The sequence below is a fragment of the Anas platyrhynchos genome, chromosome 1 (genome assembly GCF_047663525.1).
Source record: "Anas platyrhynchos isolate ZD024472 breed Pekin duck chromosome 1, IASCAAS_PekinDuck_T2T, whole genome shotgun sequence".
In the NCBI taxonomy this organism is placed as follows: domain Eukaryota; kingdom Metazoa; phylum Chordata; class Aves; order Anseriformes; family Anatidae; genus Anas; species Anas platyrhynchos.
This window is the reverse complement of record NC_092587.1, coordinates 122,184,273-122,303,177: the sequence shown is the minus strand read 5'-3', so window position 1 is coordinate 122,303,177 and position 118,905 is coordinate 122,184,273. Positions and strand designations below refer to the sequence as shown.

The window sequence follows — 118,905 nt, the reverse complement described above, 5'->3', positions numbered from 1 at the left end:
TGCTGAAAGGGTGTAGCCTATCTAACATATCTAATCTCTGCATTCAAACAGCCTCCATCCATGCCACATCTGCTTGTCGGCAGACAAGTGCTGACTTGGCAAGTCTTTAATCTGCCAGCCTCCAGGTGTTTTGATAAACCACGAATGCCATCAGTGTAGGCCTCGGATAAATCTCTCCTGCCCCGTGCGTGGTGGAAAGCCCTCTGAGCGTGGGCAGCAGCCCTATCGCTCGGCAGCAGGGAGAGGATGCTCCTTTATTGCTATTCCTTGGCTCCCCGTGAGAATCCACGCCAGTTTTGGGGCAGTTCTGGAGGATGTGGCAGAGGGAGCCCCCTTTTTGTGTGCTCCCTGCTCTCCTGCAAAGCCCAGCCGTGGTGCACACAGCTTCACCTTGTCCTACCCTGGCATTCCTCCCTCCGCACCAGCACGCACGTCAATGGCAAAGCAGCGATCCCACGGCAAGGGGATCATCCTGCTTTGAGTTATTGCTGCAGACACGGTGCCTGCCTTCCCGGTTCAAACACGGATGAAAAGGGAGACGTGTTTAAAAAGGCTCGGCCCCAAGCAGTGCGTCTGTGCCTCCGGGACGACAGCCCTGTTGCCTGTAGCCCAAAGTTGCTAAGGTAAAACAGACTGGCACCAAAAGAAGGAATCACATTAGGTTCACTTGTATGTAGATAAACATGATAAAAAAGGTACAACACCCTAATTGGTACTGTGACAAACCTCACAAACATCTCTAGGTGAGCTCATTTGCTGCCTCGTGATTTAATGCGCAGGCCCTGGTTATCTCTCCTCTCTCTCCAAGCTTCTTCCGTGCCACCTCTTGCAGAAGAAAACTCAAAAGCACGAAAACTAGAAGGTGCTTCCCTCACTCTGGATCAAGCAAGTTTGAGATCGTTTGACAGGAGAAGGAATATTGCTTCTTATAAAGAGTGTTGATTCTGGCAGCTGGCCGCTAACAAAGAGGTGTACCATTACTGCACTCCTATTTGCAAATTTCCTTTTGGAAAGGAGCTTATAATTTAAATCCTTAAAACTAATTTGGACTCAGACTTGTCGTGCAAGTCTGTGGCCGGGAACAAAAAAATGGTTTTGCAACTTCAGAACTAATATGTTTGGGTATTTCTGCTTGTTTAAAGGTGACGACGACAAATAGCAGAAAAATGCGTGCAAAGCTGGAACTGCAATCGAAACGCTCACCTTGCATGCACTCTGTCCAGATTTTATGGCAGGTTATAATCCAACGTGAACCCTTATTTTATTATTTTTTTTCACCTGTGCATATCATCATCTAAGATCCTTGAGCTCTTTGGAATATAGTACCTAGCACGCTGTGAGCAAGATATAAATAATAAAAGGCAGTGCTTCCAGACAATCCCCTCCCATACTCAGTGCTTCAGGGAAGTAAGTCTCTGGGAGAAATCGCTGCAGACTTGTCCGCAGAGAGATAAGCTGTGCACCAAGGGAAGAGGCACAAAGAGAAGCTTCCTGTCATCATTTTTTTTTTTTTTTCCTCCTTCTGGTAGAACAGGGTGCAGATCTTAACTCCATCCTAATGAGGTCCTAATATACCCTTCCATCTGGCCGCTGATGGCAGCGCATCTTTCGCTACTGATGACTCGTGTGTCTTGGTGCAAGTGCCTGGGGAGAGAGGAAGGGAGAACAAAGCAGAAAACCCAGATCTCTTCATCAGTTAAAAACCTTTTGCAAGCAAAAAAAAACTTCCAGAGAAGCAGGAGGAAGATGACAGCCTGGCCTGACTCAGCCTCATCCACCCCCTTCCAGCAAGTATTGACTGTAGCCAGCTCTTGGCCACAGCACAAGAGGCTTGTGCCCGGGAGAGGAGGCTGAGGAGAAATGCAAGCCCCCAGCGGGAGGGAAAGCCACCAGAAATGGATACGGCAGCCCACCTCTGGGAGGGGACGGAGAAAACCCGCTGGTGCCAGAGGCAGAGATGATTCATGCAACGCACACTTGTCCAGGACAGCTGCCGATGGTCAAAGCAGCCTTTGAAAGACGTTCTCTCAGTAGGGCTCGTGCCCGATCCCCCAAACCCTTATTTTATAGATATATACACACACATGCCTTGAGACCAAACCTCAGCGTTTTTCCTGTTTGCCCTCCCGTTCTTTTGTATATACAAAAATAAGAGTTAGCTCATAAACTGCAATGACGTGCACCGGGCATTTATATATCCGAACTGATGCATCCCGTGAGGAATGTCCTTGAGGCTCCTTGGCTGTAAGATCCCTTCGGCTGTAATCAATTCACGAGTGCAAACTGTTCTGCGTCTCATTATTTATTACTCTGCTTACTGTATATCGGGCCTATTTAGTTTCAGCGAGCTAAAAACTCCAGCTGCTCGTCGCCGTGCGCCCGTATATCCCACAACTTTGCACGTGGACACTGCAGCTCCGCGAGCTGGCTTTCTGTTCAGGCCTGGCATGGAGAGAAAGGCACTTATCAGAATATTTGGCATCATAAAGATATTTTAAGTTAGATTCGCGTCACTTTCATTATCGCTTACAGGTATCAAAAGCGCTTTACTGGAGCAGACTAAAGGTTTGCTGGACTTGGTATCCAATCAAGAGCACTTAAAGTTACCCAGTCTTTCAGAAGAAAATGTGACTCCTCCTAAAAATAAACTTAATTGTATTACCTAGCACCGCTAATGGATTTTATTTTTCCCCAGTTCAGCATCTGACATAAAAAATCCGGGCACTAAAACTTTGCATTTCCATCGTTGCTTACTGCAGTGTCAGGTGCTGGTATTTACGTAATTGCCCGAGCACTTTTCAGGCAAAGTTGCTTTCCTCAGCGGTGCCAGCCACCAGCAGCTCCCTTCCTTGTCCTTTGCGTGCCACACACATCCCTGTTGGTATCTGATATTTTTTTCCCCTCCCCTGCATCATGAGATTGCTTTCTTGATCCTCGATTCGCTCAGATAACCTTGAAAAAGGGGAACTCTGAAGCGGCTCGCAGGTGGAAGGTGGCAGAGTCTCTTCTGGTGGGTGTCTCAGCGGTTTCTTGCCCAGGCTGCTGCCGGTCATGAGGCAGGGCCCCACGCAGCAGCCACGTGCAGCTGGAGAACCACGGGGTGGTCACCCACACAGGACAAGCCCTCAAAATGCTGTGTCATCCCCTCAAAGCACCATGTCATCCTCCCAGAACCACATCTTCTGCTACCCACAGACAGATTTGTAAGGGAATTCCTCCTTTACCGCCAACTGCTGCTAGTTTTTAGCTGCTCTTTCACTGAAAAAAATCTTTTTTTTTTTTTAGGATGCAAGCAGAACAGATGTCATACAGGGCGATCCTGCACTAACGTAACACCAGCTCTTTTCCTAGCGTTACTCATCCTTTAATTCAGCAGCTCCCTGCCTCTTGCGCAACCCCCAAGCAGCACAGAGCCTGAAGCTGGAAGTTAGCAGGGGTTCAGAAGTCAGTGCTGCTGCGTTAGCTGGTTGAGTCCGGACTTTTACAAGCCCTTCTGAACGGGGCTGTAAGGCAGCTTTCAGCAGGCCCAGCACAAGGCAGCAGGGCCGAACAGCTTCTTCCTCTCGCCCTGGGGTTCAGAAGGGTAAAACCCCACCACAAGGCACCCCAACTTGTGCACCCCATGGGCTGGGCTGGGAAACCAGGGTAATCCCCCTCATTGCTCCCTGGGTTTTTTCCTGGCATCCTCCCAAAGGGGGAGGGGAAGGGAGGGCTGAAAACATTACAAAAGAGAACAATCACCACTAAGCTTAGAAAATCATCCGGCCTCCTGAAGCTCTCCTTTACCTTAGAAGGGCAAGCCTTCTAAAATATGCATTTTAAACATACTTGCAGGCTGATTCTTTTAGCTGCACACACACATCAACTTGTACGATGCCTGGAGTGCCTGTGCTTTACCACAACGCACTAACAGAGGAGCTGGGAAAAAAAAAAAAACAAACACAAAACAACACACATACAACAATGTAAGCAAAATAAAAATCCTTAAAGCTAAGAGGAAAAGTTATCTTTAGAAGACACAAACAAACCAGCCCTGTATTTGAGAGCAGTAACAGAGAATGAAATCTCAGTGTAAGAAGGTGCCTACACACACAGCATGCCCTTGCCTGCAGACTTCCTACCTTATGGAAGATGCCTGTATTTATTCAATGGCTATGCACACACTTTAATGTAATCAAGTACACTTTTAATGTTAGATCTTACTCGAGATCGAGCCTAAACAGCAAACCTGGTATGCAGACCCAATTCTGAGGCACATTGCTTCAGCAAACGGAATAATAAAGAACACAGAAAATGAAATAAAAACGATTTGCACAACATAACCAATTAACTTCTAGTTACCAAAGAGGGTTGCAGAGGAGAGGAGACGGGGGAGGCAAGCGTCCCAGACCTATTCTGAGGCAGAGAAAAGGGCTGCCTGCAGTGCATTCAGATACCTCCTGAAAAAAAACACAAGTCATTGCTAGGCTCCGCTCCAGCCCCCATGAATCGCTGCCTGCGAGTAGCCATGACTCCATCTTCTCAGATTCTGTTAAAGAGGCGCTGACCTTCACGCTCCTGCTCGTACAGAACCCCTGCACGACTGGGTTGGGAATAGCTGACCAGCACTGGGGACACCTACGGTGTGCTTAATTCACTCACTGCCAGTTTTAGATCTGCCGAGTTACCATCGTACCTAGTCACTCCCTTTGGAAACCGAAAAAAAACAAAAACCAAACAGCAAGTCTCTTACACACACACAGAGATTTCTGTGTCTACAAAGGCAGTGCCGGAAATAAGAACAACAGATGAATTTCAGATGTTAAAAATATCATTTAATTAATGAAACATAAATCATACCAAAAAGTTAAGTCACTTTTAGTCAATACATTTGCATTTATTTTAGAATATACTCTACATCTGAGTAAAAAAGTTTTAAATAGGCTTCAGTACATGTACAACCGTGGAACCCTTCATCCTTCCCAGTGAACTGGGGTGTTTGCGAGTCCACTGGGTCCCGTCCCGGGTAAGACGAGCAATTTTAAGCCGGTCTCGTTATTTTCATCAGCTTCTCTTTAGCCTCAGACCGGCCAGCTATGCAACGCGCTCATACACGTACAAATCCACCCTCCCTGCCTGGAAGAGGCACAGCTTGCCCCACACCATACAAAAAAAAAAAAAAAAGAGGAAAAAAAATTAATAAACTAGTATCGATTAATTTACATCTCGCTCGCTCTCTGTTTTGTGCGTTGGTAAAAACGACTGCAGTCCCGGGAGCACGCGGGGAGACCCCACCCCCGTTAGGAAAGTAGTGCAAAACAAGGGAGGGGGGGGGGTCCTGCGGAGGGAACCCCGCTCCCACCGCCGCCCCCCGTCCCGTCTCATCCCATCCCGTCCCATCCCGTCCCCCGCCCCGCGCTCCCACCCTCACTGCCCCCAGCTGCCGAAGCCGATCTCCTGCTTGTATCGGTTGGTGAGCACGTTGGCCTTGCGGGTGAGCTTGGAGAGCACCGTGTGCAGGCCGCTGAGGTGGTAGTGGAACTGCTGCTCCAGGTCCTCCTCCGCCTCGCCCTCCTCGGCCGGCCCGCCGCCCAGCTTGTCCTTCTTGCGGGCGGCCTCGTCGGCGGCCGGTGGCGGTGGCTGCACCACGCCCCACTCGATGTCGTTGCGGATGGACTTGAGCAGCACGTAGTGGCTGTACATGTCCCGCCGGGAGAAGTAAGCGCCGGGGCTGGCGGTGGGCAGCGGGGCCTCCCGCTGCGGGCAGACGGCTCCGGCCGCGTCCAGCTCCTCCAGCAGCAGCGGCACGTCGCGCAGCAGGCTGGGCACCATCACCGTCTGGTCCATGTTGTTGACGGCGCCGATGAAGCGGTTCATGGCGTTGAGCAGCGAGTACTTCTGGCTGTACGAGTCGCAGAGCTGCATCATGACGGCGGGGATCACCTCCTCCTCGTCCTTCCTTCTCCTCCTCCTGGCTAGGCGCTGCGGCTGCCCTCCGCCGTGCCTCGGCTGCTGCTGTCCCGTGGGGAAGCCCTGCGGGGAGGAGGGCGTTAGGGATCGCGCTGCACCGAGCTGTGCTCCCCCTCTTATCCCTTTCCCTCTCCCACCCCGGAGCCACCCCTACAAGCGGCCCCACCGCCCCCACCCTCCCCCCTCCGCCCGAAAAGCCACGGAACACCCCCCAAATAACACCCACAAAGGCACCCGTGGACGATGGCTGACCCCCCCGGATGAACCGGCACCCACCGTGTGGCGCAGCCGCTCCCCGCCGCCGTCAGCCCGCCGCCGCCCGTGTCCGCGCTCCCATCCCCGCCGCCCTATTTATAAGCGCCTGCCCGCCGACGAGGTGTTCCCCAGTGCCACCCCCCCGCGCCGCCGGGACAGATAAAGGCGGCGGGCGGCGGCCCCGGGGCTCGGCGGCGGCTCCGCCTCTCTCCCCACAGCCGGGGGAGGGAGAGGGAGGAGGGAAAAAGGAGAAGGGGGAGGGAAAAGGGGAGGGGGGAGGAGGCCGCGGGGACGGAGCCGCCTCCGGCGCCCGCCCGCCTCCTGCGGGGGCCGCCGCGGACTGAGGGGGCCACGCGGGCGGCGCGTGCAGCCCGCCCTCCCGCCGCCCTCCCATTGGCTGCCGCCCGCGCGCGCGCGCGCGGCGCCGCGTGCACGGCTCCGCGCGCGCTCGCGCTTCCCCCCCCCTTTCCCCCCTTCTTTCCCATAATGGCGCCGAGCCGCCCGGCCCGCCATCACCCCACGGCCTCACCTCCGCGCCCAGCCAATCAGCGGCCCGGCCCCGCGCCCCCCCCTCCCTCCCCAGCCAATGGGAGGGCGGCCAATGGCATTGCTGGGGGGGGCAATCAGGAAGAGCGGCCCCTTCCCCCGCCGCGTCCCTGGTAACAGGCGGCCCGCCGCGGGTCACGTGGGGGGGGGGGGGGGGAGCGCGTTGCCATGGCGACGGGGCAGCCGCGGGGAGGGGGGGGGGGCGGGGCTGGCGCGCGGGGCGGCCGTTAACGGTCGGCGGGCAGCCGTTAGCGCCGAGCTGCCTCAGCGGCCCCTCAGGCGCCGGGCCGGCCGGCTGCCGTGTCTGTTTATCTATCTATTTATCTATCTATTTATTTATTTTTATTTTTGATTTTTTATTTTTTTTTTCAACTTCCCGGTGTTCCGGTCAGCCCTGAGGCGCGGCGTGAATTAAAAAAATTAAAAAAATTTCCCTCTCGGTGAATTAAAAAGAGGCGCCTTAAATGCGAGTCTGCGTGCTCAGTGTTAAACCTGCGGGTACCGTTATAACGTGCGGCCCCGGCAAGAAACCCGTGGCTCCCTCAGCGGGTGAGGCCCGTAAATGCGGATCCCTAACCCCAGAGTCACGCCGGGGCACAAAGCTCTGTGTGCAAGTAGCGCTTCCTTAACGTGTTCCTTCACCTGCGCCTGTTAGCGAGCCGCTTCTGATATCGGCAAGTCCTCTGTCAGTCAGCCCTCCATAAGCCACCATTAGGAGCACTGAGGTAGGTGGGTGCTGGAGGAGCAGCACCCGGCCGTTCCCCAGAAGGGCTGGCAGTGCTGGCAGCTCCCTTTGTAGGGCTGGCCGATGCCCAAACTGGCTCCTCAGCCAATTCAGGTCCCAGCGTGCGTGCTGGCACGGGGCTGGTGCTGTTGTTTCACACTTCTCTCCCCCCCTTTCCCTTTCTGGGTCCAGTGGTACCGAGCTCTGAACCGAGGAAACCCGTCGCCCCTCATCCAGAAGGCACGCATGTGAATTTATCGTTTTAATTGATGTCTCTCCGTGAGTTTCGTATAATCAGCACTTGTAAGCTTAACATGCTAATGAACGGGGTAAGTAGGAACCTAATACGTTAAAGGAATGCAGACCAATTTGTCTGAGTCCCGCTGAGATCTGAGGCATAACTTTCGCAAAGATTTACTCGCGTTTCTGCCTCTTCCTCCTGCTCCTGCAGCTCCCCTGTGAGGGGAACGATCCTTCAGCAGCCATGGACACCTCTGGGAAGGAGCACGAGGGCTCAGGATGAGGCCGTTTGGAGAAGGCAGTGGCGATCATCCATCTCCTCTCCCCCCGGTGAGCATGCAGCTCCGAGCAAGGCTGCGTCGTGGCAGGGAGCAGCAGCGTGCCCCCTGCGAGGTGCAGAGCCCCGGCAGGCTGCAGGCAGAGCCTTGCTGCGAGCAGGATCACAGCGTGGTGGGAGGCAGCCCGGCGCGGGGCTGCCGGGAAGGCCCTCGGAGCCGCACGGCTCTGCAGCTTGCGCTCGGCGGCCTGCCAAACCCCGGCTTCCTCAGCAGCGTTCCTGGAAACCATCCCAAGTTCAGCTTCAGGCTGCTAGCCGGGGCCTGGAGTCCCTTGCAAACAGCGCTGGCGGGTCAAAGCAGCCTGAAATTCCCCAGACAGGAGCTGGGAAATGCTGCTCCCGTGCTGCGTCCCTCCCCCTATCCTTTTGGCAGCCTCATCCGTCCCCAGTCCCCACCGTCCGCCCGTCAGAGTCGGCACTGCGATGTGATGTGCGGTGCCCGGGACAATGGTGATCCCTTTCAAACGGCTCCTTAGCACTGCCATAATAAGCCTGATAAATAAAACATGGGCTGCAGGCGCGGATTTACTGGAGAGGGCTGAGGGGGCTGTAGCTCCCTCATTAGTATCTCCCGGTGCGGCAGGCGCGCTCCTCATTATGTGGCACGGTAGCAGTTGCCTAGTCATCCGCGGTGCGGCTGCAGCCACTCTGAGGATGCACCAGGGATCCGAGGGGTTTTTTTTTCTTCCTGCATTAATAACAGGAATTTACCGTGGAAAGAAAAAAAAAAAAAAGATGAAAAACCCCACCAAGTTGAATCTGAAGAGGATGAAGGGGAAAAGAGTGTGATACTGAGCCTGATTTTCTCTCTCTCGTGTCTCAGTAAATGCAAAGAAATCCACCTGGCCTTGCCACCTCCGCTGCCCCGCCTGGCCCGGCGATGCTCCGAGCGCAGCATCCACCACAACCTTCCCACCCTGCGTCGTGCAGGGTTCGCTACGCGGGGGCTGACAGCAGGAAAGGCATCACCTGCAGCTTCCATGCGGTTCCTGCTGTCCGCCCTGCGTCCATCCTGATGGAGAAGTCCCCAAACAGAGGGGACAAACCCTCTGCTTGCCCGTCCCTCCCCAGAGCCCACCGTGCCTCGACTTCCAGGCGCCTGCCTGTGTGCCTCGGAGGGCCCGTCCCCCCGCTCCCCCTTTGGCAGCGCAGGTGGTAACGCGGGCATTGTCTCGGCGCAGGGCTCTGCGTTGGATAATCTCAGCGGCTCAACTGTTTTTATCTGGATCTCCCTCCTGAACTGATAAATCTAAATTGCACATTTTCTAAACCGCTTAGCTTAGGGGTAAATCTTGCAGGTATTCTCCGATGGCGAGCTGCTGTCTTTTGCACCTGTCTAGCACCATCTACTGTAGCTTCACTGTACTGTTAGCCCTTCCCTTCCGTCTGCGCGCTTGCCGGTCCTGCAGGAGCTGCCTGCACCCCGAGGAGCTGGCGGAAGGACGTGAGCTCTGTTTTCACTGGAGAGGCTCGCCGAAGCTTTCCCTGCTAGCTAGTGGAGCTAGAATTTGGGATGTGGCAGGACGAGGGGTGGGAACGGGGCTTTGTCTGGGGCAAAGAGGGTCCAAACAAGAAGAAATTTTCCAGTTGCTGCTAGAGGATGCCGAGACTTCAGCTGGGATCCTTGCCACCCATTGATTGGGGAGCTATGGGGCTGCTATGGATTTGTATGATTAACTTTACAAAAAGCACCTTAAAGCTGGAAGGCAAAATCAGAACTAAATTGTGCTAAGCATTACAGATGGCGCGTTTTTTTTTCTTAATAAATCTGTTGATGTGAGTATTTCTGTAGGTGATAGATTAACATAAAAACACTGCCAGTCTGTTCCAGGGCTCTAAAGCACAGAACAAGGTACATCTTACGATTTTGGTCGTTGTTGTTGTTGTTATTAATCCCCAATTTAACTCTTTGAAGCTACTTGCCAGGAGAAGTAACTTGTTTCAGTAGCAAGCAACATGTTTTTCTACAACCCTTGTGAAAACTGGAAATGAAGTGGATTTGGCAGCTTCACCTTTAGAGTGCTGCAGCAAACCCGCAAACCTAAAGACCACAGGGTTTTGTCCTGGCTTTGTTTCTTGATGAAGTTCTGAAAAGAGTTAAATTAAATCCATGCTCTAACCATCTGTATAATTCCTCCATCCTCCCAACGCTGTGTAAGGGGTGCTGCAGAAGTCTGAGGATTACCCTCCCCGGTAGTACCATGCATTTGCTAGCTTAAAATTACTCCAACAGCACTTTTTCATTTGCATGGCTGGAGAGAATCTGTTTTTGCAGTAAGTTTGTGTTTCAAAGCGGATTTCTGTGTCCATCATTATTGGTGGTTTGCAAGACTTCTCCTTTCTTTCCCCCCCCCCCACCCCCCGCCACGTTTGAGGAAGTGGGAACAAATGAAATAAACCCATCATAAAAAATAATTTTGTCCAGGTGGAACATAAATCAGCCAAAAAAATATTATTCTACATGGCAAATAAAAAGCATATGCTGTATTATTTAAAGCACAGCCTCCATATTCACATGCAAAATTAATGCTACAGTGGGAGGCAAAACTGATGGAGGCAGACAATGAAAATATTAGGAGTAAAACATGATGCCAGGAACAATTCAAGCAGAGCCACTTGCAGGGTCATGGTCATATTCCATTTCAAATGGGCATGGAAATACTCTGTGGGTTATTCTTCTCCAGAGATGCACAGATAATAAGCACCTGCTCCCCATGTCTGCTCGTCCCTTTTAACTGTTGATTTATTGAATGTTTCTGAAAGCTGTGGCCAGGCTAGCGAGGGACACAGACCTCGGTGCCTGCGGGAAGAAATGGGAGTGGACAGAAGTGTGCTGGCAGGTGCCCCGCTGGTGCCATGGGTTGCAGCGCCCAATGGAGTCCAAAACAAAAGCTGCATTTTATTCCAGGTCCCGAGCAGAAGCACCTTACTGGTAGGTAAATCAGGAGTCGTCTCCTTGCATCTGCTTGTTCCTCCACACCTGTAAAAGCCAGCAAAAAAAAAACTAAACTCTGCTCCTCTCCTCAAACCAGAGCAAATTTTGGTTTCAGAGCAGGCACATTCAGCAGTACATTAGGGCCAAACGTAATCTTTAGACAATGTTGGAGCCGGGTCACTACAAAGATGCTTTGAATTTCTAAGATCTTTTTCCTTGTAATTTAATAAAAACAGTAATAATTGCATAAAGGGCTTGCTTGGCATAAGTTATGGTCTTTCACTATTTTCTGCTATTTTCTTCTCTCTAGCCAGAGTGGAGCTTTGCAGCCACGAGGTCCCAGTCATGGATGTCGGTGAGCCTGAAGCCCCGCTGCATGGGAGAGGCATGTGCCCGTTTAGAAACAGCAGAGAGAAAAGGCTGTTTAATTAAAAATGTGAATCTGGAAGCGTCGGGCTATTGAGAATCGTTCCGAGCTGCATATTTTACATGCACGGCTAAGGAAAAGGCTCACCGTAGCAACTGGAGTAAGGCACGGTTCAGCTCCTCCACGATGCCAGGCAGTTTATTAACCTGGAACTACAGAATCACTCAAAATGACATTTAGCGGTGCTGAACTTCTGACACAAATCCCCCAGCGCAAGGAAGCGGAGGGGCAGCCGCAGGGCCGATCGCTGAGCCCTGCTGAGTCTTTGAACAGCAGCGGGAGAAGTGCTGCAGGGGAGCTGGAGCAGGAGGATAAAAGAGCCCTGCCAGAGCCAGAAACCGTCGCATTTTAACCCCGGTTCTGACCGCCGCTGCGGGTCTGAGCGGGTCACCTCAGGCCGGGGATTTGGGAGCAAAGCAGCTATGGGGAAAGCCGAGCTTTGGGCACGAGTGGAGCTTTTTGAGTTGTTTTTCCAAATGAAGTTACAAAGAGTTTTGTCGAGACCGAGAGGCCTCCTGGTGCGTTTCACAGCCTAACAGCTGTATTTCCCCCTGCATAAAGTGCGGTTTTCTCTCCTCCCCAATGCCTTGTGCCATCGGTCCGTGACCAGCATCAGCCAGAGGCCAGGTTTTTCACTTCTGCAGGTACCAGTGGATTTCTGACTTGACAATCAAGAAAAAGTTTCCCCATCCTGACCTGCGTGCGTGCTCCACATGTGCTCTGCTGCGTAACTGGAAAGGAGAATTGGGGTACAGAGAGCACTGCCAAATGTTCCCACATGCCTCCCGATACGGGGGAGATAAATTTACCCTCAGATGTTTTTCACCTCCAGTAATCCCAACCAATCCAGTAATCTCAACCGGTATAAATAAGGCTACCGAGGTTTTGCAGCAGGCGAGTTATCGTTTAGCTGACAGTGCCCCTTTAAGCGCTCAGACGCCGTCGTGCCGAGTTTTTGCTGTAGCCAAACAGGACCAGATTGAAATCAATAGCCCCATTTCGCTTGTCACTTACTTAAGCTTGATTTGAACCCATGTTTGTAAAGCTGAGAGGCTTTTCTCTTCCGTCGGTGCAGTGCGGTGCCTCCCGCTGCCAGCCCACCTGTGTGAATTTCACACTCCTGCTTTTAAAAAAGAAATATGACAGACAAGGAAAAAACGTTTTAATACGTGCCCCTCGACAGATAATATATAATATCTCTGTTATTAAGACAGGGCTGAAAGGAGGCCGCCTGAAAAGGAGGCACATCTGCTCAGAGCACAGAAAGTCTTTCATAACTCATTCAGAGTTATTGGCCTTGCCCACAATATTAGTGATAAAAATTGATTATCCATTCCTGCTTGTTTCATGATCCATAGTTATTTTTTCATTCTTATTACAAGTTGGCTCGTACAGAGTGAGACCGTTGTTTAAATGCCCAAGGATGAGCGCAATACGTCTTACTTGCTAGGAGCCACTCCAACTGAAAACAGGATTTTTTTTTTCACATTAGCCCTTCCCTGTCCTAAATGGAGAGGTTATCTGGACGTGGCAACTGTCAAGTTTTCTCTCCTCTCTGGGGAGAAAAAACGCCCTGAGGTCACTGTCTGCGCAGCTGACTGCTGCTTTTTATCCCCAAGTGCAGAGTTTGGGAAAGTAACCCGAACTTAACCAACTTAAACCGAGGCAATGGCTAGGTATGGTGTGGGATCTGAGACTACCCCCAAAATAGGATAAACTAAAAGGTTACAGTCATGAAGAGGAGTTTATTGACAAAGCCGTAATTCCCTTACAAAAAAAATAGGATGGTAACACCAAGATCAGTGCTTTCTTTGCCTTAGGCCTTGAAGATTTCGGTGATTTGATCCAGAACTGGATGCTGGAGATTCCTCCTCTCCCCTGTAAACTCCTTTTAGCATAAACAGATATTATCTGCGCACGAGAAAGAGGAGAACAGGCTCCCAATAAAAATACCTCGCAGCTCAACTGCAGAGCTGGTAGCTTCTCGCAGGCAGTAAAACAGCCAACGCGCAGACTGACACAAAGTGGAAGAGAGAGGTGTTTCCCCGGGGGACTATCAAATGCAAAATCTCTTGTAGCTCAATGAGGAGACGAGCTTTCGCCCACATTTGCTGGGAAATCTCCTCTGGAGGAAGGGCTGCTCGTCTCGCCCAGGGTCCAGAGCTGCTGAGGGCAAAACCAAAAACCAACGCCGGCGACAGCCGTAAGAAAAATATCTACGAGTGCGTCCCTTTTGTCCCTCCTAGGAGCGACGCCCGACCCCGACGGCTCGCCCCAGGAAGGCGAGGGGTCCCAGCGGGCCCCATCCCACGGGGATCCGCTGTTTTTGGGGAGCCGGGGGTGCCGGCCGGGGCGGCGATAGCTGGCGCTGCCTTGCCACCTAGTGTCGCCGGCACGGATTGCAGGTCCCCGCCCGCAGCGCTGCGTCCTAATGGCCGGGTCTTGGGAAGAAATGCGGGCTTCTTATCTCGCTGGAATTACAGGAACTTCAGCTTTTTTACATTAATTTGCATCAATATTTTATGCGCCGTAATGGCCGGATAACCCCGGCGCTAAGAGACTCTATTTCATATTGTCAATAGCGATGGGAAGGGGATAAATTACCACCGGCCGCACGCGCTATCTGCGGCTCATTTGGAAACGGCCCTTTAGCTGATTAGATATCGCCCAAAAGTAGATATTTAGTGTCACTCAGCCCCGCTGCATCTCCTGATTTAGTGCCGAAGCCGTGGCGGGACCGAAGCCATTAGCCAAGCGCCGCCGCTGCCGCTCAACTTGTTTGGCAAACGCGGCCCCTCCGCTTGCGGCTGCCGTGATTTACATATGGAGCCTTGGGAGCAGAGCCAGGTGAATAATTTTCGGTGACAGTGAATAATGAGCCCGATCAGTTCTCCGGGTCCTCCCCCTCCTTTGGTAATTGTCCATGAGTAGGGGCATGATTTTCATCAAATTTATCCGTTCTTCTAAATTATTTGGTGAATAATTTCAGGGAGCGTAGGATGCCTGCAGAGTATGAGCGAGCAGTTTTTTGGCGGAGCACTGGAACCCAAGGGATTTTAGCCGGTGGACTGCAAGTACAGAAACACTGCGCCAAGTCTATTGGTCAAGTAGCACGGGGGTTACTCGTGTATGGAAGTGTGATTTACTTTCTAAAATCATTTTCCCTGTTCATGTAGAGTGTGCTGACTTTGGTGCCATGACATTTTAAAGATTGTAATTAGATACAGGAAAGAAAAAAAAAAAAAAAAAAAAGAGAGACAAAAAAGCTGCAATGCAGTCCAACCTGATTTTCCATGAAACACAGATTAATATTTGCTGAGCCTTTTGGGTTTAGTTTTCATTTCAGCTAATTCTAGTCACATCCAAAATGGAGAGGGCAGATTAAAGTTATTTTGTCTACCCCACAGTCCGTTTCCAGAATGTAGCACTAAAGTCTCAGCTTCATGAACTGAAGTTGACAGTGGGGGGTAAGACAGACGGGTTTGGATTTGGAATTTCATTTCCTTAGAGAAAAAAATCTCCTTGTTGGTAAGCAATTGCAAGAAACCAATTTAGAAATAATTTATGATTTTGTTCTATAAAACTTCCTGCTGCAGTTGGATCCATACACCCATCTTCACAGGCACAGGAACTTGTCGTAGGTGAGCGTCAGCATTGCTTAGGTAAGGCCAAGAACATAGATCATGTGCTGAGTACGTTAAAAAGTAGATGATGACGGGGCAAAGCAAAAAAGAAACTGATCTGAGCTGGGGACTGAGAGGCAGTCAGGAAAGAGCGAAGAAAATGAGGATCAGCCAAGGAGCTGTATTCGGCACACCTCCACCGCCGCACAGGAAAACAGGGCAACCAAGCGGAAAACTTGGCAGCCCTCAAGAAAAGCAATACCACACCCTGTAGGCTTGGTGAGCTATGAAAAACACCGAGGATCGACTTTACATGCCAGCACAGGATTTATTGTCATCTACAATTCAAATCTTTACTTAGAAGGTTATTGGGTTTGTTATCGAGAGAGAATAACAAAGAAGTGTTTGAAGACTAGATCCAGTGAGACCTGGTTTTCTACCGATTTATGGCTTGAGGCTCAGCACCTAGGAGGACTTTGTACTGCATAATAGCAGTTATGCTCACACCGTACCCTTTCCCTCAGCTGGGAACATTAATAGGGTCTTTTCTACACGGCTTCCCGCTTTCATGCAACCCACAGGAAATTTTTATCTTTGACATCTTTGGCCCTCTGTCAAATTTACTTAAATTGGCCATTGAATTTAAAAACCGTCGAGGTTACCTGGGCTGCAAATCAACCCATGTGATTGAATTAGCCTTGCTTCCTTAGCAAACTCAAAGTTAATCAACACGGAGTTAGAGGGATGAAGACTTCAGGCTTCAAAACGGAATTGAACGGCAGCAGAAAGGATGACCTTTTTGAAGCCAGGCAAGCATTTTCATCATTATCAACAATAATGACTAATAAAGTAACGACAATAACAACTGACCTTTTACGTAATAGCTTACATCTCAAAGTGCTTTTCAAGCTTCTTTTTTTTTTTTTTTTTTTTTCCACTTTCAAGAGTAATTTTCTCAAAGTGCATTATGACTTACATTTTTTGCAGCATTGCTGAAGGCTAGGCCCCCTTCGGATAGGACAAAGGCAATCACGTGGCTGGCAACACACTGCACGTCAGCGGAGGGAGAGGAAATTTTAGACAAAGACATTCAGATAGAGTCTCTCTGCAACAGAAAATACCAGGTTTTCTTTACTGTTAAACCAAAAAAGCCAGGACCTGGTTGGTAGATGTCTTACTCATTGTTTTCTTGGCTAGGCTAGGCAAATAGCGGGCATTATTATAGATAACACACCCCAAAGCAAACATCTTGTCAATACGAGGAGCCGTTAGGGTTGGAGTTGTGCTGTGAATGCCTAACCACAGCAGTTGATTTTAGGAGCCGTGCAGGGATGTGCGATGGCACAGATTCTAAAAGACACACAGCACGTGCCAGGTGCAGCCTCAAAACCAAACCAGTAAACGCTTCCATCCCAAGGACTCGAATGCCAAAGACGTGTTCAGAGACAGAGAAGTGGCCATCAAAAAAAAAACCTTCAGAAGTAGTGCTGATGAGCTGCAATTGAGTTTAGCTTTTGGGACGGTATGGCTTTTTTTTTTTTTTTTTTTTGGTATTCTTATAAAATGGAGCCTCAGATGTATGAGGATATGTATGCAAAGAGACAGAGAGAACAAATTACTGAGTGCTGGTTTTTTGACATTTACAGGTTCTGAAATTGTTGGAGGATATATATTGAGAGGAGGCTGCGCTCTCGTTACTCACCTGCCATCAGCACACAGATGTGAGTGTTTCCTCTGCAGTTTAGCAAACACACGGAAAAGGCACTGTGACACTTACTAATTAGTTTCCCTTTGTGGTATTTCAGTTATTACTTTTGTTGTTATTAGTGTTATTATTGTTATCCCAGTGAGTGTGCACAGAGAATGACTAAATGGTTTGGGTAGACACAGCACGATTAGGGAAGAAAGGGGTTTCTAAGCACTTCATTTTTTTTTTGTTTTTACCCCATTCCTTTCCCTCCAGCAACAAGAATAAAATCCTGTGGTTTCCATGCGGAACCTTGTGCAGGAGACGGGCAGCAAATAATTAAGCATTCCTTTCCTACAGCCCAGCTTAGGCCTTGTCTGCAAACATGCAGATAATACCGCTGCAGAAATGAGGTATTAGCGGCTGGGTTAGCTTACTGGTAAGGCAGCAAGTGCAGAAAGGAGCTGTACACAGTCAGCACTTGCTCACTGAACTGATCGTTGACAGAGGGTGGAAGCACAACAAAAACCTTAAGGATGGGCGAAAACAGCAAAGTGCCATGGGCTGCACAGGGATGAGCGCTATACAAGCTTAGGGGGAGAAAGGAGTGGCACGTCTTCAGCTTTCCTCGGGCTCACGGGAAAGGGAGTTACTGACATAACCCATGTCCGGCTCCCTAAATTAGGCACGAGGACAGCCAGAAACTGCTGCAGCAGCCCCTCAGGTACATTGGGTCCACACCGGCTGCCGGCATAAGGCTGGTGGAGCAACGTGCATCCTGGCTAGCCAGTGCTCCACCCTCCGGTAAAGGAAACCTGGGGGGCTCCTTCAAAGCTCCTTTGCTCTACAGAAGCTCTGCTGTTTTTTTTGGAAGGGCATAGGGTAAAGTAACGGATGCAGCTGGAGGTGGGATTGAGTTGAAAGAAAGGTAAGCTGGGCTGAGGTTTCCTTCTGTACTGTACTGATGCCAGCACCACACGCAGCTAAACTGAGGTGTGGGGCTTCAGAGATAAAGGGAGTTAAGGAAAGGGCTGAAACAGTCTTCCGTGTCAGTAACGCTGTCAGGAATGCCCTTCCAATTCCTTTTTTTCCAAAATGACAATACGTGAAGTTGTCTGAAGAAGGATAGGAAATACGAATTGTGTGTAAAAGTTCTGCACGTGCTGTAAGTGAGCTTTACCGAGCAGCTTACAGGGGTGAGAGGTCAATTTTCATTGAATTTCAATGGGACTTGTGCATCTGTTGTTTCACCGTCTTGAACAAAATTTTAAAAGTGTTGGCTTTCACAGCAGCAATACTCACTGCTTTCTTCGTAGTGTAGCGAAAACATCAAAGTCCTTTAGCTACAGGCCAATATAATGGACCAAAATTACCATTTTAAGATTGTAGGCTACTATGTTCATTTAAAAGGAAACATTCTGAGTCTTTCTAATCCCCATTCAAATAAATCCAGTGACTACTTTAAAAGACATACAATGATCTACTGTACCCAGCCAGCTCCGCGTCTTCTTGAATAACTCACGGGGAGAAAACAAAACAAAACAAAACAAAACAAAGCAAAACAAAACAAAACAAAACTCTGGCCAAATGCCAGATGGAGATATGGTGCAATCTCGTAAATTAAAGTAAGGTGGGGGACAGACCGAGGCCCTTTTAGTTGGATTTTGCTAGTTAAAATGATGGTGGTTATCAGGTGATGATAAACTCCTGGCTACCAATCGCCCAGAGCAGCTTTGGACCTAATAAAGCTGTGGGTATCTGGGAGCCGCAGCCTGACATTAAAAGTCCATAAATATTTCAGTTGACTCCACAACTCTGCTGTGCTTGAAATCTGAGTTATTTACTGGAGGGCTCAGGCGTGAGCACAGCTGGAGCACTCGGGATGCCACAACGAGCAGCACGGGTGTAGCACAGCTAATTTGGGCCAGCCTCATGCTTGAATCTCTCGGGATGGAAACAGGGGTCCTTCGCCCTGCCCGCCCCTGGACTTCAGGCTGTTTTCTCTCCTCTTTCAAGGCAGTGAGCAGTCACTGCAAAGTGCTTTCTCACACTCCCCCTTGCGTGCTCTCCTCCCCAGCACCGTGGGAAACACCACGGGAATGGCTCTGGGAGGGCTGACTACACCACCCTGTACTTTGAGTTTTTTTCTGCTGCTTGTGGCATTTCCTCTTTGGCTGTGTTTCCTTCCCCGCTCTCCCCTTTTTGCCAGAGATCTCTTCCCGTGACTTTTTGTTTTCAGCAGCTTTCCGAAAGCAGAGACACTTGATCATCATCTCAGCTTCACCGAGCATGTTAAATCTGCGCTGCACATCAGCAAATGTCACGCTCTTTGATGGACTACAGTTTAAGAATAAAAAATACGGCCATCCTAACGAAATAGACACTTGTGACGGTGGGAGCCAGAGACCATGGACCATTTTACAGTCGTTGCCACAGCCTGGCAAAGTCCTGTTATTTATTTACAGCCGCATTTTGGCCTGCAGCGTAAGCCTGATGGTGGTGGTTGAAGGGGAAGGAGGAGGAGGTGCTGAGTGGTGATGCTGGTAGGTGCTTCACACCTTTGCTCTCACCTTTTCTCTCTGTCCAGTGCCCTCGCTGCCATATTTAGTCCGTGTCTGAGCAAAGCAGTTTCTTTAGTAAGCGTTTGAGCTGCATTGCGGGGTGTGAACGCATCAGCCTGTTTTAACCTCCTTTGCAGTTTCTAAATTTCCTTGTTTACCTCTTTCATTCTCAGCTTGTTCGCTGTCGCTAATAACCAGCAGGCTCTACTCCCTTTGTGGCTGTTTTCTCCAGACGTAATTAAATTGTCTGGGATTGACATTTGGCTCGGCTGAGGTTTGGGTTGTATCTTCTTGGCTGCCTCAGTGTCCTCCTTCATTTGGGATTCTGATCACTGCCTGCCCCCGCATGGCACATGATCAATGGATGCTTTCACTCCTGCCAGACTCCCTTGTGCTTGGAATAAGGCTGGTAAGTATTTCTGGCACTCAGAGCACTCCGGAAGGGTATTTCAAGTCTCAGCCTCAGCTGCAGTGCCTACCGTGCATGCTGGAGCCTGCACCACACTACAGCAATGTACGGGGGGCTCTGTCCCTTCCCAACGAGGCTGTGAGCAACCCAGGGCTGCCGTCTCCCCTCACACCCAGCTGCAGCTCTGCTTTGGAGCTTTCCTTCATTCTTTGGTGACTGACAAAACCCTGCCAAAGCAGCTGATTTACCAGAGTCCAGTCTCTTCCTGCTGCCAGTGCACTTGCCAAGGGGTCTACGGACAACCTGGTGCCTCTCCTGCCCCTCTACTTCTCTTCCACTGGTAGAAGCTTTCTTTTGCAAGTTCTGTATACAAGCTATGCTGTCTGCTCTGCTGTTTTGCAATGGTGCTTTTAATCCCCTTAATTTCAGGTTTGGGAAACAGTGCAGATAGTGATGATAACAGGCCTCATCTTCTCCATGACATGTCGTCGTGTCCCTGGGTGACCGCCGGTGTCTTTCACAAGGCTACAGTTAGTCCCCTTGCTCCTGGGAAGGACTTTTGTTAGTTTCTGCTCTCACTTTTGGCGACATACACCCTCTTGTTCAGGCCCAAAAGCACATGTACATGTAGGTCATGAGAATGACCTACTACTTTCCATTGCCAAACCCACTGACCTTAATTGGTGCAGTGGCAGGTGGCCATTCTGGAGATGTCCGTGTTGGATAGTTTGATGTTGCAAGTTTTAGTCACCGTATTAAGTTTCCTGAGTTTTCTGCACCTTTTCTTGCCCACCTGCCTGTGGTTAGCTTTGCAGTGACCATCGCCATATGTTTTCATAGTCAGATCCTTAAATATTGGCACATCTCACTGCAGCTTGCTCATATCTTTCCCATAAAGATCCTTCACTTTCTACCTTCAGCTCCCACCTTTTCCCACTCTGAAGTCTCAGTGACTGCTTCTAGCTGGGAGCATTTCTGTGTGTACATCAAATCTGTCTTTTCATCATCCCTAGCAGAAAAGAGGCTAATTATTTCCTTTGAGTCTGTTTAAAGTACCCTTCCACGTTCCCTGCATTTTATCTCCTAAGAGAGGCAGTTGCTCTGCAGGATGCATTTCTAAAGTAAGCAAAGAGCAACCCGCCAAGCAAGCAGCCCTCTGGTGCCACCGTGGTCTCACCCGGCTGTATTCAGGAACTGCTTCCCAGCTCCCTGTTCAAGGCACTGTGAAAGTCAGCTGGACACTGGGCGCCACACGAGACCCGCTTAGGAAACACGGTAGCTTTAGATTTACTGCTGGGCTTAACACTTCATTGGAGATTACCTCTGTGAGCAGAGATTGAACCTTGCACGACACGGGCTCCTCCAGCTTGCGCTGAACGAAGCATCCTTTATCAGTGACATAGTGGGAGATTGTGTTATTAGCAAGATGAGTTGCTCTGATCTCAGGCACGAGGGCAATACATTAATTTCACCCTCCCTCGGTTAGGCAGCCTTCTCCCAGGCACCTGCGGTGCACAGAAGCATCTCTGGCCCTGCAGCGTGAGCCCTCGCCAAGCCCGGGCTGCGCAGCGCGGCAGGCAGCGCTCCTCCTGGCAGAGGATGGAGCTGCCTTGGGCTCTGCGTGCTGGCGAGCAGGCTTGGTGAACAGGAGGAGGCTGTAAAAACCTGGTCTTGTGCCTGTGGTCACAAGCGTGTAGTGAGGCACCTTTTCTAAGCCTGTGGTGCCAAGGTCTCCAGGCTGAATCTTCCCCAAATGATCCGAGTGTCTAAGTGCACGTTTCGGCGGCACCTCATCACACCTGGGCTCATTAGTGAGAGAGAGATTTACAGAAACAGCCACTGCTGCAGAGAGGGGGCTCCTCTCCTCCTCCGCTCATCTCCCTGGCTCCTGACTGAAGTCACTCCTGGGATGAAGGGAGGGAACCCACAGATACACGGCATCCAGCACAACTTGTTCTCCATCCGTGGATCTGGCAGATCGATCAACAGAAACCAAACCAGGGCCAGTTTCAGGGGACTGCCCTTTGCTTGCCACTGACTCCAGAGCTGCCTCCGGGACGGGTTGATGAGGTCTGCCTGATGCCAGGCGCTGCCAGGGAGTGCCACGGCGCATCCCTCCCCGTGACTGAACTGCCTCCGCATCACAAAGCAGGGAGAGCGACTTCGATACGCTCCAGAGGTGAGCCGGCAAGTACAGCTGCGGAGCTTGAAAGGGAAGCACCAGAAAGCAGCAGAGTACAAGCTACTGCTTGTCACTGAGCAGCGACGAACGTGAGTGCAACCAAAACAACAGCATTACCCGATTAGCAGCACCTGCAACCACCAGAAGCAGATCTGCGAAGGCAGGGGAGCTGTCAGCTGTCGTTGCAACACCGCTGAGCGTGCCACAATACACCGAGTGGGAATAAAGCGCCGTGGTGTAACAGGTGTAGTCGCAAGAGTGCTGAAAGGGGCACTGTCAGCGCTTGCAGACCTGAAATTAGAGCTCCCCATCCTGTGCGTGGGTGCGTGGGAGGTGCGAGGGTGTGTTACACGGCGGCGCTGCCTGACAGCTCCCCCGAGGGATGCAACAACTCTGCGCCCAAGCACAGCGCTGGTGAAACTCCGAGACCTGCCTGCTCACAGCCCAGAGCAAGCAGAGGGCTGCCGAGACCGGGAACACCTCAAGGAAAGCCTGGGGTACGCCTTGATGGGCCCACTCTGCGGGCGTGACAAACACGTCTCCGTAAAGCTACCTCTCCGAGACGTGTGCCAGCTCTAAAAGCACTCAGCCACTTTTAACTTGTTCGTCATCTGTCATATACTTTCCCTTTCCATGAGGCAAAAAATGTATTCAAGTTGAGCCAGAACACAAGATACATGGGTATATATACACAGTGATATTGTTGTTGTGATACATGGCATAATAACTGCCTTTTACACGTGTACCCAGACATGATTGCCACCACACACTTACTTTTCTTTGTTACAGAAAATATTCAGTATATGAAATGCCGCCCGAGTGCAGTTTATCAGGTTGTTATTTCTTCCACGAGGGGTAAGTGGTAAAAATAAAGAGTATTGATACATTGGGAAGTCCATATAGGGGTTTTTCATGGCTCCGGATTCTTCTGCTCATCAACCTGCACAAAACAGAGACGATGGGGATCGCATGGGGGCTGGTGCATTGTGCTCGCCCTCCACTTCACAGCTCCTACAGGACAGGTTAGTAGGCTGCCAGACCAATATACGTGGTTTGTTGGCAACAGAGCTGACTCGGGGCCATGCCTCAGCTGCAGAGATGTGCCCCCTACCCCCTGCCTTCCCCGGGGGCACAGAACTTCATTTCCTTAAGGAACCAAAATGCTGAGAACCTTAATTGGGGAAGAAAAAGGTGAAAAGATGGATTTGAATGGAGTGTTGAAAACTGCGCCACCTGCATCAGTGTGGGCTTCCCAGGGGCTGCCAGGAGACCTCTGCAGTGGGGCCTGTGGGTCCCATGCCACCAGAGCTGCTAAGGTTTGGCCACTGGAGAGGGACTGCGGTAATTCGGAAAAAAAAAATAAGGTCCCTTAGCTATTTGCCCCTGGTGCCCCAGCAGCCCTGCCGGAGGAGTTGCCCCGCTTGAGGCTGACCACAGCACGTGGAAGCATGTCAGTCGTGAGGAGGAGGAGGCAACGCCTTGAGCTGCAATCTCCCAGCCTGATGTTTTCAGCGATGAGCCTCTCGTTTTTCTGGATACACGGCCTGGCAGGGTGCCCTGAGCCTGGCAGTGCTGCCCGCAGCCCCTGCCCAGCCCCACAGCCCCTGCCCTCACCAGCGAACGGCCCCAGCACCTGGCGGCTCCCTGCTCCTACACCTGCCTGCCCGGGCCTTGTGCCCAATGGCAAAAAGAGCAAGGGGGGAGAGGGGAGGGAGTTTTGCTGGGCTAGTGTAAGTTACAGGGAGGATTTATGAGCATCTCCCACTGAAAAATATGCACTGTGCTGCTCACAGCTCCCGCTGCAGCTAAACAAGCACAGCACTGCCAGCTGGGGGGGCCTCGCCTCCAGTACTGTGTGCAGTTTGGGGCACCACAGTGTAAAAAGGACATAAAACTATTAAAGAGTGTCCAAAGGAGGGCTACAGAGATGGTGAATGTGTATGAGGAGTGGCTGAGGCCCCTTGGTTTGCTCAGCCCCGAGCAGAGCAGGCTGAGGGGAGGCCTCATGGCGGCCTGCAGCTCACGAGGGGAGCGGAGGGGCAGGCGCTGAGCTCTGCTCTCTGGGACAGCGACAGGACCTGAGGGGACAGCATGGAGCTGGGACAGGGGAGGGTCAGGCTGGGGGTTAGGGAAAGGCTCTGCACCCAGAGGGGGGTCGGGCACTGGGACAGGCTCCCCAGGGCAGTGGTCACAGCACTGAGCCTGACAGAGTTCAACAAGTGCCTGGACAGTGCTCTCAGAGACATGGTCTGATTTTTTGGTGTTCCTGTGTGGAACCAGAAGTTGGACTCAATGATCCTCATGGGTCCCTTCACACTCAGGATATTCTATTATTTTTTTTTTTTTTTGTGATGTGAAAACACTTACCCTGTTCCTCCTTTGAAAGGCCATTGGCACAGCCTGGTCTCGAGCTGGTAGCTGCCTTTGCACCGTGGAGTCTGACCTTGGCTCTGTGGCTGTGACATTAGAGGACACTTTCTTTCCTCAGCTTCAACCATTCCTGCAAAAATTACTTTTCCTGCTATAGCAAGTAGATGAATAATGGATATTACAGGTTCCAGAGCACTGTATGAATCCATAGGAGACCCACACCTGGTCTTCCTCAGCTCTATGCAGTAAGGTCACACCAAATCCTTACCCATAGGTTTGTGGAAAAAATCAAAAATTAATCAAAAATGGGCAACGCTCCAGAAGGCAAAAACTGCAAATACACAAATGTGAAATACCTTTAGGCTACCAAAAAAAAATATAATCCTCGAGCCCAGATACTTTAAATGTGCCAATTACTAATTCAAGTTTCAAAACTAATCACAGCTAGTTGACCTTTTGAAAACTTTTAAGTTGGAAAAAAAAAATGCATTTTTTTCCACTTGTAAAACTTTCCTCAGAGTTCTGCCAACCCTTCCAGCAAAACGGGCTGAAAAGGGGGTAAAACAACGGCTGATACTAAACTGAAGAACGTCCTTTTTCCCTTCACACTGCAATCACGGTGTGGCACGCGAATCGGCCTCCCCTGTGCCAGCATCCCCTTCGTCCCCAGTTCTCCGCAGCCAGGCAGCTCTGGTAGTGAGGGGTTGATGGAGAGATTTCAGCCCTGCTGAAGACCCCTCAGAGTATGGTTATGATTCCACATGAGAAAAGAAAACTAAAAATACACATCTTGCTGCCTAATCCTCTTCCTCCGTGTCGTCTGCCCCTGTTTGTTCCTGCCCCTACACTCACAGCCTCAGCTCCGTGCCACATGCAGCGTGACGATGCTCCGATTCTGCACGGCGGCCCCCAGGCAGTGCTGCCATGCACATCAAGCAATCATTGCACTCACTGCTCCTCTGGGCGTTTCATCTGGCTGCACGCAGCGCGGGGAAGTGCCGGGGACGCGGCCACCACGGAGGCGTTTGGGCTGTTATGATTCGTGTCAGAGCTGCTGCTGCTCTCTCCCCCAGCTCCCCCCTTGCTGCTGGGGCTGCAGCACCATCTCCTGGTCCTCCTGCCGGGCAGCCCCTGCTCCACTTGGAGCTGGTTCCTGCCTCGTGACAACGTTTTGCTCGAAGTCAGGCCACCCAGCCACCGAACTGAGCACCGGGGCAGTGCTTGCAGCCACGCCAAATCACATCCCCTGGGAAATGCCTGCAGTCAGGCCGGGGACAGGGGGAAGGGGTGCACATACGGACACGTTCAGCAAAGGTTCACCCACCGAGCATGGGCACATCCCCACCAGCTTCATAAGATCTGCACCCATCGTTTTGGGCGCTTGCCTTTACCTCCTCGATGAAGACGTTGATTTCAGTGCACTAAGCGAAGCAAATGGTCGATGGGCTTTTCATGGCGAAGCCGCCTGCTCCGGCACTCGCCGCAGTCCGACTGCCTCCTGTTTGTGGCAGCCCCGCCGCCTGCGTTTTCAAACAAAGCTGGTTTAGAACAACACGAACCTGAAATGGATTATTATCGGGCTGACTGCCCCTTGGGGTCTAATGAAAAGCATTCATTAATTCTCAGGGCAGGAGAGCTAATTACTTTTTTTTTTTTTTTTTTTTTTTTAAAAAAGACTGTGCTAATTGCCAATAACTTTTTTATTGAATTGGCCCCGTAAAGCCATTTTTTTTTGATTTCCCTTTCAAACTGTAGCACCAAAAGGGCATCGTCCAAAAAAATAGGGTGTGCAGGGCTGAGGTGGGCTTCACCTCGCAGGCAGAGAGGAGGCAGTCCTGGGCCCTGGCCCATGGTGATAAAAGTAAATCCCACAAAAGCACACCAAGGCTGTAGGAACAAACCGCTCCTGAGCCTCAGGCCATGCCATGGGTTTACGCTGGCCACAAACATCACCGCCCATGCACTGCAATATTTTTTTTGCAGTCTTGCAGTCCTTACAGCAGGCCGAAATACTTCCTGTTTCAAGCCCTTTTGACTGAAAAAAAAATAGAGGGATGTGGGTTTTGCTCCTTCTCCCACTCCAGCAGTTCTCCCCCTGGGCATCAGCCTTCCCTTGCACCGTGTCTGCTGCTTCTCTCCTCCAGCAGGTAAAGCACCCGAACCGTGGCTTCCTACCCTGCCAGGCAGAAAGCTGTGCTTCACCTCTGGAAATACTGCTTATATTGAGATGAATACTCTCCTTTTTAAGAACACATAGGGCTTTTATATATGACTTTTCACTTCTGGAGAGGAAGTGAAAAGGGGGAGCACCGTGCAGCCGCCCCATCCTCCCTGTGGTGCCCCACGGCGCAGGACTCGCTGAGGGCTCTGGAGAGCAGTGATGCCAGCAGCAGGGACACGCTCTGGTCTTGGGGCAGGCAACAGGGAAAGGGCAGTGAAGCAGCAGGGCAGATTTAAACCCGTGGAGCAGCTTGCTCTTTTATTTACAAGTCTCTGCTCTGAATTGCTTTTGAAGCTCAAGGACGGACTGGTGGAAGAGGTGGTGTGCCCACGCTTCAGGGTCCCCTACACCTACTGCTGCTCTCATGCAGAAGTACCAAGCCTTTTTGTCCCCATTACCAACTTACAAATAGGGAAAATGGGGGTGATGAAGAAAACACGACTTGCTCACGTGTTTCACGGGGTACAGAAGCGCATTACCCCGTGCACAGCCCTCGGCACAGGCAGCTCCTGGGCACCACAGTCACATGAGCGACACCGCCGACTGCAGGCAGCGAGGCTCATCTTAGCGCCCTGCTAAAAAATGCAAATTGCGACAGACACCGAATGCTAAGCTCCGAGCCGTAACCAAACACAGAAGCGGAGAACGAGCGGCAAATCGGGGCTTTTGGTTTTGGCAGGGGGTCAAATCTATAAAATCCATTACCTGCGAGGCAGGGGACAGGGGTCGGCACGGCGCTGCGCCCCTGTGGAAGTGGCGCCAGGGGAGCATAGGCCACGTTAGCAAAGGCCAACCCTGCTTCGCACTCACAGCACAGACCTCGTGGTGGCACGGGGCACCTGCCCTTCCCCGTTTCAACTTTCCATGGGCCTTTGATCAGCCCTTCAGCTCCTCGCACATTCAGACAAGGAAGAGATGAGTGCTGCCTCGCCACGACTGCAGCAAAGATGGCTATTAGCCCCCCTCTCCGCCCCTCTTCCCCCCACCCACACGCTTACCAAAATCAAAGAGATGCTTAATGCCAAAATCATGCGCAGCGCGAAGGACAGGATAATTAAACGCTGCAGATTGTATCAGTCACAAGCAGAGAAATTGCAAAGCAGAGGGTATGGATTTGTCACATGGTGAAACCAGCTGTGGAAGGTTTTTCTAGGAGCTTTGAAACAATTCCAGCTTTTTTTTTTTTTTTTTTTTTTTCCAGGGCAATAACATTTTTCTGTCAAAAGCAAGTTAGTTGTTAAAATATGCATAAAGGCATGTCACTCCAAGCTGTGCACTTGTGTTTCATTTGCACTTCCCCCCCCCCCCAAAAAAAAGAGTTTTGTTACAACTGAAGAACAAAAAGGAAGCAGCTAGAAATCTGTAATGGTTCCATTTATTAATACGTATATCACAAATACTCACAATATCAATGCATTCTCGTTGGCATGCTAGACAGAGGCATTATTAAAAAAGTCCTATTTTTTAAAAAGGTTTTAAACTTTTGCTTTCCCCCAAAAATATTTCATATGCCTGTGTGTGTTTTGTTTTTTTTTTTGTGATTTTTTTTTTTTTTTATTTTGATTTGATTCAACGATGTATTTGGTGGCTGCAACCTCAATGCAAAAAGAAAGAAAAAGGAAGGACGGGAAAAAAAAAAGTAATAATCTGAAGGCCGCGGTACAGCACGGTTCAGTTAGTTCATAGCTATCTACTGAAAATAAAGGAAGCAAAATTACTGCCTTCACGGTAAGCAACAACACAGCTTAGTAACAGTATTACACAGGATCAGGTTCAGAGGCAAAATGCACTAGACAAAGCCTACCGGGATACGCACTAGGCATACAACACTGAGTAAGAATCAAAGATGTAGAAGAACACCAGGAGCAACGCTTCCCTTCAAGCACAACATTTTAACATCATTTTCAAGTATCTTTATGTTATGTTACCGATTCCTTTTGTTTTTTTGGGGACGGGGAGCAGGTGGGGGGGAAGGGGGAAAGGGCGAAAACCTTAGTAAAGCAAGAAACAAACCGAGAAATTAAGGTTGAAAACCGAAAGAATAGATATTTCATATACCGGTCTTATATGAACGTGTGCGACACTTATTAACCATGGCGAAAGGCTGGTCGCGCCCTCCGGTCACTACATGCACAGCCTGCTCGATGCTGTTAATGAATTAATTACCTGTGTTAACTTACAATGCAACTACTGCGTGACGAGACGAGGAGCAGACGGACGGCGCCGCGTCCCCCGCCCGGCCCGGAGGTCGGGGGTGGAGGCCGAGCGGTGCCGGCGGCTCTCGGTCACGCCGGGACTCGACAGGATGGTGGCAACACTACACGGGGGGGCAGAGGTCGGGATTTCGGGGGGTGGCGAGCGCGCACGCGGGCGCACGTGCTTGCTTGTGGTGGGGGGGTGTGCGTGCGTGCGAGAGACAGTGTGTGCTATAACATTCGTGTCAGTCTTTCTTGGGTGCTGCTGCAGGTCCCGGTCCTGAGACAGGCTCTGGACGTCGCGCTTCTGAAAGACTGGAACAGAAAGGAAGACAGAAGATTGGGATGGAAAAAAAAACAAGGAATCACGTGGGAAGACTTAATTCCCGATGAATTAAGCAGCGTCTTTTGTCTGCAGCAGAAGCAGCACGCGCAGCAAGGCTCACCTTGTTACACCATCTCGTACTGGTTAGCAGTAATAAACCGGGACAGGCAGCACGCCAGCAGCATCCCGATCAACTGTTCCAGACGGGAGGAGAAGCAGAAGAGAAGAAGTTGGGTTAAATGAATGCAGGGCGAAGGAGAGGCCACGGCAGGCCAATATTTCTTGTCCTGGTGTTATCACCCACAGCAGAATTTACCCCCTGTTTTAGGGACTGCTCTAATTAGAGGAACAGCATTAAAATCTCGTCCTTTCCCACCGGATCCTCCTCTGGATTGTTACCCAAGCCCGTTTATATGACACCCAGCACATGTTTTTACTACTTTTCGATCCTGTTTCCACTCCAGGCCCAGCCAGGCACGGATGGGCAAGCAGCGGGCCCCACTGCGGGTCCTGACACCCCGGGGTGGGAATGCTCTCCTTACAAACGATGCAGCACTCGATAAACGAATGTTGTAAATCCAGAAATAAAATAAAGTTAATAAAAAAAAAAAGAAAAGTCTTTCACTGTTCCCCTGGATATTACTCAGATTATTGGAAACAGATCCCTCGCCCCTTCAGTAACCTCTCAGCCGGCTGTTTTAGCGTTTTGTGTGCTGCTGTTTGTTGGCATTTCCTGCATAGACCGACAGCATTAACGCGCTGTACATAACTCTGCCTCCCTTTTCTCACTGGGATCGGCCAATTAATTAACTCACGAGCAGACCCACACTGTCACCGTTCATCACCGGCCACGGGGCGAGGCACGAGGGCTGCCTCCACCATAGGATCAGCCTCTCCCTGACTTTGCCCCAAGCATCCGCAGCAGCTTTTGCCAAGGTTTGGGGTCCAGCTCCCTTGCTGGTGCCCCGGGGTGCCTGGTGGGGACAGTTTGGCTCGTGGAGCAGTGCTCAGGAAGGCAGACCCCAACCCCGTGGCACCACCAGGTCGTAAGTCTTCCCCTTAGAGCCCGCAGCGCGCCCGCAGCTAATGGCTGGCTGGCTGCTCGCCCAAATTGGCTCCTTCTTTCATTTCACGCTTGGGAGTGTTTGTCATTTCCCCTACGGGATCAGTGCTCCCCGTAAACACTATCATCATCGAAATATTCACCTCCTCCACTGGCCAATTGCTCGGTCCCCTGTTACGCTACACCTGCCTTACGTCGCTTTGTGGTGGCATCCCAGTACTGAGACCGCTCAAAGGCTTCATAACCCCCACAGCTGATAACCCTTCCTCAACAACCTCCGACAAAAGCTCAGCTACCAGGCTTTGCAGGCTGTATTTTCACAGCTGCCAGAAGAGATGTGGGTGCTGAATTTCCCTCGCGGTGCTCTTTCATTACAGCCATAGCTACAAGTTCCCTGTATTTCAATCAGGTTAGAGGCTCGCTGTCTGTGAACCGCAAATGAGCTCCCTCCACCCCCTCTTGCTCCCCGTGTTTGCTCCATCACTGGCAACCTTCAGACGGACGCCCCTCATCCCATTGTGCAGCAGGTCCCTGCAGCTCCTTTGATACACCAGAGGAACCAGCATAAAAGGGTTCTAGCAAAGAAACTAGCTGCTAGAAGTTGCCTTCATTTCCTTAGCTCCCTTCATCTCTCAAGTGCCCCAGCTCAACTTTTATCCACTTATTAATTCATTTTTTTTTTCCTTTTTTTTTTATAGTCCCATTTTTTTGAGCTCTAAGAATGACAAAGTTCAAATATCACTCCACCAGGGAAAGTGCCAGACGCGGTTCTGTAGTTGTCTCCTCTCTCACTTTTTCCTTTTCCTCCCACTTTTCTAAGATCACCTTGGTCTCCTGAAATATTACACAAAACCCAGAGAGTTTGTCTTGATACCTCTGGTCTTGCTGCAGGAAACTTGAAAACACTGACAAATTCTTTGGCTTAGAGCACTGGAAAACCCACATCCCTCAGGTGCATCTTCCTTACTACCAATCTGTTGGCGAAAGTTCACTCCAGACAGCTCAATGCAGCCCATACATTTTTCATTTCTCCATGGTATCCAGGAGTAATCTTAGGCATATCTTGGATCTGATGGATGAAATCCGTCCATGACGACTTCCTAGCGATCTTATCTCCCACCACATACACAACGACTGCTTTTTAAATATAATTATTTCACAGGAATTAAAATTGAGTGGGAGCTATCCTGCAGGACACACTTATTATGTCTTATTATACGGAAGAGAAACTGAAGTGCAACTTGAATTTCCCTTTTATTTTGGATCTGCATTTCCATTTTTCCATTTTGTGCCTTGGTATCTTCACCACTCTTCGTTCCCTGGAACCCCACCAAACTCTATAAATACAGATGCGTTGAAGTAACCGCGAATTCATCGCTGGATCAGGTAAGCTAAAACTGTTTTTTTACCCATCAGGAATAACAGTATAGTTTGATGATTTACCTTGCCGTATTCTCAATATGCAGAGCTTCAAGCACCCTGCTCCCCTGCCTCTATTTCATAAGACAGCAAATTTTCCATGTCACGTGCTGCTTACCCCAGCCAGCCTCCAGTGCCGCGGCACGCCTCTGGCACAGCTCCTATCTCCGTGCTGAACCCGCAGTGACTGCTCTTTAGAAGCAGCAGACGTGGTGCTACATTAAATTTCAAGTCGCACGCTGCATCCCGATGTGGATCCAACTCCCCAGCCCCGGTGCAACGGGGCGCAGAGCTGCACACCCCTCCCTGGGGGCTGTGCCAGGCCAAGTCTCAGCCCCCGTGTCTCCAGACAGGGGCTGCAGCAGACGAGGCTGACGACGTCTCTCCCAGAACTGTGTCCGCAGCCAGGTAGACATCATCTCCTCTATTCAGAGCAGAGTGCTCATTTTGCTGCTCAGAAGAGCACCTGCTAAGCCGAAATTATTCCAGCTGAAAGTCAGCATCGGCATCTGATGCCAAAAACTCTGAAATTGCATTTCATTATTGTTATTTCAAACCCGAGACGCGGTGCCTGCTTCTCAACACGCAGGCAGTGACAGCAGCACAGTGGATTCATTCAAGCTCTGGCTCTGACTGGGAGGTCTGTGCCAGGCCTGCGAGATGCAGTGCCATTACATCAGCCTCCCCCGTTTTGGGGAATCAGCACATTCCTCATGCTAGTCAACACCTCACAAATCACGCGAAGGAAAGGCCCTTGAGCATGCTTTGCTGGAGACGAGCGACACGTCCTAATTTGCCTTTTATTTAGATTAAAACCGTTCTCAGTAGGAAGAGCAAAACCTCGCCTGCAGCTGGAACGCTGCCTGGCACTACTGCCAGCCCGGGCTGACCTGAAACCAGTCTGTAAACACCAACCCTAACCGGGTCCAGCAAAACAGATTAGTCAATAAATGACAACTGCACACCTTCTCTTCTTCTTCTATTCCTCTTTCTACTCAGCACACACACCTTGGGTTTCCCCCAGAAGGATGATGCTCTGTGTGGTTTGCCTGCCCCTGCTGCAGCACGGCCTGCCTTCCTGCATGGTGTTCACACAACTGATGACCTACAGCAAACAGCCAGGCACGTGCCAAAACGCTGACAGCTCCGGCTGAACTCCCCCTCCCAGCTGCAAGCAGCTTCCAGGCAAGGTGTTTCTTTGCCTATCATACGTGTGGTAGACTGATTAAAGTTTTTCACATAATAGCAGTCCCGATTGAAGCATTAACCCTAGCAGCGCATAAATGACTCGTAAAGTTCTACTTATCCCATTATTTTGGAGGGTTTTACAATAGATATTTAAAAAGATGCTACACAGCCTTCTAGCTGTATGGAAACCGAAGTGAAATGAAGAGTTCAGAGTCCTACAGAAGTAATCAAGTTATAATCAAGGTTGGAGAAGAGCATCAAGACCACTTTGACCATCCAACAAGAACTAGAATAGACTATTTTTAAAAGGAAATCTCTCCCCCTGCTCCATGCACCAGCTCCAGACTGCTGGTTTCACTGCTTTGGATCACAAAGAGCTGACACCCACGTGCACGCTCTGGGTGCCTTGAGGTATGGTGAAGCTAGACCTAGCTGAAGATTCATATAAAACAGGATGAAAAGCCAAAGCATGGGGCTTCTCACACTTGAGACCAAGAGAAGAAGGAATCAGGTTTCCAGATATGCCCAAGGCAGAGGCAGCAGCTGGCCTGAGCCCACCCATTTCCAGGGCTAACCTGGGTTTTGTGTATGTTGACCAAGAGGATGTGGTGGCCATTTTCCACACAGCTTGTGGACGGTTACTCTGAAAAACCTGGAGGCCACAGTAAATGCTGAGTGAATTAGCCTCAGAGAGCTCTTACTAAATAGCGTGCAGCCAAGCACAGACCGAACAGATAGGGTAGCCAGGGCAAGAGGGGAACTACATCTACTTGCCCACCACCAGCAACGGCACTGGAAAATCCTTCCAGTGCAGCACAGTATAAACCTGCACCTTGCTGACTGAATCCATGAGTTTTCAGAAGTCAAATAATTTGTCCTAGCACCTCTCTTCTTCACACCACTGGATTATCATAAGTCATTCATGAGACATTTGTACTTTCAGTGTTGCCTCAGGACCCAGGTTTTTAATGTTGTGGGAATGAAGCAAGTGAAAGCTGCAGGACAGTTTTGGGATATGACACTTGCAGTCGTACCACACGCTCTCCACAGAGAGAAGGCAGACTGCCTCTCAAACGTAAGTGGATTGGACATCAAATACATCGTCACACATTTTGCTGCACCATTCTGCAAGCACTTCTGCATTGCTGGTGTCTCCCCCTCCCGTTTTTGCACATTCGCAGGAGAATCCTTGCCATTGTGCATGAAATGAGGAGCACAGGTCTTGTAGAAAGATGCAGGTGCTTTCCTGCCACTTCTTGATTAAAAGATTCTGACCAGCCCTTTGGTTTCCCTAACCGTTGTCTAGGCAAAGACTGTTTGAATATCAGAAAGCAGCAAGCACCTTCTTAGTTCTTCTCTTCCCCTACCCATACCAAGCATTTTAGTGCAGGCAAGGAGCTGGTCTAATAATCTGGTTTTGGCAGATCTCTGCTCAAAGTGTTCAGAGCTACAAGGAAAAAGAAAGATCAATCACCAAAACCCAGTGCCCCTTGCAGGCTAGGCTCCCTTTTCCCCTTCACCAGGATGCAGAGGCCTGAAGGTAGACCCTTATTTGTATTCTTTACTCCTTTAAAAAATAGTAAGAGCGCTTAGAAGATAGAAGCTTATCCAAACAATGGACAAGCTATTTGTCTTCTTTGCTGTTTATGCTCCATTTAAGCCAATGTTTTATTGGGTTAACCTCTATGTGACCCGGTGAAGGGACAAGTTGTTTTCCTTGAGCTAGTCATTAGCTCAACCGTAACTGATATTCCCAAGGAGAAACTTCATTTAAGTTGAAAAAAAGAAAATCAATGAACAGATGACCTCAGGACTAACGAGCATGCTGAGCTCAGTCCCTTACCATAATCCTTCCTTCCTTGATGTCAGGATAAAGAGAAAGAAGAAAAAAAAAATGGGTGAGGAAAGCGTTTATGCACTTACCTGTGAGAACGCAATCCCAAAAGCAACTCCAGCTATAATTCCCATATTTGTCTCCATAAAACTGGTCACCAAATCGTAACAGCCCTGGAAAACAAACATAATAATTCTTTGTATAGATCTTCCCTGGCATGTACACATACATGCATACCTCTCATTTAAAATGTTCTTGGGCTAGACGATGTTTTTGTTGTTATTTCCAACAATGTCACCTTTTTTTTTCTAACAGCAATTCTGAGTGAATGATGGAATATGATGACAAAAATAGCTCTGCTTAGAAACAAAGGCATCCAAGTATTTTTAAAAGCTAAATGTGATGTTGCAGTCATTTTCACTCATTTTCATAGGTCGTATTAAAGAAAGACAGTTTGCAGTGATTGAATAAACATTATACCTTTGATTTAAAACCACACCAATAATGATGTAAAGTCATGTTATAACGCAATACAGGTGCCAAAAATGAGTAAATGGTGCTGATCTCTGAATATTCCAGATGTTTAGTACAAGCACACTTCAGGTGTCCAGTGAGGCATTCTGCTTACCTTCATCGGTCAAAGGAGACCAGGCAAGGTTCTGATTGGTATGCAACTTCAAACTATCTAATGAAGTTATCAAGTGTTCTGTATGAAGCTTCCTGGTCTGTTTGCTCTAGGATATAAAATTCCCTGACCAGCTCCCCAGACCCAATTTTCTATCTCTAGCTCAGACCCTGACTCCATCAGCTGACTTGCTTCCTCCTACCCCAGCTCATGGCACACACCAATGCCAGAAAATTTCTACTTGTAGCTGCCCTTCTCTTGGACAAGCTTTTTTCAGACGTCCTGTCAATGTTAGCTTTACCCAAGTTTCTCCAATTGCCTACTCTGCCCTTCAAAAAAAGAGTTTGAAATTAGTTTTTCTAGTTTGTGGTCCCTAAATGAATCTAAGCCCATGACATAAAACTTGAAAAAAAAAATACTAATTTGTCTTTTATTACTAACTCATTTGCTCACATAACACAAAGCCGCATCACAACCTTTTGCCACACTTCCCCAAAAGACCAACAACACTCTGCATAAAGTCATTCCCATAGCCTTGAATATAATGTTATAACTTCATCCACTTTACTAGAAGTTGGAAAAAAACAGAAATAAGAGTGAGTTCCCCTTCCCAGTTGGGACTCTAGTCCTGTACTGGAGACACATCGCTGCATTCCTCCTCCATCCACACACCACTTCTGCAAATAGTGGAAGAACTCTGCATGATTTCAGAGCATTACACTGCTTGTGAAGAATAACAGCTAGAAGGAAAGGACAATGTCATCTGTTGCAGACAGGCCATTCATGACCTAAATTATATCATTTCTTTAACCTCTTCTGCAATATCAGAAGACATTTTATTTAATCCTGGGAGTAATGAAGTGGTAAACCTAATAGTAACTGAGGACCAGCACAGCCATAATTCAGTTCTGAAATGTTTAAGCATATGTATTAATTATGTCTTACAACACTATACAGTATGTTAGATTCAAGCTTGCATATTTAACACATCAAGCAACTATAGCTGTGCGTGTGTTGTACATATTATGAAACGAGATTAGATTTCTCAACCAGTTCTTTCATTCAGTCTGACACGCTTAATGTTCTCCTAGCTTTTCTGAAATCTGTTCTGTTCAACAGCCTTCAAGAGAAGCAACATCTAACAGCAATGGCAATTTGAGGGAGACAGAAGATCTCGTTAAAAAAACATGCAAGTGAGATAGGTGTGATCATTCTCCTCATTTGAAGACCGTATTTTCCCAAATCACAATCATCTGTTTCCTGAAGTGCATCGCATAAATATGGCAAATTTCTCAGCCCTTGCTGTGCACATGAAGAAGAGTGCACGAAGCAGTGGTACAAATGTTTGTGAAGCACTGTGTGCATACATCTGGGTGCTGATTCAGAGGTCAGAAGTGATGATGTAGCAAGGCTATGATGATTCTTCACACATCTGTTCCTTTATTAAGATTTTTGAGAGAAATAGTTCTTGGGATTTGCTGGTAAGGAGCTCTGAAGATTAAAAACACAATATAAACTTCAATTAGCTAATCCTAATGACAGCTTTTAAAGTTAGGTATTAGTCCCATCTGAGTTCAGGGAACTGACAGACTACATGTTTTACACAAGGTCACCAAGCAAGTTAGTGGCAGATTTTGCAAAGAAGTCCCAGGAATGTTTTCATTCAATCCTTCAATTAGATCTTCAGCTAATCCTCTTTGGGTAATGTATCATTATTCTTCGGGCAAAACAACCCTTCCTCCAGCTTTGCTTTTTATTCCCACGCCCCTTTCAGAAACATCCCACCTTGCTCAAGAGTTAGGGACAAATCCAAGATCCGACAATTGCTAAACTTCCCCATGGTAATCAAACCCAGTAATGAGGTCAGCTGCCTCCCGAGGAACCAGCAGCTCTCTTCCAGCAGGTGACCTGGGCATTAGACAAGGGGGAGGCTGAGGAGCAAGCATGACTGCAAGCGAGTCACTGGCACGACTAACACAAGTTCCTTCATCCCACAGCTGCTCCCTACACATTTGCAGGTGTCCTTTGCCAAGAGGAACTCACAAACGGACGGGAATTCCTCTGTGCACAGGGAGTAAGCCTGGCACTTTTGGGAAACACCAGACTGGTAGTGGGAATGCAAACAACACCTGCACTGTTATGCAGGCAGGAAAGGGTCAAAGAGCATGGCCATCCCCAGACGGATCCCCTGTTAGAGGACAAGGCAGTCTCTGAGGATGCAGACACGCACCAGAAAGCTTTCCTGCCGGGGATGCTGGCTGCACTGCACATCCCACAGATCCACACCAGTGCTGTCTCTCACTGTCTTCCCACTTTTACAAAAACAAAAAAAAGTTGCTACAAGTTCATAAAGTGCGAACGAAAGGAGTTGCTCATCCTAGATATTCTACATCTATCCTATACATAATCCTTGCAACCCAGCAAGATTACTTTGCTGGTGACGACTGTGAGTTTCATAACAGATGGACGTCACGACTGTTCCAGGTACATCTGTGACAAGTGGCTCTCATTAAACTATTACAGAAAAGAAAGTGGTTAGAAAAGAAAAGGTCAGTGGGAAATAATAATCTATTATCCTTTCCATTTTTTTTAGTACATGCTAGAAAACGTCCACTTGACTGCTCTGAAAAAAAAAAAAAAGATGTTGCAGGCCATGCTCAGCCACCACTTCAACTTTCTGATCTATGGGTGACTGAGGTGAAAAAGACAGAAACAGAAAGCAGAGAGGCATTTCCGTTTTTCCCCTGCTATCTACTCAAGACATTTTCTTCTTTTTTCCTTTTTTTTTTTCTATGCAACACTGAAAACAGAAACAGCAAAGCAAACAGTTCTGAAGTCTGAGGTGTGCTGCAACTTAGCTTGGTGGTTTGGCTACAAATTCATTAATTTTATCAATACACTGTTGCTTTTCTTGCAAATCTGAAGTAGAAAGAAAGAACTGATGATGTACCAGCAATTAAAGGAAAAACCTGAGCTGTACTTCTGCAGTCCAGTGCCTGTGATATATGCTGTATTGTTTTCCCTTTATTCCTCCCTTTCCTTGTGCTTTCTGTACTTTTATTCCCCAATTATTCATTTTCTTCCTCTATTTCCAACCTGCTTTCCCAGTCCTGTGCTGTTTTCCCAATCTGTTCCTTCAGGTGACCCCAAGCTGTGCTTTGATTGCAGTGGCACACGTTCAAAGATTTTCTTAAGAGCCACTGCTCAACGTACCCACACAAACATACACTTGTCAGTCATCCCTATTTTCTCTGTTTGGGATGACAATTATGCAGCGTCATTTCTAGTAGCACTTCTAGCACTGAAATTTCAAGTAGACCATAAGCAAGAGTAAAACCTGTCCTTCCTTTCACCTAGACACATCTTTCTTCTGAACAGAAAAGCACAGCATTCAGCAGGAGAGCGCAGAGAAGCACTGAATGACCTAGCTTTCAAGGGCAGCCAAATGCACGTGCTGCACACATTCCTTTGCCTGATCAGCACTGCTCCTGTGTGCAGAGCTGTACCTGAATCAGTTATGAGGAACGGGAACAAATTTCCTTCTCATCAGCAATGTCACCACAACTGGTCATTGGAGAGAAGTCAGCTTAAGGAATCTGAAAGCAAGTGAGGAGCAAAGCTCACTCTTACCATCACTCTACCCCAAAACACATCCTAACCAACCAAACACTTGAAACTAAATGCCACTGTTCCACTGCTGTACTGGATGGTTTCACAACAATTGCCCCTGGCACAACGTTACTAGTACCTTCTGGTTTACTTTAGTGGCAGCCACGGTCATATTGCGCAGATCCTGAGTGTTACAGTCACTGGAGTTCATGCAACAGCTTGTAGGGATGCCATGTTTGAAGAAGTAAGGGCTGGTGCTCCAGTTGGTATAGCTCTGAATGCCACAGCAGCTCAGCTACAAGAAAAAAGAGGCAGATTAAAATAATTAATAAAAAGAAAGAAAGAAAGAAAGAAAGAAAGAAAGAAAGAAAGAAAGAAAGAAAGAAAGAAAGAAAGAGAGAGAGAGAGAGAAAGAACAAGCACAGAATTGAAACTAGTACAAAATCATCACTGCCCACTTAAACTCATAAATAAAATAAAAGGCAGGTTCTCTCCAGATTTGAAAAGTAAATACTAATCCCCACTATTTATCAAAAAAGTGTCCGGATCTCCTGTCAGGAAGACAGGAACAGATGAACTACTAGGAAGAGGCATCTTATGAGAAGATACTATTATTTGTAACATTTAACAAAGGTCTAGTCATAAAGCCATCTTTTTTTTTTCTCTTTTTTGCTCATTTATTTACTGGGTGAAAGATGATCCTGGAAATTCAAGACAGAGCCTCACCATGTGGTCATAAATATGACCTTAAAACCCCAAAATGTTAGAAAGTATTAAAATGAACGGAGACGGGGTCAAAGCAGTACGAATTCCTAAGGTGAAGCAAACTTCCTTAACTCACCAAAATAATTTCTAGGAAATTTCACTGAGCTGTGAATAGGAAATCATATGCTCACAGAGTGTGTCTATAAAATCAGCCGAAAAAACATAAGTCGGGAAGGATGTTCTGCTCTAGATGCTAAACCAGAAGACTGTCATTCAAAGATATGGAGTGTGTGCTGAATTCTCTGCATGAAAAAGGCTTATAAACGCAGTTCCTGCGAAAACAGAGCTACAAACGGCGTGAACATTTTGCTATGACAGAAACACCAGACAGTTACTCGAAACTATTTAGTTCAGCCAACTCCAAGGAATGAGAAATTCCAACAAAGAGTTAACGTTTCGCAAACAGGCAATCTGACAGCTGAATATACTCTATTTAGAGCAGCACTATAGTCTGCTAGGCTGGAGGAGCCAGGTTAGGGCAATTTCAAATGTGCTGAGGGGCTCTAAATAACAGTTGTCATCTCTAGGACAGACCTCGAAGCCCTCTCAATACAGTTACATTAAAATTTCATCCATTTGGCAAGTTCCAATCCTACGAAAAGCCAACTGGCTCAAAACACGTACTGTGAGCTGCAGGGACATCTTTTGGCTATGGAATAACTTCCTGTGAGAATTTAAATGTGAATTTTACTGCCCTTTGCTCCAGTCGGTGGACTTGGCCCCATGTGTTTGGCCACCTCAGATTAGTTTGGCCAGGCTGCAGCATTTGCTCATGCTCTACTCTGCTGGAAGGCACGGAAACCTCCCATTGCTCTGTCACTGCAACCCTCAGGTCCCAGAGCCCCATTTGTCTGTCCCTTCGGACAAAATACACTCAGTTTCTTCCCTTATCTCATTAAGTCTCCTCTGCCAGCCTCTCATTGTGCTTGCAAACAGAACAGCTGCAGTTGATCAGCGATGCAAGATGCTAGATTACAAAATCCTGTCTGATCCAGCTCAGATTTACAATATTTTATAATCCTATTGACAGATTTCCCTGAAGAATAAGGGCTGCCCACTTTCCACCACAGATAAAACTGGCTCCTAAATGTAATTCAAGCTCTGGGTGAACCACAAGCAAGAAGGATGGGCCCCATCTTTACCGGACAGCTTGTACTGAGCTCATTACAATTTAGCCATCTTGTACAAGCATGTCAGTTGAAATACTTTTTCTTTCGATCAGTTTTGCCACTCTCTAATTTGGGCTTACATCAGTTTGAATCAATTGTAAAACGTTTCCATGCCATTGGTACATGTTTTTTAACATAGCCCAGGCACAAGATTAGAGGTAATTGCAATTGATTTCATGAAACAACAGAATTAAGAGCATACCAGCATGGTGCTGTTGCAATACTGGGTTTGAAATACTGCCATTTGGTATCTCCTGGTGCCTTGGGCATGGTATCCAGCAAATCTCCCAGACAAAGCAGGGCGTTCTTGGAGGGACTAACTACTCTACGAGTAGCAGATGTTCTGGGCAAAACCTATTTTTACTGGTGCGTATGGGGAAGTTCCCATTGACTTTGTCGGGGCAGCATGTCCTCTCAAGCATTCAGAAACCTGATTTCTTACAGCAAAAACTTGCCCTGCAACCAGACAGGGCTATAATCAGAACTGGGGAGCAAGACCAAACCTTAAATGCTGCATTTTGCTTCCAAAATACAGCTTGCAGTCATCAGCACATCATGCTCTGTGATCAGATCTGAAGGTATGCTTTGTCTCTACCTATCTATTCATTTTTAATCTCCACATTTCAGACTTACGCTTTCCTGCACGTTATCCACTGCATGGCTCCGCTCATCGTTCTTGTTGTAATTCTGGATTGCTTCGGTGTATGTCCTAAGGAAGGTATCCTTGATCTAAGAGGGGAAAAACAAAGCACAACAAAACAAAACAACAAACCTGCCCACTTGAAAAAACACAAAGCGTAACATCCGAGGCACTCTTTCCAGGAAACAAAAGCATTTCTAAGCTGAACAAGGCAATTAAACCACCCCTTCACACTCCTTCTGAAGTATGCTTTCAGAGATGGCAGAGCTCCTTCTTAACCCTCAGGAGTCCACTCACGGTATTTCCCAAGTGGGGTCTATCAGACTTGGCCTCTTCCAAGAGCACCACCCTAGCACACTGCTTTATATTTTTAAAAACAGAATTCTGACATTTTGGGTGTTAATGTAAAAACACTGCACAGGTTATTGGGATGCCCGGGGGATGTATGTACTGGTTCAGTTGAACGGGGGCTCTCTAGAAGGAAAACCAGACAGCAAAAGGATGGCTCCGCGAATCCCACTTCAAAGCAAATGCTTCGGGATCACAAATCCTTGGCATACATAACGGGATTGAGGAGATCCCATGCATGGACCTGCAAACTGACAGCTTCAGACCATACAGCTCAGGCTTTAAACATTCTTGAGACTGAGAGAAAATTGTTGGTTTTGAGGATTTTCCTTCCTTTTCAAGACAAGCAGCAGAAGTAGCTGCAACCAATAAAAGTATAAAAACGTGACCACTGAAGGTACACCAGAATCGTTAGTGGTTAACCAGAGAAGTCCCTTAAGAAACATGGGGACGATATGGAGAGGAAGCAGGTGGATGTATCACAACCCGTTAAAGGTGCTAGGAGAAGTCAAGCTTGTCAGGTGACCAAAAAGGGATCGGAAAATGACTTAACCTATAGATGCTTTTTCCCCAAATACTTTGCTCCAGCACTGTGTTTGAAGGAGGCTTCATGCTTCCCTCTGCTCAAGGGGGATCTGCCTGATGGGAGCTGGAGATTGCTCGGACTCCTTGGCACAGCACATGGCAACGACCCAGAAGCCACCAACGTTACTAAGTGTGCCCTGAGGAGCCAGGTGGGCACCGAGTGCCTTGAGTACATCACCTGGGCACACAACGAAAACGAGACCTTTCACTAAACATCAAGCAGTGTGAGGTGTGAGGCAAGGAGCAAAATTATGAACAGTTGGGGTTATCTTCCCAGCTACGTTGCTTTGGTGCCCAAGGAGATTACACCCACAGCAAGGTGGGGGACAGAGCTATATCAGAAAGCCAAAAATCCCAGTTTGTGCAAAGGAAGAGAAAGGAAGCAGCCTGCACTTCTCTGCCAGATGGACCCAGCCAGGAGACAGAAGACAGGGGCCTCAGAAGAAACCACGAATCCCCTGATACAGTAAAAATGATCCCAGCACCGAAGGCAATTGGGGAAGGAATAAAGCTCTCTCAGGTGAAGAAGGTCAAGCACATTGCTGCGAAAGGTACTTCAGCTGGGTGGTAAAGGGGATGCGTGGCAGATGGTTTGGTCAACCCAGATAGTTGTGACCTTCGCAAGAGATTTGCCTGTGCCAAGAGGGAGCAGCAGTGTCATGCCGAGGCTGCCACCACGGTTTAGGCCCGATGATATGGCACCTTCAGCAGGTGGGCAGGTCTTTCAGGTTCAAACTAAAAAACATCCACCACTCTCAAGGGGAGACACCAGAAAAGCCTATACCAAGGGAATTTTCACATTGAAAGAGAAGACTAGAAAAGCAGTTAATACAAAAAGAGACAAAGAAGGTCTCTGGGGTTGTTCTGGTTCAGTATTAACAGCATGTAGGTGTATGGACTTAAAACCAGAGACAGACCTGATTAGAGTGGATAAAGCAGAAGTGCTACTACAAATCTAGACCGTCATGTGTCTCTAAAGCTTCTTCCTGTCCCAGTTTCCTACCTCATGCTATTTCTAATCTCTCCCTATTCTCAGTATAGAAACACAATCCCATTCCACATCCTCTCCCCGCCCTCCTCCCTCCACTCCCCCACCAAAGAAAAAGATTTACAATACATCAAGTCTGATCTGACGTAAAAGTGCTCTCTGCCTTACATAAGCAAGTGCTTGGCTGGCTGAAGAAGCTGTGTTTAAGAAAAGATCTGGCCTGTTTTGCAGTCTTCAGCACATGTAAAAGAGTAAAGATCTTACATGATGTACACACACACAAAAAATGATAGCTCCGGAGTAAATATCAGACAGCTGAGGCCAAGAGCTTTGGCCCAATCCCTTCATTTGGAATCGTATCATTTTTTAAGAGCTGCACACGTTGTTGTTGAACATCGGCCGCATCCCTGGAGATGCAGATGGAGCTGCCGAGCTCAGCGACCTACAAATCGTCCACGCTCCAGGGCACTTCTCAGCAGCTCCTGCCCAGGGAGGCGCTGCCACATGCAACCTCAGCACATTTCCACCTACCTCGTGGCGAAACACAAACCCTGAAATGCCAGCCACTAGCTCAGCCAGGAACACCAGGGATAAGAACATGGCATACTGAAAAGAGAGGAGGCAAGAGATGTCAGAGTATTACAGGCTTTTGTCTCAGCACAAATACTGCTCAGTTATCACACGAAATTTAAATTAAACTTTCTGATCTAGACACTCTTTAAAGACATTAATAAACGTATTTTGGAGATGACACCCAGGTTACTGCACGAACATATTTTATGCATTTATGCAACTCACACATTATATGCATTGTCTAATTGCTAAGTTTTCTGACCCCGTATTGTTTAGCATTTTCATATAAATTAAAACACATTCACGTACCAGAAAGAGATCACAAGCCACTAAGGTTTTGATCTTGCAGGAAGGAATACAAACAGACTCTTTTTATTTGTATGGCACTCTGCTAAAGTAAATAGGCTTCCCCAGGTGTTTTGGCTCATGTTTATCTATCTCTTGCTGCTAGATTGGGATTTCCAGCCTGACTCCTGAAGTTTCTCAAATGAATGAACTGACTGACTTCACGGGAAATATTCTCATGGTAATAGTAGACAGATGCCCCATATATTTTGCTGAGCCGAGGCCCGTGTTTGGATTTGGGAGCAGCATTTGGATTCAGAGCTAAATAAACCTTGGAAACAGTGGCTTTCAGTGTAGCCACTCACAAACTATTAAAAATACATCTAGGCCAAAAAAAAAAAAAAAAAAGGTAAAAAAATGCAAAGTAGGGTGGTAAAATTTGAAGCTGGGGCTTAATCTTCTCATGGGAAAATGCCTGTTTTCTCCATGTGCTAAATAACTCAACAGTTATTTTAAAAAGGAAACATTTTAAATTAAATTCAGTCCTAATAGGATTTAATGGAAAGAGGGAAATTTATTTTTAATAGAAGGTTGTTAGGGAAGGGAGGACAACAGGGAAGACAGAACCAAAAAAATAATTCTCTACAACTAATACTGCTGTCAAATCACTTCTGTATTCCATTCAGGAAAGAAGTAAGGTTTTGAAATATTTCTCACGTGTACAATGAAAATAAACCTATGTGTTTGGAACAGCAACATGCCACACTAAGCTAGGGGACATACCTTAAAACAGGCTACACGACTAACAGAGCAACGAGCAGAGCCTGATTTCCTATGGATTTATATATTCTTTCACACTTTCCCATCTGGACTGCAGGAACTCTGACAAGCCTCCACGCACACCCTGACAGCACATCACCAGCAAGAGACAGCAGTGGTGCACCTGCAACGGTGTTAGGTACACGCCGACTGGCCATCCACACATACCCACTGCTCAATCTGCAGCTCCTGCCTCTCCCCTGCTGTGCCATCGCTTTAGAAAATTAACTCCCTTTAGGATGTCCTTTTTAAAGCCCGCTTCACATCGGAGAAGAATCGTCTGATCTCCTCGGGAAATCAGCCCTAAAATGGCATGGCAGCAGATGCATCTACTGCCAAGCCCTTTTCCACCATGTCAGTGTTTCACAAGCGGTATTTCCACCCTTCAAATCGTTATGCATTTTAAATTTTGCTCTTGAATATTCCTAGGAGCACGGTTCATGATACAGGTTTGTTTAACTGCTAGCAACTTTGAATTTCAAGGTGAGCTGGAAAACTTGGACAGAAACTTGCAGTAAGAGAGGTTAAACTGGTTAAGGTGGCTGCTGTACCTCAGCTTAGCATACCTTGACTCCACGGTGCTTTTGAGATGTGGAAAAACATACAGTACAGAGCTGTGCTGTCTGGGGTTGACTTATTTCATTCCGGTGAGTGTTAGGAAAAAAGCAAGACTGGTGCGCGTTTAGAAGGTACCAAATATTTTTCCACGGATTTCACATCAGAGACCCCTTTAATCTACATTTCAAATAAATTTTACATTTATGGTGCTGTGAGCACTTTTAAGATTGTAAATACACCTGTCTGGCTCACAGAAAAACAGAACGACCGTGGAACTGCTCGCAGAGAGGCACTTTACCCTTGCTCCCAGCCACGGATTGGCCTGCATGCTGCGCAGTAGCGAAATTCATTCAAACTCAATCAACAACTGGTTTTGGCAAAGACTTTTTTTCGCTTCTTTATCCAAAAGACACACGTGTTGAACATTAAGACCCATAAAATCTAGCGTATGTGCCTAAAAAAACATGTTAACATCTGGTGAAGCTTGGGGCAGGAGCGGGAAATCATAATACATTGACAAAGCCTCTTCCTATACAGCACCTTGGCGTCCTTACCAGTTTCAGCATCCATGGGCTGCCGCGACAAGTGGCAAAGCAGCCGAAAAGCCCGAAGACAATGATGGTGGTACCCGTTCCGATGAGCACGTAGGGAGCATTGGTGGAGTTCTCAGCGATGAGAGAGATGTACGTGCCTAGAGTGAGCTTGCCCCAGACGCCCACTGCGAGAAGGATAACACCTGTGATCTGCAAAGGAAGGGGAGAAAGCTGTCAGTGAAGGCATCCAAATCCAGTGCACGGTGATCCTAAAGAGCTCCATTGGTGCTGTTGTGTTGGCAGAAGGGAGCTGCAAGACTTTTACTAGCTCCAGAGGGATGCACAGAGAAAATTAATTTCCAGTCTCTGGAGATGTTACATTACGGCTGTCATTGGAAGACAAACATCTAGGACTAATCACTGCAAGGCTGATGATTGCCAAGGGAGAGTGCAGTGCTTGCTCATAGCCCCTCTCTGTCTAGAAACGGGCTCTCTGCTCCTACAGCATGCCAAGAGAGGTGGCCAAGTCCATCATTCTTACCAAAAGCCAATAATAACTGCCCATACCTCACACATCCCGACTTTTGTCACAAAAACTACCTGGGCAACAAAACTTCCTACCTCCTGTCCTGTCCTTTTTTAATCTGAAGTGCTCAGTTTCAGGAATGCAAGCATCCCTTGTGGTGCACTGCCCTTGAAGCTGAGCCTTCACCGTTCCCATGCAAGCGAGACCCCTGGCCAAACAGAAGCTTTCCCCCTCCGAGTACATGGCCTTGGGGGTACCCAGCTTCATGCCTAAAATGTGAAGACGATGCCCACAGCCCAAAAAACCCAGTGGGCATGCATGGCTAGCAAGAAGAATTGTGATATTTTTAATTAATTGAAAAGCATTAAGACAGTCCTGAGCACCAGGCCTGCAGACACTGCCTGACCTCCTCCAAACCACTTTCCAGCTCCTCAAGGCCACTACCGAGGGGCTGAAATGGAAGAAATGCCCTGACAGTATTCTTTTGTGTGCTTTCCAACTTCTCCCTTGTGGACATCTTTATACTGCTGGGAAAACTTTTAATGCCCTGCTGTCACACCAGGGCTGCCCTGCGGTTGTTTATGGAGGGGACTGGTGCTGGCAGGTGTGTTGCACAAAGCTGAGCTACTTCATTAGATCACTTTCAGCCACTTTTCAGAAAGGTTGACATGAATTAATTCAAGGAAAACCTTCTCAAAGGAGAAAGGAAAGCAGTTTCTTGGCTTTTTATATCCAGGCTCGCTCAAAAAACCCACACAGAGTGCACCCTTGTCACTGCCTTCCCACTAGGTCATTTCCACTGTCTTGCTGCTCAGGATTAGCAGGTGAAGGAGCCTGTCATCTTTTCTGAATGTGTCTGAGGGAGTCACAGCAAAGCTGCTCTGATGCTGCTCTGATGCTGCTGAGGTGCAGCACTTCTGCTCCTGAGGGAACCGCATTGAGCGGAGCTGCTGAACAATCAGAGCCACACAGGGAAAATGCCAGGAGGAGAGAGGATACAGAATAGGTGCTATGAAGAAAGATATTGGAGAGGGATGCTGGGGGGAGGAATGGAGTGGAAGAAGCGAAGCCAAAAGAGAGAGAGAATAAGGAGAGAAACCAAAGGAGAGGAGGCCAAGCAGAGAAAATTGAATTAATGTCTCCTCAGAGGGAGGAGAGCCTTTCCATAACACAGCAAATCATCTCATTTGGCAATTTTAACACTTCTTAGCTCATTCTCTTATTCTCCCACCACCTTTCAGAGCTGTAGGGAAAAAAATGCCCCCACTTGGCTCCCATCCACAGCACACCAGGGTGCAGCACTGCCAGAGAAACCCGTCAATTCCTGCGGTTTCCCGAAACCTCCCCTTCTGCTCCCGACCTGCCGCAGGTGTTGGTATTTCTGTCACACCTCCAGAACAGGATTAGTGAAGATTTCTGCTCCCCTGCCCACAGGGGAGTTAAGAGCAAATACAACTCCTCTTCATCCCTCAGTGCAGATCTGTGGAAAGTGCTGAGTCCTTGCTGTTGCAGCCCGTCAACCAACAATTTAACGTCAAAAAAAAAAAATCACCATGTAGCTTATGTAACCACAGGCATCAAACACCTCCTGAGTTTAGTCCCATCCCTCCGCAAAGCCCTTCAAGGAAAGGAGCATCTCTCTCTCTGCTCCTATACAAAAGCTTGTTCAGACAGTCCAGAAGCAAAGCCAGCAAGCGAGCTGTGAGGGACTCCGAAGCCCAAAGAACAAATGTTGGTTTCTTGCCTCCAGTGGGACAAAGGTCTGTTTTCTGTGCGTGAGCTAAGCTGCTGAAAGTTTTACCACTGTCCTCGGGGAGAAGTAAAAGCAGCCTCTGCTGCCAAAACAAACAAGCGGCTTCACATTGGAAAGAGAACTCCAGCTTGGCAATAAAAAGCATTTGTATTCTGCTATTTGAAACAATTACTAACCCTTTACTATGTGTTTTAAGAGTCTGGTTTCCCTGTACCTCCAGGGGGCCTATCCATTTTACGATATACAAAGACTTTGGGAGAAAAGGAGCAAAGTCTATTGGCGGCTCATTCCCCTTTTGTTTCTTAGTAGAGCTCTGGTGTAGATGGGTTTAAGGAAATCCTGCATCGGCAGTGAGGCCTAACATCCCAGCAAATCTCACTGTGCAGAGGGATGGTTAAGTTTCCTGAGAGAAGTGCTGCAGATATCCTTGGGCTGCGGTCATGCAGCTTGTAACTGTGCTCATGAAGAGGAAAAAACAGAAGACCTCCTTGCAGATATTTTACTGACCTTTATTTACCAGAGCACGAGTGGCAGTCTGACCAAAGCCCACTTCCACCCAAAGGCAAACCTCATTTCTGTATTTTTGAGATACACTTTTTATCCCTATCTCTCTGTTCCATCACATAATCGAGGGAACAATCAATGTACCAGCTTCTTTTTTTTAGGTTTGTTTTCTTCAAAAGCAGGAGGGACATTCATGGCAGGAAGGTCTAACAGAAAACTCACAGTACCTCCTGCAATGCACGGCCTCCCCCTCATCTGCCCCGCTCCCTTCCCTTCCTTTCAGACCATTATCACACATTTCAATGGGAAAAAAAAAATAAAAAAAATCTAAGGCTGAACGTCCTGCCATCAAAGCACACTAAAAAGCCCTTTTAAATAAATTAGGAAAGTTTGATACAAACACAGGAGCTGGGTTTGAGGGGAGCACGCCCCACAGCACTGACGCGGCACCCTGCTCACCGCCACACTGGGATGTGGAGCCAGCAGCAACGCTGGCAGCTGTGCTGCAGGGAAGCTGTGAAACCTCGTCGTGTCGCTCACGAGGGAGATTATCAGGGCATCTAAAGGTCACCTCAAACAGGCAACACTATGAAGGTGAAGGCTTGGGAATCAAACAGGATACCAGGATGCTTTAGCACTCCCAAACCTAGCCATTTACATTCCCTTGGACTCCTCAGCACTCCTTAAAAATAAATAAACAGTATATAGAATTACGGTTCTTCCAGTTACTTCTTGCAAGTACCTCCTTATTCGAGGCAGGCTGTTTCACTTCTCTGGTGCCTCCCTAAAACAACGGTAACACCATTAACTTCACGGGGTTCTTGTACAGCTTTAATATCTGCAGTGCTCCGACATCCAGGTGAAAGATGGCATCTTCCTCCTGTCACTCAAAAGCTACCAAGAACTGCTTACCCTCAGCAAATCTGAAACAACACTGGCAAGCAGCTATATATATTTCAGATTTCTCTGTTATTCAAGGAAGGAAAACATTTGTACTCATTGGGAGACTCAGGCTGGCTCTGTCAGCTTTTAGTCAGTAGGCTTCAAAAACGTTGAGAGCAAGGGTGTTCAGAAGTACCCTTGTTCTTCCCAAGGCTCTGCTCATTATGAAATCAGACATTATATATATATTAGCCAGGAAATTTTAGATTTCATGGGAGAAAAAGAAAAAGTACCTTTTCATTTGAGATATAGGGTCTTATTCACGCGTGCTTGTGCATGCATGTATTTTTTTCTCCCCGTAGAGTTAAGCAAATCATCAAGATAAACAGTAGCAGCTATATGCGTATGAGAATACGTTGTCCCCTGGAGACGTGCACAATACTAAGCTATCCTAGCAGACACAGGACAGTCACTACAAACCTTATAGAGCTCACCAGAGCCACAGTTCAGATTCCACAGCCACGTTACACCTAAACACCTGCAAAAGCTGGCACACATGGGGCAGGAGAGCAGCAGCAAAATTTGTCCTTTGTGTGGGCCTGCTAAGAATTAAGCTTCGTCCTGGAAATGGGATGATGTTCCTGGCAACCTGCATTCTCTGCTCAGGTTTGGCTAAAACAGACAGTGCAGTGCCTATTCCCAGGCACGTCCAGACCCGAGCTCCTTGGCAGACAGAGAAAGAAACTACAGTGCTTCAGACCAGAGATCTGGAGTGGTACAGTACAACAAGGCCATCCCACCATGGGTCTGGGTGGCCTCGCCAGGCCTCAGCCCTGTCTTACGCAGTATCAGCTGTGACAAATGTAAGGTGACAGGAGACCGGCCTGGTCACTGCCTGCTCGCCCTCACGGCCTGACAGCCGTGGTGGGCCTGCCCCCTCCCTTTCTATTATAGATTAAGAGAAAGCAAAAGGCCGAAATATCAGCTTAAGAGAAAGCAAAAGAGCAAAACCCCAACATGGCAGGTTTCAAGGCCCTTCCCATGCACCCTCAGATTTTACAAGAGCTTTGGTTTAAACCATAGTAGTCCACACCCAGATAAAACAGTCACGGTGCCAGGGAAGGCCTGACTTATGGGTGCTCAGGGCAAGCCCAGCGCGCACAGCCAGCCTCCAGAAACTCGGACAAGCTTCATGCCCACGAACGGGCTCGCATGCTGGGTGTTAGTGCCGACTTTTGTCAGCTCTTTTTAATTCTTGCAAATTGCCCTGCCTCTCGCGCGCAGCAGGGTGTTTAATCTATTTTGACGGATGCTCCCTGTTTGCATACATTTCTAGGACAAAGCGCTCCGTTTAGGCTCCTGACGTATGGCTCCCTTCTTCCTGCCTCACACGCAGATGCCGTCAGTCAGGGAAGCGCGAGGGCCTCGTAGCCTCGTATTAAAACCTGTTTGGGGAGTGACTGTTACTTCTGATTCACCCTAATTCAGGATTTAGTCTGTCTGTTGCCACCCTCAATGTGCATAAAGACAGTCATTTGCCTCACGACTCCTGCCTCCTTGTGCTGACCATCCTCCTGCACTGTGCCCCAGCCGGGGAGGGAGAGGAGGGACAGGCACACTGCCTGCCTCCCCGCCATGCAAACCACCTCAGGCAGGGGGCTGGTACCTCCACGGCTGTCCAAGGTGCTGCAGATGTCCCTGTTGGAGGTAGGATGCTGAAACCTGTGGATACTGCAGTGGTACTGCATCGACCTTTCAAGACAAGCAACCTTGAGACACCAATTACTCCTCCTCGGGACCCAAAAAAAAAATAATAAAACAACACCATGCAACTTCTGGTTCTCTTCTGTGCCATTTCTCCAGCCTTGCACATTATTAGAAAGATATTTCATGCTGGATTTCATCAAAGATAGTTCATTGCAAAAATTCACTGCCACAGAAGCCCCTTGACTCATGCTTCTTCAGCACAGAAACCTGAGATGTAGCATTCAGTTTAACTTTACTAGGCCTGCCTTTCATTTAGGTCAAACATTCCAAAAAAAATAATAATGTAGCAGATATCCAAGCAGGGCAAGGATTGTAAGGACTAGATGCAGCTAGAGATTGCACTGTTTAGGGCTACAAGGCCTCACGCTGATTGCTTCTGAACTCAGGCTTGGCAAATACAGCCCTGAAGCCCTTGACTGACTAGATGGCAGGAAATGAAGCAGGTAGGCAACCTGGTCATTTTCCAAGAAAAACTCCACTGCAATCAAGATGTTCCCATGGTGTGTTTGAATCTAGATGAATCAGCAAGTCCTGGCTGATTTTTTTTAAAAAAAAAAAGAACCTGGAAAAAAAAAATCCAACCAACTCTACCCCTTGCTCTGACCACGAGCCCAAACCTCACTGGCCTCTCAGGCATCTTTATTCGCTTCTGCTTCTTCCCAGCTCACGTCTCTGGGTATAAGTACTCTTATTCAGCATCTGAACATATCAGGGATTGTCAGTAGGACTGCGAGACTGCACGTGGAGCTGACTAGATGTAGTAAAAAAGTTAATGTGCTTCAGATGGGCACAAATACAACTGAACTGAATGCTAGGCGTAACTTCACCTGTCCAATAAGCCCTCTGCTCTTCAGAGACACACAGGCAGAGATATGGCCAATGGCTTCAACACGAGGGTATGTGCTGCAGCTTTACAGGAGCCAGGGACAATGATACCCTGATAATGCTATGCATTTCTGAAATCAGAACTGATACTGAACATACACATTTTCTCATTAAGGGACAACACACAAATGCCTAGGAATTACTTATTTTAACAGGACCAGAACAAAAAATAAATAATATCAACCCCCCTCCTTCTGGGTAACAGAGGAGAAACATGTAAATAAGAGAAGAGGATTCAGAGAATAACTTTTGAAACTGCACTATCTTTAATTCTGTCAGAATAACGCAGGAAAACACTATGTACTCCTTTAACCAGGATGCACACTGCATCCTAATGGAGTCTGCTTTCTTCACACCCCAAATCTCACAAAGCATTTGCAGCACGGTATGAAGGGAGCTGCCGTCTTAAACCGAGACGGGAGATATAAAAGCTACTCCATCTCACATCCACTGAGATTTCAACAGGCCCAAATGCAGAGGAACTAATTTATACACAGGGCTTCCATATGGAACATTTAAAGTTTATCATTTACAGAGGTGAAGATAAATGTGCAGCAGTAATTGCTAGTTTATTTGTCTACATAATTCATGTCCTCCTGTTCATTACAGATGTCAGCTATTTTGCTTCCTAAGCTCTGGCAAAATAAGACTCGGTACCCAATCCTGACTGATACTGAGCACAACAGCAATCCCTGCTGATTTCAGAAGCACCTGGGAGAACACAGCATTTCTCTGGACCAGTTTTTTACTCACAGAACCAAGAAGCAGGAGGTCAGCTTCATTAATCAGGCTCTCGTTGTAGGTATCATTTTTACCGTTTCATTTCATATTCACAACCTTGCTAAATGATTGATTGCAAAACGTGTGCAACTTGAAAAGAGATCCAAAGCGGCAGAAAGGAGTCAAATGCAAAGGAAATAGGCACGCTTTTGATATTTTCAGCTCCTTGATTTCAGTCCTTCCAAACACCAGCCTCCTTGCCTTTTGGTAGAGGCGTGCTGTCTCAGCACCTCTCTGCTGCAATCTTTTCCTCTAAAGGACTAGAGAAAGTCTGTGCTTAAAACGGATGAAGCCAGGGGAAGGCAGACAAGAACTAATGCAATCCATCTTGGCTGAAGCTGAAGGGTCTAGCGATAGGTTTAGCAGGCTGTGAGGAAACGAGAGAGGACCACAGCACACGGCTAATTAGATCTACCAGACTTCTCCCCACAGGACGGAAATTTTTTCATGAGGAAAATGGTCGACCTTGAGCATACCCTGCATTAAAAGCATGCCTAGAGAGGCTTAAAAATAACTGGCCTACCTCTGAAAATTTTATAAGTTTCCTGAAATAAGCAAGGGATCACATTCAAAAATGTTCTTGCTTTACAGCCTGCCAAGCAAGGGGAGTGGCTGGCTTTGAATCTTTTTCTGCCTCAGCCTCTGGGTTCTCATCAGGCAGGCAGGGGACTAAAACAAACATAAATCTTCTTCGGATCTTCAGTGTCAGCTCTTCACAGGCTGGAGCAAAGCAGAAAGAAAAGATAGGATGTAATGTGGAGATGCATGTAAGGCAGCAACACAGCTGAATTTTCTATCTTCGCATCTAGTGATCTTGACTACACCTTAGAAGTCACCCTCAGTTACGTTTTGCACAGTATTGACCTCTGCTGGAACTAAAAGAAAGCTGTATCTTTGGAAGGAGGCAACTTTTCCACATCTTTCCCTCCCCTTTGGAAAAAATAAAAGATGCACATTGGCAGAAAAAAAAACACAACATAAACAAAACTACCACCGAAGGTGCTGTCACCAGTGTTACTGCCTAGTATTTCCACAAAAAAATAAGCTATTAAAAAAAAAATCTGATCAAAGAAAGAAATAAATTTTTCCAGCAGAACTTTCTTTAAAAAAAAAATAATAAAAAATAATATCAATTTATTTATTTTTAAGTCCACCATAACTATACTGTGCTCAGGGAAGACTCTACCGAAGAAAAATTTTTTGTCTCCCCTCTTTTCTAACTCAGGCATGTCCCTCTCCTTCCTCTCCTTTCCTGACAGAGTTTCCCCTCTACACAATCCCTTTAAGAAAACCCAGTCCAAAGGATGCAAAGAAAAATGCCATGACCTTAATTTGGTAGCTTGCATCCCTCTCCATGATCCATTGCTTGTCTCACCTTGGTCAGCTGCAACCCTTTGCATTTGGAGCTGTCTCTTTCTGTTGCACAGGTAGGATGTCCAGCACTACAGGTCTTGGTTTGTCCCTTTGCCCTAGCAATCTGTTTGAATTACAATCCACGTGGCTCAGCATCCATCTAGTCCTAGCTGCTGTCACAGAATGGATTACCTCGCACAGCCCTTGCTCGTTCCTTCCCAAACTGGGAATCCTGTATATTAGGACTGCTGGTCCATGCCCTCCCGGCAGAAAATGACATTAGGGATACCAGCACGAGCAAACTATGGCAATAGGGATGCATTCACCACTCTCATGTCCCCACCAGGTCAGAGCTGGGTACCTAGTGCATCCAGGTCAGCAGCCAGCCACCAGCTTTGCTCTGAAACACAGAGCAGCAGATTTTGATTAGATACACCAATGTCAAGCTTAACAACCTCTTCTTCCCCAGCTCCTTTCCATGTGTGGACTGACATCCTATCTTTTTTTTTTTCAAAAATATTTCTAATGTTTGCTTATCTTCCTTGCTGTGATGTTATTACAAGCGCATGAATATTTGTTATAAGTGAGCCACCACCACATTAATATCCTTGGAGCTGAAATTGTAGGGCTGTTTAAAAAAACGCTATGGAAATGAAATAAAATACCAGCTCTCAGACAGACACCAAAGTGACTACTAGATTGTCACAGAGAATGCAGTTGATCAGGCTACTCACCACCAACCCTGAAGAAAGCAGTGTGTCCTTACCCCTAACTTTAATGGTGCCTCTTTCAGCATCAATTGAGTTAAACGACCTCCAAAAGTAAGTGCACATTGTATATACAGTCTGGGTGTTTCCCAGAACCCCCACACATCCATACACTAACCATACATGTTATGGGCTTCAAAATAAAAAATAGGTTAAACCAGCACTTAGAAAAAAAATAAAAAAAAAACAGAGAAGATAACAGCCTCCCTACAGTGCCTCCTTGCCACCCGGAGAAGAGGACAGTATTCCTCTAATTAACAGCGGGGGTAAAATCCAAGTCCTCCAGTTCACTGAAGGATGAAAAATTGGATATGTCCCAAGAAGTCCTAAAAGCACTAACAAAGAGAGCAGTGGGGGTGGGGGGGGACGGACATGACAGTTTGAAAAGCCCCTTGCAGTGTGGCTCAAAACTAATCATTTCTTGCTAACATAGTAGCAAAACCTATTCTTATAGATTATATTTTTTTTTCCATAAAGAAATAATTAATTACATGCCACTTACTGGGAGATTCAGGAAGAATAATGGGATTTGGGACCTGATCTCCATTCTACGATCATGCGCATAATAAATGGTTATAAGAAACAGTCATATTCCCCTGGTGGAAAACTCAGCTTTATCCCACCTTGCACTTAGGGAAATACTCAGAAATTTTAGTAAAATTAGTATCTTCATTACTAGGCGGATATTTATTTTTATGTAAGACACTTCATTAAATGAGAAGAAATGTTTTATTTTATGGTTTGGTTACAAGTAGCTCTATTAATTGATGTATCTCCTAAATCAGCTGCAGACCAAAATGTGGTCATCTCTGGGTAAAAAATAAAACGCAAAAATACATTTCTGCTGGGAATTTTCAGGACTAATTTCTTGAAACTTAGCTTTAAATATGCATGCCTGAGTGTTCAAGGAAAAAGAGCTTCCTGTTAGGAAGTATCAAAAGCAGCATCCCATTCTACAAACTGCAGCACCTCATTAGAGAAAGGAGGAGCCCCCAGCACTTATCTCCTCAGCTTGTGGAGCATGGTGTAAAACCTGCACTGCTTTGCGCAGCCACAACCTTGTCTGCAGCTCAGTTCCTCCAGCTTTGGTTTTTCTTCTGAAAATCCTTCATCCTCCACTACGTATTTTCTCTACAGAGTGCCCAGCCTGTCAGGTATATGGGTGTGAGATTACCTGTTGCTACCAAAGTCTGGATAGGGCTTACCCATTAATGAGCCGGTGTTCAAGGAATGGCCACCGAAGCGGAGGAGCTGACGAGAGGAAATGAAGTCACCGCCAGGATTTCACAGCAGGACCGTGGGGTGCCTCACGGGACAGAGCGTGCAAGGGGAAAAGCAGCCGAATAAAGCCCAGGTGTTTTAGGAGTTGAAACAAGAGCATCCCGCCTCACCTGACTCTGAGCTAGCTCCAGTGCCTGTGTCACCAGAGAGGACTTTTGCCCAGGGATGTCGCTCTCAAGACGGCAGTGCTGCATCTCCTTCTGCTCCTCCTGGGCAGCGCAGCAATGGCTGGACGAGAACATTGCCACAGAGCTTGAGAGTCACAGCCACAACCGACCGGTCCTTTTTCTTCATTTGCTTGCCTGTTTTACAAAAATTTAGGGAAAGCCAAGCTTGCTGTCTTCCAGATGTCCATCCCAGCCAAACTCTCATGCCTTCTGAAGTGTCAAAATCTATTTTTCAACAATTAACATAGCATTGGGAACCGCCAAGCTTTCCACAAGTGTAATTTCAAACACGTGTCCACTCCGTTCATTATGAATGTGAACACGCACTCCTAAGCAAAGAGCCAGTGGATGTTTTGAAGGCCTAGCACTATACACAGTGGGGTGGAAGGGAATAGCTCAGCTGGAAGGGACCTACAGACCCTACAGATCATCGAGTCCAGCTGCCTGACCTCCCCAGGGCTAACCAAAAGTTAAAGCACACTGCTGAGGGCATTGCCCAAACGCCTCTCGATCACTGACAGGCATGGGGCATCAACCACCTTGCTAGGATGGGAATAGAAGGAAAAAACTCATCATTAGTAAACGGATATTGCCAGAGAATATTTTTCTGTAGGACTTGAAACTGTGGTGGCTGCAACTCTCTGTCTTACACCCAGGCAGCAGCCGTCCCTCAGAATCACACTTTCAAACCCCTGCAGTAGCAATACACAAAGATGACAGCAATGTGGGTTTAAGAAGCACTCAAACCTTAAAACAGTTCTCCAGTTTTATTGAGATATCAGACTTTAAATGAAAAATATGCAAGGTAATCAAGACTAGGAGTATCCCCTATTTAAATCCTTTACTGTTTCTTACATGCAACAGCCAAACTTCTATAATCCCTGTGTGAAGAAAGTAAATCAGGAAAATGAAATGCCCGGAAAAGCAGCTGATGGTGCTGACTGTGCCCACCAGACCAGTACGACAGCCAAAGCCCATGTTAGCACAGGTATGATCTATGACCACATGGAAAGACACAGCTGTACCCCGAGCCTGATTCGGGTAAGGAAAACCTCTGCTGAAGGAGGTTTGGCAGCGTCAACAGGAGGAAAGGCGTTCTTCTGCACCAGCACTAGGGCAGGCACCATAAACTGTGCCAGAAAAGATACTGTGAAAAAAGTACTGAAAAAAAAAAAATAAATAAAAAGACATCAAAGACTGCAAATCAACGTAAAAAGTAAAAGCATCCCCCGCAGCACGAGACCCAGAACCATTGCTCTCTTTGCAGGAAAAGCAGAGCTATTGGATTGTTTACCTGGTGTTCTTACAAAGTTAAGATTTAACAGGGAGAAAACTTGAAACGAATTAAGCACTGCTTAACAAGCTCATTAGTCACAGCACACGACGGCAGTGGTACGAACCTCTCTTGGCACCACTTTGCGCTCAGGCTCCTCCGCTCCCAACGCCCTTCAGAAAGAGCAGGCTACAGCCCAGAAATGGGCGATAATAGCAGCGTGCAGAAATTCAATAGCACTGAATTCAAGGTCATGCTGCTGGGACCCGTGCCAGAAGTTTCGAGCTCCGAAATTTGCAAATCGTAGCGGAGAGAAGGGGATTTTTGCCTGCCTGCTGACCACAGCCCCTCGCGGCACGCGGACACGAGAAAAAGGCACACGCACAACCCCAAGGATGCATTTCCAAAGCCAGGGATCTCCCCCAGCGGGCTGCCACGGGGGTGGGAGGGCAGGAGGCAAGGGCAGCGACAGGGTCGCTGCCTGCAGAAGGTGGCAGATGGGCAGCTTCACCCCCTCATCCGCAGGAGGGGGGCTGCTGGGCAACGGCACAAGGGGGAAAGCAGGAGGCCTGCTAAAAACCCAAATTGGCTGGAACCCCTCAGGAGGAAGCGGGGGGCCCCAAGCCTCCATCCGTCCCCTCCGTGCCAGGGCTCCTCTGCCAAGAAGGTTGTCAGCTGCCGTGTTCGTTTTCGGTTCAATCCATGCAAAAATCAGCTCAGAAGCACACGCGGTGATCTGGTAAGGGCTTTGTTGGAGGTTTTGGAAGGTTTTTGTTATTGCAACCAAACCCCTAATGTACCGATCCCGTTCTGTTGGGAATCAGAGGTTATTTACACTCTCCTAAACATACTTAGAAGGAGCCAAGAGCTGCCATCCCTCTGTATACCTTGTATTTGCCTCTGCAGCTCTTTAAGGCAGCACACTGCAGGGAACTCCTCTGGTGGATACAGATCTGGTTTGGGCAAGAAACATAGTTTGTACCACCCCGAAATAACCCAGTCATGCCCCAGGCAAGGTCTAGCACTCTGTCTCAGCGCCTACACAGCAGTTTTTCATCCTGCTCCGTTTGTCCTTTGCATATGGCTCTGTTTTTCATGTGCCACTCCTACTCAAGAAGCCGAAGTCAAAGCCAGAAGCCGCGCTCCTGAACACTCATCTGCTTTTTTAGAGCGAGGAAGGACACATCTGCTCCGGATCCCAACAGGAAGGCATTCCCACAAACTGTGGCGTGCAGATGCTCCGTGCACTCCTCTGCACTGCTGGGGGATGCTCCAATAACCAAGGGTGTTCGCTCAAGTCCTATCTTCCTAGCAGCAAAAAGGAGGAGGAAGAAGCCCAATGAAACTCAAATTTGTCGGTTCCTGCAGAGGCTGTGCAGTAAATGGACACGGCATGCTGCCAGCTGTTAACTTCTAAGAGTTCAGAACCAGCCATTTGTGGAGAGTGTAAGCATGCACATTTAGAATATAATTCTTAAAATCAGCAGCTGCCTACAACAAACCAGACACACACACCCCGACACAACTACGTGGACGGCAGGGTCCTTCCACACGAAACCAGTTGCCAGCTGGAGTGATCACCACCACCCTTCTCTGCAGGTTTAACAGGGATATCACGTCTTTATCTGCAAGGCAGTCGGTCGCTCAAGGTGAGAGGTGATGCTCAGCGGTGTGTGTGAAGATGTGCTATCAGAATACACGTACACCTATCCTCAGCAGAAAAAAGACGATTTCTCCACAAGCCAGACTGGTAGAAAGGGGCAAGTAGCAACAGGGCAGCTTTGAAGGACTGCAGGAGAGGGAATAATTCCCTAGCATGCTCCTTGTTCTGTATTTTTATACATAATCTTATACTCTTGCGTAAATGGTTGAGGTAAGTTCCTGTATTTGTGGCTACTGCATCTCAAAATAAAGGCACAGCCCTCACCTAAGAGCTGCTTTTCAGTTCAGTACACCTATTGGAGATGCTCGATGCAAATACTGACACTTGCGTGTTTTCCTGTCCAAAAAAAAAAAGTTTTTATCGAGGCTTGCACTCAAGCTGCTAAATTCCAGCTGAAGCACACATTGAAAAAGAATCCAGCCACAAACTGGAACAAAATTTCAACCCAGATGTTTGAAGCCCTGAAGTTGTGTGGTGTGTTAATAACAAACAAACCAAACCAAAGGAAACCTTTCAATAGGAAATACCAGATAATCACAGTAAGGGGTGATGCTACCAGGCCACTGCTAACACCCAAGTACCTACACTGTTTTTATTTAATAGTCTTTTGAGACGCAAATACTCAGGCATCTCCAGCCAGACACGTGCAAAACTCTACCTACTGCAAGTTACGGGAGATACTGATAGGTCCCACTCTGAATGGATAAACTAATCTGCATCTCTGTTTTCCATCAGGACTGTGCAGACATCAGAAGAGCTTTTAACCGCAGGTCTCCCAGCACTTCAATTCATCTTACACTTTGGTATGGATCCAGAAGCTGTGGGACACGTGCTTATCCCATCCTTATCACCCGGCTTTGCCACAGCACCTCGGGGAGCACAGGCACTGGCACTGCCATTACTTGTAGCTGAGTGCTCCGAATCACTCAGGAGAGCCTCGGAAGTCTGCTGCTGCACAAAACTACAGTGATGTACTTAACGAGAGCCGGAGCAAACTGTACCCAGCCTCGCGTATCTTATTGCTATTAAAGATGATTCACTTTCAAGTAAGTCTCCTCTATTCCTGTGCATCTCATCAGCTCCGATCCAGTTTTAATGTAACACTTAACACACTCCCTAACCAAATAGAGTCAAAGCAAATAAATGAAGCGGGTGGGCTGCTTAAACAAGGAGGGAGAGAAGATTTCAGACTCTGGCCCCAGAAAGGCTTGCTGAGCAGCCACCACGTGGCTCCTGGCGCTGTCCTCCGCCGTCTGCCGAAAGCAGGGCAGGAGCAGCTCGACAGGATTACTGCCCACATCTTCCAAAACTGGACACTTGCAGGCAAAAGTGGGAATCTGAAGTTTAACGAGTGGATAGTTGCCCCAAATTAAGCTTAAACCCCGGGATGAAGCTTCTGCAGTTAAGTCCCCAGAACGCGAGATGAATTCCTCATAATAAGAGAAAGGGATGAGGTTTGCTCTACGTGGCAGCTTCTCTGAGTTTCCTTTGAAATGCCTGTAACCGAGATAAGTGATGAAAGCCTCTCGGTGCATTTGGTGCTAGTGTGCTTTCAGCTTCACTGGAAACCAGGCTAATAAAAAAAAAGCCCATGTTTACACATAGCAGACAAGAAATATGCTGGGGAAGCAATTTCATTTTCAAGCTTGAATGGAAGCACAGCAATTAATGGAAAGCAAAAAGATAAATATAAAAAGTAGGCATTAAAAAAACCTGTTCTATATTTTCGAACAGCAATTAAAGGAAATGATTCAGTGCAGGGCTCCTGTTGAAAAGAAAAGCATCGCCTCTTTTTCAAGAAGAATTACAATTTGAAGGGAGGTCTCATGCTAGTATAATGATAGTTTATTTACAGATATTCAATATTTATCTTACTAGCATTCATACTACCAGTAAGACAAGCTAATGTTCCCATCATTATACACATCATTCTGTTTTATTTCGTTTGACTGGTGTTGTAAAGTTCGTGTCTGCACTGTTGCCAGTCATTCTTCTTCAAGCCTCATCTGCAATCTTAAAAGCTTCCAACCTGGGGAGCCACCTACTAACGAGAGAAAATAGAAAGCATTAGGAGGCTGGGCATGAGCCATACAAATGCTTAGCCGATTACTCTCTCCCATACGTTTACCAAGCTTTCCTGTTTTACATCACCAGCTCTTACTACACGCCGCCAGCAGCTGTCACTAAGACCGTGCTGTGACTGGCTCCAGAACTGCAGGGATGCAGCTCCCAAACGTGCCGTCCTATCTGGCTGGAGCCGATGCTCGCTGCTAATCCAGGATGACACACCACCGACGTGGTGGCTTACCAAATGGGCTGGGAAAAGCTTAAAGTATGGGAGTCTGGCTTCTGGGAAATAACATAGTAGTATCAGTGAGAAAGGCAACACCAAATAATGTTGCTACACTCACCCACATAAAATTAAAAAAAAAAAAAAAGAGAGAGAAAGAAAAAAGAAGGAAGAAAAAAATAGACTCAAAAGACTATAGGACAAGACCAGACGTCCCTTTTGCATTTCATGTTGCCAGCCTTGGAGTGCCAAAAAGATCAGACTCCCCAAAGATATTTCAGATACTTAGTGAGTTAAGCTCAGAAGGACTGAAACTCACTGCCCTATAGGTTATTGAAGCACAATGCATAACATTAATGAATGTTTTCGTTTTTTAGTCTCCCAGAGGGGACTAACCCACGGCACATCACCACATACACGGCACAACTGGGGAGTTCGGCATGGCCAGAATTGGTGGCCCCATGTCCCCTGCTGGGAAAAACACAGGATCCCAACAGCACGTCCCAGACAAGGCTGAAAACCCAGCTGAAAAGGCAGCCTGGTAAGTTTGGAGTAGCTGTGATGCATTTGGTCTGCTATTGCTACCTGCTCACTGGGTACACCGCACACGCAGTAAACGGATGCCAAGTTCTCCAAAGCCAATTTCCTCTTCACTGAAACGCCCCATTTAGCCACCCAGAACACTCTGATTTAACAATCGGAACATCGCAATGTTCCCCACAATATAAGAATATTTCCCCCATTATACATAAACGTTATTGGCAGTACGGTTCGAGGCTTGGCCCTTAAGTACATAATGCTTCGGAGTAGTTTTATCGTAGCTATTTTGTGCTACAGCTGACAGCACAGCAGTACACGCAGTTACTGAGAGAGCAGGAGTGGAGAGAAGATAAATACTGAAGCAAAACAAGAAAACACAAACAGAGAACAGAGCAGAAATAAGTGCAAAACCGAGCACAATTTCAAAAGCAAAAATGTGTTTACCTGAAGAAAACAACTTGAAGTTTGTTACTCTTCACCCCCCCAGTGAAAACTAAAGCTGCTTTAGGAGGCTCCACCATCCTTCCCTCATTCGCCTCCACCTTTGGCTGCTGTTTTGCTCCCTCGCTATGTTTTGCTCCTCACAAGTGGCTGGGCATCCCCCTCTACAGAGACTTCGACTCTAGAGCCCAGAGGTAGGTTCAGTCTCTTCTAAACACCAGCCCAACACAACGGGAAGCCAACAACAACAACAACGAAGGTGGAGAAGCCTCCAAAACTTTCAGTGGCTTTAGACCTCTCCTCCCTCCACAGTCTTAGGCATGGCAATAGCAGATTTATTAACATTGCTCCCATTAGAGGGCCTAAATAAAACACTTGAACACATTCCACCGGAAAGTGATGATCTCCGCTCTCCCCTACCTGATTTCAAAGGAGTTGGCTAATGTGAACAGAATAATCTTGTCCATGGGGTTTAAAATCATAAGGTATTCAGAGCCTTGACTGCTGCTCAACGTTGCACCCATGGGTGGCAGGGGGAGGATGGGGCTTGTCAAGAATGCCATTACTTCCCTCCATTTCTCCTCTGTTTGTCCACCAAAAAATACATTAAAAGGGTGGACTTCTTCCCTTCTTGACCAGATGCTACTGTCTCGCAGTCACGTGCATGAACACCTCATAGTTTTCTCCAATAAACTATTTTTTTTTTTTCAGTAAGTTCTTGATCAGCTTCCAAGTCCCTGGTAAGTTTGATCTTCTGGCAATACATGACACATCTGAGATCAGACCAGTGCTGTTATCTGAGAAAATGAGGACTCAAAACATCCACCTAGTTGGTCATGGCTAAAATGCAGCAATGGTTTTGGAAAGAGAATGTAAATGTTATTTGTAAACATGAAAACACCGGCAGGACTCCACTGTGAAACTCTCCAGCCTTATGTTAAACATCAAACGTCTAGGTCAGATGAACAAATCAAGTCCTTCAAAAATGCAGTAGCCAGAATCAATGTTTGTGTTTAGGTTATGTCACACTCTGAATCCAATGGCAAGAGGACACTTGTTAAAGCTGGGACGACCCCTATACAGGCACTCTATTCTCCACTATACTGTATTACTTATTTTCTTACATCACGTAAAGACTACTTAGAGTATTTTTCAATGCCATCTGTGCTTGGACTATCATGAAAAAATGTCCTTTCTACATCCTTTTCCTTCTCTCCCAACAGGACTGCAGAAATACAGCCAAACTTCCCTTTGAGCTGACCTGATGTAGTGAGCTGGACACCCAAGAATGCAAAACAGGGACAAAAGGAGATGACGGACTGAAAGGGCACCACCTGATCCAATTTGATGATAAATTCATATCTGAAAGGGCCTCTGAAACACATTTACATGGGTTCAAGGTAAAAGAAAATAATCTGGTTCAAATGGATGTTTTAAAGTCAACACGAGGAAATGCTCCCTTGCAGCATCATTACAGGGACTGCACTGTTTAACAAAGCAAAGGTAACTGGAAAGTAAAGCATACTAGAAATTAGTGAGATCATTTTCACTATCCAAACTGATAAAGTGCCAAGAGAAACAGAAAAGCAAGTCCTACCTATTGAAAGAAAGAAAAAAAAAAAGACACCGAAGAATCATCATTTGCAATCAGGCATGCCACTAGGTATGTACCGTTGCCTGCTCCACGTGGAATGGCTGGCATCTGGCAGCAGGCTATCAGCGAGGCATTATCTTCACTGTTATTTCTTAAACTGATAATGTCCCATTAAAATGCATCAATGTTATGAGCATATTTCTTTGCAAACTTAAAACCAGCATTAGTTTTCAAACGGAGGTCACCATCGTACATCGTTAGCAGCATTGCCTGCATTACTGCTGCTAAATGAAGCCGAAAATGTTTTATCAATTTAAACAGATGCCTTTTTTCTTAACAAAAAAAAATAAAATATATATATATATATATATATATATATATATTTTCTAGTTTGCCTTTCTTTATTGAAGGAAGGCATGGAGATAAGTAGGAGCTGGTACAAAGCCATGCAAAATAGCTTACTGAAGCGTAGTTATTGCAGACTAACCCCAAGAATTTTTTCTGAAAAGCTGACTCACTTGGACAACAGAAATACAACTGGAACCATCCAAGTTCCCTTCAGCAAACCTGCTGACAGAGCAGCACACTGAAAACCGAGCAGAGGACTGTACAAAGCCAGCATGACGAAGGAGCTGGCAGAGCAGGGGAGCTGCTGTAGCCACTGCTGACAGAAAAACTGTTGGAGTCAGAGAACTCCAGGCACTGGAGTTGACTTATTTTTATGAAAGAATGTCTCAAAAAAAAAAAAAGGAATATCCTAAGGAAATTTTAGTGGTGATGTAACTGGCCAACATTTTCACACAGCGGAATACTGTCCCGCAGAGGATGCTGGAGGACCTGGAAGAGTTTCAGAGCAAAACAGAAGGAACACAATTAACTGAGCAGTGTCTTCTGCTAAGAATCAGATCTTTGGCACGTGCTGGTCTCGGCAGTCAGGAGTTACAGAGGAAAGGCCTGTACCAGCTGCTCAGAAGATAAGCATTAGCTACCAGTGCAAATCGGGTGTGAAAGCAGCTGGTGCAAACAATGAATTTCCAGGAGTCACCTGGAAATAGGAGTGCTACAGAAGAAAGCACAGAAGAAATCTCCTCTGGAGCAGAGTAATGATTCTGGCTGTCCACGTTGAAACATGATAAAGTGAGAGTGAGAAAGACCCAGAGGAGGACTGGTCAGCTCTTCCACCTCTGACGAGGCTCCTTAGCTTTGAGACAGGGTTTGGTCAATACAGGACAGCATCAGACACTGTAGCTAGCAGTCTAGTAGAGAGTCAGGTTTGGAGACACCAAGTCTAACATACACATTTACTTGCAGCAGAACCTAAGAAAGGATTAAAAGTGGCGTAAGAAAGCAAGTTGTTATCTTTTTCTTCTTTCAAATCTGCATCGGAAGACTGAGGCTTCTCAAACTCTGGTGTGTGACTGCAGGTCAGGGTCACTGCTGCCTGCAGGGCGCCTCCATCAGCAACACAACTGCTGCAAAAAACAGTTTCCCAAGCTGTCTACTGGATTCCTCCTCTTCCTCCAGCAGCAGCACGAGTCACTCTCATGACTGCGTGAGTGCAGGGTCTAAGGTTCGTTTCCAGTCATGCTCTAACTCGTATTCGCAAGCACGCATGACCCAGGTGGCTGTGAGCAACAGCCAGCTTAAATGAGAACTGGCTGGCAAAATGCGTGCAGGTAGTTTTGTGGGGAAGGTCTCATCCTGGTTTAGTGGTTTTACCTTCCAACCTGGCAATGCCTGTTCAACCTTCAAACCCCAGCTCAGCAGTGTCAAGCATATGGCTCTGTAAGTAAATCCATCCAGCATTACTAGAACAGGATTTTCAGATCTCACTTTTCTTTTTTAAATATGTAAGCAAATGTTTAGCTCTTCCAAGTACCCAGAGCACCCACATAAAAATGATTCTATAGAAACACTGAAATTAAAGGCTCAGAAGTCTCCATCCACTGAGGCAACTGGTAGACTACAGCCCAATTATTTTAACAACTTCTTACAGATTTTATAAATCCTAATGCTCAGCAGGACTCCCCTGCCTTCTATTTCCTTCGTTGCTCTCTCTGTCTAAAAACCCAGTGCTTACATGTGGCTGTCAATGCTAACTGCTAAACCATGCAGACTACACCCAAGAATGGGCATCGATGGGCATCAGAAGATAAAATACATGGGCAGCAGCTTTCTTAACTACTACGAATCAGATTATCAGAGGTTGTAAGAAGCCCAGCATGTAAATAGGAAAGCTTTCAAAAGCATTAACACATTCAGAAGGGGTAACATGATAGAAAAGAGGCATACATTTTCCAAAGACTGCCTTGCTGCACCGAGGTTCAGGTGCCAGACCACCCGAAAATCCTGGGAACCAACTGCACCTTCAGGTACCTGAGCATCTTTAGAAACTGTTTTCTTCATAAACATCACCTTTTCTGGACACTCTCATACCTGCATTACTCTGTCCCTTTTCCCATATCCTTTGACGTGTATTCATTTTTCATTTAAGCTGCCTTAGAATAACACACCAAAATATTTGATCTTTCAACTTCCTACCCTTAGCCTTTTAACACAGACACAACATACTTACAAAGCAGTTTCAACATAGATGTGTAACCAGAAACACTAGCAGAGACCGTTCCTGTAAGGAAAAGGTCACATTAAATACAGGCTGCAAAGAACATCAAATCAGTGACATTTCTGACCACCAGGCCTTCAGGAAGGATCTGTGCTTCCCGCTCACTGGGCTCTGCTTGGTGTTGGGCTGATTCTGAGCAGATGGCTGCGGAGCACGTTTTGCTGGCACCGAGCCATCGCATCGGTTCCCTTGCTTGTTAAGGTCGGCTTGCTTATTTATTACGTGGTCTGAGAAACTTGTGATCGGGGCATGATGGAAATGCAAACACACCAACAGTGAGATGATGTCGCTATTGTTAGGGGGGATTATCAAACTTTGATTTTCTATGGCCAATTTCCCATTCACCATCTCTCGTCTAATAAACCTTTCCCTATTGTCTCTCCAGCTTACAACTGCTAATGAAACGCTTGAGTATTTCTATGAGAGGTGATATTAATGTGTTTTTCCTGGTTGTTTTCTTCCTTTAGAAATAGCACTGAGGATGTCAGCTGAGCTCCTGCAACCATTTCTTGCTAAGCTCAAAGGTTAAGGTACGAAACTAATTGGGGTAAAAACCAAAAAAAAAAAAAAAAGCTTAAATTAGACGCAGCATTATTAGATGCTAATTTTCATAACAGTTGCTCAGAAGATGCGTTTTTAGCCTAGTAACATTCCCATTATTCCTTTCTTAAAAAGTTCCTTTATAAATGATAACTTTTAATGTTAAACTTTCCTATCACTTACATATGCTCGTATTTCAAAAATACTTTCAAAAAAAGCAAAGCGAGAACCACGTACACGTGAACTAATGGAAAAATAAAAAAAAAATCCACTCCAAACTAGGATTCATGCAAACTGTGCTGCACAGACTCAGTCAGTATTCTGCTCTTTGCATGCATACTTAAACAGAGCTAATCCTACCCATAAAAGCGGCAGGTTTAACAATTACAAGATAATCGTTAGACAGACATTAGATCAGCCAGATGTCCAGAAATATACATTTAATCTCAACTGTAGTTTTACCTCCAAAATTATACCGCGTTCTCTCTTCTCCCCCCCGTGCCTCATTTTTAAATCCTTCCATTATTCACTCCATAGCTTTTTATTATCCTCCCCTTAACTCAGTGCGATCGGTTAAGTTCCAGTAGATGAACACATTCTCCGTATGAATAGGAAATCCAGCGTAGGCACATCGCTGGCTGGTATTTACATGTAAAGTGGTAAATCTTATAAGAAGAAAATTAAAACGACATCAATTTATACTTTGCATTAAGTGGATCAGACATCTCCCCTCTCCCTTCCCCCTGCTCCCTCCCACCCCCCGAAGCCTTGCTGACGACAGTAGCACTTAATCTTTTTTTGCTGAGGGATGCTAACTGCACTGGGCTACGTGGACTGTTCCTCTAAGTTTTTCTGTTATTAAATACTTTTTCTGGTTGATTGCTTTCGGGCTTCAAGTCAAGTTAAAAATAAATGAATGCAGTGCAATTATTAATACCCGGTTCTGAATCAACCTTAAGCATGTCAGACGCTGCAGGAAAACACAGTAAATAGTTGAGCAGAAGTTCTGACTAAATTTATTACCTTTATTTTGACTTAGGGGTAAGACAACCAAAACACAACACTTCTAATGACGGATAGCATCACGAAGCAGGACAACAAACACTGGGAATACATTAATTTCTAACCACTTTGATGAAAACTGAAGGCGAAGCTGCTCCTGTCACCCCACCCAAGCTCCTAGCGAGGCCTCCTCGCTTTGCTCAAAATGGCTCTCGCCAGAGAAGGGGGGCCCCCTGGTCACAGAGGCTGACTGTGCCCCAGACAGACAAAACCCTGAAGTGGTTGTCAGGGCAGCAAGACCTGAGCCAGCAGATTAAGCTGTGTGGGAGCACCTGGGGATTTCTACCAAAGGCCAAGGCCTAAAGGCTGCCTCCCCCTCACAGGCAGAGGCCGCAAGCGTCCATGCTTAAGTCTCCCTCAGCGGCGAGGGCAGCACCTGAAGCTAGGGATCAACCCCTTGCCCCCCCAGAGACCAAAGTCCTGTCTGGAAGGACAGAAAGACTGCCCTGTGTGGGTTTTAATGGCGAGGACATGATGTAGAACAAGAGGGTTAAGGCTGTTCTTCCACCAGCCAGGGAGCAAAAGGCACGAGCCTCCATCTTCAAGAGCCTCCACCCTCCCACTTTCTGGGGAAGGAGGGAGAATGGGAGCAATGATGAAGGCACAGCATCTGTGTGGTATCTCTGATACCGTGTCACCTTCTACCTCAAGCCAGACATTGGTACCTGCTGGCTCCATGGAAAAGCAAGCACTAAGAGTTGTACTCTGCTGAATAAATACCTCGTTTCCTTTCCCTGCTATCTCAAGTGACAGTCATTCCTCTTACTGCAGCAAAGCACGTTAGCAGAATGAACATTACCCAAGGCTAGAGCGTTATTTTATTTCAATTGTTTTTATTTTTTAAGGAGCTTCTGTTCGAGTAGCTAGCATGGGGGACACTGTCAAGAAGTTATAAAATAGCTCCAGGGATGGCCAAGAGCAGTTTGAATGCTAAGGGAGCGCCCTTGAGAAGGCTTTGGGTTGTTCTGTGAAATGCAACCCATGGCAGGAGGACAGCAGAGGGCATACGGCTTCAGCTGAACCAAGCAGGTCAATGTGTGCTGAAGTGACACACACACAGGCCGTCAGCTGTGCTGCTGATCAGTCACCAACCACCACCCTCTTACAGATGTTGCTTTGTGTCCAATGGCACACATAAACCTTTTACACTGTGGCAAAGCACATGGAGAAAGATGGAAATGACACTACTCCACATCTCCTCACATGCTGGTTTCACTCCAGCATGAGATTCTGGCTGAGTTTGGGCCAAAATACACCTTTTAAGGCAATGTAGTAAGCATGCCCATGGCCAGACTAGCATTCACACCAGCATACATATGCAGGACGGTGATCCTTGGCTGGATTTTTGTAGCTACGATCACATTTTGTTTTAGTTCCTCAGAGAAGTGGAGCAATTCAAAGTTCCCCACAGAGCTGAACTTTTCAAGGGCTACACCTATACAGAATTCAGCTCCTAATTACATCCATTTGCTCACCTGATTCCTTTCAAAAGCAAAAGCAGCATGTCTAAAACTTCAGGCTGAGGTAACTTAAGAAGTCCTTTTCATACCCCCATTCCTCCTCACAAGGAAAAGCCTGCCCCACTGTTCCAACAGGACACCACAGGCTGACCACATCCACCACTGCACGTGCAGCACTGTCACCCTAAATTTGTTTCCAGACACACGAACAGCGACTCAGATGTTTTTCTGGAGGCCTTTTCCTCCCTGTGTTCTCTTTTGCTGCACTTCCTCCCACTGGCATCCAAGTGTCCTGAATACATCACTGGAAAAGGAGCCGCTGTCATGATGACAAAACAAATCCTGCCATGTCACCTACCATCCTTTATCCATTAGGCTTCATCCTTTTTATCCATTATCCTTGAGGCTGTATTTCCTGCATCTCCTGCACAGCCAGTCTCACCAAGACCTTGCTCCTTTGGCAATGGGCAATAGGTAGGGACACTACTACATGAGCACCACCACATTCACAGGCACTTGGAAATAACTTTGCCAACGGGGAACAGGGAGAATACAGACTGACTGGACGAACAATGAGGAGTGATAAAGTAAGGCAGCAAATGACGAGACTGAGGGAAATGAAACAACAAATGTCACCACAATGTTTTACAGCCCATCTGTGAAGTCCTATATTTCCTAGTGCATCTCTGTAGTACGAAGAGATGTAAAGAAAAGCAGTCATTGGTGTACAAATGGTTATTGCTGTAACTACAGCTGGTTCGTATCCTTGCTGTGCCTCTGAACTGTCCCTCTTTGACTGTGAGCCAATCCTCTTCCCCAAGTGCAATATGGTCAGCTACTTAACAAGGAAAATTCAAGGAGGTTAAGACCACAAGTATGTAAGACAGCCCTCCGTCAAAAAAAAAAAAAAAGTAAATAAAAATACAAACCCTGCTGCCCTCTAAAGACAGCACCAGGGATCTGGTTTATGGTCTTAAGCACCTCAAAGACGACAGATGAAGGTGATAATCCACCTTTAAGACGGCTAGGTCACCATTTTGTCCTCAGATCTTTTTTTTTTTCCCCCCAAAAAAAGCAATAGATAACTCATCCCAACTGTGCGGCTGTTACATTCAGGTCCAGATTTTGAGCAGTCAGTGCTAGACCACCCTAGCTGGCCATGGCATGGCAGACAGCTACCTGCATACTGGCCTTGCTCTAGAAACCTTTCCCTTGGCAGCCACCCCTGCAGTGCAGACAGAGGAGGAGGGTGCTGGAGGCTGCTCGGGTGACGAGGCACAGGAGCCCCATTAAGCCACTGTCCCCCTAAATTTGGGCTGGCTTGGAGGGGGCACGCAGCAGGAGGTGGCTGTGGCGGACCCCTGAAGGAAGCATAGCGGGTGGCCCTGGCTCTGCCGGTCCATTTGGCACTCCGGCCGTGCTGTCACGGGAGGCTGCACAGAGCCACGAGGCAATTACAGGAACAGCATTTCGTCTGGACATGTTCAAAGCGCTGTGCAAATAGAGGGATTAATTAACCCCCACAACGGCAGCGCAAGGTAAGCACCACTTCCCAGATGGAGAAGAATACGGGAGAGGCAGTAGAGGAAAGCCAAGAATAAAATGCAGACCCATAGGCCTGTCAGACTTGATTCGAGTCCCTCGGGCCACATAGGAAAACATTTGCCTTCAAAGAGAGAGCGATTTATGATGATCTGGATCTCAACCTTGACCTGTTTTAACAATTATAACTGGACGGGAAACATCTCTCCCAAATGTGAACTGAAGCTTTTAAATCAAAACCTTCTAGTCCAGTGCAGAGACATTTAATGTACGAAAAGAACAACCTGCAACAGCAAACACCTCCTGCCTCTGTGGTGGCAAGCTCCCAAGCTCGTTCCTCCAAGCAATTTGAGAAGCAAGCAGTGCTGGGACGTTTCTTACAACTCTGCTGTGCTACTGGCTCGCAGTCTTGTGCTGTGAGCAGCAACAGCAAGCAGAGAGCTGTCCTGGCACTACCACAGTCACTAAATTGCAGCAAATACAGCTAAAATTCACTGAATCAGTAGTTTCATACAGAAGTGGTTGGTGTAACCATGAAATAAGGCCTCTGTCTCACAGGTTTGGGGGACCCTGCAGTACCCAGAGATTACCTGCTAAGAGGAAACAGTGCAGTTAGCAAGACAGGACACAGCTTCCTCCGATAATACACATACTTGAAACGCATTTGCAAGCCTGTCAGTGTCAGCAGGGGAGAAAATCAGAAATAGGGCATTGGTTTTTCTCCTTTATAATGATGATGACTCCCCTGAGGGCACTGAAAGAAACCAGGTGGCTGAAATACCCATGTGCTTCGGGCTCCTTTGGCAGCAAGTACAGGTGTATCATCCCCAGGCAACCTGCAAAGCTTTGCGAGGAACGTCCTTTCTTTGTGGAGCACTGAGGCAGGAGGCACCCCACTCACTGACTTAAATCCAGGCTGCCACAAAACCCTCCCATCTGCTGAGCACGGCCAGTGTTTTCTCAAGCCTCTTCTGTGCAGAGTTCAGCCCTGCAATGCCGATGGACATAAATCGTGACACTAGCCTCGGGTTTTCTTCGGGGGCAGCCAGCAGTGCTGCTCAAAGAGCCAGCACTGGTTCTGCTCTGCCCTGCTTCCAGGTTGTCTAGCAACAGACACCGAGAGCTGGAGTATGTGGCCAGCGACTGTGCCAGAGAAGTCAGGGCGATGAAGAAATGGCAGCTGTGCCTGAGGAATGAGAACGGTGCAATCTCTTAGACAAAATCCAGCCAGAAAGGGGTTTGGGAGCAAGCAAACAAAAAGAAAACAATAATGATAAGAAAAAGGAGATACTCATAGTCACTGGCTCATTTGATTGCTAGAGAAACATGGGACAAGCTTTTGATAACGCCGTGGCATCCACATACATGAACTGGCAAGACAGCAGAGCTTGCAAAAACAGGAGCCACGGCAGAAAAGCCCCTCCTTGAACGCAGCGCTTCTCGCTGCACAGCTAAGAAGCTGGGGGATTTTGCTTCCGAGTATTAGCTGGCCTGTTTCTTATTTTGTTGCCGGAGACTGGGGAGGAAAAGAAACACAGCCGTTCAAGCACGCTGCCTAAAACTGGAACGAGAGCAGCAATCTGCAGCACGCCACACAAAATTAATCATCATCCCTTTCCACTCCCACTGACGTCTCACTACCCTTACCCAGCGACAAGACAGAGGCAAGGATTACAAGGGCAACCAGGGGAACAGAAAAAAAAACAACATTATGAAGCAAGCTGCTGTTCCTGTTAACAGCACTTTCTGTCTGTCTATTCCTGCTACGGGTCTTCACGGAGAAACCAAGGCATCTGTCAGTGATGCAGCACCTGAGTATGTCAGGAGGGCTTCGAAAGGGAAAAAGAAAAAAAGGAAAAAAAAGGAAAAAAGGAAAGCTCAATGGTTTTTAGCAGAAGCAAGTGTAATTCTCTTTCTATCTGAGAATGACAGCCTAATTTTGTTTCCAGACTCGGCCATTTTCTCAGAGCGAACCAGCAAACTTCAGCTCATTTGGGGAATTAATTGCTAGAGCAAGAGATTATCGAAGAAATGACCAAAATCCTTCACCTCTTCCGAAGCACTGCTATCACCAGGCTTATGTCCTATACATCAACGCAGTTCTGAGTGAAATTTCCCTGGCAACACTTTTAACCAAGACGTAGCAGGTACCTCCAGCTCACCATTTAGTTTCTGGTGTCTCATGTATTAACAAGATTTATTGGAGGGTCTGGTCAAATCCCACCTTTCTAGGAGTGTTCCCACCTGAGGGTGGAAAGACCACTCCAAAATATATATACTTTTTTTCCAGCAAAGCTACTGCAGTTTCAAAATATAATATCTGAGCTACTCTTGGTGAGATTTTAAGCCCATGAAGTGCATTACCTGGTGCTGCCACCAGATGTCAGAGAGCAATAGAGAAAAATTACTTAGAGCTGCCCTGAGCGAAAAGCTGGCATCGTGGAGGGGAGGTAAGGAGGGGAGCCCAGCCAGCCATCTCTCTCTCTTATGGCAGGGAAGTCCACATGACTCTACCCCTATTTATTGCAACGTGTCTTATCACACCACGCTATCTGATATGTAGTCAGCTTTCTTTCACGTAAACACCCCCAGGTTTGGAGGGTGCCGTCAGGGGAATTAAAAAAAGGAGAAAAAAAATAAAAAAATAAAAGCGCCTGGATTTCTGAAGCTGGAAATTCAAAAGAAAAAAAACCCTAAGGTAATGCAGCAGCGTTATGTAGGTCTTAAAGGCACCTTGCTCTGAAACCCTCTGTTTGCAACGCGACGATCAGCTCTGCTTTGTGCATGTGTAACAATATTATTACATCCACCGTTATCTCCTCTCCTTTAATTATCATGCTGTTGGCAGCAGATTTTGCACACTTTATTCAGATCCCCACCCTCTCCAAATCCCCTGTCAGCGATGAATAAAATACAGAAGGATGCATTAGACACTCGTCAGCAGCCACGGTCTTCCTGCCAAATTTAAAGAGCCCCTTTAAATCACCCTGTACCAGAGAACGAGAGCATGAACTGGAATACATGATGGGGTAGGAGGGCATGCAAGGTGATTTCAGCATGAGTCTGAGCTGGTGCGTTACACACAGGTGGTAAAGCCACAGTTGGGTTTGGATTAGAAGATTGAAATGTTAAAAAAAAAGTATCCTTACACTCCCGTACCCTGCATCCTCCATATGTCGCCTTTCTAGAAACGTATCCTCCAGCCTTTCAAATCCTATTACAACTATTGTATGTGTATCCCTTCAAAATGATGGATACAAAGCTTGGAGGACGCTGAAGCCTCTTAAGATGATGTAAAATACTTACGCTGCCTTGTAAAGCGAGTAAGAATTTTAAAAAATTGGTTTCTTGGGTCCTTTCCAAGGTAAGATGCAGGTGCTACAAGTCCCACTGGGTAGGAAAAACTCCCACCTCTCTTACGGTGTAAATCTTGTTCAGGAGCACTCCAAGAAAGCGACTAAAGTTACGGCTGTTTAAACTGCGCCTTTGAATGGTTTCAAGCAGAAAAATGTGGAAGTCCAGAGGAGAAAAATGTTTCTATGGCAGGTTGAGTAACCAAAACCCATGTCTAACGAAGACATTTAAGGACTGAAACAAGGCTGAGAGTGCGCATCGGGTAAGAAGGAGAAAGAAGCCAACAGCATATGGTGAACTAATGATTTTTCCTGAAATTCAGTGTGTGTATGGTTTTATACATTGCACTGCATGAAGACGCATACGCATCCATACGCAATCGCAAAAAAAAATAAAAATAAAAAAATCAAAGAAGCTCATCCCAGCACCCAAGGGTCACCCAAGAGGAGCAGAGGCAGGGGGGACAGCCAATGCCCTGCACATCCACCTGTGGGCTGGAACTTGAAGGATGGTGTCAGCACAGCACGGACAGCACTTTGTCTAATGAAAGCTGCTTCAGAGGGGTTGAGGACCGAATGTCTCCATGACAAGACGGCCCCGTCCTTCTGTTAAGGCATAACACAAGGGAATTTCTGTGAAGAGAAGCTCTGCTTGCGGTGGTGTAGCTGGGTGTTGCATGCTATAAACACAGGCACTGAGGCTGTACATCAGCTCCACAGCACATCAGGCAGCAGAAACTTCCCGTACGATATTCTGCAAGCAGCATTTCCTCCTTAAAAATCCCCATCTATGCACTGGTGCTTTGGGTTAATGGCAACCTGGGTGCGAAGCAGATGCTCTGGATTATAGTTTTGTTATCTGGTGCCCAAGGCTGCTTAGAGCTCTCTTTTGTACTCTTTGAATTTATTCTATAAACAGAATTTACAAAACCTCCAAAAAATGTGCTGGCATCCTTATTTATTTATGAAACAGTGAATAATTCATGACAGAGGGCAGACAAAGGAAAGAGATGGGGACAAACGAGGTGCTCACCATTATAACATATGTACAGATTCAGATAAAAAAAAAAAAAAAAAACATTTGACTTTGGAAGGTAACACTGCAAAGTTATCCGACAGCACTGGCTTTAAAGCCTCACGATGTCATTTCATGCTTCCAAAGGCACATCAGCAACCACAGGAGAGATTAATGGTTCAACGCTGCACCACGGAGATCCAGGCACCGACCTGCTGAGCTCGCTGTGTGCTTTCTCATAGAAATGGCCTTACCCCTGCGAGCGAGGGCAGGAGGCTGTAGGAAGCACACCGACGTGAGATGAGTCTCCTTGCAGACCAGTAACTTGAGTGAAATGCAAAGCCTGAAGAGCTGGGCTCTGACTCTCACAAAGGGCTGAGCGCAGCTGCAAATCGGGGTACAACCCAGATTCTACAGCCCTGAAAGCTGTGTTTGATAGATTGAAGTAAACTACCCTAAAAAAAACATGCCAACAACAAAAAAACACAACTCCCAGAGGTCAATAGTAGCCAGTATACTTCACAGAGCTGTTTGTCCAGCTCTTTAGCCAAACACAGAGCAGGTCAGTCACGCTCTGCAACTACAGACACCAAAAGGACTTGGTGTCTTGTCAGCATTTGAGTTTGACAGAATGAGGTCAAAACCAGCCCTGCTCGGTCTGATATGATGCAGGCTTCTGGATCTTACCCTGCTCACCGAGAAGATGGGAGACCTCGTTCTCCTGTCACAGAGTCACGTTGTAAAAACTGCCAGAGAAGCGCTAATGCTGTAGGATGACATGCAAGTTACAAAAAAAAAAATGCCAACAACACAACACCTGAAATACAGTGAGCATTTTCAGAGAGGGCAGGGGATGCTGGGCCACTTTGTGGCCTCTGCGTTACAGATTAAAAACAAACCGAAACTGCTAGCTTTCACCAAGAAGATACACATAACAGCTGGGGTCATGAAACAAGATGGCAAGACTGGCAGGAAGGATTTAAGACGTCTTGTTCAACACTGAATCCAAACCTTTGCCTTCCAGTTCCACAGAAGAGCCGTTCTCCTATTCTTAGAATGAGCAGTAGATGATTGAATATGTATAGAAATCAGTATTTGCATCTTTGGCAGATGAATGAACGTATTCTCAGTAGCTACATCGTAAATTAAAGGAACACTTTAAAAAATATGGAAAGACTGCAACCAGTTGTCACAGAGGATACGTTAATTGATCTGGGGAAAGAAATCTCCATGAGCGCACTGTTATTTTAAAAGCAAACATAGCTGCTCCCAACTGATGGCCTTTCGCACGGCTTTTAAAGATTGAAAGTTTTCGATGCAAATACAAAGGGGAAGACAGATTTAAGACAGATTTAATACCAAGGAGCTTTCAGTGAAGCCACTGACTTGCACCACATTGAGTCCCATCTTGAGGCACACTTCCTAAAACCACAGAAAAAAATAAGAGTGGATAACTTGTCAGATGAGGCAGGTACCAAACCATTTAAGTTAACTGCACACCCTCAAAAAAAACAACTATTAAAAGTCAGTATAAATCCTGATGCACTACTGGCATGTCTTGTTATTAATAAAAAGAAAAATAGAGTGAGCAGGATGTGTCCTCCCCTAGCTTTAGCTCCAGCAAAGCAACGCTTGGCAGCAAACACTGTCACAATCTCTTTTCCAGGAGATAGGTGCAGGTAAATGGTGCAAGTCAGGGAGCACGGGGGGATGTAATTTTATCCACCTACCAGCGTGGAAGGCAATCTTAGCTAAAAATGGCCCAGGATCTTAGTGCATAAAGACGGTGTCTTCAGCGACCTTCCAGTCTCGAGTGTTTCTGTATTCCCAGGGGCTTCCGACAAAGCTGACTGACACGGTGAGGAGATATGTTAAAGGGAAGCGCTGAGACTGTCTCTGCAAAGAGATCTGTGCGTACTCTAATCAGTGAGGTTTTTTAATCAGACGAAAGCTTACTATAAATTGAAGGGGTTGCACAGAAACGTCAATAAGGTCTCTTAACGTTTCAACACATCTCCTACAATTTACTCAGGGAACGCGAAGCCCGATCTACTGCTGAATTACAAAAATAAAAACAAATCAATCTGAAAATCCAGGTTAAGCAAGCCAGCTGGTTTTGGCATTGGCAATAAACTTACAATCATTTAAGCAAAAAACCCCCAACCTCTGCACATTTACCGCTTCAGATACTCTGAGTCCCTAGGACAGAAGCAAGCAGTTAATGACCGCCTCCCAGCTAATTATAGAGCTGGTTTCGCTATCAAGCCCGGCTGGCAGAGCGGTGTGAAGGCAGACAGCTTCGTGACACATTCACCAGCAGTGCTCCAAAAATGACCAGCCCTCGCCTGCCCGAATTTCACAGCCACCATTTAATTGCTGGCTGCCGGGACGGAGAGAAATCGGAGCAACCACCTGCCTCTCTCCCCGCGCACGCCGCCACGCACCCAGGGGTGGCAGCTAATTTCTGCTGCTCTAGCCTCACGCATTGGTAATTGCACTTCCCTGGGAAGCCAGAGCCACTAATAAAATGAGAGCGTGGCGTGGGGCAGAGCCATGGCACCGGCCTGTCCCCCCTCCCCGGTGCACACCTTGCAGCGAGCCCGAAGATGTGTCTGAATGCAGCACGAAGATGAGCACGTGCACCAGGAGAAGCCATGCAGCACGAGGAAGGCAAACAGCCCTCTTCCTGGTGTATGGAAACTCAGTGGTAAACCTTATGGAGGAGGAAAGGGAGATTTATTTCTCTTCCCTGAAGACCGGGGTCCTTCAGCATGCTGGTCCCGCAGGTTCGCGCCCACTCCCCTGGGGCGCTGGTTAGGAAGCAGTAACTGCTGCCCATTTATGCTTCAATTCCAAATGTTTGACAAGAAAGCAAAACAAAGCGGAGGGAGATCACTCCTACGATGTTTTCCTTAACCTGGAGAAAGCAACAGACCTCACGCTGGCCTGCCCTCGGTCAAAACAACTGCAAGGACTGCAGCATGTTATTTCCATCTCAGAGCTGTTTACAGAGTTTTGTCCTTCCCTCAGGCATTTTCCTGCCCATGATTAGCAGCGATGTGTGAAGATACTTTGGTATCAGTCCCCTTTCACTGGAAATATTCCAGTCCACCAGCCTGGAATGACTGCTATGAAGTGCAGCGTTCGCCTCAGCCACTGAAATCTCTCATCCTGTGCAACTCCCCCAGGTTCCTTGCAGTACTCTCAGCGGCAGGCAACAAAGCACTGTAAGACTAATACTTAATGACAAGAGGGCTGTACTTCTGATCAGCATGCAAACAAAACGATGCCAGACAACTCTGAAGACTGCACAGCCAGTTAAGTCTAAGGATACACCTAAAATAAAATCAGTTTCAAGCAGATGAGAAAAAAAAAAAAAAAGAAGAGATGGAGGAGGGATGAAAGTACTTCCAACAAGATGGTGCGCCCAGGCATATTGCCTCTTAGTTACTTTTCAGTCCACGCAAGCTTCATCTTCTGGAATCAATTCCAGTTGCACCTAAACAAAATCTGATCAAATGTGCTGTAATTACTTGTACCCTTAAAGTACCAACTCATCAGTAAGAGTGAAACAGAGTGAGCTCATCAAATGTGTCTCATTATTACAGCCTTTCACAGCAGGAGTCTGCATCTTCCCTAACTGCAGACATCTGCTATTATCATCAGAAACCTAAAGACGAAGTTGCACAAAGGCTCTCTTTTTTTCAGGACTATTTCAGCTTGAGCATTTGTCACTGCCACGCACGCTATTTCCACTCTCCCCAGCTGTCGCACCTAAGACGCACATAAAGAAGTGCAAAAGTATGATGAAAAATACCTACTGGAAAACCCACGCGTTGGCAAGGGACCGACGATATATATAGCACTTGAACCTACATTTGCCTTCAGACTATGAACTGCATTAGCTCTCATGTCAATGGAGGCACTGAACATGGGGGCTTGCGATGCCAGTGCTCCCCAACACCAGGATCTAGTTATGCTATTGAACTTAAAAACCAAGAAAACCAGTATTTACTACTCACTAGCTTCCAAGATCCCTGTATTCGTGGCTGATTTGCATTCCCTTGACTGATTTATATTCCCCTGCATGATTTTTATCTGAGGTTAAGACAATTTTCAAGTGAGGAGCCTGCACAAACGCTAACCTTGTTTTGGACGTTCACTCACTGTTGCAACTTGACTGTAGTCAAATTGGCAGGAACACCAGCACACGAGCATCCGGTGAGTTTTCACTTCTGCAGGAAAGCTCCAGATCTCTGTGTATGAAATACTTTTGTGCTTTTTTCTATCCATACCTCATTGAATTCTGCAGCCACAGATATTTCCACAAGCAACCAGGGAAGCAGAGTCTTGATGAAACCAGCAATGAACAGAGGACCCATACAAATGTCCATAAAGGGTCACTGTAGGAGTGAAAAGGGAAATCAAGCAGGTTTCCCCCTTTTTTCTTGTGCTTGTTTCTATTTCATTCTGCTGTTAGTGAAGGAGAGGAGGAACTCCAGATGTTTATTAAAATCTGCAGCACACGAGCACACAAGTCTGGAGGGAACGCAAGTACACCGGAGGACAAGATTATATCAGATTATTTCAGCATTTGAAGCCATGCTTTGAAATTCAACACAGCTAAGAGTGCAGCATCACACTCACCCAGAAACAACCAACCATATAAACGCAGGTTGGGGAAAACTCTTCAGACAGCAGTTCATCAGAGAAGGATTTGAGGTAGAGCAAATCCTAAGGTGAGTGTGATTCAGTGAAGTCATACTGTTAAGAAAACTGAATGAGCCAAGAAGTATAAGCAGGAGCACACATCACCTACACCAGAGGTCATCCTTCCATTCTGCTCAGCTTCATAAGGACACGGATGAAGTGTCCTCTCCTGCCCTGAGCATTTCAAATATATATATATATTTGAGGACCAAAAAAAATAGAGGTCAAAAAGCAACAAAGAGATCTGGAAAATATGACTTGTGAGGAGAGGTTAAAGAAAATCGTGTTGCTTTCATCCAGAGAGGAGAATGCTATGGGTGGGCTGGTAGAGGACTTCTAAGCACATAAAAGCATTTTTCAAAAGTAAATAGAACAACCTGTTCTCCATAACCAGATAAGGAATAATAACCAGGTAGATAAGAAATAATGGGCTGAAATCTGAGCAAAAAAAAGGCTCAGATCAAACATTATAAAAAGTACATCTGATGCTACAGAAGCACAGGAATAGATTTCACGCTGCGTTCTTTAAACACAGAGCAGATTACCAGTGGTTATGAAGCGCTCAAGTATTGCTGATCATACCTGGGAGCACAGAGAAGAACTTGAAAACCTCCTGGCATCCTCCTCCAATCCATTTTTTCCTAGCTCTCTGTGAATCTCAGCTTTAAAACTGTAAGCACTAAGCGCACAATGTTATAACTGTATGAACTGCAACAAAGCACAGCAGCGCTTCCGTGCCCCACGTCCCCAATTAACACTGAAAATTAAGTCACAAATGGTCTGTGCGACCTAGGCCAATGTGATGACAGGGAAGTGCCTTTTACGAGGGACCAGTTTCAACTGACATAAATTCAGTAGAAGAAGAGAAATTTCAGGCCAGCACCACCCTCATCTCCCAGCAGAGCCAATGGAGAGAAATTACCCTAAAAATGCCCATGCTTGGTGTGTGCTTTAGGACACAGGAGATTGTGCCAGGGAAATGCTCTGCAGTGGCTGGGCAGAGCCTTGCCCAGCTGGCTCAGATGCTTTCAATTCTACCTATTTCCCAATCAATGCAGCTGGCCACAAAGATGCTCTACAACACCTGCACAGGAGGTCTCAGATGGACTTCAGATTCCTCTTCTTAAAGGGTTTTGGCTGCATCCTTTACTACTTAAGGGAACAAAACACCTCAATGTGCTTCAGGGCTCTTACTGAGGTTAGCCTACATGGGATGTCAACATATATTTAGAGTAAACCTTGTCTGAGAACTGTTTATTTCTGTGGACTAACAGGGAAACCGAGTCGATCTCGTCGGTCCTTCAGACCACTGACAGCCCTCAGGCAGGACCCAGGCAGCCCCCAGGTGCCTGTCCATCCACACTCACTACAGTCAGGATTCCTTACACACCCACCCACACTTTTATTTCTCACTTTCTTACTTCACGGCATTCATTCCAACCTCTTTGGGGCTGGTAGGGCGAGGAAGGCCCATAAAATTCCCCTACTGCAGAGCGCAGAGATATTTTCTAATTGGGGAAATCTAAATATTTGGAAGTCGGTGTCCATTATTATTCTGGAAACTTCGTATGGCAATAAAAGATGGGCTGAATCTGGCAAAATTTCTTCATAACAGAAGAACATTTTCAGAAGCACAGAGACACTTTCCTGTTTTTCAGTGTAATAAAGCCAACAAACATATTACAACAGGATTTATGCAGCCTGCCAGGCAGCTCAGCAGCTAGCTCTAAAGTGGAAGAAAGGCAAACTTTTAAAGGTGAACATCCCAAGCAAAACACATTCAGAGAGCCCCTCTCCTCCGATAGATGAACCCATGGACAAGATTTCTGCCAAAAACGGCATGCAACGTTAGCTGAAAAATAGCCACGGGAAAACTTGTGAATTCCCATTTAGCTGTGTCTCGGATGCTGATATAAGATATGTGGCTTCTCTTCCCTGAAATGGCTCCAGGAGAAAGGAACAGAGAAAGGAGAAAAAAGAGGGGAGAAAAAAAAAAGAGAATTGCACTGGAACTGACTTCAGGAACAAATGCAATGTCAGCTGGAAGAAGCCCTTAGTGGCATTGAAACACCACTTTGCTATGTTCATCCGTACAGATTTGTTTGACTGGAGATGGCTTCTCTCGGGGACGTTGACACAATAATTGGGAACATGCTGACATCTGCATCAGAGGCTGAAGCTAGACAGTAGTCTAGGCATTAGGAAGAGGTGGCAGGATCACCCTAAAGGGCCTTGAAAACTTGCAGTCAGGAGAATGTTTTAGGGAGGTTGTCTTTTAGTTCAATGCATAGCAAAAGGACTGGGGAAGTAGGGCAAATGAGACAGCTTCCTTTAGGAATATATCCAGGAGTTTTGACTCGACCTGTGTTTCTCTAAAGCCAGAATTAGATCTTTGTCTCATGGGCCAGGCAGACAGACAAGGGGAGCCTCAGAGGAAATTAGCAGTCCAGTACAAGGAACAGGCATCTTCCCTCATGGCCTGGCACTCCCTGGGATGCCAAGACAGGGGCTGCTTTGTCCCGCTCCTAATCAGGCTCAGGCAAATGGTCAAGCCAGTGCCCAGCCACCTCATTCTGATCATCCTCGTCCAAAACAGCTTGCAGCACACAGGAGTTTATCTACAGAGAGGGCTTGCAGGTAGCTGTGCAGGTGGCTCTGAAGCCATCAGAAACAGCCAGCCAGGGGCTTTGCCTCAGTGAATGGCATTTGCTCTTGCAACGTTGTGTTTTCTGCTCTGTCTCCATCACAGACTGATCTGACCTGATATATGCCCTGCAAGACCCTCCAAAATTGCCTTTTCTCTGTTCTGTGTTTTCTTCCCAGGGTGACTGTTTGATCTGGCCTTCAGACAGGAATCCTCGAGGGCAGAGGGCAAAAGGGAGCTGCAGAGAGGACAGAGGGGAGAGAAATCACACCAGCTTGTGGAGAGCAGCACAGGAGAGAGCCAGCACCATAACAGCCAGGCCTTTCTCTCGCTGGTGGGGACGGCTTGTGTGATGGGGGTGCGAGCTGGAGCCGTTGAGCTTTACCTTGACCATGGATTGACAGGAGATGAGACCCTGTCAGCACAGAGAACCAGGGTATCTATCATCCAGGGGTCTCCGCTCTGTGATGGAGGTGGGCTGCGTTAGCAGTCCCCATCACAGGGAGCTGCCGCAGTCCAAGCAAGAAAGGGTGGCAGCACCCTTCACCGTCCTGAAAACTGCAAAGCATCGCCAGAAGACTTTTAACAGGAAGACAGGCGAGAGCTGGTGTGCAGGATTACCTCATCCTGCTACAGCATCCTTCCCCCTCCCTGCGGGCTGCCGCTGCCTCAGGCAGCAGAGCAGGCGAGGACACTGCGCTTCGCCTGCGCCTTGCCTCCCACACTGCTGAGGCTGCAGCGCTGCATCACTTCAGGAAAAACACAGCGTATTAGCCCCTCGAGTCACAGATATACGGCCCTTTAGGCTGAGAGCACGAACAGCTCTTTTCATTTAAAACAAAAGCGGCTCGGGCACTTTGCACTGAGGAGATCCAGGAGCAGGCGCTGTCCCCTCAGAGGCTGAAGCAGCAACAGCCCCGCACCAGGCCGTGCTCCCACACTTAACACACAAAAGAAAAGCCCCAAAGCAGCCTGCAGGTTTATAGGTACTGTAAACTCTGTTTTAGACAAAGATTGAATTTCTTCTTTGTCTAAACCCAACCTCTGTGCTGCAGGAACAGCTATGCCTTGAGTGGTTCGCTGAGGCAAACCAGTCCGAGGAAAGATCAGAGCAGGGAAAGGATCTTGTAAGCAGGGCATGCTGGCCGGTCCCTGCCTCAGTGGCGTAGCCCCCTGACCAGAATACAAATGCTGAGCCTCGCTGACAGGCCAGTGTAACATCTCAGCCCCCTTCCCCAGCCACCCGTTCGGCTCACAGCACAGAGACAGTGCCTGCATTGTCCGGAGCACACTGCTCCCAAACAGAGCAAGAGGGAGGCCCACAGACAAATGCCACCCTATGAGGCTGCACACAACCTCAAAACCTACCGACAGATACGGCTACGGACACGCACGCACAAAACGGGCTATGGGCAGAGCACGCAGCAGTGCTTGGTCGTTCCTCAGCCTCCATTTCAAGCTAGCACGTCGCCCTGTAATTATCTGAAATAACCTCTGCTCTGCTCGACTCCTCTACCAGCGCGAAGCTCACGAGAAACATGCATCATCAGGGGAGGTTTAAAAATACACCAGAGTTTTACAGCAGCAACTAGATAAATGAAGCCTTTAGTTTCCCTGTGTGCTTTTTTTTTTTTTTTTTTTTTTTTTAATATTGCAAGTGCTAATTAGCAAGGATTTCCCAAGTTTGACTCTGTAAAAATTTAGTGGTGATGGACTTTTCTTATGCTTCAGCTCTAAGACAGGAGTGCCCTGCCACTGTTTGGGAAGATTTGTGCATTTAATTCCTAAACAAAGGTGCATTGTAAACGCCAGAAGTGCTTCACTTTAAAATAGATCAAGGACAAAAAGTCTACCGTTAACAGGAAATAACTGCATTTCCATAAGAAATACAAAGTAGAGGTTGACATATATTTTATTGGCTGGTCTTCCTTGCAGAAAGACATTGGTGGGAACTAACTGAGAGCAAGTAAGAGACCCTACATTTCAAACAGCATATCATTTGCAGAGGTTTTTGGTTTTGATTTTGTGTTTTTTTTTTTTTTTTTTTTTTCTCTGCACCTCTATTACTGTGCGAGCATCTGATTCACTGGGCCTTTTGTGTTTTTTTCTTTAATTAAACATTTCAAGCCATTCACCCTCTCTGACTAATGAACCCTGCATATTCTTGTTCTGTGTGCAGATGGGTTGTACACACAAGTGTGAGCATTGTGACCTATGAAGCATAAAAAAAAAAAAACAAATTTTGATTAAAAAAAAAAGAAGAAAACCCCACTCTAACGCAATTTTAGAAGCTTGGGGGAAAAATATAGTCTGGGCGCAGGGGAAGCTCAGGCTGTCAGAGTGCCAGGAAAATCTGCAAGAGTCACATATGAAGTTGTAAAAGATAAATATACTGAAATAACCAAATAATTATATGCAGGAGTTGTTTTTGTAAAGAAACAACACTGCTTTCTTTTAAAAATATTTTCATCCTGTGTCATTTCACTGCTGATCTGTACAACTACTGAAATCCCATTGCAGGACACTGCCCAGATTGAGCTGTTATTATGCTTGCAGGAGGCAAAACACTCGGGACGGGTCCCCGTACATCTCCGTTTAGTTCAAGCTGCACCATTACAAATCACCCCTGTGAAAAGGCGTGGAGCAGATCTCTTCTGCTGCGAGCTGAGACGCCAAAGTGGAGAAAATTATTACATACGGTGTCGAAAATGTTTCCTTTGGCAGCAGTTAAGAAAATGCCATTCATTCTGTATACAGCCTGCTTGCTCCTGCATAATAAAGAGAGCAATTGAACAGTCTTAAGAAGTTTACTGGGTCACATTTCTCCTGGACTAGAGCCAGCATTCCCATTATTCGCCAGTGCTGGGCGCCCATTACTCAAATCTTCTCCTGGTCTCGATCCTTATTGTTTTACTGGTGCTGACAGTGCCTGAAAACAGAAATATGAACCCTGAAATTAATTACAGTGCAACGCATGTTTCCAGAGGTTGTTTAAGGCAAAATACATTCTCAAATGGCCATGAGAAGTGGATCGGCATCACCTGGCATGGGTTGGTCCCCAGGCAAAGCAGCATACGCCGCTCCTCAGAGGCACGGACAAGAATGAGAAGTGAAACACAGTGAAGGGTAGAATAATGTGAGGACTTGATTAAGCAAGCCATTAAATTAATGGGACCAGTCACACGAGGACGAATCATGCCAGCAGGTTTGGTGTTGCAGAAGAGTGCAGAGGATAAATGGTACTTTCCAGCTAGGCGTTAGTGCAGCTTTCTAAGGCTGCCCACCCTCTCTCCTCCCTCCCCACCACAACCAAGGCAGCAAATTTGCCAAAAAGCACGCGGCACAGAGCCCATGCAGCAGTGCTGCCCTTCTCTTGACAGGCAAGCTCAGTGCCCTGAGCCAAAGGCCTGCATCCCGTGCTTCTCGGGAGAAACAGCAAAACCACAGAGACATCGGCAGTCACACGGCCAGTGGCCAAGGTTCCCTTGGTTGGGGAGAACTGTGAGGAATCCAGGCAGCTTTGGCAAAGGGAAGCAATTTCTTATGCAGGAAGGTGGCAGAGTATCTCCCCAGGCAACACTGCTGGAAAAAAAAAAAAAAGAAGGAAAAAGGGGAAAAAAAAAAGAAAAAAGAAAGAAAAGCAGGGGTATAAAGGAGAGGAAGCTTGGTAGGGAGCTGGAGATGAAAACCAAGAGGAGTATCCAGTGCTCTGAGTCCCCTTCAAAGCACCCCGTTTGCTACCTGGATGGGGACAAGCAGAGCACCCCCAGGCAGCAGCCAGCACTGGATGTGGCCTTAGAGCCTGCCCTGTCCTCCAGAGTGCTGCTGGGGTCACCTGCCAAAACCTCTTTCCCCACATCCCCTGGGAAAAGAGAGGCACGGGAAGGATGCCCGGCAACCAAACAGACCAGGAAAGAGGCATGGTTAGCAAAAACAGCAAATTTTTCTTTCTCCCTAGCTGTACAGTTGGGTTCCCCACTTGTTTATTGGATTGGTTTTCTAGAAGCGTCAGTAGTTGTCTTTTTCTTAGTAACTAAGGAATAATTTTTTTAAATAATCTAGCGTTTTAATGCTTCACGCAGCAGTTTTTAAGCAAAGCTCACAAACTACGTTTCACCAGCTGTCTCCATAACCTGAAGGCAATAAAGGTGCACAGAGTTCCCCACACACAGAGAAGAGAAAGGAGCTGTGCACACAAGGAGTCAGCGATGGTTGTGCATCAGGAAGAGGGCGAGGGGAGAGAAAGGAAGATCAGAAAACCCATCCTCTCACCCAGCCGTGCAAAACCAGCCTGCCCCTGCACACCACCACAGCTGGGTCACTGCAAACAACCTGTGCGAAGAGGCGCACAACCTGAGCACACAAGGGCCAGACAGTCTGGGATAATCTCGACTACCTGCCCACGAGGTCCGTGTGCGCCAATTTTAAATCATATCGGATCTGAAAGCAAGAAGGGGAAAGCGAGGGTTAAAAGAAAGATGACGAAAGGGGGAAGACAGCCTTTGAATTTCTGCTATTAGCAGAGATAAGGAGCCCCGGCAGCTTAATTTCATGCCCAAGAACTAATTTAGCATGTACTCATAGCGCTGCCAGTGTACTCAGCAGAAAGAGCCATTTCTTTTTGTACTGCTGAAATGTGCCCTTTCAGGAGGTACTGAAAAGCCTGCAGGAAAGTCTCTGTTTTATTTATTTATTTATTTTTGTTATTTTGGAGAAACTGTCAGCAGCTGATCTCTTCATTAAGGTAGCTAAGCACAGGCTTAGCAAAATCACGCGCGCTGTTTTGCTGATGCTCTTGTAAGGGGTGGAAGGCAGCCGTGCACACAGCAGCCTAACACCTCCCCTGCTGCAGAAAAGGCCAAGTTTTATTTTTTAATATTTATTTTATTTATTTTTGAGTTACAATTTTGAGCCTCCCGTTTGCTTCCCCTAACAACATCTTGGTGTGAAGAGGGGCAGGACTGCACCGATGCCTGTCCACACCAGGGCAAGTACGTAAAAAAAAAATAAAAATGTAGGTGCTGCACCCCAGACACTTGCAATGTGCCACCCCAACGCTTCGCACAGCAGCAGTGCAATTCTCTAGGGCTCGCAGAAGCACGATGGATACTCCCAGAAGGAAACCTGAGCCAGCGCTGCTCTCCGAACGCGCTTCCCACAAAAGAGGCAATTTTACCCACGCTGGCTAGGCCACAGCCCACGCTTACATCTGCACAGGTTTCAACGACCACGGTTCAGTTTCCAGCCCGTGTAGATCGAGCGGTGGCAAAAATTCACAATGGGAACCTGTGCCACGTGCAGGAAGGAAGGCTGGGCTGATCGGCGGTGACTCAGACGCGCTGGCACTGAGGAACAAGCTGACAGAACAAGCAATTAACAAATTAGCTTTCCGCTCTCTTCAATGAGCATTACAGTCTTACAAACACCCAAAAACACAGCGTTCGGCTTCTCCCGCGCAGGCTACACCTGAATTTGTCCAAGCTTGGCTCCCCAATTTCCAACCAAGCTCACCTCCTGCACCCCCAGACACTGTGCTGACAGCGAGGCCCTGCTCCGCTTTTGAAGGAAATAAGAAAGATCCCTAGGGATTGGGAAAGCTGCTCTTCAGAACGGCTGGTGATTTTTGTCTCAATCTTTCTCCTTTAAAGCCGAAAACGTTTTTCCCCGACCTGCCAGGTACTTATTTTCCACCGGGACCTCAGGTGAGGAAACCACTGTGTTTGTTCTCAAAAGCTCAGCAGATTTTGTACTTCATACAGAGGAAGTACATAGCGTGATTTTGAAATCGGTGCAAAACCAGTTAATGTTTAAGTACGAAACCCTTAATAAGTCAATCTTTAAGTAAAGAAATCCAACCCGTTTGGACTCTCCTTTTCAAATCCCCTTTCCTACGTCCCCTCTGGGCTAGCAGAGAAGGAGCAGCCCGTGTGATGGAGCACGAGCTCGGCTCACAAAAGCAGCCCCTCCATCCCCACCCCACGCTGCTCCCGCAGCTTCCCGAGGCTGCAGGAAGAATCGGGGAGGACCAAATATCTGCTGAGCACCGATCCCAAGGTCAACGCCTCTTTTCGGAGCCACTTCATCCCAAAAACGATGAGCTGGCTCCCTCAAAGGTAGCTTGAAACGCAAGCGTGGCTGCTACATGCCGAAACATAGGGGTGTCAAGTGGTGAAAGGCAGGGAGCCCCCTCGCAGAGAATCGCAGCCACTGCTGCAATATTAATGAAGCTCTTTAGAGGAGGGAGGCGAAAAAAGGACTTTGAATAATGCATTGCAGGCACCGGTACATCAGCCGTGGCTTCTTTATGCGGGAGGCAGCTGGCATTTTAAAAATAGACAACTTTAAACTTGATGGGGGTAGCTCACCCGAGGAGGAAATTATCCGCAAATGAACCATCATTTCAGGGGACAAAGCCGATAAACAAGCCGAGCACAAAGAAAGTTTATGAGCACCAGGGCTCTGAAGCAGTGCGGGGCTGTCAGCACAGCCCTTGCCGACCGTGAGCAACCAGCCTGAGCGATGGTGAAGCCGTGGGTGCCTCAGCACATCCCGGAGCCCCCACACCTGTGGAGCTAATTGGAAACCGGGGGTCCTCGGGCTTTGGGACGGCATTAAAGGCCCCATTTCTCCAGCACAAGTACACCGATTTTTTTTTTCCTGTTAAAAATAAGACAAATGCATCCCAAGGGCAAAATGCAGGAGAGCAGCGCTGAGCAGGGCACCCAGGAGCAGAGCACCTCGGCGCCTGCGCCCACCGCAGGTGCACAGGAGGAGCGGCTGCCGCGCTCAGCCTGCACAGTAAATAACTGCGGCCTCATTAGCAGAGCATTACAAATCCAAGATGCAGCTGGCACAGGATGGATTTAGCGTGGTTGTCCTATTCAGCATCCACATAAATCTCCTTTCTCTGGCGGCTAAGCCTCCGCTGCACACAGCCGCCCTGCCCAGCGCAGCTGAGCACACACACAGCCAGCCATTAGCAGCGGCCAAGAGGCTGGTGAGCCCCCCCACACCGACCAGTAGCTTTCCATAAACCTCAAACTGGGGCAGAGCCACGGGGAAAAGAGGCTCCAGTGAGAGCTCTGGCTCCTGGGCTGTCAGACAGACTTAGATGGGGGCCAGAAGTGACTGGTTTTAAATGAGAATATCAACACATGAGCAGCACCAGAAACCCAGTGACAGGAGGGCAGGAATGGGAATCCTTACACACAAGCTACCTGTTACCTGGGAAAGAGAGACCAGATCATACTGGTGGGGCTGTAAACCTGCCTCTTGGCTGGAGAGAAGATTGAAGAACACAATCAACATTTTGCTGCTTTGTTCGACCAGAACGCAAGCTAGAGGCATCCACAGGAACAGATTCAGAGCAACTTCAGGATTTTCAGTGTTATTATTGTTGATTTTATTATTATTTAAGTTAGACATACACAAGAATACCATTTTATTATTTGATCTTTCAGGGCAAACTGCTTACCATTTGTCTTTCCATTCCTGAAACCCAAAGGTGCAGCCCAGGTGTGCTTTAGAAACACCGACAGACATGTCAGGAACAAAGAAAAAACTTCAGGAGCACAATATTCTGAGTAACTATGGCACTTCATAAAGAGAGCTTCAAAATAAGTGATGCCAGGGCTCTTCCTCCACCAAGTATCTTTCTATGTCATCACAGGTCAAGTTACCTAAATTCTTCCCATTTTTCTAGATGGATCGCCTTTCACGTACTGTTTGCTGAAATACAAAGCAAATAAAAATAATATTTGAAATAAAACCTTCTGTCTTTACAGGCATCCTCTGCCCAAAGTTTTGCCTCGTTCAAACTTGAATTTGAATGCATCAGGAATGTGAATGTCCACGACAGAAAGCAAGCGCAAATCTTTACACTTTACAGCTATCCTGTGCTTTTCTTGCCAGTTTCAAAGGCAGGCAGACAGTTCATTGCAGTACACTCACCAGCGAGCTAGAGGAAAGATCAGCGATGGGTGGAGTTATGACACCGATATTCTCCTTCCCAAACAGGTAATGAACTGCCTTTTCCTCTCGCAGTGCTCGTTAGGCAGACCACACGAAAGGAACCTGCCAATTTCCATCTACCAGAAAGGCTGACACGTGAGGTCGAAGCATTACTACAAAGATCTTTTTGCCAGTCACCTTCTAATATACATACAGCTCTTTGAAAAGGGAAGGCACTGAGTTTAAACTCTGGAGTTAAGCATTGGGAGGAAGGTGGTGGTTATATCATGAATCTACGTAATGTACACAGCCTTTACCATCGTTTCCTAGGCAGCTTCTCATGTCCATCAAGAACAGATTTTATCCCCAGCACCTAAGATAGCGTATGGCATAAGAGGAAAGCACCTTCCTCCCCAGCCAGCTCCTGATCGCCTGGCTGCAACAAGGAGGGAAAGAATACACTTCTGACTGCTCAGGAGACACCTGACCAAACCAAAATTCATTTGTTAGGGACCCTCTACCCTCTCCTTTCTCAGCTGGAAGGAAAGGTTGGAAGGCTACTAGCAAATTAATGAGCTACTTCTCAAGAGCAGAGCTTAAGGAAGAAGTGCAAGGGAGAGTTGGCATTAAATACTTTTATCCCTTCAGCAGCTTAGGTATAAAAGCTGGTGCTCCCTTCCTTGCTGTTCTCTAGAAGGCATGCCATGGATCTATCACACAGCTAACAGAGAATAAAAGAGACAGAAAAGACTCAGCTGTAACCTCCAACAAGGGCAAGTGCATTTGACCATTTTGCACAGTCATGTATTCAGGAGCTCCTGGAGCAAGCGAGGATAAACTCACCTCTTCTTTCCCTGAAAGACCGACCATGCAATTCTAGTTCCATCTCCACTAATGAGACCACGGGTGCAAATGCAGGGCATGTGACTGGGCAAACATTTAAGTTCACTGCTCAGAAAATATCCTTGCAGCAGTTCTGGCTATCCCAGGAAGAGGCAAACTTACTGCAGTTCTCAGCTTGGTCGATTTGTGAGCAAAAATAAATTCACAGTGTGAACAGCAATTCACCTGCTTGGTGTCAAACACTAATTGAGAGATTCGGAATAAATTGCAATAAATAAATAAATGTCCTCTGGCTGATTATATAAATTATAGAATGATTTGCTCATCAGGAGAAGTAAGTATGTGTATCAATATATGTATGAGTAACACGTCTCTCCAAATGGCTGAATATCACTTCACCACACCATCTATGAGATGCCTTCAGAGAAAACCAGAAGTTCAAACATTTTGGAGAGCTTAGATTAGCGAGGATACTTAGAGCACATCCACAGTGCACACAGTGCAGCGCTGGGGAGCTGCTGTACGTCTGGAAACAAGACAGACAAACCTGTGCATCCCTGGTATACAGCCAACGAGTCCTCCCGAGAGGCAAGGAAGAGCATGTCTTTAATCCTGACCGTGTTTCTTCCATGATCTGGGTGCCTTTGAACACTCCTACACTGTGCTTGGAAGACAGGTCGAGCTCAGAGGTTGCTCAGCTGTCTTTGCAGAGATCTGGGCTTTGCAGTCCTGATTCCTTTCGGATTTGGATCTTCCTTACATTACAGTTAATTTCTGCCAAACTAACAGACTAGCACAGAATTACTCTCCAAAGGCTGTACCCAGAAACAGGGCTTTGCAGAAGGCCACGCAGTTGTATTGCTTATATCCAAGATGGTAACACTCCTAATGAAGGGCACTTTTCTTCCAACAGAATGAGCCTTGAAATGACCTTCAGCTTCAGACTAGCAATGTTAAAGTGAAAACATGTGGAAATACTGTTAAACATGGTAATTTTTATGACAGCATTGCCAAGGTGACTCCTGTCACGCTACAGAAGGGGTCTTAGTCCACTGTGAGCAGATCCCTTCTGACTTTCTAATGCTGAACATGTGGAGAAAAGACTTGTTAGCACAAGCAATCAGGATTGGGAAGCAAACAGAATAAATCTTTGTGGTGGAATCCTGAAATCACCCCAAAGAGAAACTTCTGAAGTATTTCAGCCCTTCCTTGAAAACTCAGAAGGTGGCAATACGGTCACTTGAGTCCCGGGAGCTATTCATTTCTATAAGCTGAAGTGACTGCCTCAAGGCAAACAGCCTTCTGCAGAAGAAAGCCAGTTCACAAACACAGAATGGCCCAAAGCAAGCTTTAATTACCTTCATGATGACTTTAACACCACATAAGGCAAAAGGTGCTTTAAGTGGAGGGAAAGATGTTTCCAAAATAAAAGGCCTCGCGTTAATTTGGTAAGAGGGCCCAAGTATACCACTTGTCTCTCTGCTTCTTGAATAACCAGAAAAACTTCTGAGTGAACCCACACAGAATTTGGCTTTACCCTAGACTCAAGCAATGAAAGTACAACTTTCATAACCCAAACCGAGAGAGAGAAATGGTTCCAGTCCAAGCCGAGGTGAAGTGTCTTCCCCTTGCCCAGCCGCCCAAGGAACAGGTCTAATCCTGACAGGACCACCTTCAGCATCACTGCCTGGACACTTTTCATGTATTTTATCTACTAAGGGTTATCACCCTACTGTAGGGAAAAGAAGCCAGGGCATTACGTTATCCCATAGCTGATATAAGCTCTGGTCACCGTGCATGAAGCAAGGACTGCTCAGCCTCTGTCCATCCAGAGGGAAGGAAAACGGTTTTGATTCAGGAGGAGGACAGAATAAAATGAAAAAGGACAGCCACCTCCCTCACAGAGATTTGGTTTCTTAGTGTCAAGAGGGGATAGATGTTAGTTAAGAAATACACTGTCAGAGCCCTCAGAAAGGCCTGATCTACCAAACCTCAATCAGAAGGCCACATCCAGGCCTTCCTCTCAGCCTTTGCCTGGTAACACCCCTTCTTCGCAAGCAAGCAACATAGCACGGTACACAAAGCAAGCTGTAGATTTAGTGGTTTTGGCAAAGGAAGCCTCGGAGACCTCAGCAGACCCAAAGATTACCTCAGCAGACTGTGTTTAAGATCGCAGCTTTCTTCATCTGCTCTTTTCCCCTGCCCTATTACAGATGCACCTACAGCTACACCAGAAAGCCACCTCAGAGTGTGGACGATGCTGCCTGCCCCACATTAAGAAGAAATCACTCTTTGACACATCCCCCTTTCCTCTTTCACCCTTTGCCTGCTACGGTATCTAAGCATTTCAGCGCACGAGCCAGGCTAGAAGGGGGAAAATTGGTCCAAAACATCTATGACTAATTCTGTTTTTTTTTTTTTTTTCTCCTGCAGCTTTTCATCAGTTACTACATTTCAGGCTATCATGTGGTATGGCGCAAATGGAAGTGAGATTACATAATGGCACTGACTGCTCTGCTCCATGTACTTACGTTGTCACACAGGACTTTTGATTACAGGATAAGCCGAAAAGGGGGGAAAACAGCAAGCGCAGCAATTTCTTCCGAGCAGGGATATAATTTCGATATTACTGATATAGCCCAACGCGAACCGCATCCATTAATTCTCAAACATGCCAAGAGCTGGAATAAAGAACACCACAGATCAGATGCCCCCGATTCCAGCAGAGTTGTGTTCCCTCCTGTGAGATGCTCATGCAGAGATCCAAAACACGTATGTAGACAACAGTGGCTCCCACCCTCACAATCCTCCCTGTCCTAGCTAGCATGGGCCATCTGCTACCACTTAGCAGGCAGCCCCGCTAAATACAAGATCGGTACCACTTACGTGAAAAGGACGACTTAAACTGCCAGCAGAAATGCTATTACAAAGCCTTGCCTAAATTACAGTAAGAGCAGCTCGTAATTTTCCCATTTGGAAAGGACAATTTAAACCATGCCAAGCGAGGTGATACAAGATAAGAGACTAGGAACTAAGGCACGGGCCAGTCTCATTCTCTACCTGATACCACTCATGGAGGAGAAGTAGGAAACAGAAATCATGCTGGAGCTTACCTAACAATTCCCTTTTTTAGATGGTAAGATGCAGGAATACCAGAGGAATTAATGACCTTTTGCAAAATAGAGTCCCTGCTGAACCCATGTTCACCAGCCCGCAGAAGATAAGAACAAAAAGTGACTGCTCTAAACTATCCTGCTCTGCTCTCTGCCCATCCAACCTAGCAATAGCTATTACAAGAGACATTAGGATAAGGCTGCGGTGGTGGAGGAAGGGGCCATCAGAAGAGAAAGAGCCTGCCAGTCACCCAAGCCTGCTCAGCTTCAAAATGAGTAATAGGATGAACGATCAGTGCTTTCCATCAGCTGCCCCCCTGACACCACTAGCACCAAACAGCAGAATACACCTCAACCTGCGGATAGTTAAAAACCTTAATTAACTCTGACATAAAACCAAAGGTACTGAGTGTTCATTTCTTCCAGACAGGCCTCACTGTGGGTGTGGGAGAAAGCAAAGACCTATAGTATAGGCTTCAGAGCAGGCTCTCAGCACAAACTCACTTCTCCTTGAAGAAATCCCCAAGCTAAGTGCTTCCTCTGAGTAGTAACTTACCCAACACCCTTCCCCTCACAATCTATTCTGGTTTTCAGTGGCAGCTTGGGAACCTGACTCTGTCTGTAGCAGCACAACTCAGCCTGAGCCCAAGGAGGTGCTAATGCACTTTTCCTGCACCAGAGCAGACTCCAGAGAGCTGCCATCCCCAAGCAGACTGCACGTTGTAGCCGTCCGATTAAAATTCAGCTAAGAAAACTGCCAAGAAGTCTTCACAGTTGTCATAGCATCCATTTCACAAGTAAATTAGAGACAAATTAGTTAAGAAGTCAGTCCAATTCCTAGGAGCACTTGGCAATCTCCCTGAGAAAATCTGTGGCAAAATCCACAAATCACAAAATTCTGCGTGCTGGTCTTTACGCAGAGCTCCACGTTAGCAAAATCCTTCTCCATTGATGCCCACAGGGAGGTAAAAATAAGCAAACTAGCTTGTTCTGAGGTCGACGCTTAAACTCGATCCTGCTTGCCACACTTGGTACATACCACGGAGATCACAGATCACAGACACTGAGCGCAGTGAGGATGAGGACATTCCTAAGTTAGCACACCGTTTCCTTCCTTTGGGGTGAGCGTGTCAACAAATCCTTTTTACTCACCAGCCAAATCACCTTCCAAATTAGAGGCGGATATCCATTGACAGAAATGCGCACTTATTTCCCTGAAGGAAGCCACCCTGCCCAAGGCGTGAGGGCAGGAGAGGTGCCTGCATCCTTCCCATGCAACTGGTGGCCCCTCACCATGCACTGGCAGCTCTGCTCCCTTCTCCCAACATCCCGAGCAACCCGATGTGCTGGTTGCAGTGCATCCCGTACGTGGCTTCAGAATAAAGAAGCATCGCAGCCTGCCATTTCATAGCTCTGATACAGCCAACTGCTCCATCCAATAATTTCTTTCTGCAAGCACTATTCATTAGGCTTCTCAGAAATACTCCCTGTACTCTACAAGCTACCTTAACAGCAGGGAAAATTCAATTTTTATTTCAACTCTCTATTCCAGCAACTGAAGTAAGACGTCAAAGTGAGCCCTACTATTAATAATGATTACAGTCAGGGGCTTAAAATAACTGATTTAAAATGGTGCCCAGTTTGACTGCCAAACTGTTCCTTAGACATCTTGCTTGACTTGCATCAGTGTCTCCTTCAATAAAATGGGCAGAACGACTGTTATTTTTCACGTACTACCCGTGGAAAATAAAGCTGAAGATTTAGTTTTCCCCTAAATAATTACCCAATGCCTCTTAAGAACAACAGTAGACAAAATAAAAATAATTAACCTAACAGGAGCAGCCAGGCTCCGTTTTTTTTTTTTTCTTCCGATTTTAATCCAAACAACGTGCACTCTGCCATGCCCTCTGATTCTGGTCATAATACTCAGCATTTATTCATCTACCAGCTGACTCATGCGTGATCCCGCAGCACACTGTCTCATCAACACATCTACAGATTGAGTATTTTGCTCTTGCGTTTTTTAGTTTAGGCTTTGGTTTTATTGAAGTTGCAATATTTTACACACAATTCTACCTCTTTTGGGGTCCATCTAAACTCCAGTAGAAACACCACCCTGGAGAAATACACATCTTCTTGCAGAATGGTGCTGTGCTGAAAAACTGAAGGGCAAACAAAACAAGTCTAGAGACGTAAGGTAGAACTTAACAAGTCTTCCATCTTGACAGTTAAAGGGAAAAATAAAAAAGGTTTATCCTGCTTTGATATCCAGCACAAGAATGAGTAATAAAAACCTCCCAACCCCAACTCTGACTCTGCCATTGATCCTTGAGTGAAGCCATGACAAGCCACAGGCTGTCTGCTGCAATTTATGAATCAAGGTTGGCTTTGGCAGATGGGCCTTAACTGAGAAACCACTGACTATTTTATGGACAAATATCTTCAAACTTCGGTGTGCTACTTCCACAGCTCCTAAACTAACGAGCCTCCTTTGATTTAAATGTGTGATGTTATCTTCTCTCTACATGGCTTTGTGACTTCCACGTCATCCTCACGAGCAATGGACAGCAGGACAGAGAAGTTTTATGGTCCTCAGAAACCACACAGATATGGTAAAATAGTCTGAGTTAGGAACAGAGCAGGTACCAGTGGCACTGCAGGTTTAAGATCACTAAGATCACTGTTACCCACTTTATCTTGAGGGGAAAAAAAAAAAAAAAAGAAGAACAAAAGAAAAGGAGCAGGAGTGAGTTATGGGAACTCTGTGGTATCCAAGTGAGAAGAACATTCTGTTTCTCCATACCTGAATATTAACCATGAGAGAGTTTTAAAAACAATCAGCTAACCACGTAGGACAGTCTGCTCATATATGGTTCCCACTGATTTTAAGCAGAGCAAGATGACCTTGCGAGATATTTTATACTTTTCATATGGACAAGCCTCCATCTACCCACACACAGTCATCAGCCTCAGCTGATTTAATTCCTAAAATGTCATTTCACATCATATGCTTCTGCTTACCAGTACAGCACTAGTACCAGATACAGAGCAAATATGCTTTCAGAAGCCAAGTGCTACTGCTAACCAAACTCTGGCTTGGGTGTACAACTGGCCCGATGGGGAATGGTGCTAGAAGCAAAAATGGTTAACTGTCTGTTTCTCGTTAATGAGGTGGCTCTTCTATCATTACCAGCTTGAACATTTGCCTAAAAGCAAAGATACAGCACAGAATTTTGAAATTCTTCCTGATATCCTTCAGACGTATAGGCCTGCCATGTTATGCATTTTATATATTCAGCAGTGCTGGGAAAAAATAGGTAGTCATTTTGGTCTAACACCAGGCATGAAACAGCAAAGCCCAACATTTCATGAAATTAGAAGAATAAATCAACTTCATGGTTGCAGCTCAGCTGCATTCTTGATCACTTTGGGACTGCACTGTTCTAGGAAAAGGCCCAGCTCCTTACTTTAATACTGGATATCCTTCAGGGTGCAGGGATGAATCCTTTCTGGTCCCTTGGCAATCTGAGGTCAATGACGGAGGGGGGAGGGAATACTTTAAATCTGATACTTCTGTTAAAAAATAGCTATGGAGCAACATGCTCAGGTTTCGGTACAACAGGGACTGAGCGCGTTTTAAGCTCAAGAGCATACATCTCTCTGCATAAGTACTGCAAATATATCATGCCAGCTCTCAGAAACTGAGGCAACTTTTCCGTATCATTTTGGACAATTTCACCAGCTGAAAACTCTCTCTCCCACAGACATATCTATTTTAAGCACAACTACATTTCACGAAAGCAAGCAAGGAGCTGTTGCCTACAAAACACAAAACGCAGGGAAGTGGGAGGTTTTATTTTTGTTGCTGGTTTCAGCTGAAAAAGTAAAATAAAATAAAAAAACATAATTGTGGGATGCGACACTCCATTTACGACCAGGCTCTGCTCGCCCAGCACATCTCTTGCAGCTTGCCACTCCACAGGATGGCGAGTACCATGGGACTGCTGAGGTCCAGGGGCTGCTTGCTCACCCCTGGGCTGATGCAGGGACCATCTCATACCATCTCACGCATCTGCCCTGGTCAGCACAGCCAAGGATGCACACTGCACAGCAAAAGCATCGCTCTGAAGTAGCAGGAACAAAGGGAAAAGACTTGAAAAAGAACATTTTCCCGTAGGAAAGCATTTACCTACAAGCCTGCAGGCAAAGAAGCACCATCGTATACCATCCTACCAGCAAAAGGCTGCTCAAACACTCTAGAGCACTGCAGAGGTGCCACACATGCCCAGCAAACACAGTAAGACCTAGCCTTGATCTTACCAACCTTGACAAAAATAAACCAGTAATGCCGTCCCTGCAAACCACATTTTTTTCCCTCTTGAAAGGTGTGACCTTCTGTCAGTACATCCTGATCCAACCCCTCTGCATCGCTCCTTGCTTTTTATGAGAACAGGGAGCAAGGAATAAATTTGGGCTTGGCCTGTATGCTCCATGAAACAATACCGAACCACTCCTGACAGCCAGCTCCCCAGAGTCCTGGGATCCTGATTTCTTCCCCACGAGTCTTTAAACTGCACTTGCATGTGACTAGAAGTCTGTAGGTGAGGCATAGATGGCCTGTAAGCTGCTCTGGGATTAAGGAGATCAATTTAAGCCTTTACGTCATTTTGCCTGCATAGTTTAACTCAGCAACTTTTCCTAAAGCATACAAGAAAGAGAAGCTCAGTCCCAGACAACATGGAAGCTGATCTCAACATAAGCTAGCAACTGCAAACTGCATCTGCATCAATTGACTTAAAAAAACAATATCTGTGAATCGTAAACAGAGAGGAGGTAAAAAACCACACCTCCAAACATACAATAATATCAGTTGTTGGGTTCCTATCATGCATAGATTTTACAGGTAAATGTAACCACACACTGCAATCAATGCACACCACAGAGCAGGAACTACCACATGCAGCACGGGGCAGCTGCAACAGCAAAAATGACCACGTCGTTGAGAAGCAGAAATCAGGCTGAACTTCAACATCTTGAGGCTAACTCACTGGTATTTTCGTTTCTTGTTTGTTTTCAAAGGGAGACAGAAGTGACATGCACTTAATTATGTTACAATTCCAAGCCTAATTAGAGCCATTTAGATGTTAAGTACTATTGAAGTGAACAGCATACAGAAGGATTGAGTGCCCATCTTTCCTTCTGTTACTACTTGCCTGGAAAGCGTCCTCTCTTGTATCTTAACCTGTTCTTGTATCTTCACCTCTTGTATCTCACCCTAATAGAAGCTGCAATTTTCCTGACAGATTTCTGGTGTTTTGTCTTCTGATGCGGTGGTGGCCACAGCAAATTGTAATGAAAACCCTTTTGCCAAGGCATTATGAGGGAACAAAACAGAAAGCATGGGATATTTCCCCACGCACACACTTCCACCATACTGTATATTTGCACTCATCCTCAATCACACGTAGCTTTTGGAGTTCCTCCACACCTGTTTCCATGAAGTACGCATAATGCCCTTCACATTTGCTTTAGTGGGGTCAGAGTAGAGCATCTGACGTTTCACATTGTCCTTCAAACATGCACAAAATCGCTGGCATACATCGTTGCGGCCTGCCTGAGGCCTGCAGGTGCAGGCTCCCCATGGCTGCTATGGGACCCGCCTCTCTGGTTTGGGCCCCAAGCCCCAGCCATGTCTTCGAAGCAAAGGAGCTCCTCACAGCATCAGAAGGGCAAGCCTTGGTTCTGCCTCGTTGGACTGATTCAACACATCCCGTGACAATTGGTGATCCTATAATGGCCTAAGTTTAAAGTCGAGGTCCAAAGAAGAATGTCATCATTGTCTGGAATGTTCCGGAACTTCTTGCTTCTTTGAAGATTTTTTGGGGGTTAGGTCTTTTGTCACAGACAGGTTCCATCTCTGAGAGGACTACCTCCATCAAGGATTTCAAGTTTTAATACAGCTCCCATTTATTTCTATAAAAACTGACAAAGATGACTGCTTTTTTTCATATTCTGTTGCCAAAAACGCTGAAAGGATTCTTCTAAACACCTCTAAGTCCCTGCCAGAGACCAACCCATTGGAAACTCTGTCCAAATAATAAACATCTTCAAAAGTTACCGAAGGATTAAATCAGCACAGTCAAGCTGAAACTTCAGTTGCAGGCAATGCATTTAGGTCCTTGCAATAAGAGTAATTTCTAGCGTACTGAGGATCAGCTGTAAACATACTTTGCTGGAGGAATTTAGCACAATTTTCTGCTTCCGTGTACTATTTCCTCTGATACGGTACTTATAATCTGGTCAGGAACACGATCCTGAGGAACTTGTTAGTTTCACTGCTAACTGCAATCCCCTGGCATCAGCAGACCTGAGCTGCCTGTTCCTATCCAAAGGCATTTAAACCCAGGGGATTATCAGGGGAGCTTCTTCACTTTCCAGTTTTAGGGAAATGTAAGTGCTCCTCTTCTTGTGATGTTCACAAGGTTTCACCCTCTCCTCCCCTCTCATCCTCTGCTACATCACACACACACACACCAAATTTCACCTCAGGTCTGCTCCCAGGATCCACAGCCTTTTGCAGATTAAGTCCGGCACCTCATCGTGCCACAGGAAGGGAGGGAAGGGGGGGCACTTGCTCATTTTAAGGATTTTAGTACTGTCCCCAGAACTATATACACGGAAGAAGAACATCTGGAAAAAATCTTGCAAAATGTTACAGGGAAATTATGGAAAAATTAATATTAACAGCAGATTAACAGCATCTCTTGGGTTCTTTTATTGCAGCTCCTAAAAGTCCTGTGGCCTACTCCCTGAGCTCAAAGAAGCAGCTCAGCTACGAAATAACGATAATCCAGCAAGACACAAGCGTGCCATGCTTCGTACTGTGCTTCAGAGGCCCTTTAGTACACAAGAAATGTAAATGCTTCGCTCTCATAACCCAGAACTGCTACAAAGGCACTCTCTGCAGAACACGCAAGCCATCTGCCCACCATGGTGAACGACAGCTAAAATAGGAAAGAGGCCTGCTCCACAGATACGAAGGATTTGTTCTCTGAGAGATGATTAAATACTAATTAATAGTGATAAGCCTAAAGAAATGGCACTATGCAAATAAAAATGGCTTTACGGTACCTGTCATCTGCTCCCTGCAGTCTCCTCTGGAGTATCCTTCTAAACATTTGAGGTTTGCAACGCACTGAGGTCAACAAGATTTTCACCCACAGATTTGGTGGATGAAGAACTGATTCAGTAAGTACTACAGTAAAGCTAGCACCTCTGTAACAAATCGCATTGGACTTAAAAGCATGTGGAAGACTGAAGGAGATGTTTCTACAAGCTCACATGCACAAACAGCCTCTCTAGATATTCATCTATTAACTCATTTGCACATAAATTTGTAGGACAGTTGCAACAACAGAAGAAACAATGATAAAAATCCAGGGATGGAGACAACTAACGGTACCAGGTAATCTAATTTACTTCCCTGACAGCACAGGGAATTGATAAACAGTCACATAATGAGAGATCAAATCAGATTCTTGGATCCATTTTAAATTCCCTAGGTTTATCTACGATAATTGCCTCCATTTCCTTGACAAGCAAGTCAGGCATGAACCAGCATCCAAAAAGAAAGGACTCAATTGCTTTCTTGACCAAAAAGTACCAACAAAACCTCCTGAGCACTCTTCCCTAGAATTAATATAGAAGCTCTTTAGACCATACAGCCATTTGCTTTGAGCAGTAAGCAGCAGAAGTGTTTGCTACACAGATAGCAGTACTCTGTAACACCCCTACCACATCACCTGCAAAAGAGCAAGGACTTCTGCCATTGCCTGTTTATGAATTCATCCTGTGTCTTCTGAAATATACTGTAAACACTTCAGTCAAGCACTATCCCTATTCACCAGTCCAAACTGATCTATCATGCATAATAGTTACCATGCCCAAACTAGAGAACTGTCCAGATACAAACTCCAGGATCAAGGTGTAGCAGGTAGCTCATCAAGACAGCATCAGAGTTACAAAGACAGCAAGGTAAGAAGGACCATTTAGCCAAGCAAAGCTAAATTAGATTTTTGTATAATACTAATTTGCACCACACATACATTTTCAGAACATGAACAGGCAGCAGCAATGGAAAAACTACATGGATTTGCCAAAGGCTCTGCTCCCAAAAAAAATCAACTAAACATGGAAAAGCAATTCTCTGCCAAGAAGGAGAAGGACATTAGGTCTGGAGGCCCAGCAACCTCCTCCCAAAGCCCTCTCACCCAGGCATCCCCTGATGCAGCCATGGCACTTCTGGCAGAGTCCAAGCCTAAGTCACAACTTTGTCTTTTCTATTTACTCGCACTTACCAGAGTTGTCATGCTAGCACGGCTCTCAGGTTGGACCACAATTAAGGGTTTTTTATGCTACAGCTTCAATAAAAAGAAGAAAAACCCACCCCAAACCCTAAAGCTAAAACAAGCTGGATGAGTACCCCAAAAGGGAACCTAGAAAGCTGACTCTGGAGCTATGTTTCTAAACACCATCTAGCCTTTTTTTTTTTTTTTTAATCTAGTTATTTATTTAACCAACAGAAATCACCTTAGGCTGTGCTGACAAGAAAACACCATTATCTTTAATCTTTCATGTATGTCATTATGTGAATGGAATGGGAAACAACTGAATTAGGGACGCAATTGCATGAGGTTTGTGCCCAAACAACAGAGCACTTCAAATCCATCAACCTGCGGATAATGTGCATTTTTGAAAGAGTGATTTTCCTGGATTTCAGATAAATACATACAAAAAAATGAAATTTCTCTCAGAAAGTAGAGCAGCTTTGCAGGAAACTGAACCACCAAAAGACACAGCAATCTAAACTACATGGGAAAGCTAAAACATTTCCCAGGATACCTCCTTTATAACTGTTCAAACAATTAAAAATAAATAAAAGAAAAAAATATAAGCATGATGAGAGAGATTAAAAAGACCGGATACATGCACAAACCAACACAGAAGCACCGAAAAAAAGTTCTGGGGAGAAAACTGGTAATCCTAGTAACCCAGCTGGACACTCACAGTAAAGATGACTAATGTCGCCAGTAACTCAAAGGGACACACAAAGTTAATGCCATATTATACTGAACAGTCTGAACAGTATTTGAAGATGGGTCAGCAATTCAGCCATAAATTCGCATTACAGAGCAGGCCATCACGCTCGATCTTCGTCTCGGGCATTTCCCACGAAACGCCTTTGAGCTCCCAAAACCAAACGCGAATGCCACCTCCTCCTCCAAACCGCTGCAGTGTGAGGACCGGGTCATTGCAGCGGTGCCAGAGAAGCCCCAGAAGCTGACAAGGAGTGGTGAGGATGGCCCCAGGGCTGCTGCCAGCCCTGGTGGATGTGGAGGGAATGACGAAGATGCTCCCACCCCCCCGCTGCTGACCTCCTTTTCTGGGAAGCCTGCGAGAAGAGGGAGATGCAGGGGCTGCTCTTCCAGATAAAATCCCCCAAGCCCCTGTGACAGCAGGGAGCATCCTTCCATGACTCTCCTGTCACCTCCACGGGGAGGTAAGGACTCACGGGTCCATTTTCCAAGCTGTAAGAACTAGGAAAACTAAATTGCTGTTTTGCAAATAGATTCTTTAGTCTCAATTCTATCACATTTCAAAGGGCAGAACGAGTTCTAAGAACCCGATTTAGTATCTCAAACATTGATCTTGGCCTGAAGATGCTCTTCCAATCAGTGAACCGCCTTGCAAAATATCTGAATGGAAACTCTCCTTGCATGCTCTTATTGCGTTAATTAACCTCAAGAATCCCCCATACCAGCAGAGCAGTACGAACAAAGCACTCATTCGAGTGCCAAGTGTCTCACAGGACCTAAAATCAGAAGCTAATCACCTTGCTACAGGGTCTGTTTGGGACAACAATCAGATTTGTGTACAAGAAGAAAACCATTTTCTGCAGAGGTATGACTTTAAGGACCTGGGGATGCATGCCTAAAGCTCCTTCCCGAAACACTGTGAGGCAGGCTGTTAATTTAATAACAAAATATATTCCAAAGCCTTTGCAATGAAATACTAAGAATACATACATTTTAAGACATCAGTCCATTTAAGAACTAGATAAATAAAAGGTTTAAGCATTTCATTCCCATATAGAAAATACACTTTGAATTCTAACCCAAAATTCATCTTCCCCTAAAAATAAGGCACGTGATATCTCAGATTTCTATGCAAGCAATTTATGATACCCAAAAGGAAAAAAAAAAATAGCTAACAACCAAGCAGTGTTTTTACTGCCTTTTTTAATCTACTGGTTCCAAACCAGATGCGTTCAGTACAGCATTCTGATTAGGAAAAAAATGGCTGTTGAATTTTTATTACTACGTCCCTTAAGGAGCAAAAGCAGTAACCCTAGGCATTTAATGTGTACTATGAATAACAATACATACGAGGACATAAAAAGCTTGTTATCTCTGTTTATGGAATTTTTCTACCATGTTGATACATTTATGGAAAGAAGTTGGGAAATACGGCGAGGGAGAGGAGAGAAGGCTATCAAAATAACAAATACTGTTAAATAAAACCCATTTGGAAATGAACAAGCTACGCAGTACGAAACATGAATAAGCTGCGTCTCCTCATTACCACCCTGCAGCTCCCATGTAGTCAGCGAAGCCTCATTTAATGCCTCCACTAAAAGCCTCCAGCGACATACATCTCACCCACTGATAGAAAAAGGCAGCTCGGATTTAACCCTGACAAACTATCGCTCATGATAGGCACAATCTGCGTGCACAGATTTCCCTCTTTCATACTCTGTGACAACACGGAGAGTTCCTTTTCGGCGTTTCGAAGCAGCTTGCCTGGATTCAAAGAGGAGCCTTCCCTCCTGGTCCCCTCGTGCCACAGTCCACAGCCACCCGGCCAGGCACCCGAAGGGCTCCCACTGCACGTACCTCCCTGCCACGGGACCGCTCTCCTCCGTGTGTTACACTGCAACTCCATCCCCCAGCAAGAGACAACAGGGAGCTCCTCGAAACCTTTATGAAACGCGGGACTTTCTCCTGCAGAAATTGGCTTACGACCTCCCCCAAAAACAGGGGGAAGCTGTCAGGTGAAAAATTCTACAGACCAGCCATTTTGCAGCTCTGGTTTGTTTTGCTCCCAGTATCTGGATAAATCCAAGAAATCAAATTTTAACACAGCTCCTTTTGTTGAACCTTTCCCATAGTTTCAGCTTTGAGAATTCACTGAGACCAAGTTTGAGTTACTCTGGCTCTGGAGCCAGTAGCGTGTGAGAATATAAAGGGCCCTCCAGAAAATAACTGAGGGGGACGGAGACAGTGCTGCACATCCTCCAGCTCCCAAACTTGCCTGTGAAAAGAAAAATAGGATACAGCCAGAGAACACCATGTTTCTGCTGGACTCCTGGCAATAGGTGGAGCCTGCTCCAATTTATATTAAGTGGGTCGATTCAAACCCCCAAAAGGGGCCAAAAATGTGAATTAGTTTTTGTTCTCCCATGCTGAAAGGGAGGACCCATGATGAAGACTTGGGGTCTGCTGTCAACTACTCTTGATCTTTACCAAGCCTTTTGTTGTCTTCTCCCACTGAGATCTGTGTAGGTTCCCCTAGGTCGGTGCCCTGGGAAAACAGATGCACCACAGAGCACGATGGAAAAAAAGCCACTTCTTTTTTGCAGGTTTCTGTCTCCAACTGTTCATTGTCCTCCTCCTTCTCCAGGCTCGAGGAAGAAGACAGACAAACTGATAGCTGTCAGGCTCTAAGTGCCTCAAGAGCCACCAGCGGGCCATGCCCTTGGGGAAGACCGGGATGCATGGGAGCCTGACAGCCTGTTTACAGGAAAGGGATTTGCAGAGGAGCATCCCACCAGCACAGGCACACTGCTGTGGCCCAAACCAGAGCTCAGCTGTGTTATTTACCCTGCGCAGTCCCAGCTGTCAACCTGGCCTGGCATCAGCACAGCCCGCAGCGCAAATGCCCTCAGCCAGCTGCTTGGCTCCACGTACCGTTCTCTCTTTTTTAATGAGATTAGCCTTCGTGAAATGTGCTGGCTCAACGGGCACGACGATTTAAGCCCTCTGTTCAGGGGGTGTAATGGATAACAGCGGTCACTTTTAAAGAGACGTCATTGGTAAAGAGACCACGAATTCACCGGAGTTCCTGCAGCTCCTCCGTCCTCGCTGGAAGGAGAGGGGCTTCTCGCAGAGCCGCCGGGCTCGCAGCATGCAGCAGGGTGAATCCTCACCTTGGGGGACGTGCGTAAACTTAGCAGCCTGCCTACCTGCGACTGGCAGCAAGGATGTCCACGGCAAAAGCCAGCAGCGCACTGCGTGGCTACAAGTGTGATCAAAGAAAGGGGGGGGTGCACTGAATGTGCGTGGGGAGAGGGGGTCTGCAGCGTGGGTATGGCTCCGCAGAATGACTTTGGGTTGGTTTGGTTGTTGTTTTTTTGTTGTTTGTTTGCTGAAGCATATGGAGGCAAACAGGACGAGTCAGGGAAGATGTCAAGTATCATGGCGAGGCACCCGCACGGCTTTGTTGGGAATCAATTCCTGAGCAGCGTGATGAAGCTCCGAGTCACCCTGCTCCACTGCCGCCTCCCCCAGCACCAAAGCCGTGACAAAACGCTGGGAGACAACCAGCCCTGCCCTGCTGCCGGCCGGCAAACCCGCTCAGGTTTGCCTGATTATCGCAGCTCCCCATCCCTACGGGCACACGGACCGGGGAGCCGCCAGCATCCCCCCCGCCGCCCCGTGAATGCATCTGGGTCACCGGGGCGGGCTGCGAGGGTTATGAAACGCTGGGAAGGGGGTGCAGCAAGCACCGACGGGGGGGCTAGGGGAAGGAGAGGGGGCTGGCGGCTTTCCCCTTGCGGCGAGGAGAGGGGCAACGCGGCCGGGGGGCAGGTGGGGGCTGCCGGGGATAGGGAGGGAGGGGAGAAGGGGAAGGGGATGGGGAAGGGGAGGGCGGCGGCACCGCGGCCGCGCCGCACTCACCCAGAAGACGAAGGAGTAGATGATGAGGAGGGTTTTCAGACACGTTATGACGGGTTTGGTCTCCATTCTCCTCGATGCCATAATACTGAGCTCCCGGCTGCAGGCTGGGCGCGGGAGGAGGAGAAAGGAGGAGGAGGAGGAGAGAGGGAGGAGGCGGAGGCAGCGGGAGGTGAGCTCAGCGCTCGGCTCGCCCCGCCGTGCGGCTGCTCGCCGCAACGCCCTGCCGGCCCCCGCCACACCGCCAGGGGGAGAGCGGCCACACACGGCCCCGGGGATGGCCCTGAGGCAGAAAATGTCTCCCGGAGACACTGCCCGCAGCGAGGGGACGAGCTCCGTGCGGAGCCTGAGGGAGCAGGGCTCCCGCAGCTCTCCCCCTGACACCCCCGGCTCGCCCCCCTGACGCCTCTCGACATGGCAGCTCTTGGGCTGAGGTGTAGTTAAGTAAATGTTGCCTCAGAAAAGCAGCTGGTGAAGCTGGGATGCTGCAGGGGCCTGATCCCTCACCTCGGCTTCGCCTCCAATCTGGACTCTGTCCTAAAACTGCTTGGATCTTGCCTGCCTTCCTTAGGTGGGGCTAAATGGGGCTGGTGGTGTGGCTGCCACCAAGGAAAGCTCGCTCAGACCCAGTGTGTACACGCACCCCGTGCCCACGTGCGCCTCAGTGACCCGAACTGCTGCACCAAGATCACGGGCAGGTGTGAAGGGAAGGCTTTTGGGGTTTTCCTTTCCATAGTTTATGCTTCACAGGCTTGTGTGCCTTGAGGTGAACGCCAGAGCACGCCCCTCCTAAACGGTGTGCCTGGACACCCCCAGGGCAGCGCTCCAAGCTATGCCTCTCTTAATTTCGATTAAAATCGAAACAAGGTCAACCTCCTCGAGCTACAGAAAGATGCAGTTCACACAGCTGAGACATCCCAAGGTGATAAACCAGACTTTACCATTCAAGGGACGATGTTTAGCAGCAGAGAGAACAGAACAGTCCCTGAGCAAGCGCTCTTGCAATGCGCAGAAGTTTCACCATGAAGAATGCGGCAAGATTTTGCTGGGTTTGACTTATGGCTTTTAAGAGTTGGTTATTTTAATGGATAGCCTACTGTTTGCAGAAACAATGAAGGCATTTAAAGGATGCTTGGAGGGGGAGCGTGCTGCAGGAGCTACTGTTTTTTGAAGCATTCACCACTTTTGTGGAAAATTTGTATGACAGATGCATAAATCTTTGTTGACTTGGCCATTAAAATGTAAATAAGTGCAGTAACTGCAAAAAATTATATTGACACTAACAACAGTTATAAATATTCACTGTACAAAAATTACTGGAAGATTTTTGACAGAAAATAGCTAAGCAAGAGCAGGAGAGACTTAATCTGCCTGCCCCTCACACATGGGCTTTAGGAAAGATAAATGCTGCTGTCACAGGCTGGGGGACAGTAACTATTTATTCCAGTAGCTATAGTTGTATCTCCCCTCCCCTTCAGGTGTTTTTAATAAAGTGCAAACAAAACATAATATCAACCAGAATTTACATATCCACCCAAGAGGAAGCTATCTTGGTAGAAGCAGGTTTTAACACAGGTGACGGCTCACATTTTTGCTGATAGTCTGCCATTTTAGCCCACTCTGTTTTGCAGTGCCTAACTTGAGATACTTAAGGCGTCTGAGCTTAATCTTGGGCATCCTGAGAAGTGTTGACCATTAAAATATTGGCTTCCACTGCATGGCAGAGAGCAGCACAGACTAAATGACCATTTTTTGGAAGCAGGTGTCTCCTGCTTCCTGGGACTATCAAATGTATCTTCTGTTTCACACCCAAGGGGCAGAGGTACAGCAGCAGAAGAGCTTAGGGGAAGGTCAAGCTGGTTTTGAAAGAAACATCAATCCCTGAGTTCTCTCAGAAGGGATTTGGACTCCATAAATGCCTACAGAGCCTCCCTTTCCAACATTGTTAAAACCCACAGAAGGTTTCAAGCCCTCGCACCAGGGAACCAGAAAGAAAGCAGAGGTACAAGGAGTCCACGTCAGGCAATGTGGCTCCTTCCTCCACAAACATCAGCCCTTGCTCCTCGAGGGGACGATGTCCTGAGAGATGATAAACAGAGACTGTGCTATCTCCACCCTAACCTACAGTCTCCTGCTCAGACTGCATTTGGAAAAGCACCGAGCTGCTTTCTGACATATGGTGAAACAGCATAAACTTTATTGGATGTAGATGCAAATTTTGGATTAAAAATGAGAATGTCGGAACAGAGCTGGGCATAAATCTGTCTGGTTACAGTAAATACCATTAAAATGTGACAGAAGCACCAAACCATCAAACATCTTAGGCTTAAATGGAATTACTGAACAAGTGCTGGCCTTTAAAACAAGTTTACCTTTTAAAATTATTTTATTGTATTTTTGCAGATTTGGGAGCGCTAAGCGTTTCTTGAACAAAGGCAAAGCGAGTCCTTCTGAAGCAAAGCACATTTTCAGTGCTGAAATCTGTGTTTGCAAAGTTAGGAACATAATTGCTCTTTACATCTCCCTGTAGAGAGAACATTCTTGTATTTATTTGAAAAAGGACATTTTTGCCTAGCTGTGTCATTTGAAAAATATTTCTTTAAAACACCAGCAGTTTGCAGGGGATTCATCTGACAGTCAGTGCCTATGAGCTCCTTTTTCTTCATAATGCACAGGGAATATCCTCTTTCTTCATAAGTCTTTCTGCAGTGCACCAGCCTAGAAGGAGCTGCAACAGGGAAGCATCACGTTATAGAAAGTGAAGATGAAAACTCTCATCCTTACCTGAACCTAACATTCTTTATTTGATGGTTAAATAGAAAGTTGCTGGGGAAAGTGATGGAAGGATATAAGCAGCCATTGTATCAAGTATAATAAGGCCTAGCACCTTCCTGCAGTTACAGCAGGTGTGAGGAAATCCTGTGCTTTGTTCTCTTCATGCCCACTCTGGCCTTCCCCGGATTCCCTGTGGTGCTGTTTAAGGTTAAGACTGTCACTTCTGCCATCCTTTACTGGGCATTTAAGCTTTCAATCCATACCTGATTTGCCTCCACTGATACCAGAGGGTTTTGTTTGTTTGATTGTTTGTTTATTATTTCTTAATCCTTCTCTCGTTCCTTCTCCCTCCACATCATCTGTCAGTGGCTGTCCTCAGCCAACCAAACCTCCATCCTAGGTCAGTCCGTTGCAGATTAAAGATCAGCTGTTTGAAACAACACAGAAAGCACCTCAAAAATACAAGTCCAACAATTTTGTACTCTTGTATGTCTCCGGTAAGTTCGGGTAGTTCTGCACAGGCCCCATGCAGACCTCTGTGTTGTACTTTGGTCTCCTAAGAAAGCAGAGCTCTTGCACAGCAGCCATAGCTTTACATGGCTTGTAGCTGCTTGCTTTTGGCAGGTGCGTCAGTGAGATAAAGCTGCCAGGCCCAAGCTCCAAAATGAGTCTTAGAAGGAAGCCTCAGGCTTTATATATTGCCAGGGAAGCCATGGAAAGTATGTGGCCAATCTCAGAGAAAGATTTGTCAGAAGAGAACCCATAAATCAGGAGATGCAGTGTTGATGAAGTCAGCTGAGGTACCCCTCCCCCTTTAAAAATGACAGATTACAAAGATACAGTCTCCTGCAGCATAAAGACAGTGGAGCAAATATAGACATCATCTTCTGTAGCTTGGCAACAGGTGTGAGTTAGGATGAAATAAATACTGAGCCCCGATTTAAAAAAAGGGGCTTGTGGGATGGCGTTGCTTTATTGAGAGTCATAATGATGATGAGCGAGTAGTATGTGTTTACAGAGAAAGTAGAAGTAATGCTAAGAAACTTCCTTGGACCTTTTTAGAAAATCTTAGGATGCTTTACAAGAATACACATCATCCTTTACGAAAGATGCTTAGTAAAGTAAGGGTTATGTTGTGCCAGAAAGAGATGTCAAGGGAATAAGAATTGAGAGTAGTTTTATGAGAGAAAAACAGTAAAAGGAGGGAACTTTACACCACTCACAACTCAAACTAACCCCTTATAAGATAAAACCTGCTACAGATGTTAACAAAACTGTATTAAAGGTTGCACTTTGCAGCTCCCATTCTGAAACTTTAGCAGGTTTGTCTCCAAACCCAACCAATTGCTGCTCTGTAATGTCTTTGAACTGGCACATATTCATTTCCAGTATTAAAGATTCTTGTATTTCTATTAAGTTTAGTACAATTCAACTGTTTATTTATTTATACGATATTATTTTGGGTTTTATTGTTTTGTTTCATTTTGCTCTGTTACATGGTTGTGAAGTTTTGGGAAGGTTTAAGTCCTCAGTATGAGGTTTCTCTAGAGCAAATTTTTCAAACTCTTCCATCCCACACTTTCGTCGGCTTTATAAAGGCCACATATGCTTTTCTTTGATGTTCCTCAATGGGAAGGAGACCCTGAAATCATGGCCCACTCTTCCCCACCTGTTTTCCTTACCTGCTTCCAACCCCCCTTTTACATAAGAATGCCCGTTCTACACAATTTTAGGGCAACCATTGATAGCGTTGTGCACATGCACATGTGTGAAGGCAGGAGAAAGTGTGGGGTGGAAGGATGTCTTTCATCCCTTATACCTTCAGAGCAGGTACGGAGTATTGGGCTACTTTCACTAATGTCAGTACAAATATGCTTTTTGTAAGTTTTCCTGTTTCTCACCAATAGTTTAATTTAAAAAAAAAAAAAGTTTCTAGCATTTTTGTAGGCAGGGAATCCTGATGGTATGTGGTGATTTTCCTAATTACTCCAAGTCTGTGCAAACTGTCCTCTCTGAAGGGAGCAGAACAGAAATACATTTTTGACTAAGCATAACTGCCATAACAAGATAAATTAAGATCACCATCATTTACAGAGAAACACTGTAGGACTTTGGGTTCTTGGAAAAGATTAGGGGTCAGAAAGCAAGAAAATACACAAAGAACATATCTATATTATTTCAGGAGGACCATTATTACCCCTCCAGATTCTGTTAGTTTTGACACATGGCAAGAAAAATGGAACCATGAAAGTTTATAATCTTCATCTTTAGCAACCAGCTGACAGACAATTAACATTTTCCAAGTCACTCCGATTGTTTTACCAGAGTAAAACAATCTTTTTTACCAGAGGAAGGGAAACCATAACCTAAGCCTTGTGCAGGTATTTAAGCAAAAAGGCAATCCTAAATGTCTGCAGTTTATGGATAGTGGGATTAGGAAAGCTCAGGTGTAAGAGAGCTGATAGACTGTGGACTACGTGGATGTTGCAAGGGGGAGGTCAGGACGTGGAGCTTCCACTGCAATGGAAAGCATCGTTACATTAGTGTGACACAGCAGTGTAGGAGGAGGAGAAGCAATGTAGGAAGATGGTCATGTCAGGGACCTGATATTTATGTGGTTAACTTCAGGATACAGCTGACCTTGTGAGATCCAGAGTAACCCTTACTTTATACGAGATGGAGGAGGACAAGGAGCACTGTGCGGAGAGTCACGGAGGCCATGGTCAGCCCGAGAGCTCTTTCATAAACAGCCATGCACAAGGTGCCAAAACAAGACTGTGCAAGCAGTGAAAGGAACTTCGAGCTACAGTGCTGTGGTTGTTGCCTAGTGATGGACAGCTAAGATCCACCACACAGCTCTCTCACTCCCCCTCCTCAAAGCAAACGGAGAAAATATGATGGGAAAAAAAAAGCTTGCTGTTTGAGATAAGGACAGGGAGATCACTCAACAATTATCATCATGGGTAAAGCAGTCTCGGTGTAGAGAAATTAATGTAATTTATTGCCTATTACTAACAGACTAGACCAGTAAGAAACTAAAAGCAAAATAAAGACACCTTCCCCCCAGCTACTCTCTTTTATGGCCTCTGCCTGAGCAGCTCAGGGAATGGTGGCTGTGGTCAGTCCCTGAGGCTTGGTCTCTGCCGCTCCCTCAGGGTCCCTCCCTGCCCCTGCTCCCCGTGGGGTCCCTCCCACGGGATGCCATCCTTCCCCAGCTGAGCCTGTGGGGGCTGCCCACAGGCAGCAGCTCCTCAAGCTTCAACTCCCAGGAGCAAACTGCCCACGGGCAGCAGCTCCGGCCCGGGGCCTGCTCCTGCGGGGGCTCTCCATGGGCCGCAGCCTCCTCCAGGCCACATCCACCTGCTCCACCGGGGGCTCCTCCACCCATGGGGGGGCTGCAGCGTGGAGATCTGCTCCATGTGGGACCCATGGGCTGCAGGGGGACAGCCTGCTCCACCAGGGGCCTCTCCCTGCACAGGCCGCAGGGGAACTGCTGCTGCCTGCCTGGAGCACCTCCTGCCCTCCTGCTGCCCTCACCTGGGGGCTGCAGGGCTGGTTCCCTCACACATTCTCACCCCTCTCTCCCAGCATTTTTTCCTTTCCTTAACTCTGCTCTCCCAGAGGCCCACCCAGTGTTGCTCCCTGGCTCGGCTCTGGCCAGCAGCAGGTCCCTTTTGGAGCCGGCTGGAGCTGGCTCTGCTCTGACATGGGGCAGCTGCTGGGCTCTGCTACCAAAACCTTGCCACATAAACCCAATACAGTTGCATGAATTTTAAGCCAACATGTTTTCTCTTGATGCGTGGCCTAGGTTTCTTTCTCCTCCTTCAATGTCTCCTCTCTATGCATTCAGAAAACAAGAGAATTGATTTTTTAAGTAGCCAATTATTTTACAACAGCATACTAGTAATAAAAAGAGAAAATATTACCACAATTATGTAGTCAGCATGTTTTGTCAAATGGAGTTAAGCCATATAAAGCAGTAACATTTAAAAACCAATTCATTACAGATCAAGTATCCTGACAACAAATCTTAGAACAAGAGTGATATTTAGAGCATACCTTCTGCCCAAGTCAGTGCCAGTCTAGGTGGAGATCTCAATTTTTTAGGACAGGCTGTTGTGTGTTACACACGGGTATCTGTTAGACGAACATAGAAAAGTTGCAGCTTCAGCTTAGAGGCCCAATTGTTGTCTCTGGAGCAGGTTCCTTCCCAGTGGTGCTGGAGAATGGCACCGATGGGGCACTGCTCGCTCAGACACTGCTGGTTTCTTGGATGAGCTGAGCAACTCTTCCCTTGCAGAGGATTTCTTGCTCTGCACCTACATCCCTTCCATCTGGAAGAGCAATCTCATTATCTTAGAGGCATCCTTTGCTTGTCCTTCTCAGGTTCCTTCAGTGAGCAACCTCATTTCTTCTACAGCCAAATGACAATTTTGTGAGCTATTGTGTGTAGAGCTGTGTGGAGCTCCAGTCCTCTAAACAGAGGAGCAACTGTGGGGGGATCGATCCATGTCAGTCTTACCAGTCATAACAACATGTAAAACCCCTCCTTAGCATGCCCTCCTACCCTTCCTAACATCTTGACTGCTTGGGCTCCAAGCCAGCTTAGATAATGGGTGCAGGTGTCACATGTTGAATCAAAGAGGTGTTTAAGAAAACACTGTGAGAAGCCTTTGGTGGGAATGCATCTCAGGAGATGCTTTTTCGTGGGGCACTGCACCTGTGCACTCTGAGCTCCTCTGCATCTACATCACAGCCATGTTTGTGCCCATGCCTTTGCTCCAAGCTGGCCACCCACCATAGATGGGCTCTGTTCAAGAAATGAAAGAAGCATACACAGCCCATTCTCAAAGTCCTCCTGGCTCTGAAAATAAAAGCACCATATGCTCAAGCAGCAGGAGCAAAAGGACAAGCTCAAGGCAAAGTGAGCAGAGAGCAAAAGGGCAAGGAGGTGCACAGGAAAGGCACCAGGACATCATGCTTCATGCTTCCCTGTTCCTTCTTACGAGGGGGGACAGCAGTATCAGCAAAAAGTGTCAGGGCAGAGAGGTCAGGCCCTATACTTGTCACCAGCAGAGGACAGAATGCAAGCCATGGTGCCACTGTCACTGGTGCATAAGGTTACCTGCATCACTGGCTATTCACGGTGGTGTAAACAAAACTTACAACTACACATACTCAGATTTTTAATTAATGCAGAAGACAGACAGACTGCCCAATTTAAACAAGGCAAAACTACAGCTATATACAGGTTTTGTACTAGGTTCGGGTAATTTCAGGAGCACATATAATTCTATAATACTTATGACTTACTGACAGGATATTAGTCCTGTGCAGGAGGAGGACTAAAGAGATGAGCAGTGGAGGTGGTGCCATTTCCATCAAGACGTGGGAGAACCAGGTACACCTTCCAGTGACATGTTTTGATGCAGAAATTGGTTTTTAGCCCCTGAATAACACGACTGAACTTTAGAACATTGCTGGAGTTTGTAAAGTCATGTGAAATCAAATACAGACTTCTATATTTACTTTCTCCTGGAGATTTTTCTGTCAAATTGGGTCAACTTCTAAGTAAAGAAAGAGAGCATTTTAATCTGCCACCACTGTAGACTTAGCCTGAGATTTAAAAATTACTTTAAAAATTACTTACGTGTTTAGAAAAGTTGCAGATTCTGATTTTGGCGAGTGGCATTGTTGGTGCATAAGATGATATATAATCCAGACTCTGATCCTTTCAGCTTTGTTTGGTTTACCATTATTTTAGCATATATTTTTGCTGTGTTTTGTTTGTTTGTTTGTTTGGGGGTGGAATATGAAGAAATAAAAGCTCCATAAAGATAATTTTGCAAACATAGAATAAAACATAAACCAGGATCCCCCCCCTCACACACACACATTTTTTTAAGCAGTACCATTTACCACCTTTATAAAAATACCATCTATTATAGACAAGAATGCAGATTATAAAACTGCTCTGCCCAGGAACCAAACAGATGGCAGATCCCACTGCAGTTTGGATGAAGATCTCATAGCCAGATATGCAAGAGAACAGCAAAGTGGTTCCAATGTCACAGATGAGGTGAAAATTGTGGCACGTGCAGCCTTTCTCATGCATTTAAAGGCAATGAAGAATTTTGGAAACAACAGTTACTGGGATACTTTGGCTTCCAAGCACAGAGGTGCACTGAGCCCCAAAAACACCTTCAATATCAGCAACAAATGTCCTTGTTGGAAGGTGATATTGCAACAGGAGACCTTGCTTGCTTAAATGGTAATTTTAAATGCATATTCTACAATCATTTTTTGAGTTATTCATTACTATTTCTGTGTGTGCATGTGTGCATATATTTTTATTTTAGTTAGATCTGCAGGTGGTTGTACAGCAGTTTGTAAATAACATTTGTTGTGAATTCTGGCAACAGAAATTATTCTCAAATAATGTTTTCTGTTATTCAATTAGTTCTGAGTCCAACACACATCTAAAGCTGTTGGCAGCTGATTTGTTCCTCTGTGCTTGTGTCTTTTATGCCCCTACAAATTTCCGCATTGAGTAGTTATGGCTTTAAATGGAAAATTCCCTCCCTGATTTGTTGTATTCTTTTAAAAACAAAAACCTCGAGCAGTCTAGCTTGTGACATCCATCAGGCGCAGCTACACAGATCTGCAGGCTGTATTTCTCCCTCGTTTCTGTTATTAGCCTGGTTTTAGTTAATTTTCACTTCCAGATGTCTCTCGTGCCTGCTTTTCCTGGTTAACAGGATATAAATTACTTTGATATGCCAGAGCTGTTCGCTCTGCTTCAGTTTTACTTGTTTAATCTCTGGTTACGTTTTACAGAGCCTCATCATCACAAAATAGCTGTTACTGGCTAACAACATGGATCTCACTGCTGATGCTTATCGTTGTGAAATGTGCATGGTGGGCTGAAGAATCAGGCTTGTTCTGCCTCACAGGGGGATGAGGCCTGCAGGGGGATGTGCTGGGCTCGGCTCCCAGGCTGCAAGAAACACCAAGACCCTGGTTGGGGTGGCTGCAAGAGAGGACATTTGGGTTAATGCTGTGAAGGGTGGCTCCTACTTGCTCGATGAGGGTGTTATCCTCAGGAAACGAAGCTAAACTGAAGCAAGTTTAGCATCTCCTTTCCGTGAAGGGAAAGGGCTTTGATTTTACTCATTATCAGTGAAAGAGGTGTTTCATAGCAGCACTAGCTGTCTTAGTAAGTGGGGTGGCTGCCAAGCAAATCAATCCTGAGCCGCATCGTCTTCTGCTGAGTCACTTCTGGTCCCGAGGTCTCCTCTGAGGTAGTGGAGGAGGCGGGCAGCTCCTCCAGGTGCTTTCCTGAAGGGTTTCTGAAGAAGGGTGGTGAGGAGCAGTGGTGGCTGTTATGCCTTACTGGACTTGCCACATCCCCACCACACTTCTGCAGCTGTGGGTGGGCGAGATGCCTTTTCACAGGGACGTTTAGTTGCTGTACATCACTCTAAAGCACTGCAGCACTGCACTATTTCCTGATGATTTGCCAAAGAGATGCTGCAGGGACACTCTCATATTGCATACGAGGATCCCAGGACACCTTGTGCTTTTCCTTAGAGGTTTTGAGGACTCAAAGAGGTGAAAAAGCCTGGGTGTCAGTCATCAAGCTTTAAGTCTGACCACCAGGGACAGCCCCCGGCCTGTTCTGTGCAGCCATTTCCCCGCAGGTAGGCCAGGCCTAACTAACATTCAGCTCCATTCTGCAGCCAGAAGGAACAGCAAGGCTCCTAACATTGCCCAAAGCTGACAGAAATATGCATAGTCATACTACTTCTC

General features: G+C 46.7%; 2 protein-coding genes and 1 long non-coding RNA gene across 4 annotated transcripts; 1 reads left to right on the top strand and 2 right to left on the bottom strand.

Annotated features, from left to right (window-relative positions):
- Positions 1–4,792: 4,792 nt before the first annotated feature.
- MID1IP1 (MID1 interacting protein 1) lies at positions 4,793–6,443 on the bottom strand. Its single transcript, XM_027449008.3, has 2 exons — positions 6,226–6,443; positions 4,793–6,012 (listed from the first exon to the last, which is right to left on the bottom strand). Exon 2 carries the CDS (start codon positions 5,905–5,907, stop codon positions 5,407–5,409), a length of 501 nt encoding a protein of 166 aa, XP_027304809.3. The 5' UTR covers positions 5,908–6,012; positions 6,226–6,443; the 3' UTR covers positions 4,793–5,406.
- A 33-nt stretch (positions 6,444–6,476) lies between these two features.
- LOC101793457 (uncharacterized) lies at positions 6,477–17,100 on the top strand. 2 transcript variants are annotated; one of them, XR_011804912.1, is made up of 8 exons: positions 6,477–7,299; positions 7,406–7,475; positions 7,667–7,803; positions 7,926–8,044; positions 8,875–9,903; positions 10,815–10,983; positions 11,297–16,558; positions 16,683–17,100. It is a non-coding gene; the product is annotated as an uncharacterized lncRNA (long non-coding RNA). The 2 variants fall into 2 exon arrangements; XR_011804910.1 differs by having other exon boundaries at positions 8,875–10,983.
- Positions 17,101–27,825: 10,725 nt separating this feature from the next.
- Positions 27,826–108,513, bottom strand: TSPAN7 (tetraspanin 7). Its single transcript, XM_005014313.6, has 8 exons — positions 108,325–108,513; positions 46,009–46,197; positions 43,751–43,825; positions 41,292–41,387; positions 38,864–39,019; positions 34,580–34,663; positions 29,108–29,180; positions 27,826–28,976 (listed from the first exon to the last, which is right to left on the bottom strand). The coding sequence occupies exons 1-7, from the start codon at positions 108,403–108,405 to the stop codon at positions 29,112–29,114; spliced, it is 750 nt and encodes a 249-aa protein (XP_005014370.1). The 5' UTR covers positions 108,406–108,513; the 3' UTR covers positions 27,826–28,976; positions 29,108–29,111.
- Positions 108,514–118,905: the final 10,392 nt, after the last annotated feature.

What these genes read in the sequence shown, in the direction of transcription:
- TSPAN7 (XM_005014313.6), bottom strand. Translation starts at nt 108,405, where the DNA reads ATGGCATCGAGGAGAATGGAGACCAAACCCGTCATAACGTGTCTGAAA. An exon ending in TCTACTCCTTCGTCTTCTGG is followed by an intron (nt 46,198 to 108,324) that starts GTGAGTGCGGCG and finishes CTTCCTTTGCAG; the next exon opens with ATCACAGGTGTTATCCTTCT. An exon ending in GCCCATGGATGCTGAAACTG is followed by an intron (nt 43,826 to 46,008) that starts GTAAGGACGCCA and finishes CTCTCTTTTCAG; the next exon opens with TATGCCATGTTCTTATCCCT.
- MID1IP1 (XM_027449008.3), bottom strand. Translation starts at nt 5,907, where the DNA reads ATGATGCAGCTCTGCGACTCGTACAGCCAGAAGTACTCGCTGCTCAAC.